This window comes from Anarhichas minor, unplaced genomic scaffold (genome assembly GCF_050575085.1).
Source record: "Anarhichas minor isolate MPS153535 unplaced genomic scaffold, ASM5057508v1 ptg000033l, whole genome shotgun sequence".
In the NCBI taxonomy this organism is placed as follows: domain Eukaryota; kingdom Metazoa; phylum Chordata; class Actinopteri; order Perciformes; family Anarhichadidae; genus Anarhichas; species Anarhichas minor.
In genome coordinates, this window is record NW_027466479.1 from 10808727 (window position 1) to 10921037 (window position 112311).

At 41.3% G+C, this 112311-nt stretch overlaps 3 protein-coding genes, 1 long non-coding RNA gene and 1 other non-coding gene across 8 annotated transcripts; 2 read left to right on the top strand and 3 right to left on the bottom strand.

Moving 5' to 3' along the window:
• The first annotated feature begins 3477 nt into the window (after window positions 1-3477).
• On the top strand, window positions 3478-11863 carry LOC142965377 (uncharacterized). 2 transcript variants are annotated; one of them, XR_012957649.1, is made up of 9 exons: window positions 3478-7039; window positions 7954-8041; window positions 8566-8675; window positions 8757-8797; window positions 8930-9005; window positions 9099-9215; window positions 9380-9495; window positions 10009-10195; window positions 11266-11863. It is a non-coding gene; the product is annotated as an uncharacterized LOC142965377 (long non-coding RNA). The 2 variants fall into 2 exon arrangements; XR_012957650.1 differs by having other exon boundaries at window positions 3480-7039; window positions 9102-9215.
• A 5310-nt stretch (window positions 11864-17173) lies between these two features.
• ptk2aa (protein tyrosine kinase 2aa) lies at window positions 17174-70207 on the top strand. 3 transcript variants are annotated; one of them, XM_076105527.1, is made up of 36 exons: window positions 17174-17356; window positions 30177-30203; window positions 35972-36216; window positions 37014-37183; window positions 38047-38134; window positions 38514-38593; window positions 38928-38990; window positions 41096-41150; window positions 44780-44920; window positions 45176-45253; window positions 45351-45458; window positions 46293-46410; window positions 46806-46836; window positions 47734-47798; window positions 48109-48195; window positions 50097-50114; window positions 53074-53130; window positions 54027-54104; window positions 55663-55760; window positions 56166-56250; window positions 56381-56481; window positions 56808-56923; window positions 57255-57355; window positions 57641-57730; window positions 57844-58048; window positions 58349-58460; window positions 58552-58626; window positions 61643-61750; window positions 62064-62174; window positions 64076-64138; window positions 64927-64966; window positions 65803-65906; window positions 67958-68113; window positions 68257-68337; window positions 68432-68517; window positions 68598-70207. In XM_076105527.1, the coding sequence occupies exons 3-36, from the start codon at window positions 36016-36018 to the stop codon at window positions 68713-68715; spliced, it is 3288 nt and encodes a 1095-aa protein (XP_075961642.1). In that variant the 5' UTR covers window positions 17174-17356; window positions 30177-30203; window positions 35972-36015; the 3' UTR covers window positions 68716-70207. The 3 variants fall into 3 exon arrangements, with proteins under 3 accessions (XP_075961642.1, XP_075961640.1, XP_075961641.1); XM_076105525.1 differs by lacking the exons at window positions 48109-48195; window positions 50097-50114; window positions 54027-54104 and having other exon boundaries at window positions 46782-46836; XM_076105526.1 differs by lacking the exons at window positions 48109-48195; window positions 50097-50114; window positions 54027-54104.
• Window positions 70208-70237: 30 nt separating this feature from the next.
• rplp1 (ribosomal protein lateral stalk subunit P1) lies at window positions 70238-73060 on the bottom strand. The gene is made up of 4 exons (XM_076105529.1): window positions 72849-73060; window positions 71941-72015; window positions 71580-71697; window positions 70238-71119 (listed from the first exon to the last, which is right to left on the bottom strand). The coding sequence occupies exons 1-4, from the start codon at window positions 72918-72920 to the stop codon at window positions 71037-71039; spliced, it is 348 nt and encodes a 115-aa protein (XP_075961644.1). The 5' UTR covers window positions 72921-73060; the 3' UTR covers window positions 70238-71036.
• Window positions 73061-73633: 573 nt separating this feature from the next.
• Window positions 73634-81849, bottom strand: clptm1l (CLPTM1 like). Its single transcript, XM_076105528.1, has 18 exons — window positions 81583-81849; window positions 80487-80716; window positions 80220-80314; window positions 79850-80039; window positions 79451-79641; window positions 79216-79294; window positions 78454-78571; window positions 78247-78341; window positions 77969-78053; window positions 77292-77395; window positions 77109-77174; window positions 76898-76948; window positions 76693-76775; window positions 76558-76592; window positions 76390-76445; window positions 75990-76034; window positions 75643-75758; window positions 73634-75487 (listed from the first exon to the last, which is right to left on the bottom strand). The coding sequence occupies exons 2-18, from the start codon at window positions 80649-80651 to the stop codon at window positions 75400-75402; spliced, it is 1662 nt and encodes a 553-aa protein (XP_075961643.1). The 5' UTR covers window positions 80652-80716; window positions 81583-81849; the 3' UTR covers window positions 73634-75399.
• Window positions 81850-82177: 328 nt separating this feature from the next.
• Window positions 82178-82249, bottom strand: trnah-gug (transfer RNA histidin (anticodon GUG)). The gene has a single exon. It is a non-coding gene; the product is annotated as a tRNA-His (tRNA).
• Window positions 82250-112311: the final 30062 nt, after the last annotated feature.

Genomic DNA, 112311 nt, shown 5'->3' on the forward strand with positions numbered 1-112311 from the left:
ATATGTATCACCAACTCTTACTATATTTACAAAGAACCACTGGTAAAAATCTGACAACATTAATGACGGCAGATGGCAGAATAAGGCGCCTGTGGTGATGGTTCAAAGATTTCATATTATGGCCATGACTCACAAAACATTCCCAAACCAGACGCTGATCTCATTTGAGTTTTCCAAATGACAAAGCTACAGCTTGATCAATCTAATTTGCAAAATACAGCACCAGCTAAAATTAAAAACCAGCAGATAACTCACCCACACACTGTTCCGGCAACTTCCTCCAGATGTGTGCTGACACACATACACACTCCGACACAAATACGTACTAAACATCTAACTCACCCAAACCAACAGATGTTAGGGTTTGGTCACTGGTGCAGTAAACCAGATTCATCATCAGAATCAGAATCAAAGAAGGGAAAACCAAGTTACTACAATGAACTGTACCTAAAACAACATCTGTTGAGTTCCAAATATATCCTTTTGGAAATACTTTAAACCAGTATACGTTATATGATTAGTTATCACAACGTTTAACAATGCGACACTAAAATGGTTGATGTTGAGGCTGTCTCCTTTCTTATGTCTCTATTTCTGCCCATCTTTTTCAAAGTTAACTCAAGTTAATATCCTTCTGATAATACGCTAGAATTAACCATCAAAGATATGTCAGCTGAGCACAGTGCCCTTTGTAGATAAGATGGAACTACACTATACATAGAGGTATCTAAAATGAATATATGGAGGGTTAGTGCAGAGGTTTTAAATAAGGAAACCTCCGTGCCCTTTTGTGTGTATTCTCCTCCGAAACACAACATGTAATCTTTTTGAAATTGGTTGAGCTACTTTCCACGCACCTGATGACAAAAATAACCTGTTACAGTACACAAAGACTTGTTTGTGTATCATCGCCCCTTAAGTCCTTACAAATCAACCTACCTACCTATATGCGTAAGGCAGATCCGCAACTACAATGTATGACTTCCATTAGTTGGCTCGAGAGACAAAACTGCACTCTGTTACATTTTCTCAACCTCTCTTTCATGCGTTTCATTTCTCCTCCTCTCTTCTCCCTAACCTTCTCTCATATCACCCCCCTGCTTTGCTCTTTATCTACTTTTCACCTCCTCTTTCGAGCCGTACTTGTTCTCTCGTTTTGTCCTCTTTTCTGTTTTGACTAGCTTTTCTTCCTTCAACTTCGACACGCTTGTTTGCTTTCTTTCTCTCTTTCTCAGCCTTTGGGCCATTCTGGCCTCTGACTAACAACCCTGCTGTGTCACGGAAACACACACACACACACAAAGTTAAGTCATTTATCCCCTGAAAACCCCTCATTTTGGAAACCATGTGTGTGTAGGAGTGCGTGTACATTTACACTTCTCATAAACTCAATCATAGCAGTTTTAGAACTATCTCACACAGATCAACTGGCAGGACAGTCTGTTGCGCGCGCGCACACGCGCACACACACACACACACACACACACACACACACACACTTAATAAAAGGCAGATGTCATGCATGTGAGACTGAGGAGGTAGCCTCCATGCAGACATGCAGAGGCTGTCCAGGAGCTTTAACTAACAAGTTTGTCTGCATATATTTTAGAGAGGAAGCTACATTGATGCACTTGACAACAATTTCACCAAGCAGTTGCTGGTAAGCACACTGTAAGAAAAGTCAGTGAATTTTACAGTGAAAAACTGTTAAATCACAACAGTAAGAGACCGTAAATTGTAAATCGGTTATATTCAGTTTATCTGACAGTGAAACACCGTAAATCTATATATCAGCCAAAACAATAATTTGTGCATGTATTTCTTGTATAAAATACATTTTGTCACTGTTAAATGTACTAAACATTGTACTGATAACGGAAATACACCGTAATATGAAAGAAAAATCCATACCGTAATTTTTGCATTTATTACTTTTTAAAAATACATTTGGTTAATGTTAAATGTACGGACCATTGCTCTGCCAATGGAGGTAAAACGCATCATACAGTCAACAGCCAGCCCCGTATTTTTTGCATTTATTATTTGTAAAAACATCAGTTTGTCACTGTTAAATGTACTAAACATTGTACTGGTAACGGAAATACACCGTAATATGAAAGAAAAATCCATACCGTAATTTTTGCATTTATTTCTTTTAAAACATACATTTGGTTACAGTTAAATGTACGGACCACTGTGCTGCCAATGGAGATATGACGCATTATACATTAAACAGGCAGCCTCGTATGTTTTGCATTTATTATTCGTATAAAATACATTTTGTCACTGTTAAATGTACTAAACATTGTACTGATAACGGAAATACACCGTAATATGAAAGAAAAATCCATACCGTAATTTTTGCATTTATTACTTTTTAAAAATACATTTGGTTAATGTTAAATGTACGGACCATTGCTCTGCCAATGGAGGTAAAACGCATCATACAGTCAACAGCCAGCCCCGTATTTTTTGCATTTATTATTCGTAAAAAAATCAGTTTGTCACTGTTAAATGTACTAAACATTGTACTGGTAACGGTAATACACCGTAATATGAACAAACATCCATACCGTGATTTTTGCATTAATTACTTTTAAAACATACATTTGGTTACTGTTAAATGTACGGCCCATTGTGCTGCCAATGGAGGTAAAACGCATCATATATTCAACAGCCAGCCCCGTATTTTTTGCATTTATTATTTGTAAAAACATCAGTTTGTCACTGTTAAATGTACTAAACATTGTACTGGTAACGGAAATACACCGTAATATGAAAGAAAAATCCATACCGTAATTTTTGCATTTATTTCTTTTAAAAAATACATTTGGTTACTGTTAAATGTACGGACCACTGTGCTGCCAATGGAGATATGACGCATTATACATTAAACAGGCAGCCTCGTATGTTTTGCATTTATTATTCGTATAAAATACATTTTGTCACTGTTAAATGTACTAAACATTGTACTGATAACGGAAATACACCGTAATATGAAAGAAAAATCCATACCGTAATTTTTGCATTCATTACTTTTTAAAAATACATTTGGTTAATGTTAAATGTACGGACCATTGCTCTGCCAATGGAGGTAAAACGCATCATACAGTCAACAGCCAGCCCCGTACTTTTTGCATTTATTATTCGTAAAAAAATCAGTTTGTCACTGTTAAATGTACTAAACATTGTACTGGTAACGGTAATACACCGTAATATGAACAAACATCCATACCGTGATTTTTGCATTTATTACTTTTAAAACATACATTTGGTTACTGTAAAATGTACGGACCATTGCGCTGCCAATGGAGGTAAAACGCATCATATATTCAACAGCCAGCCCCGTATTTTTTGCATTTATTATTTGTAAAAACATCAGTTTGTCACTGTTAAATGTACTAAACATTGTACTGGTAACGGAAATACACCATAATATGAACAAAAATCCATACCGTGATTTTTGCATTGATTACTTTTTAAAAATACATTTGGTTACTGTTAAATGTTCGGACCATTGCACTGCCAATGGAGGTAAAACGCATCATACATTCAACAGCCAGCCCCGTATTTTTTGCATTTATTATTCGTAAAATATTCAGTTTGTCACTGTTAAAGGTACTAAACATTGTACTGGTAAAGGAAATACACCGTAATATGAACAAAAATCCATACCGTGATTTTTGCATTAATTACTTTAAAAAAATATATTTGTTTACTGTTAAATGTACGGACCATTGTACTAATTACAGATATACACCATAATATAGCTAACAGCCAACTCTGCAACTTCTGCAAATATTATCTATTACCCATATCCCTGGTGGAGGCCGCTAAGGTATTCAAAAAGCTCCTTGCTGGCAAGGCGACGGGGGTGGATGAATTCGAACTTTGCCCATTCATTAAGTGGTTTGAAAATCAATGGAAAATTCCAAACACTTTTTGCGTAGTGAACTATGGATTTTTGACCATATTCGGCCTAAATACGCCCAGAAAACAATGGACTAGGAGGCTGAAATTTTCACAGTCAATCGACCTCTGCCCATTCATTAAGTGGGATGAAAATCAATGGGAAATTCCAAACACTTTTCCCATAGTGAACTATGGATTTTTGACCTAATTCGGCCTAATTACCCATAGGAAACAATGGGCTAGGACCCTGAAATTTTCACAGTCAATCGACCTTTGGCCAGAGATCAAGTGGTATGAAAATCAATCGGTAATTCCAAACACTTTTCCCATAGTGAACTATGGATTTTTGACCTAATTCGGCCTAATTACCCATAGGAAACAATGGGCTAGGACCCTGAAATTTTCACAGTCAATCGACCTTTGGCCAGAGATCAAGTGGTATGAAAATCAATTGGTAATTCCAAACACTTTTCCCATAGTGAACTATGGATTTTTTACCCAATTCGGCCTACATACCCATAGAAAACAATGGGCTAGGACCCTGAAACTTTCACAGTCATTCCACCTTTTCCCACAGATTAAATGGTGCGAAAAGTTGAAAATTGACTGTTTATTTCACCCAACAGAAAGGATTCTAACCCAATGGTACTTATGATCCGAAATGGCCTTCACCAGTCTTTTCTCTCAATTTTTACACTTTAAATCAAAGTAGAAATTTGAATCCTTTTCCTGTTTAAAGAGGGGCTAGTGAATATGAATTCCCCCAAATTTTACGGTCGTAGCTGCAAGTTAAGGTACCCAAACACAGCCCCAAAGGTCAAAATTGAGGCATATAGCCTTATTTTTCGGCTTTTTTTGGCAAGTGAGAAACGGGCCATTAAATCTTAGTGAAAGGTTGAAACTGCCTGAATTTTGTATTAATCATTCCCCTGTGATAACGTAATGCAGGATCTAAAGCAAGATCTCTGCAGACCCTTGGGAAAGCTAACTTCTGTTAGCAGCATGCTAATGACTTGAATCCAATTGAGCCTTTAAGAGGGTCCTCTTTTGTCCATCATATGTGAATATTAGGACAATAAGCCATTTACAAGTGTTTTCAAATGCACCCAACAGAGATGATTCGAACCAGATGGCACCAGTTTTCACCAGTCTTTTCTCTAACTTTTTATACTCTAAATCAGGGTAGAGATTTGACTCCTTTTCTCCTTCAAAGAGGGGCTCGTCACCATTACCTACCTATAATCTGGACTTCGTAGCTGCAAGTTAAGGTCCCCAAAAACAGCCCCAAAGGGCTTAATTGATGCCTTATTCCCTGAGTGGATTTTTTGACATATGCAAGAATGGCCATAATCTCTCAAATATGGGTCCCAGAACCCACAGATTCTGGACACACATTGTGGACTAGGCCTACAATGAGGTCACCTGAACAGAATTCCTCTAGATTATCTAGAAAAGATTTTTGCCTGTATGACACTCAGACCTCAGCATGGTGTACACGTCCTTAAGGCGTACACCCTGTTGTACTCTTGGTGAGATCAGACCAACTTTTACTTCTAAAGATGTCAGAGCCCTGCTTTTTTAATATGTTGTAGACTTGTTTGAAAACTCCAGAGTTACCTCTTCTTGTGGACAGTCGTAAACGCATACGTTTAGAAACGATGACATAAACACCCACGTTGTCTTTACTAGCAGCTGTTGTTCAGTTAAAGTCTGCATTTCTGCAGAGGAAGCAGCTGTTATTGGAGCGATTAGCGAGCAGCGTGTCCAGCGACGTTAGCAGACCTACGGAGCAGCCCCGTCTGAAGTCACGTTAACCTAATTCATGATATAGATTAGACCACATGGGATCACCTTTCGGTTTGTTTTTTTCCACATGGAACTATACATTCTGCCATTTCTCCTCGACTCTTTCCGCTTTGAGTCACTCAGCAGTGATTGTCAGAGCTAGCTGCACCACAAACAAACAGTCGGTTTGGACACCTGCATTTACTTTGACAGTCTTTTATGTTACAAACACTGAAGCGCATTCAAAAAACATTTGTTTTTTTGTCGATCATTACAGGCTTACATTTATGATTGTATTCAGAGCTGAACTCAAAACATTCGAGGCTTAAGACCTGGCAAAATGATCTTGCTACGCCACTGGTACACGCAGGAAATATTGTCTAACTCGTGCACGCAGTGTCTCATGGTCACAGAAAGCACGGCCGCGGCAACTAGAGTCCTGCTAGTACCCTCGACGTGCGTGAAGGTGCGAGGGCCCGATCAATGTTGCTTGCATTCATTATTTGTAAAAAAGACATTTTGTCAAGGTTAAATGCACTAACCATTGTGCTGTTTTTGTAAATACACTATAATATATAAAATATAACACTGCAGTTTTTGCAGGTACTATTAGTAAAAAGAAATACATTTTGTCACGGTTAAATGTACGAACCATTGTGCTAATAATGTAAATATACCATAAGATAAATTTGAAGGCCAACACTGTAATTTTTGAAAGACATTGTCAGTTTCAACAGTCAGAACTAATATTTAACCAACAAACAAAACAATAAGTGCTAGATGCAAACTAGTCTGCTTATTCAAAGCAGTAGAGAGTAACCTTCCATACGTTTTCCTTGTTTTGTAATCCTTTTTTGCAGAGCATAAGTTGCATCTCACCCCTCACCCCATCCCCCACCTCTCTTTTGATCTCTGTTGGTTAGTATTTTGTAACATTGCAGGTGCTTGCAGGTGCAGATCTCGCGACAGTTTCAAGGCACCCTGTGACATCTATTCCTAATGTGTGTGCAGTGCACCCTATATGATCATACTGTTTCACTGTTTAGCGATTCCCTCATGACACTTTAAGACCAACAGGTGCCTGTCTCAGTGAATAACCTGACCAAATGTGGTGGGAACACAGAGAGACAGACAGACAGAGAGAGAGAGAGAGAGTGAGAGAGAGAGAGAGAGGGACGGACGGACGGAGGCGGCAGTGATCAGACCTACACAACAATTTAAAAAAAGCAACGGTTGGAGGCTGAACTTTTGAACTCATTTCAGCGCCTTTTCTGCGCGCTCAGGCAGCACGTTACTGATGATCAACGGCCTGACTCCTGGAAACACAACACTTCTTCTGAAGGTAAGCATGTCAGCTAGCTAACGTTACATTTGAATTTGAGGCTTTGTTTTCTGCAGTTTTGTGTCGCCCTTGCAAAAACGAGTCATTCAACGTTAATAGTAAGTTCACTTAGCTATCTAAATGAGTTGAGAGTTTACTTTTCGTGGATGTAACATGGGTTATGGGTTTCTGTGTTAAACATTAGCTAGCTTACTTTACCAAAGGTTTGCTAGGAAAATGTTTAGTTGTCATTTCTGTGGCAAGTCAGTTAAAGCTAAAACATCGAGGGGTTATGTGCTTCATTGCAAACTTCATAGTGATGAACCACGTTGTTTATTTAAGTGCGTTGAAGCTGGTTGCAAGCAGACCTTTGTTAGATATGGAGCTATAAGGCTCATTTCTACCAGAGGCATAATGGTAACCTATCAGCTAACGTTACAGCTAAGCTAACGTTACTGTTGGGACGGCTGTTAACTTTACCGCTTATAAACTGTCTGTTAACGTTACCGCTTATAAACTGTCTGTTAACGTTACTGCTCATAAATGTGCTATGTCTGTTAACGTTACCGCTCATAAGTGCGCCATGTCTGTTAACGTTACCGCTCATAAATGGCTATGGCGTTATTTGAAAGCACATGTCCAGACACAAAGTAGCTAATTATTAAAGTGAGTGGATGGTCAAATGTTTTCACGGTCAGATCTTCATTTACTGCCCACATGCCACGGAGACACAAATAGCAGACAGCAGTATTAGTGACATGTACAGAGAATCTGCTTCTCCTCAGTCATCAGCTGTTCCAACTGAATCACATGACTGTGGCCCTCACCTGCATGACTCAGAAAATGTTATAGAGACCAGCACAGATAAAGGTGATATGGATATTTCTGAAAACTTCAGTGATCTTTTTCTCTGTTTATTCTACTTGAAATTGCAGGGACAGTTTCTACTACCTGCTTGGACCAAACTAACTTCACTGTTTAAAAATGACACACCAATATCAGATGAGGACATCAGCAAAGTTTGTGAGTCTTTGAGAATTTGATCTTTTCTCTGCATGTCATAGAGGGCCAATGAGGACAGCATACTCAAGAGCTCAGTCTTTCAAAAAAGGGTTCAACTATGTGGAGCCTAAGAAAATGTTTTTAGGACGAGATGAGAACAGGACTGATATGTTTTCATATTATGTGCCTGTGAAAGAGACTTTAACCCTTTAGGCTCTGCAAAGACAATACATAAAATATTAGCTGTCTATGTATCTGATGATAATTTGCCAGTTCATGTAAGGTCTGACACAAACCACATGTCACTTGTTTTATTGTGTAGAGAGAAAGATTTCAAAACATTTGTGTTCTCTGAATTACTAACAGACTTGAAGGATTTGGAGGAGAACGGGATCGTAGTATCAGATGAAACAGTAGTCAAAATAACCTTATATTGCATTGCAGGACATAATTTGGGCTCTCATGGCATTGGTGCCTTCACTGAAAATTTCAGTCACTCGCAATATTTCTGTAGGTACTGCCTAATAATCCGATCTGAATTTCAGGGTGACGATCCAAATCTGTGCGGAGCAGAGCGCACCATTGACAGCTACAACTCTGCTGTTGATCGCCTCCAGACCCAAGATAAACCAGATGTGGAAGGAGTAAAGTTCAAGTCAGTATTCAATTCTTTGAAATACTTGAATGTCTGTCAAAAGAAAGACAATTTGTTCCAGTGCTTTTGTGAAACTTCTAGGTCGAAGGCAGGTGGCATTGCTAAGAAGAATCTCCTTTAAAGTAAGTAAATTGTACACATATCTAACAAATATCTGAACATTTTAATTGGTACAAGAGCAGTTTGTGCAGATAATTAAGACAATTTACTCTAATCTTGCAACATTGAATTAATTTGCTCCTGCCACCTTTCAGACATTGCATTCAAACTCTAGTGGTTGTGGACTTGGATGGGAACAACTTGCTGGCTTTTATGACAACCAGGAAAACGGTGGGATTTTAATCCATTTAAATGCCCAAAGCAAGCAGTTGTTTTTTTTACTTTTAAAGATGATTTTTTTGTCATTCGTGTTTTATTGGACAGCAGAAGTAGAGAGACAGGGACCACAGTGGAGTGAGAGGGGATGATCTGCAACACATGGCCCAACGGGAATCAAACCTTTGTTGCTGCGATAACAATATGTGGTACGGGCTAAACCAGGTGAGGCACTGTTTTTATTTTTGAGTGTGAATTTAGCCATTTCATTTTAATTTGCAACCTTTGCATTGAAAAGAGTAAAAGTTGATGCTTGACATGATTTCATCTTTCACTTAAGAGGATGTATGTCCACCCCTTGTCTTTTTTCTCTTTATTCTTTCTTTCAGGTGTGATTACGACTACCAGCGGTTGTACTTCAGATGGACCTCATCACCCTCTTTGCTGTCCTACTAGTGTAACCTTATGATCGGATACATACAAGTGTTGTCAAGGATAAACAGAGGTAAGTTGTTGTAAAGTTCAATGTATGTTCATTTAACAAGAGAAGGCTTTAGGGTCTTCTATTTTTGTAAGCACTGTTTAGCCATTTCATGTTCAAACAGTGTATGCATGTATTGTTGATGTTAAGTACTGCATAAAACTAGGCATTTCATGATCCAATGTGATTTTAACTTCTTGCCAGAATAACCTTTTTTGACATACTGTGAATTTATTTTGACTTTATTGACATACCATACGTATTATGGCTATTTCTTATTCATGAATCATATTTGTAGCTTGACCGTTTTATGAAATCTTTAACCCTACTCTTTGTTTACCCTTTGGTAAGTTTGTTCTGTTTTACCCTCTTTAATGTTTTGTGTTTTTATAGTTTGATTGTTTTTTGTGTGAAGTATGAGAACCATTTTGCAACTGTGTAAGTGCTATATAAAGTTATATTATTGGTGATGTTACTGTTATTATTATTGTTAGTATTGTTAATGTTTTCTATGTTGTCTTTTTTTCTGGCTGGAAGATCATGCTAGCCCACAGCGAACACCAGATTGACTTGTGAGTCTTCAAGCAGAAATTATGACAACACCTGCCTAAAGTTCCAGTTTCCTGAACAGCATACCCTGTCTGTATGAGACTCTGTCCCACCTGTCTTCAGTCAAGTCTGGACCCAATGACTCAGACACCAGTCTTGTCAAGGCTAATTAGAGGTAAGCAGTGCGATAGGTGCAACTCAAACTTCACTCAATCAATCATCCTCAGGTGCACGGTCTGAGCCAACCGCTTCATGCAAACATAGATGAAACCACTGGAATATAGTTTTGTATTAGTACTATTTGTTTTTTAGTGCTCTGAACTGATATCCCCCTTACATTACGTTTCACGTAGCAGTAAAATGTCATTAATTCTGTGTACTATCTTTCCAAAATCCACCCAAAAGGGGTTTGCACCTGTGTCTTTGCACCCAAGTGGGCCCTACAGTGCACTCTTATGTTTATTTGATGGTAAATGCTGGGGGTCATTGTTTCCTATTGAACTGGGTCTCCGCCATACAGTTTGATTTTTGTTAACGAGAAGGCAGTTATATTAGCTATTGTACACTGAATAGCTCAGTTATTCAAATGCAATACAACTCAACAACAGGATACAGCTTACTGTATTCTAGTTTCTCTATTTATTTTGCAACAGTAATGTAATTGATTTTAGAGATATTTAAAAGGTCTTAAAAGTCATTGAATTAAAAAAATTAAAACAAAAAATGTAGAATTGATGGAATTAATAAGATGTGCAGATACCCTGGTTGTATCAAACATGATGATTGTCTTTACACTGTGTGCACAATTAAAAGGCAAGTTGTATTTTTGAGTATTAATTGTATTGAACAACTACAGAGCTCTCGGTCAATCCAAAATGTTATAAACCTCAAACCTGAATATTTAATAAAGTAAAAGTGAGGTTTTGGCTTTCTTAGGAGAATATATATGTGTGCACAATTATTATGCAACTAAATGAAAAATGTTCCCATCTCACTTGTTTATTTTTATCTGTTAAAGTGAGAATAATAAACAAACAACTCAAAATTTACAAATAAACGTTATTGATATTTAAAAAAAATAAAATAATCTGTGACACTATTATTTTTTATTAAGTATAAAGTGCTGGTTTCTTCTAGGTCATTGGAGCTCAGTTTAACAGCAGAAGGCAGTAAATGTTTCTGTAGGCATCATGTTGAAGCACTGCATCAATCTAACTTTGCCTTTGTTTCTGTTTTTGGGTGCAGAGAGGATCATTCCAGTCCACAGTGAATACCTGATGGTCAACATACGAGTCCTCAAGCAGAACTGGTGAAAATACACGCTTCATGTTCCAGCTTCCTGAACTTCATGTCCATGTGAGACGCTATACCATGTTGAGTGCCCTCTTCAGTCAAGTCTGGACTCAGTGACTCATTACTCTTGATCAACTCAGGGCAAGTGGCTAATCCTTTCATGTTTATTCATGGTTATCCTTCATATATATATGGACACATGCTGTTTCTTCAAGATCTCAACACTGCTTTGTGAGTATATTGTACAAGATATTGTATCAGTTCAACCTGTTTTTCACAGAGAATGTTAGTTTCTTAAGGTATATCAATGATGGTCTGTACCTTGATTTACAATCTGCTTTATTTGATATTTCCTTTGTAATTTACAATAATCAGAAGTTGACTGAAATCTATGCCAACCAATTGTATTACGTTCTATGTTGTACCGTATTTTTGTACCGTGATGTCTTATACATTGTCACTATATTTTTTACGGTAAAGTTCTGGCAACCACAGCTGCCGGTAATTTACCGTTAAGTTGCATTTTTCAATAAAATGCCGTAATGTATCATACAGTTGTACTGTGTTTTTTACTGAGAAAAACTGTAATTAGCTTCACAATATAGTTGCTGTTTATAAGGTTATTTACCGTAAACACGTTTATAACATGGCTGTTATTTCTAAAGCAAATTACCGTAAACAGGTTTATGAAATCTGTTTTTTTTATAGTAATTTACCGTAAACAAAAAACAGTTCTCAACTGTGAAATCTACGGTTGCAAAAATAATATACCGTGATGTATTATACATTCTCACTTTATTTTTTACGGTGAAGTTCTGGCAACCACAGCTGCCAGTAATTTACCGTTAAATTGCATATTACCGTAAACAGGTTTATGAAATCTCTTATTTTTTATAGTAATTTACCGTAAACCAAAAACAGTTCTCAACTGTGAAATCTACGGTTGCAAAAAATATATACCGTGATGTATTATACATTCTCACTTTATTTTTTACGGTGAATTTCTGGCAACCACAGCTGCCGGTAATTTACCGTTAAATTGCATATTACCGTAAACAGGTTTATGAAATCTCTTGTTTTTTATAGTAATTTACCGTAAACCAAAAACAGTTCTCAACTGTGAAATCTACGGTTGCAAAAAATATATACCGTGATGTATTATACATTCTCACTTTATTTTTTACGGTGAAGTTCTGGCAACCACAGCTGCCGGTAATTTACCGTTAAATTGCATATTACCTTAAACAGGTTTATGAAATCTCTGTTTTTTATAGTAATTTACCGTAAACAAAAAACTGTTCTCAACTGTGAAATCTACGGTTGCAAAAAAGATATACCGTGATGTATTATACATTCTCACTTTATTTTTTACGGTGAAGTTCTGGCAACCACAGCTGCCGGTAATTTACCGTATATTACACAGAATTTTTTTTACAGTGCAGGTTTTGTTTTTTTATAGAACTGAAAAGAAGTATGGAGGAAGAGGGCCGCTTCCATAATGGAAGTGGTTAAAGCTGAGGTAGGCAGTTTATTTGTTGGCATCATAGAGCAAAACCTCCATAATAATCTCACAGTTTATTGGAATTCAAGTGGTCTGGGAGAAAACTAGACTACTGCACCTCCTCTTGTGTCTGTTTTTTAGTCTTTAGATAATCAAGCATGCGACGGGAGACTTTGACCAATCATTGGGTCGTTTCAGAGAGGGGAAGTTCCTATTGGCTGTTCTGCAAAATGCAGATGAACGTGCACATCCCTCTGGTGAAAGCCTGATTAAAAGGCGGAATATCCTGCAGAAAAAGTTGCTATTCCACCGTTGCAAACAGCTGCCTTCACTGCAAAGCACCGAGGAAAACGGACTTATCAAAAAGAGAGTCTGACAATATTGATGAAGCGTATCAGAGATGAAGAGAAAACGTCGCTAATAGATTAGCCTTCTGCTCACGGCTATGGTTAGCAGAACACCAAACTATTAGCAACATAGCTACTGGTGCAGGATGAAGGCTGTTTTTTTTTTATTCTGGCATTTAATTTTATTTATTATTTGCCTTTTCCAGAAATCTGCCTACCCTGGGGTTGACTTAGAATAAACTGAAAGGTTAACCTGCCTACTCCAGCTTTAAAAGTAGTGATTTCAGGTCTGCAGGGCAGATCAGCCAGTGTTTGTAAACTTGCAACAACTTTTTCAAAATGTATAATCAGATGGAGTTTTTAAATTGGAAATTGGCGCAGTCCCATGGACAGTAAATAGGTCAATGATGTTGAAACCTGTTAACAGACACTAGCGTTTGAACTTAAACTGGACCATATGTTCATTCCTCTGACTTCACATCCCAGTGAAAATCACAAATAGAGCAGTGCATGTTCACAAGAGCTGTTCTGGGACACAGGAAGAGGGTGAGCTCATAAAATGGGTGACATGTCCCTTTAATGGGAACCAGACAACATTTACAAGGTTGTGGCTGGTTTGTGAGAAAACCTGAGCTCATCATTCATGACATGAGCCAGTGGACACATTTGCATGCAGTAGGAAATGACTGAGGCATATATTACCAAGACAGTCTTTAAAGTCTTTTACTGCTTTCTCTTTCCTCCCTTGGGAACACTTTGAACCAACAAAAAAAAAGCCTTTTATTTCAATAACGCATAACAGTTATGATCACCTTAATTCTACCTTAGATATCTAAGACGTCTGTCACCAGCAGTGACGTTAATGTAAACACACAGACAGCAATAAAACAGCAATAGGAGCATGGCAATACCGTAAAGATTGTCAATGGACAATGAAACTGACTTATCAGTTGAGCAAGATTCTTAACACAGCAACGTGAGAATCAAAGACTGACCTTAACTCTTCTCGATCATTTCCACTGGACACACGGTGAAGTCACACACACAAGACGGTAGCTACAGCTTGCTGTCATAAATCTGTGAGCAAGTCTAAACGCTACAGCACCAGGTCCAGCACCGTCTCTAACTGTTGCAGTGTGGTTCACCGCTGTCTGTCAAACTAAAACCACTGGCAGCGCCACTTTCAGGACTTCCCACTTTTCAAAATAAAAGTTTTTTTCCGGGATCTGGCTAAAGAGTACCTCGGCGCCATCTAGTGTGAGTTTTGTCTACTGCTACATGAAAAGACATCAATTCAAAAATACATTCATGCGATTTTTATGAAACAATAGCTTATTGAATTACCAGATAAATCAATGCAGCCTGCTTTATTATTACACAAATGTTACACAAATACAAGCCATGAAGTAGCTGTGATGTTTTCTCTTTACAACTGTTTATAATTGTTTCATATTTTGGTTGTTAGAATGGAATATTTTACTCTGTATTTGTCTTTTAAACTAAATATGAGAACCTGCCCCAAAACTACCACACAAACATGTGATGAGAATGAAAGAATGCTAATGCTAATACTAATGCTGGTAGTAGGCCGGTAGTGGGACTGCTGCCACCTGGCAGTGGTACAGTGTAATGGATGCTGCACTCCAGGGCCGGCACTCAATCAGTCCGCCCCTGGTTGTTGCAGCGAACCTGACATCTACTACAGGTGGCACAGTCAGTACACCGACCTCTGACCCCTTCTGAGGAAGAAGCCCGGGCCAGCCAGCCACACAGGAAGAGGCCCAGGGACAGAGAGCTCGGTGGCTCCTTCGACATGGTGACCCACCAGCTGCATTTTGTTTCCAGACTACAATTGGATTTGATGGTGTGACTTTCAAACTCCAGCTTTTCAGTCTTGCACTCTTTGAAGCAGGCTTGACACTAGATCCAACACGGCATCGACAGTTAAGAACTTTTCCTCATCTTTTGTATCACCTTGGCCAACAGTAGAAGATACACCAGCAGGGCCAGTATTCATCCTGTAGTCACAGACATAAGAGCCACAGAGACTAAGTACACTGCATCATGCACATCTTATTTTTCTGGAGGTTTCAACACTCAGACCAGAAACTCCTGTTATCATAATTTTAACATTGACTACGTTTATGCACCAAATATGTTTTTTTGGCCTTCTTCTGAAAATGACAATACTCCTACTCCGCTGTTTACCTGGCTCATGAAAATGAATATTCCACTAGTATTCCTGCACGAATATCCAAAAATCTATTAATATCCCAAGTCCTTCTTTATGCTTAAAAGTAGGAGTGTTTCTCCTATTCTATTATTCTCCCCCAGCCCAGGTCACGTCTGATTGTAATTGGGGGCCATTTAGGCAATAATACTGAATCTAATTCAGGATTTAATCATTTATTATGCATATGTAGTCTATTGCAGTGTTTGAATACCTCACATGTCATGACAACAAGGTTGTCACCTGTTGTGTAATTGTTTAATTTATTGTAATGCAACTGATCAGGTTTTATTCAGTGATTTATATCAAACTGTTTCATCGGTTCTGTTCTGCAGCTGAGGTAGCCCAACTTTCAAATAGGGAAGAATTAAATATACATTGCAAATGAACGAGTATTAATTCTTTAAAAGAAGTTTAAATGAAAGAATTGAGATAGTGTATGAAGATGAGAGGGGTTTGCTGTTCCAGCCAACCAAACACTGCAGCCTTTTAAAGAAGATAGCAGGAAGAAGTTAGAAGAAGTAGCTGTTATATTTGGGACTTTGACACTTAACCATGTTCTCTACAACCCTAAGCACTCAAAGACCCTGCCAGCCGACACATCTCAACATGCTGAGATCCAGCCCGCCTAAAGAAGCCTCGTCTATCACCTGGGTTCTAATATGCTTTAACTCAGACTAAAGAACTTTGAATCCTGCACAACAGATCTCTCCTCTGCTGCTTTGCCAGTTCTGCCTCTTGTTCCATTCTTGTGTCACTGACCTGCTGCATCTTAAAGAGATAGACTCTAAACTGTAAAACAAGAAGACATTTTGAGAGTAGCAAAGGTGCCATAGTGACCCTTGCAGCTACAAAGGGAGGTGATGAGATGGATGGAGAAACCTTAGAATGCAGAAAAAGTTACACAAATATTTTTTTTCTCTTTATAGGAGACATCTCTTTCATTTTCAGTGTAAATAATATGGAATAAAGAGAACAAGAATGGAGGTTAATTTCATGGAGGAACTTTATTTTGAGATTGTCCGTGAATACAATAACATTAAAAACATCGGTGGCACAGTTTTCATCTCATCTGAAGCCCCGTGTCTCATCCAGTAGCGTTTCTGGTCTCATAGCTCTGAAACAGATGTGCCATCAGAGTTAAAAATGATAACGATCGCAGCTCAGCAAACTGAACACTTTTCTTGCTATGCTATAATATGCCTTGGTGATCGGATGTCTCCTTCATACACAAAGCAGAATAAAGAGTTATAACCGATAATGTGTGTAGAGGGTCTGTGTTGTTATAGCCTATACTTAAACACTACTACTGCAGTAACAGGTAGTGGCCACGAGGTGTCGTCTTAGTACCTGTGCACAGAGCTGCAGCGTTAAAGTGATGTACACATTAACGCATCAATAACTATAATGCAATCATGTAAATGCACTGTACATTATTCTGAAATAGGCTATTCTGTATAATGTTTTCGGTACTGTAAGGATGTATTGATGCTTATACTTTTATTTAACTTTGGTGAGAGTTTGAATGCATGACTCGTCTTTGTACTTTTCTGTTACTTCTGCTCTTACTACAGTTTGAACATGTAAAGTAGGTCCTACCTACACATTCATTCATTCATTCATTCATGGGCTGTTGTGTGCTGTGCCTGAGGCAGGGCTTTCCTCTGAGGGAGTAGTTTGCTCTCTCTCTCTCTCTCTCTCTCTCTCTCTCTCTCTCTCTCTCTGTGTGTGTGTGTGTGTCGCTCCCAGCAGCGGCCATATTGGAATGCTGGATGTGGAGAGGGGAAGCAGGAACAGGCGACGGGAGAGGGAGAAGGGGGAGATAGGCATGAGCGAAAAAAAGCAGTAACTATATCTACCCCTTGGCTCCACAACTAAAATAACGGACTCTTCTCCGACTGTTGGCAGCTTCTCCCGCCGGTAAAGAAACACAAACCTGTCGGACGTCCCCTGGAACAAGTCAACGTGAGTGATATTGTGTGTTTTGTGGATTATTTCAAAAGCTAAAAGAAAGTATGGGATGCGGTTTGTTCAACGCTCGCCCTGGCTGGCATTAACGTTAACTTTGCTGTTTCCTTTCCCCAGTGTTCAAACCATTCTCATTTGGGAAATAACGAATAAATGAGCTTCGCTTTAAAGCAATTTAACTAGGACGTAGTTCAGCTTTTTAGTAACTTGAAGCAGTTGAAGAGTGACCGACTGCCACCAAAACTGGTCTCCACATTAACACGGAATGAACGTGGAGAAACATTAACTCCAATTTATGGCAAGTATGTGCGTGTAGCGGATTAACCTACATGTAGCTCCTAAATTAAACATCTGTTTCAAGGGATTTTTTGTGTTCCCTGAGTCAAGACTTCAAGGCTGTTTGGTTACCTTGACCCCCCCCCCCCCCCCCCCAAACAAACTGAACTCTTCCATTCTACCTCAATGGACCACTTATGTGCTCTGAATACTTCCATAAAGCTAATCTATTGGCCCAGTTATTTAAGGCTACATAAAGGTGTTAATAAGGTGTGTGATATGATGAGACTCCCTCTCATGTTGCTGTTATTATTTGGTTAATCAGGTGCATATCAATGTTGTATAAGTTATTTATATTCATCCACAACTGTAATCCTGCACTTTAGAGCTGAAATAATTAGTCAAAATATGAATTAGTTCGTAATAATCTGCAACAATCAATTGTTTCAGGTGGTCGGTCGACTGAAATGGCAAATATTTACTGATTCTGACTTCTCAAATGTGATGATTTGCTGCTTTTCTCAGCTTAATGTTGCATATATCATATTATTATAACATATATTTGTGGTTTTGGGGCTGTTGCTCAGAGAAAACAAAGATATTTGAAGACGTGGTCAGCCAGGGTCCCCAGAACATGTGATGACATTTTTCACATTTCATCGAGGAAACAATGAATCCACTAATCGAATCCATGGAAAACACGTGTTTTAGGCCTCTGCTAACACAAACAGACTGCTGCTGTAGTTCATTCTTATTCTTGAGAACCTTAAAGTTCCCTAACATTATATATCTAATTTCTCACAGAACACAATGGTTAAAGGGATATAAGATACGAGAAAGTTTAAGTGAACCATCTCACAGACATGCTGCTCTGTGTTTCTGCGTTTTCCCAAATGGTGAAAGATTGCTGGAGCCTGATTTGCCTCCACTTCATATTCAAGATGCAAGAAAATGCTAATGAGTTGCAGTATCCTGAGGCTACTGATGCCTCAGACCTACGGTATACTAATAGGAGCGCTGTTTTGCACACTTATATTTGCAATTCCGTGGACAAGCTGAACCTAAAGCAGCGTTTAGTTTACCGCTGGGATCCAGGACTGTTAGTGTGGGGGATGCAAAGTTCCTTCAGGGTCATGGTCTGGGTTGTGGATGCATCGCAGTCACAGTTTGGTACATTGTAGGTAAAATGCAAACACATTGTACATCTGAATAGCTATTTTTTTTAATTCTGAGAAGAAAATCTGTGCCGGGATGACATCCTGCAGACACTACTTCCTCCACTACGAGCCAGAGTTTTAATGATTTGTCCTAAATGCTTGTTCAAAATGCTGCTAAATCGTCTCACCTTTAAACCATTAATCTAAATGTCATTGATTGTAAATTACATCCGCAGAGCTTGCTACAGGTCTGAGATGGTATTTCTTAATGAGCAAACAAGGCTCACACCGTTAATGAGCTTATCCACTTGATGAGTGTTTAGTTCCACTGCAGCGGCATTCATTCATTCATTCATTCAGCTCACTTGCCGTGACCGAGTGCCACAACACATGCAGAACTGCTTCTGTCAGCGATCTTTGATGGTGAATTTGTACGGACAGTGACAACTTACTGATCCCATTTTTATTAATCTATACGAACGATAGCAAACAGCCTTTTAAGTGCGTTTAGAATAGATATGAAGTTTGTCTGATATCATTGAAACTCGTCCCGTCCATGTTTTTGTCTGAACGCTGCGGTGAACTACAACCACAGTCTACTAATTTGGCCTCATAGGACCAAAATGGATGCAGCGTAATCTTTTTATCTGGTGTAGAACCATGTCATTACTGTGAGAAACAAAGCGCAAAAGCATGTAGTTCTGCTTCAATTTGTGACATGCATCATCTTTGGGAAATGCCTTCATATGGACCCTCTACTTTACTTTTTAGTGTTTTCTTATTTTGAAATTTTTAATTGAGGCTTTTGTGATGGATGTCAGTAAGTTGGAAGGAAGAACTTAATGCGCTTCACAGAGAGTAAATACATCCACCTTTGGCTGGTCTACAGCAGGCTAATACAGGCGTGTGTGTGTGTGTGTGTGTGTGTACATTTTAGAGCAGTGCAGGAGGCCTGTATTTATAGAAACACTTGACTACACTCAGAGATCTTACAGGAGCATTCATTTACATGGCAGCAGATAGGGTTAGGGTTAGGGTTTTTTAGTTGTTTTTTTTGTGTGTGTATATATTCTACTCAAGTTCGTTCTGTCCAATGGATGAGCAGACAAGGACAGAACAACTGTAGAGAAGGACAAAGAGGGGAACACTAACAAAGCCAACAGTCTGGTGTCTGTAGATCGCAGTATGTGTGTTGTGAGTCATAATGACTCCAACTAGTGATATTAGCAATCGCTGCAGGTGTGTGTGTGTGTGGAGGTATGTCGGTCCTGAATACGATTATGTGTCTCCTTAATATGCGTGTCATGAGGAATTCATTAAACCAAATTAAATTATTCGTCCCGATGGGAAGACACCAACTCTCTTCTTGAGTTTTCAGTTTGAATATTTATTTTTTTAAAGAAGTTGTTTGCTGTTTTCCGACCAAACACGGCGGCATTTATTTAACGCGACAATCGGCTGCTTCATACCTGCTCTGTGTGTGTGTGTGTGTGTGTGTGTGTGTGTGTGTGTGTGTGTGTGTGTGTGTGTGTGTGTGTGTGTGTGTGTGTGTGTGTGTGTGTGTGTGTGTGTGTGTGTGTGTGTGTGTGTGTGTGTGTGTGTGTGTGTGTGTGTGTGTGTGTGTGTGTGTGTGTGTGTGTGTGTGTGCGCACTTACAGCTCTGTGGAGGGCAAAACTGTTTTCTCACACCTCGTGCATATTTGGGAATCCATTTACAAACTCATCTAAGGAAGGGAAAAAAAATCAGTTGAATGGAGCAAATGGTGAACTTTGTTTTGCACCTGTAACTTTGTGTGTGCGTGTGTTCATGCTGGCTGTGAATGTATGCATCTTATAAATTTAGCTTCCACTGTGTCTTCCGTGGAAATTATTCCCCTGCATCCTCCTGCATGTGGTTTCAGCTGTGGAGGAAAAGGAGTGTGTGTGTGTGTGTGTGTGTGTGTGTGTTTTGGAGACAGGAGGCTGAATGAACGTCCATTCCCTTAGCTTCTAGATTGGTTGCATTCAGGAATCCCCCCAACCCACACACAGAGCACTTACTGTACATCCTAAAGCATGCTGCGTCCCTTGGGAGCTGAAAGGAAAACGCCTTCTTCCTCTCAGCAGCAGCAGCGGCACTGTTCAGACGTCTCTGTGGGTGTTTGTGTGTGTGTTGTTATGTGTGTGTGTGTGTGTGTGTGTCTGTGTTCATGTTTGTTTATGTGTCTGTGCCGTGATAAGTGCCGTGATAATGACCGTGTTTACCAGAAGATAACACGAGCGAACACTGTCTTGGGTTTTGTCAGTTGAAAATATCTCTGTGATCATAACGAGGTTTGGTAATGTGTGTGCGCACGTTCGTGCGGTTGCATTTGTGTTAATTAAGGTGGAATTTTACAGTAAGACAATAATACCCGGATGGTGGACGCTTACCATGTGCAGTTATGTGTGTCATTGTGTGTGCGCCGTCTTCAGTATATTGATGGGATTTAGTTTGGTCCCAACAAACCAGATCCATCCCTAAAACAGTAATTTAATGAGTGTGTGTGAGTTGTTGGATTCGTTGCAATCGTATGTCCGTCTGTCCAAGCAGGTGTCTTTGTACTGTAGACAGTCTATCATCTCTCCTGCAGCTGCTGTTAAAACATGCATGAGTTTAATGGAAGACAATATATTAACACGGTTTCAAAGCTTGTCCAAACAGAGTTGTTTTAGTGTATCGCTGTGCGTAGATGGACCGCTGTGCAGCGACGCATTCTGTACTGTTTGCACTGAAATCTGCTACAATGGCAGGAAATGACATCGTAGTTAATGACTTGTCCCAACTTGGGCATGCAACACACAAGGACACACACGCGCGCACACACACACACACACACACACACACACACACACACACGCACTTAGAGCGAGCTACCTTCGGTCATGCAGGTCAGTGGTGCGGCATGTCAACTCGTGATGAATGGAACTGGAGCACAGCGATTCCCTCTAGTGTGTGTGTGTGTGTGTGTGTGTGTGCGTGTGTGTGAGACTGACTTCTTGACTCAACCAAAATCACTAGACAAACTAATGACCTCTCTTGTTCTCCCTCAGTTTTCGCAAAGCAGTGACTGAACTGTAGACTAGAGAAGAACAATTACAACCACACATTGTTATAAGTTGCCCCTCACCCTCTCTGTGTGTGTGCGTGTGTGTGTCATGTTTGTGTCAGTGTAATTACATTGCAGTGAGTCACAAGGAAACGGAGAAAGAAGTAATTGTTGGGCTTTGTCATACAGACACAGAGAGAAAAGAGGTGGGAGGAGAAGAAAGCTGGGCGGAGAAAAGAGAGGAAAAACCAAAATAGAGAGATGAGGCCAAAGGAAATTGTCCCTAGATTTTTACACACACTAAAACATTATCATTGTACGTGAGCATATATAAGATGTGAGAATCAATGTTCTCTTAGATCACCGGTAGCCTCGTGGTGGGTTTGTTTTGCACCGTACTGTGCTTGTCCATTTGTTACGTCTCAGGATATGGCTCAGACACCAAAGGCACTTTGTTCAAGACACAGAATGAAGTTAGGGAATTAGTGATTCTGGAGTTAAAGGAATAGTTCAACATTTTGGGAAATAGAAGATAAGAGTTGATTGGGAAGATCGATCTCATGTCTGTACTGAATATGAGAGAGGGAGAGAGAGGTGTCTGTTTGACCAATCAAATGACCTCATCTCTTCTCTCGATTCATGCACAACCACACACACACACACAAGCTGCAGTCATAATAGAACAGAGGGAAACACACATGCACACACTGATCAGCAGTGAAACACCTGGATACGAGCCATAGGTATGACATCACACATTCACTGACTGGTGTGTCAGTTAACTAGTTTTGCTGAGGTCAGATGTGGGTATAATGCCTCTCTGTGTGTGTGTGTGTGTGTGTGCGTGTGTGTGTGTGTGTGTGTGTCTGTGTGTGTGTGTGTGTGTGTGTCATTAGTCACCAGCAGGGACTCTGTCATAACAAAGGTTCATTGAAGAATAGTCTGTCTTCCTCTCTCTGTCTGTCTCTGTTCGTCTGCTTAAATGTTTTCCTTGTTTTTAAAGTATTTTAACATAAATGTCAGCAATGGCAAACACAAGAACACGATCACAGGCTGATCACAGGCCATGTTAATAATAACTTTATTCTTGCTGTTTGGATAGTTTATGAACTCTAATAAGTTGCAGCATTATGAAGTTTATCAGGTAATAAACAAACAGAGGCGGCTGCTTTGTTTACTTTCTCAAAGTGTAACTCACTGATGGACAATGAGCTGTTTTTTTTTATTCATGTTTTCATGTTCAGGCCGAGCAGAGGGTCACATTAATCCTTTATATTTAGGGAACATCGTGACAGGGTTGCTCTCTCTAGACGACATCACTTGAAACCACTAGAGGGTGACGTTAACACGCCAACTCATCAAGCATATGAGAGTGTAGATTCTCCCTCTAAATGAGAGTCAGAGCGCACTAGGGGTGTGTAAGTGTGTGTGACTCCTTGGCCTCCTAATCCAGTGCTCCATTAATCTGCTTTACTCCTCAGCACCTCTCTGTCTGTCTCTCTTACACACTCACGATTTTAACCCGTGTTTTATATCGTCAACCATCATTGTCTCCCGTCTTTATTCTTTACAATCAGTTTGAAACACTAAAAATGCCAGAGATTGCTGATTGTTTTCATACTTTCACGCCATGCTGTGATCGTTATTATTAGACAGTTTGATATACATAATCAATCTGCTGCATGTATGACGCAAAATAAACTTTGAATGAAAAGTGAAATTCTGTGATGAGGCTATGAGTTGTAGAAACTACAGCAATCAATCTGCACGGACCAAACATCGTCATCCTAAAACTTATCTTCAGTGTTTTTCAACTAATCGTGTATTCTTTATTGAACTTCTGAAGCATCCCGTTGGGTTTAGCTCCCTCTATGTATCCCTGCATGCGATCTGATGTCAGTATAATTGGGTTAAATGTGCAGCCCTCACCACACAAAGTCAGTGGAACAACTGACTGTTATTCCCGCCGTGGTTTTGTTCTGAAGATTGATGATTTCTGTCGGACAACGTTGAGTTGAGAATATTGCGTTATGACTAATTGAGTAGCTCCTCGGGGGTGCATTTGTGAGAGAGAGAGAGAGAGGCAGAACAGCCAAAGGCAACACCTCTCTCCCCCTCTCTCTCTGTCTCTCTCTGTCTTCTCCCCCTATATCATTTCCTCCTCACTTTCTCCTCTTTTTGTCCCCATATAGTTTGGTTGTTCTCTCTGTTTTTTATGCGTCCTCACTTCCTTGTTTCTCACTTATTTTCATGAAGTTGTTGCATCATTTTGTTCCCTTGCTCTCCCTCCCTCCTCCTGTACATCTGGCTCCCTCTCTCCCCCTCCATCCCTCTCCTGGGAGACAAAGACACCCCCTCCTCCTTCCTCCTTTTGCATCTCCCTCCCCCCTTTCACAGCCATAAGCTGCCTACAAGCCTCTCTCTCTCTTCCCCCCCTCTCTCCCTCCCTCCCTTCCTCCCTCCCCTTCTCTACTCCCACTCCTGCCACTGTGTATCTGAGAGTCAGCGTACGAGCAGTAGTAGTAGTAGAGGGAGGAGGAGGAGGGTAGTGAGATTAAGGCGACATTAGCCATCATTACTGAGTTAGCTGGCTAGCACATCTCCACACTCGCCCAAAGACCACAGAAGCCTGGGATTTGGGCTTTTCCCAATTTAGCAGTCTGTCAGGGGGGGATTACTCTCTTCTCTTCTCTTTGGGACTTTAAATGGAAGGACTATACCATGGTAAGATTTAAAAAAACATACATGTGTATGCACTGTACTTGTGTGTGTGTGTGTATGCATGTGTCAAAGTATGTTCAGGATGTGTGTTTAAACATGTATGCATGAGCTTAAACCACCTTTAAGTGCTTAACAATGACTGAGTTTGTGTGTATCTAATGGTTTAGTTCTAGTGTGCTTGTTCATTTTGGTTTCTTACTGTCTGACTTACAGTATAGAAGAAGTATTGATAAAGAGAAGGTGGAGGAAGTGGTTTAAAGAAGTATTATAGAAAAGGATTGTTGATTAATGTAGTTACAATTACGATGATGTCAGTAATGAGGAGGATTTGTTATGTACCAAACATTTTGGGAGTTCAGAATCTCAAATGTATTACTTTTGTTGCCTCTCTGTATTTAATATCATTGTATATTAAGCATATTTGGATTTTGGACTGTTGGCTTTAAGGTGTTAACTTGGGCTCTTGGAAATTGAGACAGGCATTTATTTACTATTATTCTCTGACATGTTATAGACCAGCTGATTGAGTACTTGAGGTAATAAATTGCAGATCAAACTATAATGAAAGTTTGCTACTTTCAGCCCGAACTGAAGCCATTCCAGCTTTTCTCTGGATATTATTTCATTCTGTTTAGTTCTCGTCTGCCTCCCTTCTGATGAAAGATCATGTTTGTGTGTGAAAAGAGGAGATAAGAGAAAGAGGTTGACTGTCTGTAGGAGGCTTCAATTTGAAGTGTGTGTGTGTGTGTGTGTGTGTGTGTGTGTGTGTGTGTGTGTGTGTGTGTGTGTGTGTGTGTGTGTGTGTGTGTGTGTGTGTGTGTGTGTGTGTGTGTGTGTGTGTGTGTGTGTGTGTGTGTGTGTGTGTGTGTGTGTGTGTGTGTGTGTGTGTGTGTGTGTGTGAAGCAGTATGTGTGAGATGATATGTGTGTCAAATTAGTGGGTTGTGTTTGCATACACGTGTGCATCCTTCTGTAGAGTGGCTCCTTGTGTAGGTGTTGGTGTGACAATCCCTCTGTGGGGTTTTGTTTCTGGGTTAAATCATCTATATTTTATTATGTTTTAATTTTTCCATCTTGGTTCATAATTGATGGGAATTTGCTAAACAAGAAGCATCGCCCCACACACACACACACACACCTACACAAACTACATTTTACAATAATACAAATGAACATATCATGATAACATTAAAATGTACTTTAGTCCAATAGTTATTTTTACTGAATGGAGCTTGAACGCACCACAGTGTAACTCAATGGAACCTCCATATCAGACCCGAAGCATCATTATAAGACGAGCAACTAGAAAGCATTCATAACCATCTTCACATCGCATATTGTTGCTGGGTATAGTGAGATGAGGATGGGCAGTGAAACTTTTTTTCACACTCTGATGGTTAAACTACGTCGCGGGTCACATGACTCCCTGGTCATCATCACCAAAATGCTCCCGCACTGCTGATTTAAGGCCCTTTTTGGCAGATATAAGGCTGTTTACAGCAAAGCTTCAGGTGAGTGGGAAGCCTCTCAAGCACACAACACACACACACACACACACACACACACACACACACACACTTTACGCGAGAGGAGAATTCAATGCTCACACAAACAACGTGTCTCACTGCAGGAATCAGGATACCAGAGACATCAAAGCTTCTTCAGTTCTAATGGTTATGAAACCGTGACTTACGGTATATAATCCCAATATCCCTAATTGCAATATTAATAGTTTATATAATACGATATAGATACGTGGTGTTTGTTTCTGACATGGAAAAACTCCACAAAAATAAATATGATGAAAGAACTTGACAATAGGAAGAATTATAACCCATTTGATCATAGTTAATTATACATATATTAGCACGAGCGTAGAGCTGAGTCAGTCATGGTTTGCTTTCATCGGCCAATCAGGATTGGGTATTCATTTATTAGGCATGTAAACCAGTCCCCTAGTGTTTGCTCTCATACAAAATGAAAGAGGAATTCAATTTTTAATGTTCCATTTTCGATGCACGTGTAAATATATGCTGAAACCCACAACAGGGACTGCAAATGAGTCGGTCATTAATGTCAGATGTGTTTTGATTTATTTAAAAAAACAGAACAGATACTGGTATAATTTGAAAAAGAAAATACATTTAGAGCTTATACTCACCAGTTCACTTGTCCTCGATCTGTTGTGATGCATTATGCACAGTGTGTCTGGTCTGGTGTGATACATTCACATGCGTGCCGCTCCAGTTGGCCTGTTAGCTTTATCACTGCACCTGAACTACACACACTTGAGTGAATGTGTGTGTGTGTCACTGTGTGTGTGTGTGTGCTTTTGCAGATAAATGTGTATGAGCAGTCATGCGTTCACGTGACCTTATTATGTTGCAAGCGTGTAGGATTTATCTGGAGTATGCATCATCTGTGTGTTGTGTGTGTGTGTGTGTGTGTGTACACGCAGTATATATATTTTTTATGGTGTTTGTGTGATGGGTTTTGAATAATTGCTCGACGTTTATCTGAATGTAACTATTGAGAAAATGCACAAGCGCTAAATCGAGTTATGAAAACACTGATTTGTCATCCATAATATAGAGTTATTAAACACATTATGTCACTTTCAAAGTCACAACTGTCCTCAAAACATGTCTCTGCAAAATATATTTTCAAGGACAAAAAAAAAATCCCGTGTGTGTGTGATTCTATGAATTTGTGTGTTAGTGTGACTGGCAGGTGTGATTGGCGCCTCAGGGGTTACGGTGTTGCGTCGTTAAGACTGCACGCTCCAGTAACGCCCCATTGTCCATAGGGTCACACACACGCACACACATGCACAGGCGTGTGCCAACTCAGCTTTAACCATTAGACACAGAGCAACGAGGCAGAGCAGCTGACTGCTCTCATCGGGTTAATTCAGTTGATTCTTGCAGGAGAAGTGTTTCATTCGGGCTCTGTTCCGCCCCAGTCGGGTTGATCTTTTCACTGTTGCGTTGAGCTGCAAAGAAACAGTTTTGTTAAATTTCTCTCTTGAACTTTTATCTCCATCTACCGAACACGGACGCTGTTGTCAGCCGTCATCAGCTGCTTCAGCCTTTCTATTTAACACGTATATCCAGAGCAACACAACGTGAATCTAGAACGTCTGGACATGAACAAGGGATTTTGGATACAGATATCCAGATATAATGGAAGCTCTCACTAAAATATATATCTTGAAAATCATCTGGTTGTGATGTTAAAATGTCATTAAGATGATGGGAATTTGTTCTTCTACTGTGCTCATCTTTTCCTTCTCTTGTTTTTTAATATTAATGTGAAATGCGAGACAAAAACTGTCTTTTGAATCTCTCAGTTTAAGAGGATAATGTCTTTGATTAGTAAACGTTTCCATCTCTAGCTGCAGCAAAGGAACACGTCTGACTCTCTGACCTCAAACTGAATCTGAATGTAACTACTGATGTGGGACCAGTGTTTTAGACATCATTGCATAGCAGACTCTCTTGATTATTCTGTCTAATTACAGTGACCAATAAACCTGTGATTAACGTACAATTATACACAGCTCGCAGACATGGAGACTTCCAACCGTCTGTGTGTAGATATGTGGGTGAGATGGCAGTTAGTTGACAGGGACAGTAAAGTGCCAACAAGTCTTAAACAAATGCAAAATACAAAGAATAAAATAAAATGCAGATTGAACTATCCAAATTTGTTTCGCAATTCTTTTCCAGCTAACAGAGCTATCGTTCTGAAGGGGAACTGTTAGTTTTTTGGCATGAAACTAACTATTTTTGCGCCGCCTGATCTCTTCTGTGTTTTTCTTTTACTCCTCCACAGTAGCTTGTTTAGGTCACAAAGCCACAGTAGGATGGTTGGAGTTACTGAACGGGCATTATTCACGATGTACCTTCAACAACACGTTACGTTGTGCGGTACTACTCCGTAGATCTGAGAGATACATACCTGCTCTCCTCCTGTGTGTCTGGGTCCTGAGGACAGCTTGAAGAGCAGGTGTTTTGTGTGTATGTGTGTATGTGTGTGTGCGTGCGTGTGTGAGAGACACACACACTCATGGACCTCTTTGATATTTGTGCAGTGGAGACTGTTAAACAGATTGGTATGTAATTAGCACCTTGCTAGCACTCCTGCGGGATGTGATATGAAGAGAAAAATCACAGAGCAAGCTAAAGTTAACATTTCTTTCCAACACCGTGTAACTAATGATGAAACACAAAGTGTTTTGACTAATTATTTATATAAAGACGGCAATGTTTTTCCCCCCAGCTCTTCAGATGCTAATCTTTGTTTCTCAGACGTGTAAACGTTACAGGCTCCTTCGGCTTTTAGTCTAGACTGTAACAACAGATAGGCTGAAGATGCCAGGCTATGTAGCACTTAGCCTACATTAACGCTTACAAGAGAGACAGAAAGATAGTCAGCGAGAGCAGCCATGGGACAGATGGGGGGTGCAGGGTTCAGATCTGTCGACTGTAGATCTGACGACTGTAGATGTCATTCTAGACACTTTGAGTCTTAAGCAGCTCCAGATCTGTTTATCACGGTTCATCTTACATGTTTAGGGTGTGGTTTAGTCATTTATTGGTCATATATGGTTGTTTTTGACATAATCCTCAAAAGGATGATCTATGGCAGCATGAGATGAGAGGAAATTATTGTGCTTGAAAAGTCTTATGAAAGCCAGCATATTTTGTGGGGCAGCAGGCTGGCTCTACTTGCATTGTGACTTCCCGACAAGTATGTCGTAAGAACCTTTCTACTGTATTTGAATCTCACACACACACGCACACGCACACTCTAACTGTAGTGTCCTGGTTTCATGTTACAAAGGGTTTATCGATAATTCACACAGTATGAGTCACCTTTCTGGTATTTCCTTTTGGGATGTGGGTTTTCTTACCGTTAAATAATTTTTGTTGACAACCCCGGTCATTTCACCCGGTGTGTGTGCATGTGTGCGTGCTCACCCAGTATTTGTGTGTATATCCGGGTGTCTAGGCACTTAGGCACTTATCCTCCTGACCTCTTCCTGCACACAGACATATCGCCGCTCTAACTGGGTGTGATAGGTCTGAGTGTCAAGTTCTCAAAATGCTTCTCCCGGGCTTCCTGTGGGAGTCTGGGAGCTGTAGTATCGATGTAGTCTACCGAGCGACTTAATATTAAGAGCAGGAGTTTTTTATTTCCAGGTACGTCCCATTCAAATTAGAAAATCTCTTTTTCCATGAGAACCAAGAAGGCAGCAATAGAGTATTTCATACAAGATGCACAAAAACACATAAAACAAACATACAGGATAAGACTTTTACTCTCAGCTTACAATCAGATGGGCATTTTGTGTAGTATTTAGCATTTTAACATCCAACTTTGTGTAAAAACAATTGTTCTCTTCACATCCTCTAATGCAGTATGCATAGTCATCATAAAATATGTGGCATTGAGTACATACAGTGCAATGTTCCTTCTGCAAAATAACGATGAACGCATTGATGCAGAGTGAGGGCGAAGGCTTTTCTTTATTCAATGGCTCATAACTAAACACACCCGCTAACTCTACGTTATCTCTGTGTTTGTCTTTCAGATATCACCAGGATTGTCTACTACACAGGTGAGCCGCTCACCCTCGTGTTTTGTTCACTCCTGCTGGAGCACCGATGGTCACTCAGAAGCTTCTTTCACCGATTCAGAGTTTGTTGTGCGGTCAAGTCACCGCAAAGGCTCCTTAATGGGAAACAAATGAGGAGTATTAGTGTGAAACGCCATTCAGTGACCGTGGGAATAGTTTGATAAATCAATCACCGACCGCTAACTAGCCTTCTCTGTTTCTGCAGCTTTCAACCATGTCTTCATCAGAGGATTAAAGTTTGCTCCGTTGTAATTGGCTCGGTTGCCATCGTGCGACCTTTGTTTCAAGTTTCATGTGATGACAACTAAGACAATGTCATGATGGCTGAGCCTACTTTAAAGTGTGAATACAATGAGATGCAGTTGAATTCTCCAGGAATGGAAAAGACTAGTAAGTGGACCTTGAGGTAAGATTATTTTTCATTAAAGATGAGAAAGTTTCATTTCAGTATTATTTTATTTCCTGGAAGGGATTACGTGTCATGATTATATGATTACTCCTTATCAATTTAGCACAAAAAGTAAGGACATTAGTGTTTGGTAGATTATTTCTTCGTTGTAACAATGCTTCTTGGCAATACATCTTTATACCGTTGGAAAGCCTGTTTATTTCCCTTTTAAATGTTGCCACATTTGTAAGGAACATGCATTTGTGGGATGAGCAGCAGAGCTGAGTATGTGGGTTGTGCCCATGAAAAATTTGCCAAATCTTCTCTACCAATGCCAAACAGCTTATTCCGCTGTTGCTATTGACGCTTGTTTTGAGCTTCTGGTACCCACAGGTGCTGCCAATCAGGTGCCAATCAGGCACCTGATTGTGCATCTGTGATCACCTGTGATCATGGGCCCGGCTACAATGGTCAGTAGGTGTCTGCTCCAAGAATCAGCATGCCATCACTTACATTTACTGTACCCAGAAAAGTAATAAAGTGGCAACATGAGTCAACATTGGAGGGAAGCTTACAGACTACACATGTGTGTCATGAAAATAGGTGCATGTGTTGTTTTATTGTTTGTGCGAAGAAGATACGCTAATAGTCATTTTGTGTGTGCGTGTGTGTGCGTGTGTGTGTGTGTGCGAGACTATTAAACAAGCTAGAAAACAGACGCAGAGTGGGCATATCTATCTGAGTGTGGGTGTGTTGGTGTAATTAGTGCAGACGGGTGAGGGAGTGTGAACATTGTGTTAGTGGGACTGTGTGACTAATCTTCACACTGTCGATACCAGAGACTAAATATGCTCTGTGAAGATAGCTGAAAGTCAAAGTTTAATAATTCTTAATAACCTGAGGGTATATATATATATATACATATTTTTCCCTTTTTGTTTTACTGACATTAAATAAGCAGAGAAGCATATGTATGTGTCATCAGGCACTGAAGAAAGGCCTCGCTGGCCGGTGGAGGAATTCAGTTTCCAGTGTCCTGCAGTTCCCATTAGTGCTCAGCTGTGAGGAAGCGAGAGGATAACAATGGAATAGTCTGTACAGAAGCAAAGTTGTTCAGGATGTTTTAAAGGTATGTCCAGTGTGTGCACCGGTGGTTTTGTGAGCCGAATTAAAAGACTCTTTTGTTCCTTCATGCCTTCGGTGACGTCTTTCAGGTGTGGGGTCTTCATCAGTAGGGCATTACCTTTTCATTGGACCACTCATTTAGCTATTTATTTTATTTATAAGACAATGTTTTTCATATGAAACCAGTACATCAAGACATAGCGCACCATAAATAAACAGTAAAAACAAAAATACACATAAAACAACAACATAAAGGCTCATCCATCTGTGCTGCTTGTTTAGAACATTATGTGGCTCAGCAGTTAGTTTAAAAATACATTTGATACAGTAAACTGTCTGTTTTAAGAACAAATAAACTTAATTACAACCTCATTACACTATTACAAATCAATGGGGGGGCTGTAAAACTGACACTGAGTAGTTAAAGGGACGTTAACATGCAGGTATGAAAACAGTGTTATTGTTCCATGTAGTTCAGGGTAAGCAGCAAAAGAGTCATCTCGTAGAATTAAGAGTGAAGTGGATTACAAGTTTTAATTTATGAGTTAAATACGTTTGTAATTTAAACAGCCTTTGAAATTTCACTTTAAGGCACGGGAGGGAACACATCGATTGGTCTGATAACACGTATGCAAGTAGACATCAAAGTAGCTATTACAGCTCTGAGGTTTACCTGCACCTTTGAATTTTGCATTCAGTAGATGGTGTTGTGTTTCCCTCCCCTGCTAAAACAATGATGTGTTCATAAACACAGAGAGAGAGAGAGAGGATTTGGTACAGTCCCTAAAGAGCGCTTCCCATTCATGGCGACATCCGGCCCGCCGACAAAAGGCTTTCAATAGTACACACACGCACGCCCGCCTTACTAAAACCCCCTGCTCCCACCAGATTTTCATAACAATGGCCAATGCCTGAGATTGAGCACAAATTATAGGACACACACACACACATGCACACACATGCACACACGTGTGTGTGCTCAGCAACTCATGGAGGTCTGTTCAGTTAATACGTTCGGCCATATAAATGTCCATTTGAGTGATGGAGGCGGGCATCTGGTCAGCAGCAACGCTCGCAGTGATCGGTGCCACTCGAGATGAGCCTTCAGGGCAGCACTCTGAGAGCCCCCCCCCCCCCCCCCCCCCCCCCCCCCCCCCCAAAATACAGGCTGAGTGACTTTGAATGTGCAGGATGAAGTGTGATTGATTGAGACCCTGTTGTGTTTGGAGGTGGATTGTTTAGCATGTTGCTAACAGCTGCTAGTTCATCCTGCTGGGCACAGACGGGGCAACGGGTGTGTTGCCAAAAATGCTGTTTTCTTCTCTTCCATTGTCTTGTTTTTCTTTTGATTTATTCATTTTTCATCCATAATATTTCGTTAAGAAGTAGGATGTGTGATCTGTGTTGGCTAATTTGTCCATTCTAACAGCCAGAACGAGTGGAGTTCAGGGGATGGCGGCCGTTTGCCTTTAGATTTAAATATGCTTATTATGAAATAGTACAGTATGGACGGTGACGATATTCAGCTTTAAATTACTTCTGGAGGAGTGTATATACACAGTGGAAGATGATTGAAATCTAAAGTGGTGCTGATTACTGTTACGTGTGTGTGTGGCTGTACCTTACAATAGTTAAATAAAGAGATGTTCTCCTCTTTTTCTTCGCTGCTTGCATTTGCGACTGCAGCGATATTGATTCAACATAAGGGCTGATCTGAGGTCAGCTTCGTGAACAGAAGTGGGAGTTTTTTTTTTACATTGAAGACTAGTAAGATTAGCATATTAATAGTTTCTAGCTCCTCCTGCTTCTCCAGCAGCTTTCTCTCTCTCTGTCTCTCTCATTCCCACTCAACTTTCCTTCAGTGCTGCTGCCCTGTCCTCTTCTTCCTCTGATTCTCCCTGAAACAATCTCTCTCTCTCTCTCTCTCTGTTCTGTTTCCTTTGTTTTTCAGACTCCCTCTTCGCTCTCACTTTCTTTTTCCAGGAGAAGGGGATAACTTTCTGTTTGTGTGTCACTGATCACAGTATTTATCTCTCCTTCTCTGCGTCGGCAAACTAACTGAAGTTGGATTTGCCTCTGAAGTCTTCTCACCATCACAGGGACTCTAACTGAGTGAAATAACCTGAATCCTCCACTGAGCAATGGACGCTTCACTCTTCCAAGGCAACTGCGTAACTATGGAGTGCAGGCATGGAGCAGAAATTGGGCAAAAAAACAAACAGTGAATTGTCATCAGAGAGGGGCCACTGAGGAGCAGAAGTCTGTGGATGAAGCTGACTTTACATCTCCGCGGATCTTTCTTGCCTTGTGCGACTGTAGATAACAGGAAAGGATTAAGAAGACAAACAACAACAAGCTTTTTTCCTAAATGTTCCCTGTGTTTTTTATGGCATCTTCACACTCTATACAAAGTGTCAACGGACCAGAACATTGAGATCCACCCCTCTGGAAGTAACTGTTGGCTAACGAAGCTGTCGACAGAAGTGGGAGACAACGATTTCTGCCTCAGAGACTGAGTTTGTGTGTGTGTGTGTGTTTGGGTTGTGTGAGTGTGCTCTTGCAGTTGTGTCAGGACCTTGGTGTGTGTGTTTATTTATGTAGCTTCTGTACACGAGAAGGTGTGTGTGTGTGTGTGTGTGTGTGTGTGTGTGTGTGTGTGTGTGTGTGTGTGTGTGTGTGTGTGTGTGTGTGTGTGTGTGTGTGTGTGTGTGTGTGTGTGTGTGTGTGTGTGTGTGTGTGTGTGTGTGTGTGTGTGTGTGTGTGTGATGCGAGGCTGTGAGACTGCTGGCTGTCTGTCTGTCCTCGGTGCAGACGGACACAGGGAGGGACAGACATGTGTTTCCATGGCTATGAGCGGCTGTAGCCCCTTTCCCATGTGTTGGGACAGAGGTATGAATGAAATCTCCTTTGCACACAACACACAATCAAATGTAGCAATCCCCTCCACAGTGTGACATCTGACTCCATGGGAACTGACTTGGTGTACAGCCAAAGCTACCGTTGCTTGGCATTAGGTGTGTGCGTGTGTGCGCGTGCGAGTGTGTGAGAGAGAAAAAGAGAGAGAGGCATGTTTAGGTGCTGAAAGAGTGATTTGTCAATACGAAGCTCTTTACCATTTGAAATTGGCAGAGTAACATGGAAGTACATATTTATCTCACTGTGATATATCCCTCAACAACTCTACAGTCTCTCCTCTGGTGTGTGTGTGTGTGTGTGTGTGTGTGTGTGTGTGTTTCAGTCAATGCTCTCTCCGTCTCTTCCTCTCAGCTGTAATTACCTGCTAGAACATATCAATTTCCCTTTAATGGAGGTGAGAGGAGGAGAAGCACAGGACTACAGGGAAGCAGAAAAAGAGAGGGAGTGAAAGAGATCTCAGCATCTTCTTTTCTACACAGCGTCATGATTACAACAGCGCACACGGACACGTCGGGCATTCCCAGTTGAAGTTGCCGTCAAATTACAGGAAGTGTGTCAATGTCACGACTTCTTATTCAGGAAAAACATCAGCCTGAGGTGCATTGTCTCTGTGTCACAGACACAGGTGGTTACATATTGAGCCTTGACCCTGACTGTATCTCTCTCTCTCTTTATTTCTCTCTCTGGTATTTCATTGTTCAATGTTTTCCATCTTTTTTTTCTCCCCAAAGAACAATGTCGCCAAAGAACGTCATATCCCAAACAGACATTTGCCGCACAAAGTTTATTCTATGTAAGACAAGAGCAGGATTCAAGTCCACAACATTACAAATGCATCAGCTTGTAAATGACAGCAGAGAAAAGTCCATTATTATCACAGTATACAAACTAGAACTGAAACAGGTAGTTGATTCATTGATTTGTAGATTGACAGATATGTAATTGGCAACTATTATTATAATAGATGACATGTTTCCGTCATTGTTAAAAAAACAAGTGGCAAGCATTCTGTGGTTTCACTTTTATGTCAATGTAAACTGAACATCTCTGGGTTTTAGACTGTTGGTTGCTCATAACAAGCAATGTGAAGATGTCACCAGGTGCATTAGGATACACATATATTGACCAAAGGATTAATCAAGAGGAGAATCAGCAGATTCATCTGTGATGCAAATGTTAGTTACGTAATGAGTAGTTCTTACGGGCATTCTATGTATGTGTACAGTATGTGAAGCAGTAGTAAATGTAAGAAAAAGATATTTTCTCTCCTTTATTCTGGCTCATTTCACTAATGTCCGATCTTCTCTCTTCTCCTGCCCAGAATATGACAGACACCTAGCGGCAGCAGTGTCAGCAGGGAAAACCATGGCCACGGCCTACCTGGACCCCAACCTGAACCACGCCCTCCTGGAAGGCGCCAAATCACGACTGAGCGCGGGGGCGTCGGACCGAACCATGGCTGGCTCCGTGGACAGGGTCCTGAAAGTCTTCCATCACTTCGAGACCAACACCGAACACAGCTGCTGGTCCTCCAATATCAGATATGGAGATGCAACAGATGTCAAGGTAAGAAGAGACGCTCGCTTTTATGTCCCACCACATACTGAATGTATATATGGGGAGAATTCACTCAAAATGACGACTGGCAACCTTTTGGTGGTGCTAGAGGAGTCATGAAATTACCACAGTCAGCAGAATTCATCCTCCAGGTTCAGATATTTCAAAGTATCTTTATCTGCTCTGATAAGGGATTCTGAGCACATACACAGAACCTCAGGTCACGCTCTGTGTGTGTACGTGTGTGTTTACTTTTAGATCCACTCCCATGATGCAGAAACTACTTAGCACGGCTCAAACTTTAGTGGTCGTACAGGATACGTCACTCCAAATCTCCTCTCCTTGCATCCCCTTCAGTATCTAGGTCAGACCCCCCGAGCGTTGGCAACACACATGGTTGTGTGAGCATTATCATGCATGTGTGTGTGTGTGTGTGTGTATGACGTCTGTCAACTTGTTTGGGTGGGAACGTCACGTCGAATCACGTGAAATCACCAACACACACGCGTTGACTCATGCCCTCACTGACCCGATGCAAAATGCAAAAACATTAGTACAGTTGGCTCACTGATATGAGGGACTGACTTCTCTATGGACTGTTTTTGGTCCACTGGCCATCTTTGTTTTATTTATCACTCACTGCACTGACAGACATGTGTTGACCCACCACAGATAAAGGGGGAACTGCTTTGTAATTTAGCCCAAGAGTAATATTTGCTGAATGTACACTTTATCCTTAAATAATATCAGTGTTGAGTCTATTAATGCATCTTTTATCACGTACAATTGTTGCTCTTTGTTTCCAGGGAATCATCCAGAAGATTCTTGACATCCACAAAGTGCGCTGGACGTCTTGTTTCGGCCTCCGTCTCAGCAACGGCCAATCCAGAGACCAGGTGCACTGGCTCCACCCCGATATGGGCGTGTCCCACGTCAGGGAAAAATATGACCAGGCACGACCAAATGAGGAGTGGAGGTGAGAGAAGAGCGTTATCTACTGAACAATGTCATCGTGCTGACGGAGCATCAGACTGTGCTGAAGCCTGTTCATTGTCACCGCTTCGGGCTGCGAATAAAGGACGTGATTTCCACAGAGCTGCTGTGATTTGATTGGCTAACAGGTGGAGTTGTTGTAAAAGTCGTGTCAGACCAGATTTTCCTCTGTAAAGTGTGCTGCTAGGAAAGAGTTTGGGAAGGGGTTGGCAGCATAAACTGTGGGCACTAGCGTGGCTAGTGGACGAACAACAGCACATAGTTAAATTATATTATATTGTGCTTCTTATCAGCCAAGCAGTGTACAAATATATGACATAATAGAGGTGTAAATGTTATCATCAAGTGAAAAAAGACACTTTATACACTTTATAACCAGTTTCTAGACATTTATTGTTCATTATTACTAACTTCAGTCAAAGTCACTGTCTCCTCAAACAGCTAGCATCAGCAGTAGCGGAGTAGATTTATCGCAAACAACGTTAACAATAATACGACCCATCTGTTGTGTGTGTTTGAGTTGGTCTGGCAGTTTGGATGTTAATGCACTGGTATATATTACGTTTATTGTGGCAGTCTGGGTGCTGATGCCATTGTGAGGTAGAGACCTTTTGCTCCGTGGCCATAAAACGAGAGAGAACCAGATGCCGGCTTTGTCTGACTAAGTCAACAACTGTCTCCATCCGACTCTCCTCCGCTGATCTTGAAATCAGTCTTCTTATTTGCATTCTTGCATATCAGTCGCCTCCTCGCCTCCTTCTGTCTCTTCCTCTCCCTACTCCTTCTTGAATCCTCTCTCTTCTTCTCCTGCTCATCACTCTCCCTTTTTCTTCTTGTCCACTGTAGGTATGAGTTAAGGATCCGGTATCTTCCAAAGGGCTTCGTGCAGCAGTTTACAGAAGACAAACCCACACTCAACTACTTCTACCACCAGGTACACACACACACACACACACACACACACACACACACACACACACACACACACACACACACACACACACACACACACACACACACACACACACACACACACACACACACACACACACACACACACACACACGCACACACACACAGAGAGAGACACACACACATATTTAATGTTCTGCCAGCAGCGAGCTAGCAGCTGAGACATATGGCACTGCTTGAAGGACTGTGTGTGTGTGTTTGCATTCTGATAATCTAGGTCACCAGGACTGTGTGTGTGTGTGTGCGTGTGTGAGAGAGATGGATGGCTTGACATTTGTTGTTTGTAGCAATAAACGTGTTGATGAACATGTTTTTGTGTGATGTGCGTTTGCGTCCCCCAGGTGAAGAACGACTACATGACAGAAATCGGGGAACAGGTGGAACAAGATGTTGCTCTGAAACTGGGTTGTCTAGAAATCAGGTGGGATGTGCTCTTTTAGGACTTTGTGCACGAATAACTCAAAGCTACGATGTACTCCACACTACTGTAGTTCTTTATGTTCGATGTCTATTGTCTTTTTACAACAAGCCAAACTCTGTTGGTCTAATCAAGTTGTTTATCCTGTAACTGTTGCTTAGGTTTAGACCTCTTCTGTCTTTGTGGACGTGAAGTTGTAGCAGGGATCCCTGTGCTGCTAAAACATAAAACCTGAATAGTTTTTAAACGCATTTGACAAACTTTAAATCGTGTGTGTGATCACAGTGAATGTATCTGACCTCGTTCTCTCTCTGTGTCCTGCTGGTTTCAATTCCAGGAGGTTCTTCAAAGAGATGAGAGGAAACGCCCTGGACAAGAAATCCAACTATGAACTATTAGAGTAAGTATTCTCCTCCTGAGCTAAATGCTGCGGCAACTCACAAGCTTTCTGCTACATCACATCCTTCCTCTAACTGGAGATATGTTTTGTAACCCCGCAGAAATAACAACACGGTGTCACAGTGTGTTTGGTAGAGGGTTCCTATGCACGTCCTAGAAATCTGGATGAGTGGAAAACAAAAGAAAGAATTGAAATAAGAGACAAAAGTCTGGAAACGTTCAAACATTGTTTTTTCATTGACTGGTGCTGCGAAAGTCTGACGTGTAGCTGCACTTATCTTTACTCAACACTGTGTTCATTCAGTCACTCAATCACCTTCGTCATGTTTTAATGCTCCTTCATTTTTGATGATTTGTTTGGGTTTGGGCTGCTCTGTCTATGTAAGCTCCCCGTGTTGATCCACCACCATCTCTCTGCTGGATGGACGTGGATGAACATTAACAAACTTAACGAGGCTCGGCTCTAACGTGATCACATTCCAATGAGCTGCCCTCTTCCAATGAAGTCTTTCTTTCTGCCCGTCAGCCTAACAAGCTCTCCAATTAACAGAGAAGAATGCCCTCTGTCTGTCCACCAACATCTCTTTGTCTCTCCTCTTCGTCCTCTCAGTCCTCCTCTGTCTGTCTGTCTCTAGACTCTCATCCTTCATGTCCGTCTGCTTTTCTCCTGGGTTCTAGCTGTCTTTGTTTTCTCTCCATGTCTCCCTCGCTGCCTCTCTCTGTTGATTGGAAAAAGATGTTGTGTCATGCATAGTTTAAACCAGCAAGAGGGAAAGTGCCGTCAGGCCTCTGAACACACCAAGCTGACAGTTGGCCGCCGGGGCTCTTGTTAAGTGTCTGTGGATCTTAGCTCATACATTGTGGGAAGTGTCTGTTTTTTTCACAAAAGACAACAATCCAACTTTACATTTTCTGTGTCCATAATGTCCGAATAATTCCTTTATTCATTTTCAAGAGGTTTCCATGAAAGAGCATCTTGTTCACGTTCGCTCTGTAGGTTACTCTAGTAATTAATTCAAATGAATTAACTGGAAGTGTACTAATTGAACACTGTCTCTATTTTCCACCATAATTTGTGCCAATTACATAGTTCTTTCCAGGAAATCTCTCACACATTATTGGGAACTTATTAGGAGATTACAGACCCATATTCTCCAAGTATATAATAAGATAGCCTCAATAGATTAGCCATGTTTGCATTTCTACACAGTTGTCTGTCTCCTGGTTGTTAGGCAGCCACTGCACATGTGCATGTTTGAGACCAGTTGGCTGTCGTCCTTGTGGTCTGTAGAGCTAATGCAACATTTTGAATCAGCGGGCCTTCATCCGCTCTGCTTGTTCTCCTCGTTCAGAGCCTTTTATTTTCTGTTTGTGCACCCTGTGATGTACACAGCTTTGATATTGAGAGAGAGGGAGAACCGTTTTAGGGGTGATGCACAGCGTGTTTTATCCTTTCATAGACGTGATGATGGACAGCCCCAAGTGAAGTATTTACACATGTGTTTGCCATAGAGAGTATTATTAAAGAAAAGCCCGATAACCAGAGGGAAGCGCCATCTTTGTGTGATTTACGACTATAATTGACTGATATTTGTTGGAGAAATAGGATGACGTAAGCTCTCAGCCTCTCTCTCTCTCTCTCTCCTCGTTCTCTCCTCGTTCTCTCCTCCTCCCCCCCTGTGCTCAGTCCTCTCTCCAGAGTTTGAATCATTAGTTAGCTTCCTGTTTTACCTCTGCACATCTTTCTTTGTCTCTGCGGTCTCCCTCTCTTTGTACTCCTCCCTGCCTCTCTCCATCCTTCTTTTTTTCTCTCTCTATCTCTCTGTTTTTCCTCAGCCCCGTCTCTTAGGAAAAGATGAGTCGTGCTCTGCATTGTCAGCACTTAGTCGCGGCTTTCTGTTTTATGTTGCTTGTCTTCAGTTGCCCGTCCCGCGTAACACTATCTGTCTGTAGCTATTGTGGGTAATTTCTCTGCAAAAGGGAAAAAAAAGAAAAGCTGCTGAGATCAGATAAAGACCAAAGTGTTTGTCAATTAACATTCCTCAGTGTAATTACAGCGTAGTAATCATTCTGCTCTCTTTCTCCCGTATCTCTCTCTCTTTCCAGGAAAGACGTTGGTTTGAGGCGTTTTTTCCCAAAAGACCTGTTGGATTCAGTCAAGGTGAGAATAATTAGAGTTTTGAACAATGCAATATGTCTGGTTTCTGAAACAAACACTGTCTTCACTTTCTCCTCTTGAAATATTTGTTGACGAAATAGTTCAATAGGAGGGTTTCTGATCAAAATGTGGGCGCCCTGGTAAGCAGCTGCTATCCTATTGGCCCATCTGCTCCGCTGGAGTTGCTCGATTACTAAAACAAAAGTAACCACCGTGTGTGTGGTTTATGGGCAGCTCCCTCCTCTAACGCTCCTCTGGAGCCGACTTTCTGAACGTGCTACTTGATGTGTTGTCAGACCCGCGCTGGCCTGCCTGACAAAGCCAGAAGCAGTCCAAGACTCGGCGCGAGTGAAGTGAAACGTTGGCCAACCAGTTTAGTTGACTGAGAGAATGAATAGGAACATGTGATACTTTTACCAGAGCCCCTACTTACGCATTATATATAGATGAGTGTGATGAATGTAGTTTTCACCAACGAAGAATCAATGTTCTGCAAATCTCATCATTACAGGAATAGTTTGACAGTTTGGAAAATACTTTTATTCGCTTTGTCTGTCCAGTAAATATAAAGTTAGCTCAGCTTATCACAAACACTGGTAGGCTAGCACTGAAATTTGAATTTGTTGGTCGGCAATACGGTTCAGTGTTAGAATGGACAGTTGATTTGTAGTTCGGCAGACGTCGGTCGTGGACGTTTGTATGTGACGGCTGGGTGTGTGCCCGCACAATGGACAGCATCTGTGTCAGTGATACATTTACGGCACGCGTTTATAGGGGAGTGTCTTGGTGTGAAAGAAAAGGCCCCGGTCACCCGAAAAGGTCTCGATGTCAGCAGGCGGGCGGACAGATGCTCTGCAGAGGGAGAGAAAGTGTGTTTGTGTGTGTGTGACCCGGAGGTCATGTTTAAACCCACTTTCTCTTTCCAACAATGAGGAGGGAGGAGGAGGCGGCTCCTTCTGGGGTCCCCCCCCCCCTCCCCCCCCGTCTGTCAAGCCCCGCTGACTCCCCCCTCATCACCGACTCTACCTCCTACCCGCTCTCATTTTCTATTTTCCACGACAACACACGATCCCCTGAGTTCTGCTTTCTAAGATGCACTCAGTGACACATGTGTGGTCACACATCTGCACATCTGACTTCAATGTAGATGTCTAGACTGATGTCATTTAATGGTGGCTTGTATATGATACATGCGCGACACATTTAAATGAATGCAAGAAAAAGTGTATTTGTTACTTGCGTTTAACATCATGAGATGTAAAGCTGAAACATTGAGCCAATCAATTCTTAATTGCAACAATGGGATGATAGAAGAAACATCTTTGGGTGTTGGACTGTTGGTATGTGAAGACTTTCGGAAATTGTCAAGGCCATTTAAAAAAGACCACACAATTAATTAATGACTTAAGAAAATACTTTACTTGTGTCTGAGTATCTTTGAATGCATAATTATATCGTACATTAGGAGTTAAAACAGTTAATGTGAATCAAATGACAAGTGTCTGATACATCTGCTCTTACACACATCTCTTCCATACATACATGGATGTGTGTGCGTGTAAGAGAGAGAGAGAGAGAGAGAGAGAGAGCACAGCTGTCTTTTACGTTTCCGTCGTTCACTCTGGTGAAAGAGAACGGTCGCCATTTAATGGGATTATTCACCCTCAATGGACTCTACTTCCACACACACAAACCCAGGAGCAGGTGGCTATGGTAGTAAACAGTGACTGACGTTAGCTGTGGTGAACGCTTTATAAAGAGCAAAGTGTGTTCATTTATATTGACAGGCTGAGCAGCAGATTTAGTAAAACTGACCTTTAGTGGCTCTGTAGATCAAAGTTTGATCAACCAGCCCCGAGCTTGAGCCGAGGAGTCTGTGTCCTCCTCGTCTGATTGATAACTTACTGCATTACTCTCTGTTTGGTGATATTGAAGTGAGATCTGTTGTCACTTGAGCACAATCATCAATGAAACACAAAGTCTGAAACGAGGGCCCCCTGTGTCGAAACTCTTCATTCAAAAACCAAGAACAAGTACACTAAAGTACAAAATATCTTCCATCTCTTGCAAAAACAATACTTCATCATTGTGTCCTTCCTTCTGTAAACAGACTGACAAAAAAGGTAAAAAACTATCTATATTCTGTCTGTGACTGGCCAGCAGAGCGACATAACTGGACAGCCTGGTGATGGGCGATGGAGATAGCTACTGGCAGCGCTTCCTCGCAGGAAGGGTGGACACTTCTGACTGACAATATGTGTGTGTGTGCGTGTGTGTGTGTGTGTGTGTGTGAGGCTGGTGGAATTCGAGGAATTAAAACACAGATCCTATCAAGAGCACGGAGAACACACAAATAAGCGCACACGCATTATATTCTGTTTGCTATGACATCTGTTGAAATGACACACACGCACACACACAGGAACATTGTAGATAAGTGTGTGTGTGTTTCTTGATTCCTTCAGGCTTATTGACTCAACATCTGGCAACAGCGCTCTGTACTGAAATGAAGTGCAGATATTCATGCTTTTATTTACAAATGAATAATAAAAAACAGCAATAGAAATAGATAGTTGTTCAACTAAATGGTGAGTAAAAGATAATTAAAACTTAATTTTCACAATGTGAACGATTCTGCCCCCAAAGAGTTTAATACAAACTGAGGAGTTTTTTTATTTGACATCTTCTGGGCCTCATTAGACTCACCTAACATCAGTCAGTGGCTTGTCTAAGGCACATTTAACGGTCAATAAATCAACACAGTTTGTGGCTTTAATAGTTAACTGTTCATTTAGTGTAGAATGACCTCAATGTGAAGAACCAGTCTACTGTAAATCCACACGTGCTTTTTTTAAGCCTGGTTTGTAGTGCACTAAATCCCCTCTAATCTTTATCTTAATCTATATACGGGGAGCTATTTATAGTTACAGAGTGTCTGTCCTGTAAACGTGCTTGTGTGTTTGTATAACGCTGTCATCTACATTTTACTGCCCTAAATACTGAATATTTGACCATGAATATGTATAAAAGCTCAAGATCATATGAGGGGTGGGGGGGTGAAAAGATTATTTGGTCAGGGGTGAATTCCTCTTCATATAAGTCACAATGTTTTAATGTATACATCAGATGAAGAGGATTATGACATTGTGTGTGTGGGTGTGCGTGTGTGTGTGTGGTGCATCTTTACGTCCAGAGAATAATGAAAAGTGTTGCTAAATGGATTTTCTTTCTGTCAGCTTCCCATCTGTCTACTCTATGACGTAAGCAACCTAAAATAATCAGGTCTGAGAAACACAACTTGTCTCACCGTGAGTCTGTGTGAGCGCCTCCATACAGAGACATCTGAGTTACACGACAGATGAACGGGTGTTTAATTGATTGGTAACCAACAGTATTAATGTGTCTTTGTGAAGATATTGATCTGAACTAACAGTGTCCCTGGAATGAAGTGCTGAGGTCAATTTGATTGGAACCAGAGTGGACTATTATTCAATCAATGTTGTCCCTCTCGTAGTGTCACATGCACACATGCACTCGTGCCTCCTACTCTTTTCGTACAGAGTTGAAGATTTTCTTTGAGTTTAGTCTAATTTTTATATAATTTCTTTTCCCCCATTCTCTCCTCTCTTCAGGCTAAAACTCTTCGAAAGCTGATTCAGCAGACATTCAAGCAGGTCGCCAATCTCAACGACGAGCAGTGCATCCTGAAGTTCTTGGAGATACTCGCGCCGATCTATCGCTACGACAAGGAGTGCTTCAAATGTGCCCTCGGGGTACGTTTCTTCCACTCTTGTCTTCTGGGTTTTTGAAGCTCCGGTTCGTTGTGTTAGGCTGCCCTCTTCTGGTGGCACCAGGTTCTGCATGTATCCCAGAGGTGGTGTGGTGCCACAGAGTGTTATATGATTCATGCCATGAGTACTACAGATACTCTGCTCCCTCCTGCTGCCTTGTTATTGTCTCCCTCATGCCTCGTTGCTCTCGCTCTCTTCCTTCCGTTTAACTCGTATGCCCGCTCTTCTCTCTAACAGTCCAGCTGGGTGATCCAGGTGGAGTTAGCTATCGGGCCAGAGGAAGGGATCAGCTACCTCACGGACAAGGGATCCACGGTGCGTTCACAGCTAGCACTTGATCATTTGATTATGAATAAATATGGGTATATTTAGCCCAGTTTAACTCTTTCTGTGTTCCTCTCTCTGTCCCCAGCCCACCCATCTAGCTAACTTTAACCAAGTTCAGTCCATCCAGTACTCTGCCATGGAGGAGAAGGACAGGAAAGGGATGCTTCAGCTCAACGTAGCTGGAGCTGCTGAGGTATTACTACCCTGTCTGACTGTCTCTCTGTCTACGTATAGAAATGTGCTCATGGAAAACTCAATGAGTTGCAGCAACTCAAACTTGTAACTTTTGACATTTTAGACATCTGGTATTCTGTTTTATCCCTATGATAAATAGATAATTCTCATTGCTTCTCCTTTTATGTAATCTAGCTTTATGTAGCACACACTTTCCCTCGACCTGTCTCAAATACACGTCGACAATTTCTACCTTTCCCAAGATCAACTTGATGTACTGAAATACTGGAAGTTTAGTTTAGTTTCTTCTCGAAAGTGTATTCAATCTCATACTTTTAGAGGAAGCTGTGAAAAGGACAGAAGAATGCAGGATTTCTGCATACTTAATAGGTATTATTTGTTTAGTAATGATGACTGCTTTGGCCTCTAATGATACTAAAGACTTGCCATACGCTGTGTCCATCACGGTGCATAGCGTGGTTACTCGGCCCTCTGTGAGTGAGTGAGTGCGTGTGTGAGCGGCTGCGATGGATCCAGTGATTGGTTTTCCATGTATTCATTCCACATACTGGTTATACTCACGGAGGAACACATGTGTGGTGTCTTTCTGTTTCATTGACTTTTATAGTATTGGATTTACTTGCACACACACACACACACACACACACACACACACACACACACACACACACACACACATGCTGTGAGAGAGAGCAGTTTTCCCATGACGCAAGGAGCAGCTGGAAACCCCCCACCCCCCACTGTGCTGTTATGTGTAAGAGTAAATGTGTGTGTCTGTGGAGATAATGGCTCTTTGTAACAGGCCTGCCACTGTGTGTGTGTGTGTCTGCAGCCTCTCACAGTTACGACAGCATCGCTGACCATGGCAGAGAACTTGGCCGACTTGATTGACGGTTACTGTCGGCTCATCTCGATGGAAGGTCACTCGTTCATCGTCAGATTTCAGAAAGGTATGAAACCGAAGATACCGCCTTTCTGTCCCGCGTGATAACCTTCTTTTCAAACTTTACAATAAATACACCAAAATGTACTACCGTGTGCAGCAGAGCGTCCTACAACATCCTCCATGTTGGCAAGATATCAAAAGCTTCTTGTGATTTGAATGTTGCAACAATCAATATAGCCAAATTGTTATATCTAGTGCTCTCGGTTTAGATAGAGAGTTAGTAATAAGTTGTGCAGCGCTGCTATTTAATAAATACTATGTGATACACTGAACTACACGCTGGTTGTATACTTCATGTATCTATTCTACTGCTGTATAAGGAATGTGTTTTGTATGCAGGGGAGTTAAATCTTCACATTACTCATTCCTGTGCAGACGATTTGTGTTTTTGTCCTCTAGAGGGAGAGAGAGCCCTGCCCTCCATCCCAAAGTAAGTACCTGTCTCCTTCTTAGTGTTGTTCCAGTAAATCCTTCATCTGTCTCGTGCACGTATGAAACGTTGAGCTGTGTTTTACTCGCAGGCTTACCGGTCCATTTCGGAGACTTAAAAAAAAAAAGAGCTTTAAAGGGTTGGCACGGTGCCAGGCGTATCGTAAAAATAATCAACTGATTAACCTATAATGAAAATAAGTCGGTTGCAGCCCAGTGGTCTTACATTATCACGGCAGTGTCCATTAATATATTGCATCAGAACTCAACAGACTAATCCGTTTTGAAAAGGTTTCTATTTACCAATTACTCAGCCAAGAGAAAAACGTAACTGGAAAAGCTCACGACAGCAAAGGCCTTCGTCATTTTTTTTTGGGGGGGGGGGGGGGTTTTATGTGTTTGTTTATCCGTGACCGTAGAAGCTCGGACGTTTCGTTTTCACATTTTGCTGCCACTTGATCAAATTCAAACACCAACCGTTTTGCTTATTTTTTGGTAATTTCAACTCAAATCTCTCTCTCTCTCTCTCTCTCTCTCTCTTTCTCCTCTTTCGCTCCATCTGTGGTCAAATAAGGAGATACGTTTAGGAGCCAAATATTTTCCACTTAGGGTTTTTAAACACTTGGGTAGTCTCCTCCTCTTTCTCTCGTTCTCTCACTCTCTCGCTCTCTCTCTCTGCCTGTTGTGGTTGTGATGTAAAGATGGTAGTAAAGCTCAGATGACCCAGATGGAGAGACCACTGCAGAGGCAGAGAGATAATTGAAACAGTCGGTGTTAGTTTACAGAGGCAGTGAGATCTGACTTTAACAATCCCTTAAACCTAGGTAGGATGATGTTATATCTTAGCATTTAAGATGTTTGACTGTTGTCTAATTTGCTTCTTTTTCTTCTTTTCTAGGTTGTCCAACAATGAGAAAAAGTTAGAAGCAGTCAGGAGCGGAGTGAGAGCCATCTCTGTCTCAGGTAAGAAAAAGATGACAGGTTTAGGAGCAAGACGTACACAGTCTGGTAGCTTTGTTGGCTCCAACGACTCTCTTTCTTTCTGTCTTTTCATTTCCTCCAACATCTGTTTTCTCTCTCATTGTTTTTCTTCTCTGTTGGGACTGCCTCTCCCTCTGCCTCACCCTGTCCTCTCTGTTCCTGCTTTCTTTTGTTTACTTCCTCACCCCCTTCTCTGTCTTCCACACATCTCCCCTTCTGTACTCATTCACTCTATTTTTTATTTTTTATTTCTCTCACACTGGTCTTTCTTCCCCGCCTGATTGGCCTGCAGACCTAGTGACATCGTCGTCTCCCAAGCCAACCAAGGCGCGGCGTTTCCTCCTCCCCTTTGTCTTCTGTTCTGATTCTCCGGCCAATGGTATCCTCCGCTCTCATTGGACAGTTAGTGGAGGAGCGTGTCCACAAAATTGTGATGTGGCGGAATGAAATGCCTGATTTGATGATCATTCTTATTGGGTAATGTTACATTGCAGTAAAGATGGTGTTCAGAAAAACCTCAGAGAAACAAGCCGACTGATGAAGTCAATAGGCAAGAGTTGCACAATATATGCAGTTTAACATTTAAGAGTTGTTTAAAGGACTATTTTGTCTTCCTGGGTTGATTTACAGCACTAATCTGGCTCAGAAAAGGTTGAAAAAAATGCTGTATTCAAAATATTGACACAGTTTTGGTTGCTGTTTATAGATTTTGCATATTTTCAATGCAAAATTAAGATGGTTTTGTGGATGAATCACTTTCATCTGCTGCATCACAATCTGTCTCTTTTTTAGGGATGCCCTCTTCTACTAAACTATCTCTGTCCTCAGTGCCTGGTTGCTTTTGACTAATTCAGTCTCACGCAAACAAACAATAACTGTGTGTGTGCTGCAGCTTCTAACCAAGTCAATGCTCCTAAAGTAAGACTGGTGAACCAATGGAAACTCTGAATTGTGCAGTACATTCGTTAAAACCTGAGGTTTTTCTCTGTTTTACTTCTCACACATTTGTATTATATTTGCACACATACAAGTATTCTGTTTTGAGCCAACCTTGCTGGCAAAGGCGACTAAAGATGGATATTTATTCCTCTTTGAATGCTGCGACTGTAAGTAGCCAGTACTGACATCCAGAGTCTCCGTTCAGCACACGCCTTGCCGTTGAGCTCACAGTTTGCTTATTTTTAATCATTATTTTCAATGTTTTATGCCAGTTGAGTTGGTGCCAGGTTTTATGCCAGGTGAGTGAATGGAGAATGGCATTCGTCACATGGTATTGACAAGGCATGACAGAAATCCTCCCTTGGAATCTTGTGTTTCCCAGTTTGACGCCCAAATGGTCTAATTTTGATTTTTGGCAGTTTTGACAGTTGGTGGCATGGTGGCCAAGTGTCACTGTTCAAGTGTTCTCAAGCAGCCGATCAGCACCAGCTCAGGGATGTAGTTCTATAGGTAGGGGAAATGAACAGATTATAACCCTAACAAAGTGTGTTTTAAGATCAGTCATAAAAGCCCAAAGTGTATCAATAGCAATCAGATTATCTGGAAGGGAAAACAAAAAAATTGTAATTTATCAATTTAAAGATATCAGCAAAACAATAAAGCCAACAAATGAAAGTGGTATCATCCTTCTCATGTAAATCTCTACGTGTATATACTAAAATGTCGAACTCTAACTTTATGATTTGATCTCTCCTCCTTGTTTGGGTTAAGATTCTTAAGAGACCATTACAGTAATCCAGTCCTGTCTAGAAACTGCTGTGTAGTTCCACTGCAAGTGTAGAAGTGTGAGAAACGTTGCTCATGAGATGAGGACGGTGTGAGGATCTAACTCTGCTCTCTGTTTACATCACACCACTTGTTCTCACAGGCTGCATCCTCCTGTCTCTCTGCTAAGCGAACATTAACTCTCTAACTCACAGATATTCACAGCTTGAAGCAGACCTCATGCCTCATGGAAATCCTTCCATATTAGTTTCACCTACATGTGTCTGCGCCGCCCTAATGGAAGTTGTGACCTGTTTCTCTTTCATCAGAGATGTTTTGAAAGCTTAACTAACTGCCCGTTGAGTGTTCGGCTTTGCAGATCCTGCAACATCTCCCGTGTTGTTTCAAGGCTTTTCGTGCTCTAACCGCTCTCTCTCTCTCTCTCTTCTCTCTCTCCCTCTTTTCTCCGCTCTGCCTCCTCCTCGCTGCTTTCTCTCTCTCTCTCTCTCTCTCTCTCTCTCCATTCTCCTCCTCCTCTGCTGTCCCGTTTCCTGCATGCTCTCCCGGACCCCGCAGAGGATCTTAGTGGGGATGGTAAAGTTGTGCTGTTGTTTATCAATCTCTCTGTTGTCCCTTCTTTATGGTCCTCACTCCACCAACACACTGCAGCCTCCTGGGAACGGGTAGCATGCGTGTGTTGGTGTGTGGGTTGATGTTTATGCATGCATTGCTACATCTTTAACAATGACGCTATGTGTGTGTGTACGTGCTGTGTTGCGTACATATAGAGATGCAGAGTGATTTAGGTCATTTAGAATGAAAGGACGTTTTAGCTGAATGTTTCTCATGTTTCAGTGATTTGAAACATGAATGTATCGCTCGTAGCTTTAATGAGTTTGATCTGTTAGTAGCAAGAGTCAATATATTTCAGTATTGTTTTTAAGATGTTTGAGTCTGAGTGTATTTGTGATTATTTTTAAAGTGGACTACCACTAAATTTGAAATATGTCTCCTTTTAACCACAAGAATGACATAAAAAGCAGAATTTGGAAATTAAGTGGTGTTTCTCTTTAAGGGAACTTCTCCAAACTCTCTCTTTCTCTGTCTCTCTATCTCTATCTCTCGCTCTATCTCTCTATCTCTCTGTCTCTCTATCTCTATCTCTCGCTCTATCTCTCTATCTCTCTGTCTCTATCTCTATCTCTCGCTCTGTCTCTCTCTGTCTCTGTCTCTCTCTTTCTTTCTCTCACTCTCTCTCTCAGAGAAAATCAAGCACACGTGTACTCACATACATTCGTGCACACAGAGTGGAGTAGGGAGAGGTTTGCTGGATTCAAGAGCGGGTGCATTCCTGGCTATAATGGGCTAACTAGCGCACACACACACACACACACACACACACACACACACACACACACACACACACACACACAGTATCTCTCCACTGAAAGCAGAGACAGACAGAGTCAGGCCAGTCCGACTTGGAAAGGGTTGATTCTTTAGAACAAATCTCAAACCATGTGAGCGAATATGCAGCAATACAAACAATGGACTTCACAGTACAGACTAAGAAATATGTATAAAAATATACAGAACTGAAACAATTTAAGTAATCTGCTGATTTAAGTGCAAGAAACAAGTTAGACAAAGTTAAAGAAACAGTTTGAAATTAGCTGGAAACATTTAATCATTGCACGCAGGGAAACATTGGAAAGACTTTCTGGATAAATAAAAAAGCGAAATGTTTTCTAGTTGCTGAAATGTGTTTTATTGAATAAACCATGGCCGATGAAAGCCACATTTTGCTGAAATGCAATGTTGTATATAATCAGTTTATCTACTGAAACCCATGTTAGCAGCAGCAACCAGAGCGTTTGCTTTTATTTCAGATCATATAAAGGTATTGTTAGCGGCGCATTAAAGGCTTTCCTTTTCTTTCATGTGAAACATAAATCATGCACAGCAATGGTTTAGCAAAAGTCCTGCTTACTTGATTAAAGGTTCAAACTGGGATATTGCACTGGTAACGTAATAGTAGTAAACGTTATAACATCAAAGCCTTCAGTGTTTCATTCATCTTTTCCTTAAATGAACAGTTGGACACTGAAACACGCGTATTTGCTTTTAGAGTTGCATGAAACTGCTGATACCTCTCTCATGTCATTAAACCGTTAAACATGCAGCCTGCAGCTGGTTAGCCTAGCTTAGCGTAAAGACTGGAAGCGGGGGGAAACGGCTAGCCTGGTTTTCTTTAACAAAGATTAAACAAACATGATATGACATGTTAATTAGTGAGCTGTTTAGTGCTGGTTGGAGGATTTTCTTTTAACCCCGACACAGGCTAGCTGACCCCCTGCTTCTAGTCTTTGTGGAGAGCTAAGCTAACTAGCTTCATATTTACTGTGAGGACAAGAGAGTGGTGTCAATCTTCTCTTCTAGCTCTAAATGTATGTTTTCCCCAGAATGTCTTTTAGCATTAAACATGTTTCAGTTGACTTTACTACGATCCAGTGCATTATTTAGCCTGCCTTATATTACAACAGTTTATTATTATATTACAAATGCTTTCTTCAGCCTATTCTACATGCAAGGCTCTGCATATAATGATAATCTTGAGAAAATCAGCCACCGGCTTTAGAAAAGGATATCTGATAAGTTTCGGGACACGTTCCCACAGAGCCTGATAAACCCCGGGCAGAGCTGTGAGGGTAGCGTTCGGGACAGCAGATGTTCGACTCTCGTTTCCAACAGCTGAGTCTGCACACTGATTTTATTTTAAACACCACCATCTGGTTTGGATAGACTGGGTCCATCTTTCCCTCTCTTTTTTCCCTGCTGGCTCTCTCTCTCTCTCTCTCTCTCTCTCTCTCTCTCTCTCTCTCTCTCTCTCTCTTTCTATCTATCGGATTCTGTACAGATTTGGTCCTAAACGTTGCCATCTGCTTACATGAAGGCTACACTCACTATTTCTTTCTCTCACTCTTTTACTCTCTCTGTCCTTGCCTCCTTCCTCCTGCTTTCTCCTGTTCATTTTCTACTTGACTCTCTCGAGCTTTCTTCTTTCTGTCTTCGTCTCGTCTCTTTTTCTCTCCCTCCTCCTCCTCCTCCTCCTCCTCCTCCACCACAGTTTACTCCCTGCAGCCCAGCTGCTCTTACACAGACTGATATGCACAACACATGCTCAGCTGACACTCTCCGCCAAGTGTGTGTGTGTGTGTGTGTGTGTGTGCAGAGAGGGAAAGAGAGGAGCTACGTGGGTGTTGCTTTGGTTTGCGCAGGAGTTTGTCGAGACTCTTCATACTTTATTCCTTAGTTTCATTGTGCAGTTTTTTTACCGCACACGTGTGTTTTTGTGTGTATCGGTAGACCCTTCATACCACAGCGGGCGCACGGTAAACGGAGTAACATGTGCATGATTTTCCTATTGTTTGTGTTTGTGTATTTGTGTTATTTTAGACTTGCCTGTGTGTGTGTGTGTGTGTGTGTGTGTGTGTGTGTGTGTGTGTTTTCTTTTGCATGTATTTACCCTCTTTGTGTGTGTGTCATGTTACAGAGACCGATGACTATGCTGAGATAGTTGATGAAGAGGACACATACACCATGCCCTCCAGTAAGTAACTGATTCACTCTCTTTTCTTTTGTCTAACGTCTCCCAACCAAAGTCATGCCAAAGTACTTTGTGCTCAAGAACTGAGCTTCTGTTGCGCTGCAGCAGGAGATTAAGTTATTCTTCTGTCGGATGCTTACGTTCTCAAACTGATTTTGTTAACAAGCCGAGAGTGGCGTGAATCGTATCCAAGACACACACTCAAACAGGGAGCATCAGAGAAGTTGCATTACACCACTTTTGGTTTGGTAGCAGCTAATCAACTGCGAGCCAGTTTCAGCGTCTTATATAAACAGCAGAGACACCAGCTGGAGGTCAGAGAGGCTGCAGCTCGTACTCTGGAACTCCGGTTTGTTTGACACACATCGCATCTGTCAAATTCATTCATATGTTATTCAAAACCCCCGAATGTGCTGGTAAGCTTGGCTGTAGCCCCGTGAGTAATGGCGGTTTTAGCCCTCGGTTCCAATGCATTTAATGTGGACGTCTCTCGGGCAGCACAAAGTACTCGTGTACCGCGTGGCCAACTTTGAAAATGGACTGTGTTCTTCTTTCCTCCCACTGTCTTTTTCTAGTTCTTATTCATTATACTGCCGTTACTTCTTTGTCTCTTTTGCTTTGCTTCTTTTTGCAACTTCCTCTAAACAGACGTTCTACAGACTTCTGACATGTTTTCCTACTCTGTGCTTGAGTTTGTACGTATGTTCAAGTCATGCTGTCTGCTGTGTGTATAAAAATGAAGCTGTATTACAGTAACGACTATATAGCAAACCTACTCCTGACCATTCTGTGGCCGTATTCTTTCATTAACTTCTTTATTAACAAAATGTCAGGTAAAGAGTGAAACGGGTCAGTTCTCTCTGTCTGCATATACTTGTGTGTGTGTTTAAACCTTAAAGCAGCTGTCTGGCTCTCTTCATCTCTCGTTCTTCCTCTTTCTCCCATCGCCAACACAGTCAGCTATGGAGTAGTTGAAGGTAAAGCTCCCTGTCTCTCCGTCTTTCTGTGCTACCGAAATGCCTTGAGATTCTACACTGTTCTTCACGTTTTTTCTTTGCCAGGCACTTGACTACGTTCTCGCCAGCCTAAAAATGAATTGGTATAAATGATGTGGCTTTTTTCTTTGAGAAGTCAGGAACCAGTGCAGGACGATTTCTTACTAGTGTTTGTCAAAGAAAAATACAAAGACTCAAGGTACCGAATATCCAGGTTGTTGCTGACTTGTGTTCGTTGGCGTTCTGTAAAGTGCAGTTCATCTGGGTCTTGTGTTGAACATGAAAGGGAGAGCCGGTCCATAAACAATGCAAGATGTTCCTTCACAAACAGTTTAATCAGTGTCCCCAGACCTCTGCAGCGAAACAATCTCACAGCATTTGCGTTGTTTATTGGCTTGGTTCTCATTTTATTTCACCATCATGTTGGCAGTGACATTTTAATTTATTATCATGGTCGTATGTTGTTGTTCTTCAGTCATCTGTGGGTTCTTTTGTGTTTGAAGCGGTTATGAATCCAACTGGCGTATAGATTCATTTCAGTACATTTCTTTCTAAAAATGGAATGTGTTTTGCGTTTATCGGTCGGTTGAGTCAAACAGACAAACTTTGTTGAGTCTGACAGATGAGTAAACTAGTGCAGGATAAGTTCCTGATGGTCCTGCGTGAAGCTCTTATACTCAGCGTTTAGTCCATTTTCACAGCGGCTGGTTGGCTGCTGACATTCACGCAGCACAGAAATGTTTACGACCTTTTCAACAAAGCGCAAATATTGATAGCGCATAAATGTCAAAGCATGAGGATGTCCCGTGCAAGAACTACCGCTTTCTTTCAAATTCTTGTGGACATACTCACTGAATATAGAAACGTTACTGCAGACACAGATCATACTGAATACACTTCATATCCAGTGTGTCCATTATATATCAGTCTTTTGAATATTTCACTCAAAAAGTCCACGTTTAGGCGCTCATCTATGCTTTGCTCTTGATGTTTGTATGCAGGGATAAACATAAATGATAATGGGACCCTGGTGTGCATGTAAACACTGATTTTTTGTGAACATTACTTTTTGTCTTTTAAATAGGTTTACCGTATGTTGGTGTGTTATTTTGTGTGGCAGTGTGCATGTCAAGTCACGGTTTGTCTAGTTAGACGTGTTATGGGAAGGTAATATCATCTTGGGTCGAAATATGTTTGTGTATATTGTTTTATTTTAGTCTAATCTGATTTCTGGTAATCAGATTAGACTAAAATAAAACAATATGGGGTTGGGTGGGGTGGGTGGGGTTCATCAACAAGGACGATCATTTAACTGCCGGAAAGTTACAAATCATTTCAAAGTATCTTAACTTGCTTTGTTGTGATAGAAAGAATCACCTGATCTCACCCAAATGTTCTCGTCCTGGTGAACTCCATCCACGTGGTCCAAGTACAGCATGTCACATGTAATGGGTTTTCCCAGTGTTTGCAGTGTAAACAGCAGGTAAACGTATAAATCTCCCATCTTTCCACTTCTCTCCTCTCTCTTCCACTCGCTCAGCGCGGGATTATGAGATCCAGAGGGACAGGATCGAGTTGGGCCGCTGCATAGGAGAGGGCCAGTTTGGAGATGTGCACCAAGGAGTCTATAACAGCCCGGTATGTGGAAATACACACACGCACACACTCGTGCATGGGAACACTTTTTGTATACTAACCAATCAATCATAAGACATATGTAGGATAAATAGTTTGGTTGTTACTCTATTATCCAGCTAAAACAAACCATTGCAGTTTTAAAAGTATTATCAATTCTGCACCAACAAGCTCAAAGATAAGATTCTGATACTTTATAAACTGAACATATTGAAAAACATTTTTGTTAATGATTTGAATTGTTGTCAGAGTTGTGTTTTTACACGTTAAGAGTTTAGTCTATTCAGTGCTTTAAACATGAATTTAAACATTTTATGTGATACTGCATGTTGAATACTATCAACCAGCCTTATTACTGTAATATGTCTAATCTGCTGACCTGTGTGACTTGTACCATGTGTTCTGCAGGACAAGCCATCTCTAGCTGTCGCCATTAAGACCTGTAAGAACTGTACATCAGACAGCGTCAGAGAAAAGTTCCTACAAGAAGCATGTAAGAACAAACTGTGTTTTGTTTTTACTTGACTTATTAACGAACCATATTTCATTTCATACATGCTGAGTGTGTTTATGTTTATGTGTGTGTGTGTGTGTGTGTGTGTGTGCGTTTGTTTCCCTTGCAGTGACGATGCGTCAGTTCGACCACCCTCACATCGTTAAGCTGATCGGAGTGATCACAGAAAACCCCGTGTGGATCATCATGGAGCTGTGCACTCTGGGAGAGGTACGCCCGAGGCTGTGTAGATAACGTACCGTTCACACATACGCACTGACTACAGTAGAGTGTCTGTCACTTCTGTTCAGCATACAAAGGGAATTGATGAGTGCAAGTCATGACTAGGAAAGGCCTGAGCTGCAAATCGCTCATATGAAGAAAATAAAACACTTGATTGATACTTGTTGACACTTGTAGGTTAAACGTCAAGGTAAGGTCTCGCTGACAGTCTATTATCAGCGTGAGATGGTCACGTGGGTTGACGTGGTATCTGCCATGTTGTATAAATACACTGCATAAAACCATCTTCTATGTCTTTCTCTCTCTGTCTACAGTTACGTTCCTTCCTTCAGGTGAGGAAGTACAATTTGGATTTGTCCAGTCTCATTCTGTTTGCCTACCAGCTCAGCACGGCGCTCGCATATCTGGAGAGTAAACGCTTTGTACACAGGTACACACACACACACACACAGACACACACACACACACGCATGCTCAATATAGATTTCTAACGACCTGTGGGCAAAAGATTTAATGTACTGGATTTACATTATTAGTATTATCATGTCATGTCATTGTAACTAGGGCAGTTTCAGGAGTTTTGTTTTCTTATGTTTAACTTACTGAAATGCAGTGACTGTATAATAGCACTTTGTAGCAAGTATGGAGTGGTGTTCAGGCACTGCCGTGGTGTTTCACTGTGCATCTCTCACGTTCATGCTGAACAATTGACACATAGCATCTATGGTTCAGGCCTAACGACGATCAATATTGACTTGCAGGGACATAGCAGCACGCAATGTGCTGGTCTCTTCAGTCGACTGCGTGATGCTCGGAGACTTTGGTCTGTCGCGATACATGGAGGACAGTTCTTACTACAAAGGTGATGATACTCAAACACATGAGGAGCTTTGTGTTATTTTGGGACACAGAACGGTGTTCACTAATGTTTCAAATGTATCAGTTGCACCAGTTGCCAGTACTCTACCACCACCAACAGGTTACATCGGGATACTGCAGTTTATCTTCACTCTATGAAGACAGTGTCTTCTTCTCGTCTCTGACCCTCTGGAGAGATTGCGAAATACACCAGCAACCACATGACAGAGTAATAAATGTAATGTATTTATGAAATATTGACGTTACTGTGTTTGTCTTTGTATATTAGCTTCTAAAGGTAAACTTCCTATCAAATGGATGGCTCCTGAATCTATCAACTTCAGAAGATTCACCTCCGCCAGCGACGTCTGGATGTTTGGTGAGTTCTCATCAATTATATGGGATTGGGTGTGTTGTGTTACTGTCATTGGAAAAATACACGTACAGTACATCATCTGAGACACAGTACTGAAGAACTCTGTCTCTCTGTAGGTGTGTGCATGTGGGAGATCTTGATGTTCGGCATCAAGCCTTTCCAGGGAGTGAAGAACAACGACGTGATTGGCAGGATAGAGAACGGCGAGCGATTGGCTATGCCTCCTCAGTGCCCGCCCACCTTCTACAGTTTGATGACCAAATGTTGGTCGTATGACCCCAGCAAGCGGCCGCGATTCACCGAACTCAAAACACAGCTCAGGTAACTAAATGTGGTTTTTTTCAGTTGTTGCTTATAAGTGCTTGTGTGTGAATATTAATTACATAAAAGGCCATCATACTAACACTATGGCAATGCTTTCCAGTGCATGCCACTTGTATGTTACACAGACAGTAGATAAGTAGAAGTCACTCACTAGAAGTAAATGGATGAATAACTGTCCTGTTTTAGTGATTTTGCATACATTGACTATTGATTATTGCCCATCAAGTATTTTAATACCTTGGTGTATTTACCATGAAGTAATCATCGGCTATCCTTCTTTGTGTGTAACTTTTGTAGCACCATACTGGAGGAAGAGAAGCTTCAACAAGAGGAGAGACTTCGGATGGAGATGAGGAGACAAGTCACCGTGTCCTGGGACTCTGGAGGGTCCGATGAAGCACCGCCTAAAGTACGACTGAGCTGATTGTTGTTGTTTTCTTGTATTTCCACACGTGTGTGACATGGCTGATAAAGACAAACTGTTGTCTTTCTGTCTGCAGCCCAGTAGACCAGGTTACCCAAGTCCTCGCTCCAGTGAAGGCTTCTTTTCCGGCCCCCAACTCAACCACTTCCCGGTACAGAAAACACACACACACACACACACACACACACACACACACACACGGCTCCTGAAGTGAGAAAACTGTGCTCTTCTGTTGCCTCTCATCCACTGCGGCTGCAGCAGTGTTTCCTCTGACCTCCAGCAGTGTGCAGCGCTACGGAGAGGAAGAAGTCAGGACTCTGTAAAGTCTGACAGGAATCTTTAGGAACAAACTTACTGTAAACTGCTCAGAGAGGGTCATCAAGGAAAACACCACTGGTCAGGAATAGATAACAAAATATTATTTCAGGCAAAATAAATGTGTTTGTGGCAGCGACTGCACACTCAAGGTGAAATGCGCTGATCTTATCGGTGTTAATTTAAGAACCGTGATCAAATATTTGTAATGGTTATGTGTGTTCACTACCACAAACACTTCATGTGTGTCCTGCAGTTGCTCCTCTAGCTGCACAGCTAGTACAAGCTATGCAGAGCGTTTATTTGCTCTTTTTTTTACAGAGGGCTGTTCAGAGAGTATTTGATCAAAACTTTGTTGGAATGCCGTTTTCAAAAAAGGTGCATCAATCAGAAATCTTAAAAACATACCAATACTCTTTTATTTTACAATGTTGGAAACATCTTTTGCCAGGTTCTATAAATCACCTCTGAGGTGTCCAGGTTGAGCAAGATCATCACAATAAAGGCCAAACCAGTAAAGTCAGGACTAAGTCTCAGAGGACAGCAAGCGTGCGCTGCATGTGTCAAAAGTCAGAAATGTGAAGGCAGAGAAAATGAGAGAGACTTTCAGTGGCAATTATTCCTCTCCTCATAAAACGAGCAGACAGGAGGCATTTCCTGTAGCCACACACACACACACACACACACACACACACACACACACACAAATCAAAGCCGCTCTCCAGCTCGTATGACAACAAGCAGCTCTCTCTCTTGTCCTTATAAGGAGTGTATAATCATAACGGCTATACAAGTCAAACTTGATCACATCACACGTAAGAATAACATCTGCATATTTTGGTAGCATGTGTTACACATCAGACTGACCTCCCATGATTCTTTGAGGCCTCGTGGCAAATCAGGAATTGTTATTAACAATACTTACTAAATGTTAATATTATTTCATAATGATTCCTTGACTTTTCACTCTGCTTCAGAGACTCTTTCTATGAGTCTATTTGAAATGTGAGTTCATCCTCAACTCTGCCGTTTGTCATCAGTGTGTTTTATATTAAAACATTCACAAAAGGCACCACTGAGTTTTACTCCAGGAATACTTTACTTTTGTGCTGTAATCCAGACAGGAAAGTAAAATGGCACTTTGATATATTCTTTAACCTCCTCCACCCCGCGAGGTCGCCGGCGTCCTCGTGGGGTTCAGGCACCCTGAAAATGTTGTCCGGAAAATGGATTGATTGTTTGCTAAATATTGTGGAATTGTAATTTTTTTTACCGGATTAAACAGCAACGTATGGGCAACACTATCATATAAGTCACTTTTTACACACTCCAAACACAACTATAGACTACTAATATAAGCATCTAGAAAACGTGTCATAAAAGGATGAATTTGTGGCCATAAATCGCCATCATATTTAACTGCACATCGATTTTGCACCACGAAGCTAGCGGCTAGCCGGCTAATCCGCTCATCGTTTAGCAATAGCATCCAACACAGAACGCATAAATACCTTCGGTTTTTCTCTCCGTGAAAGCAGTACAAAGCTGTGAGTGGACAAAGGCACCAGGGCACTGGTCTTCACCGGAAAAAATCCTTGGTTTTTGGTCAGGCTTTATGAAATATTAGTACAAAAACATCGAAAATGATCCGTTTTAGAGCTACTGTCATGGTCGCCAAGTGCATCCTGTTTACAGCCGAGCTGTTTCCGGTAGACGGGGGGCCAACCCACCTCGGGCCAGCGGTCAGACCTTCGGCCAATGGAATTTTACGCTCGGGGATACGCGGCACTTCTTGCAACTTTACTGGCTGAAAGTTCTGTCAATCAACACCCGCTTCGGCACCCGCCTTCCTGAGACTCTGACGCTTCGAAGGCGGGCTCATTGACTGAAATCGACCGATGATAGGCTGAGCTACAGCCCCATACACACACACGAACTGAGAAAATCCTATAGATGACAGCCAGAAACAGGCTATGAGATGACCCTTGCTCTCAAAATGATTCCTAACGGCTGTATTTGGATGTATTGAATAATATGAGTGATAAAAAAGTGAAATATATAGTTATATAGTATATAAAAGTACAATGTAAGAGCTGCAACAGCTGGTTCGAAAATGACGACCTCGCGTGACCTCTCTGTACTAAAGCCTCTTATTCTTCACTTTATCCCAGCCAACCTTTACTCTACAACTACTGATCGGTTGTGCTATGATTTGGGAGAGTTTGAGCCAGCCAGCTGCATTATTTCAAAAACACAATATCAATAAAAGTGCTTTTTTTCAGGCGAACCTGAATATTTCCAATTTGAGCTGTGTAATATGTTCATGCACTATATTAACTAGCAACATATACACAATATTACCCACTGAACAATCTCACCAGTGTTGTGATCTGATTATAGCATCAACAATTATTAAAATAGACCTTGTAGTTACAGAACTGTGGTCTCCTTAGTATGGGTATCATTTTCGAGCAGAGGGCTAAAAATAGGGCTAGGGGCTTAAGATGTTTTAAGGTCAGGTTCAATCAATTTACACTCTAAACTTCATGTGCACCTTTACCAGACATGTTTTTCATGCATTCCAAAAATGCCTTATTACATTTCTTTAGCTTTATTGCTTTTTCATTTTTTGTATTCTCCAATGTCAACGACATTTTTGGAGCTAAATAATGACAATACAAAACTCAAAACTTACTAAGTTATGAACAGTTTTATACCATATAAAGGTAAATAGCTTTAAACCTAAATTCTTTAGAATTGGGTCTTGTGTTATCAAAACAAGTATGTAAAAATAATTCTTCTTACAATTATTAACCATGTTTTATTCTCTCTCTCTGTCTGTCCATCTCCAGCCGTCAGCCCATGGTGTCGTAGGGGGAGTAGGGGGCAGCTACCCTCCAATGGATTCCTGGAATCAACACAGACCTGAACACACGGCACTGTGGAGCCCTAACATGGAGGTATGCACACTCAGGGAAAACGCACTGAAATTACATCCATCATTCCGTGAAGTGGTGAGAGCGGAGTTTTGTGACATCTCAGCTCCTCGAATCACCACTGAACCGCATGTGTCGCAATGTGTCGATAGCTTTCTGCAAGCTTCAAAAGAAGTACCTGTATACTTCTTCTGCAGTTGGCAGTTGAGCCTAAAACAACCTGGATCTCTTTCATAATCATTATGTTGTGATTCAACATAGCAGGTGACATTACAGTAGTGAGGTGCTGGCCTTTCAACTGTGTGTATGTGTGTGTAACTAAATGTATTTTCCACAGGACGATGGGTGCGTAGGCCAGGCTGTGATGGAGGAGAGGCTGATGATGCAGCAGCAGCAGATGGAGGATGACCAGCGGTGGCTGGAGCAGGAGGAGAGCTTCATGGTTATGGTAATGGTATTAATATACTAGCTCCAGTTTCTTATGCTGGCTATTGGCATATTATGAGAAAAACATCACCTCTAGAAACAGATGTGCCTGAGTCTGATTCTGCATCTGGGGCAATTTGACAGCTAACTCAAACTAGCGTTAGCTGCCTGTCATCCTGCTCGTGCTGGTTTGTTTTTATTGGTGAGGCTGTGGGAGGCTTTCCCACTCAGTAAAACTTCTTTGTGCATATTGTTGTTGCCAGATGAGCTGAAGAATATCTTTTTCAGATCTTTGAACTGGCTCCGTTGTGCTTGATTTATCTCATCAGACACTGAAACATCCAAAAAAAGGAGCCAAATCACTACTTTTGGCAAAACAAGTCTGTTTTTATCTCTCCTCAGGGCAGATAGTGTGTCCTCTTGCCTTGAATAACATTTTCCATTTTTAAACCAGGTGTAGGGGAGCCGAAAGAAAATGAAAAACACAGAGATGAGTGATGAGCGACAGGGAGAGATGTCCCTTCTCTATTTATTTATTGCCTCATCCAGAGGTTACCAAATAACATCTCAGCAATTCAGTCCGCACGGTTTCCTGCTCTGTGTAGTTTTTTCCCCTGGCCTCTAAGGTAACCCACCTCCACAAACGTTTGGTCAGAGTTTGCTTCAATGCCAGTGACACAAAGTTGCACACAATGCTAAATGAGGTAGTTTTATGGCTCTGACCCTTAATGGGTTCACAGGAATATGCTCCGTGTGATTTGAATGGTCTCCATGTTCTTCCTTAAAAGAGAGAAAAGCAGAATAAGTAGAATTTGTAAAGCTTGAAACTGCTCTGAAAGTTAAGTCATATCAGTGAAATGTGCTGAACTTTGTGATAAACTAATGGAGGATCAACAGGAGGATAAAAGAGAGTCGAAGCAGAATAGAATACTATGAGAGGGAAAGTAAGGCCTGAAAAGAAGGAGATGGAAGTTCGTGAGGAGGAACAAGAGTGGAGGACAGAAGGAGGGAGAAAGGAAGTGGGATTGGCAGGAGCCATGGAGAGGGTGGAACAAGGAGTCACCCATCAGGGAGAGAGAAAGAGAAACAGAGGGAGATGCGGAGAGATGGAAAAAGTGGGAGGGAGAAACCGACGGAGGGAGAGAAACCGAGAGGACAGAGAGTCGGTTTGATCTTTTCTCTCTGGCTCAGTGGAGCTTTTCCTCCTCTGGAAAAAAACTTTCCCTCCGTTCTACTCTGACTCAACTTTTCTGTCTTCCTCAGTTAATTTCTCTCAGTCTCATCTTCTCATCTTCCACGTTCTTAGTTTCCTCTCTCTCTCTCTCCCCCCCCCCCCCCCCCCCGGTTTCTCTCTGGTCTCTCTGTCCTCTCTCTGTCTTAAGTTTTTCCTCGCTTGCATCTTCCATTCTCATACTTTCTGTCCCCATCTCTGCCCTTCTTTCGATGGCCTCCGCTCTCTGCTTTCCTCCTCCTGTCTTCTTCGGCCTCTATTCTCCCAGGATGCATCTCTTCAAGGCGTGCTTCACCAAAACGGTACTGAAACAGAAGGAGAGCGGGAGTTGGAGGCTTTGTTTGGGTTTCGGTGGTGCAGATGTGGACAGAGTTTTGTCATGTTGAAGGTCACTTTTTGAGGCAGTGTAGATGGAAACAAATGGCAAACTATCGCAGGTCGCGGTCATCGGTGGAATTTAAATTCTGCTAAATCATCTTGCTGGTCGATTGTGCATTTTTCTCTTGAAATGTGGTGTTTGGTTAGGAAGAGATAACTCCAGCTGCTTTGCATTGACTTTTTATTTCTGTAACCTGCAGGTGACTGTCAAACTGTTTACTGATTATGTTTTGTTCTTGTTTGTGTATTATGTAAACATGCTTCGGTATGTTTTCTTTCTATTTAAAATGTGTCTTTCTGTCTCTTCCCTGCAGAAGGCAGAGTCCAGAAACAGCAGAGGAAGCATAGACAGAGAAGACGGCACACTACAGGCACCGGTCAGTCATTGTCTGTCTGTCTGTCTGTCTGTCTGTCTGTCTGTCTGTCTGTCTGTCTGTCTGTCTGTCTGTCTGTCTGTCTGTCTGTCTGTCTGTCTGTCTGTCTGTCTGTCTGTCTGTCTGTCTGTCTGTCTGTCTGTCTGTCTGTCTGTCTGTCTGTCTGTCTGTCTGTCTGTGTTTGTTGACACTTTTATTGAAAATCGGCCGCTAACCCCCCTCCACACACACTGATGGAGAGAAGAATGTTAAGTTAAAAAGTGAGAGGAAGCAAGGAATGGAACGGGGAAAAGGAGGAGAAAAGCAGCAGATTATAGCAAAGGGGAGAAAATTAAGTGGTGAGGGAGGCAGAGGGAATGTATTGAGTCCGACAGACGGAGGCCGGGAGACGTAGAGAAAGTATTTCTGTCTGTGTGCCAGGGAGGTACTGCCTACACACCAACCACATGACCACAGAGGGCTGATGGGAGTTTTGAAACCAGAAGCACTTCACAGTCCCACTTTACTGTAAATGTGTGAGTTATGATATCCTAAATCTATTGTCAGCATCGACCTCATCATCTCCACACTGTATCAACTGTAGCTGCTGCTGGGTATTCATTATGCAATAACAACTGTGAATGTGGTATATTTTCTTATGTTGACGTTGTGGAATCAGTATTACATGATCATTTTTAGGAAGGTTTATCTTCTTGTTCGAAGAGTTTCTCTCCTTTAAAGAGTGTTTAATGATTATAGACAACTGAAAGTTGAACCTCTGCATGTGTGTGTGTGTGATTTTCTCTGCACAGGGTGGAAACCAACATATTTACCAGCCTATAGGGAAACCAGGTGAGAGAACGACCAGACAGACACACAATAAGAACACACAATAATACAAATAAATGTCCTGCATTCAAGAACAGACACAGAAGTATTAGCAGCAATATGTATTTAAAGTATCAAAAGTAAAACTACTCATTTTACAGATTTGCCCTTTTCTGAGAGTAGTAACATCATTTACTGTAGCTGCTATATTATATTGGTGTGTCTACCTAAACCTGCTGCAACAGTTGAATGACGTTTACATGTTAGGAAGTTTGTACACTTTAGAAACTTTTCAAGTCTTTCCCATGTGTTTTGTTTTTTTTAAGCTTTATTTATTCAGTTTAATCCCAGTAAGATCTTAAATCTCTTTTGCAAGATGGTCAAGATGGCAGCGCACATAAATAACACATAAAAACACAGATAACAGACTTAAAAACAAAACGGCAAACTATTAAGAACGATATAAAAACATACAAACTTCACATAAAAGAGATGAAAGACTTCAACACATCAGCAAATTCAAAGACTCAATCAGAGAATGTTCATCGTCTGTTGGGGCAAATCATTCAGTGCTCAAATGATCCTTAATCCTGTTTTTTTAAATCTACCATGTTTATGGATTAATCGAGTTTAAAATATCTCTGTCGCTCACACCAAGATGAAGGTCCAAACACTTAAAAATCGCTTTTAGTGCAGGTAATGAAAGTGTGTTTAATCATAGAAATCTAAAGTTGCATCAAATGAAAGAAAATTATAGTACAAGTGCCTAAATTCTATCAAGTATAGTACTACATAGTACATAAAGTACCTTAGCAGGCATCATACTTAACTCCATGCTCCTTCATACTCCTTCTTTTCAGAGCACGTGGCTCCTCCTAAGAAACCCCCCCGCCCTGGAGCTCCTTGTCATCTAAGCAACCTGGCCAGTCTCTGCCCCATCGACAGCTACAACGAGGGGGTGAAGGTATATCTGCACACATCAAACAAAAACACACATGAACCTGCTAAAACTACAGAACGTATCCCCCAGTTTAAACATGAGCAGTGGTTCCTTATTAAGATCTATTTTGTGAACACTGTTCCTTCACGTTGCTCTTGTTTAGCCTCTTTTGTTTTTTGAGTTGACTTCACTATTTGGCACTTTGCCGACGGGTTGCATGCTGTGCCATGCCTTGCCTTGCCCGTGGTTGGCTTCGGCCTAATGTTCTGTCCCTCTTCTCTCCCCCTTTACTCCTCCTCCCCCTCTCTCATTAACGTCCATGCATATTTTTTTCCCCTTTAACACCGTCCCATCTTTCTTCTCCCTCATCCTGCTTTTCTGACCTCATCCTCTGCATCCATCTATCCCCCCCCCCCCCCCCCCCCCCCCTCTCATCACAACCTGCTGCACACCACTGTCCCCTTCAATCTCCTCCCTGTCAAATCCACATCCACCCCAACCACACCTCCCTCCCACCTCCTCAACCTCCCCATAGCCGTGGAGGGTAAGCTGATCTTTGTGTTTGTCCGTCTTCACTGTAGAGTTAGTTAGCCGCTAGTTAACCGTATGTTCATGTATAGCGAAGCTTCATGAAGCTTCCTGAGTAGTTAAAAGAGATTTTTCTTTACCAGAGGCGGAGCAAAATGTCACTGCTGGCACAATAATCTCACCTGGGGCTTTCACTTTCATCTCATGGTGAGCAGCACAGATGGTGAAGACTGTGAGGTGTGGTTGAAAGCTCCGGAACGTTGACCGTGGGATTATTTTGGCGCAAATAAGACATTGTTAGCTTGTCCCACTATTCCCCATTCAAGGCAATATTATTAATATGCTGGCTTTGGGCTCGTAGCCATAGCCAGAGTGTTGTGAACACTGATCCCTGGTAAAGAAAAAGAAAATGTGAAAGTAATAGTTGTGCTTTTACTTAGATCGATAGAAGCATTGTAACCTGATCACTGTATGTCTTCCATTGCGTCTCTAGATGATAATATAGTGAAATGAATGTTGTTAAAGGTGCTCAATGCCTCCACACTGCTCTCAACATGGAGACGGCTGAGAAGACAGCGCTCAGCTAACAGCGCAAACAACACAGTGCTGACAGAGCTAACAGTGTTAACCTGGGGGGGGACCGCACGACATCAGTCACGGCCACGTTAAGCCTCGGTTATACTTCGGACGCATGGACACGAGCCGACGTGCGATCGTGACGAGGAAACGTTGTGATCGTTTATACTCTGTGGGTTTCTCTTCGTAGTTAGAACATGTTCGATGTGCACGGACGGACCCTGCCGCACAGAACCCCGGCAAAGGGCCTCGTCAGTTGTGAGATGGTGTTACTTTGGCCATGTGGACGCTAGCAGCCCTCGCACATGCAGCAAGCATAAATGAATCACAGCTTCATCAGCATGCAGCAGCCATGAGCGAGTTTGTGGGGCACGCTCTCGTGCACTAAAGAGCACGTGTGGCCGGACCGGCTGCGTAAACAAAGCAAAGAGAAGCTCTGATAACAACACAGAGCGAGAGAGAGACTTTATTGTTTGTTTAGGTAGACATTACCCTGCTATATCTTCACATACATAATAGTTGTTTGATGCTTTATTAAGGCTCTGAACGACGTATAAAGAGCCTCTAAATTAGTTCCAAACATTAAGTGTTTAAATAAATCTATATTCATTTTATGTGGTTTCCTGTGATCTTCACCAGGAAGCTGTGTTATAGCTGTTGGGACATAACGTTGGGACTTTTTTCTCAATATAAAAACCTGTCTGTCCTAACATCACACTGTACTAACAGCCATACACACTCCTCTGTCATAGTACAATAGTCAGACTATCTAGTATGTTGGTAGAAATGCATGTAGAGAAATAACAATCTGAGGAGTGTGTGAGTGTGTGAATGTGTGAGTGAGTGAGTGAGTGATTCTAGTCAAACACTGCCCCCCAGTGTTGACTGGCAATACAATTTCTAAGAGGAAGCCTTGTGACGTGTGTTTTTCGTGGCTCATTGTGACGGTCCTGCTCTCCTTGGTGGTCCAGCTGCAGCCTCAGGAGATCAGCCCGCCCCCCACGGCCAACTTGGACCGCTCCAACGACAAAGTGTATGAGAACGTGACGGGATTGGTCAAAGCTGTGATTGAGATGTCCAACAGGATTCAACCCGCAGCCCCAGAGGAGTACGTCCCCATGGTCAAGGTAGGAGCAATACTCACATTTAAACCTTTTTAACCCTTATTTTAGATTTTAGAAGTTAAAGATACATCATCGACACATTTAAACGTGCATATTTAACTGAAGACTGATGCAAAAACGTATATGTATGTGTGTGTGTTTGGTAGGAGGTAGGTCTGGCACTGAGGACTCTGCTAGCGACAGTGGACGAGACACTTCCTGTTCTGCCAGCCAGCACCCACAGAGAGGTAAACACACACACACACAGTTAAAGATTTTTAGTAGAGGTTTCCCAGAACACTGTAACTAATGTTGTCATTGTTGTTGTTTGTGTCGTCACAGATTGAGATGGCCCAGAAGCTGTTGAATTCGGATCTGGCCGAGTTAATCGCGAAGATGAAACTGGCCCAACAGTACGTCATGACGAGGTAGGTACACAGACGACGGCTGTGTGTTTACTGATAATGTTTTACGACTTTACAGTAACGGTTTTCTGTGTCCTGGACAGTTTACAAAAGGACTACAAGAAGCAGATGCTGATGGCAGCGCACGCCCTCGCAGTCGATGCCAAGAACCTGCTGGACGTCATCGACCAATCACGGCTCAAGATGATCCGCCCGCATTAGTGTCCGCTGCAGCCAATCACAAAGAGAAGAGGACACTTAGATCAGTGACGGACGGATGAATAAATTAACTGATGGACAGCAGACATGACTGAAACAATCAGCTCCCTCATCTCCGTCAAACATTTCTTTTTTGCTCTCCGGCGACACGTCGTGTTTCGCTCAATATCGTGATGTTTTGTACTTTTGTTGCATTGTTTGCTTTTGTATCCAGAGAAACGCTTTTGTCCTCCATCACGTATCCTCAAAGATAGAGGGTTGTTGTTGTTGTTTTTGTAAATCATTCGTTACTACTTTTTAAACTTCGAAGAAAGTGAATCAAACAGGTTTTCGGAGGCTCGCTTGAAGGACTGCAGAGATATTTTTGGTGTTCGGACGCACCGACAATGTGCCACATAAACGTATAGCAGGATGTAACAGCTGGAACTGAAGAGCCAGGATGAGGAGGATAATGAAGATGATATGATGATGTTGCTGTTTAAGCATGCTTTTTATATCATGAATTATTTACTATTACTATTTTCAGCCTCGACTCTTACAGCACGTCTGTGTTCAGTCTTCCTCTTGAATATATTCGAATGGGCAGAAACAAGTGATTGACAGCTGCTCGTGAATAGTTTCATCTCTTTTTGTTCACTCTCTAGACCTCTCGTCTCAGGCATCATGAGATTGAAATATGAAATATGAAAGCTGTGTTTTGAAGAACAAAGTAAATGTCACAGGCCACTTTTTAAGTTAACTCGCATAGTAGATATACATAGAGGCTATATTTTTAACACGTTTCTGAGGCATGAATTGTGCGTGAATAAGGGAGAAGGATGAACGTGGGGGTGAAGGGATGGAGGTGGGGGAGGGGCGTTTTTTTTAATGGTGGTCCTAATTATTATGTACAGACGGTAACCCTGTGCCAAATGTACTGCCATCGACAAAACAAAAAGGATTATTTCACTCAAATTATTTAGTTTTATTCAATAATTCCACATTTTCAGCAGCGACTCGCCGGTCATGTTCTACAGAAATGTTAAATTCATGGATTCTTTGTTGCTTGTTTTGTAGATTGAAGCTGTTGGGGGTTCCTTCGGTCCTATTTGTCTTCTCACAAATGTTCACTCGACAATATGCAGCGCAAGCTTTCAGTTACGCCCTCGCTGGCAAATTTTGGAATTGGATTTTCAGGGACATTGAAATACTTTCTGGGGATAGACAACAGTTGGGGGGTTGGTGGCCACAGGTCTTCATTGGCTTTATCTTGTAAATCGTTCATGTTCAACACGATTTGCTTTTTTATCTCCCTTCTATCGGTCCTCCTGTCTTTCTACCTCCCTCCACTGGACTTATTTATACTTTCCCTCCCGTCGGCCTCGTGCTGCTCTCCTCCCTCTGATTCTCTCCATTCCACCGCTCCCTCCCCTCTGAGGTGAGCAATATTCTCAGGAAGGAGTCACATGTACAGTTGCTGAACCGAGCAAATAAAAACACTGTTATCATTAAGCAATAGCGTGTGTGAAAGAATCATGTACAGAAATGAAACAATTGAGATTATATTTATTTCATTATTTAGCAGTAGCAGGTTATAAATGACTTTTTTTCTCTCCAACATACTAGACTGACTTTATGACCTACCATACGATTAAATTTTCAAACTACACTACAACCTTTTCCGACATACTATACTCTGACTTTATTTATTACATTTTTTTACACTAATTTGGTATTTTTCATATTTTTTAGACATGCCATACTGTGAATTTTTAATGATTAAAAAAAAAAACGACACTTTAATGACATTTTTGGAGTTATGGTATGGATTACTTTTTCATGACATTTCTAGACGCGATATACTCCAACTTTATTACATGACACTAAATTTTTTGCCTTTTTAAGACATACTATGACTTTTTGTTGGTTGATGTCAACTTAAGCTCCCAGTAGCTCAAAACAAGTCCACTCCACCAGCTTCTTTCCGGGGACTCGTAGCTGACATCAGTCACAGCGTTACTGCTGGCCGTTAGGAGGCAGACCATCAGTTGAGTTTAAAAAGTTCATTTACTCGGAGAAAACATGGCATCATTTAATAAAAGCAGCCGAGTTCAAGCAGATTATAAAAGCAAAGCGCTGCAGCATGTTGGACAAGGATTTAGGCCACTTTAGGAAGTTTAGATTTTAAAAAAAGTGATTGAGTCAGTTAAGCGACAGGGCTATAATCTAGTGCAGCTGTAACATGTTAAAGTGTCTGTGCCAGAGGGAGGAGAACAGACGGTAAGACAAGGCAGGAGTCTTTTTTTAAATGATCTTTTATTGTGTTTTCTTACAAAACCATCTTTTTAATCAAAAAGACCGAATCCCATGTCGTCGTCTGACTCCTCGGACTCGTCCTTCTTCTCCTCTTTCTTCTCCTCCTCCTTGGCTGTAAGGTAAACATAGGAAAGGTTAACAAAGTCCTGACAAATACAAACTACCCAAAGCTCTGATCTCAGACAATTCAAAAACATTGGCTTGAGCTCAGCTCTTCACAAACGCCTTAAGAGATTATAGTTCAGCTGGGTTCTGTTATGGGAAGGATTTTGAAATGAGAAAACGTTTCATGTCGGCATCACTTTGAACAGGCCTTAACCAGACCAGTACTAAATTAATAAAAAGGCCATGCTCCAACACTTTAGTTACCAAACTGTTCCCATCTCTACTCCTCAATCAAGTCACGTGCTTGTTTAAGGCTCACAAGTACAGCGCGTGACTAAAATTATAGTCCACAAAATCATTAAGTGTATCCCACTTTAGCGTTGCTGTATTAGACAATAAACCATCAGGAGCATTTGACTGTCGAGCCCATCTAAAGCCACTTGTTCCCAGTATTAACGCCTAGTTACCTGGGGCGTCACCACCAGACACGGCGACAGCGGCTCCAGCAGCAGGTGCTCCAGCTGGAGCTCCACCTCCAGCGCCAACGTTGCAGATCAGGCTGCCGATGTCGATGCTGGACAGAGCCTAGGAAACGACAACATTTACAGGTCAGTGGGGAATAGCGCACAGACCAACACAAACAATAGGCATGACCCTATTGTTCTTATGGAGAGCACACTATTCTGCAAAGGCTGTGCTGATGCAACACAGTCAACGGTAGATTTCATAGTTGATTGAACTGCTGTGGACACTTGAGATTTTAAGAAAGCAACAGACACTTCTCCATCCTATTGATTTGATCCCTCCCAAACAAAGTTTTTCTCTCACCTTGGCAAACAGACTTGGCCAGAAGGGCTCCACGGTGACTCCAGCGGCCTTGATCAGAGCATTCAGCTTGTCCTCCTGCAGACACACAAAACAGCAGTTAGAAAATCTACTCCACGCATCCTTAAATAACCAGTATTGACTTTATGAACATCATCAGTATACAATATCGAAATCACAAGTTAGGAGCGAGCAGTCTTCTGTTACTGCATCACATTAATATCATATAGTTTAACTATTCCACTCCTGTAACTTTCTGGTCGTTATTGACACAGAGTGATGCTGAATTAACAGAAACAGATGGCTACTTTGAAAGTATAGCATGCTAGGTCTTAATCTAAACAGCGATTTTCACATCTGGATGTTGTGCAGCATCCACATGCACCAAACCTGTCAGGATAACGTTAGACAACCATGTAACAAGCAGACAAACTAGAGTGGGGTAACACGACAACGTTACACCAAACTGCCGCACTTTTCACGGTAACAAGTTAGCCCTCCTCGAGTTAAAGCATGTTGTGGAGATTCACTATCTCAGAATGTGCGTTAGCTAGCACCTGTCATGTGAGCGGTAGACGGAGCTAAACTGTGCCGAGTTAACACTAAAGCCAGATGTTGTACGTTAGATACTATTCATGGAGGTCACAACACAAAACACAGTCAACAACTGTCCCGATACAGAAACGTGGCCCGTAAGCAAGAAGCGTGCCGCCATTTTAGCCGGTAGTTGGGACTTAAAGCATCTAAACATCGTAATTGTATTTAAACAGACATATTCATATACAGTTGTATTAATAGCATCATTACTGTCTCCGCTTTGTCATTCAGGGATTTCACCAATAGCACAATACTTCCACGGGTGCAGTTAATGAGTATCGGCCGGTATGTCGGGGATAAACCGGGACACTTACGGTGACGGTAACTTCATCGTCGTGGAGGATCAGAGCGGAGTAAATGCAGGCGAGTTCGGACACGGAGGCCATTGTAGATGTTGGATTTTATGTTCGTCGCGGTGGATGCCTAAATTTGACGGTGCTAGTCGCCGGATTGAGGGCCTTAGCTTCTGGTGAAGAACCGAGCACCTTTAGGCACGTTTGTTTCCTGTAGCGAAAAAGGGACGGAGCAGGGCGCGCGCTCATTATATATACGCCGCGTCAGGGATGCTCTTACGTAAGCACGCACACAACGTGACGACAGACGTAAACCAAATGAGTCCGTATTAGAATAGTGTAGCTTTGCTCCACTGAATTTAACATTTATAGATGTTCTGCTAAGTTGAAAACAATTACACACAATAAAAACCCATCTACAATTAAATAACCAGAAATATAATTAATTTTATTCTATATATTTGCAATTTTTCTTTTATAAATAGGTGTCTTTCCAAGGCCAATTCACACCATTTATTCTTTATTTATCTTCCAATATATACTATATTTTATCCTAATGTAATTGTATGTTTTATTTAAATACAGCTAAATTAATCTGGACAGTTTTAAGTCGAGTTTGTTAGTTGTACCAAAAAAGATCTGAATATATACATATAGAGCATTCTATCAAACATCTGGAGGTACCATATATAATTAGAAATCGTATACTGTGTAAGTTTCTGTGTGCTTTGTGTAGTTTCTTGCTGTTATCACTTAAAAGCCAAAACTGTGAATAAGATACAAGAAACAGGTCAAGAGGCTTTAAATCCAATGCAAACAACATGGTCAGTCGACAATTTTATTAAATCACAATCAAAAACACAATCATCACAAAAACATTTCAAGGCGATTTTCCGGCAAATCTTGCCTTGTCTCATTTAAACAGGAACAGAGAACCTTGATCTTTGTGCACAGATCTAATGTATCTTTACATAAAAAAAAACAAAAAAAAAAAAACACAACATTAGAACTATGGCAGAAAAATCAAAGATGTGACTGTAAATCCAAATGTAGTAATACTTTCCTCAAGTCTTACCATTTACTGTTTCCTTCACAACGTCGGTGTCTATTTAAAACATCAGATGGATCATTTACAAAGCTCGCCAACAGTTTAAAGAATCATTCTCACATTTGGCACCAACAAATCTTCTTGGCCCCGATATGTAAAAAATACTCAAGCAGGTAAAACTACAAAACTAGAGTCGATGGAAAGCACAGTATGGCTTTGAGGAGTACCCTCCTTTGTTATAGTGTAATGACAGGCAGTATATTTTCACTTGCTACAGCCATCACATAGCTGGAAAGTACATTATAGCTCTTAAAATGTTGCACTTCTAGTTCCCTCGTCTTGAAGTCAATGGTTGCTTGAATTAGTTTTTTGGTTAGATGCCTGAAATAAAGTCTGTGCTTAACACAAGCTTAATATATTTGAACGTCTTCAACGATATAAAACGGGTCAATAGATACTTCTCTCGTTTAGTCATCCCTGCACTCCTCTATCTCACTTTAACAGGAAGGGTAAACAGGGTCTGTCACTCTGGAATTTGTCCCAGGGTTAAAACATGTTTGCTTTGTCCAAAATTATAATTTGGGATACAAAAAAAAAAAATTTGAAACGACTACACATTCATACTTTCTAAGAGTCTTTTCACTGAGCAATGTTTTAACATTATTATAGAAAAATCCCTCAAATTCTGCATCAGGAATAATTAACCGAGCTAACAGCACATCCACTTACGGATTGTTCTGAAAGCTCTGATGTATCAGACTTTGCGCTTGTATAATAAAAATATGGAAAATCAATGTATTTAGATACGAGTTCTTCAAAGTAGTCTGAACCAGGTTGTTATCAAAACGCTCACTGCAAGTTAACTTGAATTTGTAAACACAAAATGTTTTAAATTATAAATGTTTGACATTGCAATTATAATTCTGAAAATACGATATTTACAGTGATCGTCAAGAGATGTTTTCATCTTAAAATAGGAATGCCTCCCCAATCGTGAATCATACTTTACGTCAGTGATATTAACAGTATGGAGCTGGGGTGGGACTGGCTTTGTGGAATCACGTGGTGTTTGAACAGGAAATGCTGACTTTACTGAAGTCGTCGGTGTACTCTTTCATACCAGAGCTGAGTAGAGTCTGACCCGCGGTACACACGGTCATAGTCGTGAACAGTGTGCCGGCCTTTCACACCAATCACAAACAGGTGTTTTCCAGGTTGTCGCCTCAGTCTGAAACGGTTTAGAGGTTTATGTTATTGATCTTCATGTCCCGCCGCACGCTGCAAAACTAAATAATTCCTCTCCTGACTGCAGAAGAAGGCAGATAAGCTGATGTTGACCTTTCAACACTTTGGGAGGGAGTAAAAACAGACAAGAACCACAAGGATGTTGATCGACCGGGTCCGTTTACAACTAACTGACCAGATTCCTCTGGACCCGGTAACCCAGCTCAGATGATACCAACTGACCCGGACCAGTCAGTGGATACCAGTGGACTGAAGAGGAAACATGCAGGTACCAGGTCACTAGTCCTTGTGAGGCTTTCCTTTGGGTTTTTTTTCGTCGTAAGAAACTCCATATTCATTTATTCTTGTTTTATCCACTGGGTAGAGCCTGAGGGAGGGGAGACAATTTGAGGTTAGAAAGCTGTTGTGTTTTGTTGGTGATGTAGGAATCTGTGTGATGTGTGTGTGTGTGTGTGTGTGTGTGTGTGTGTGTGTGTGTGTGTGTGTGTGTGTGTGTGTGTGTGTGTGTGTGTGTGTGTGTACCATCTCTGGTAGAGGTAAATGAGAAACACCACATCATCCCTGAAACAGGCCAGTCTGTGTGACGTTGGCATCGTGATGATGAAAGCAAACACGTCGTCGATGAAGGTGTTGAATGCCTGGCAAAGAAAAAAAAATAAACCAATATCAATCAATTAAAAACATAACTAATCACTAACAAGGCTATGCAGTGACAGTGACTTAAATTAAATAATCGATTTAACATTTGAAAATAATGCGGAAAACTGGTTGTTGTATCAAACGTAATTCAGTATTTGTCAAATGATCCGTTACAGAAGACCACGATTATAAGCTGATATTTTGGTGATTGTCCCGAGTCCTGCTCTTACCTTGTACATGAAGGCTTTCCAGGGCAGGTGGGCCACAGATTTCAGCTGTTAAATTAAACATATTTGGTCAGTGGGATGTTTGAAAGACAAAAAAAAACAACCAGTACATTAAATGAAATGTTGCTAACTTTCAGGCAAATATCTGAACAATTTCATGCTTCAGCCGGCACATTTTCCTGTAAGATCTGGAGATCCAGGAAACTCCACAAGGGACCTGTACCCTTAAACATTACATGTAGCACTTATTATTGTTTTCTCTTAAGATGTGAGGCGCGGCACACATTTTGAAGATGGCTTTATGATAAGTGTATTTATTCCATTGCCACATTGTACATTTTTATGAAAAGTAAGACCACACACACACACACACACACACACACATTAATCATGATAAACTGACCTTATAGTTGACAAACAATTGAGGAAGCATGAAGAGGAAGCCAAAAGCATATACACCTGGAACCATCAAGAACATGTTACAATGAGGTAATGGACTTGTAATTCTAATACTGTTAATAGTACATTCGTGAACGGGGTTTTACTGTGTTCAAGTTTAAAAAGAGCTTACCATTAACCAAACTGTTGATGAGCCACGAGTACCAACTAAAACAGGGACGAGAAACAAAAAGGAGATGATGACTGGTGAGACTTGATCGGCATCACATTAGTAATCATCTTATGATACACACACACACACACAGACCTCTTATAGCGTTGAAATATTAGCGCATACACAGCCCCTCCAATACACATCGGGTAGAGGAGGTATGAGAGATACTTCATGGCCTACGGAAAAGAACACAACATACAGTAAGTGTGCATCCAGTTACAGCCAGTCTATGTGTCCCAGTGTGGTTTGGTTTATTACATTGTATAGTCTGTGCACGCGGGAGTCTGTTGTGTCTTACCAGAGTATCGTACTCCTCTGTTCTCCTCTCCGATTCATCCAATTTCCCAAACTGTTCCACATTAAAGAAAAACACACACAAATGAACTCCTAGCACACAATTTAAATTCACAACAAGGCATATCATAAGTGTTGCTTTTTGCAATTTAATGAAACAATAGCGAAAAGAAGATCAACCAGTTGCACACACACACCCACACACACACCCTCACCAGGAATGTTGGTTTGCCTCCTTTCCAGGAAACCTGTATCTTAAGGGCCTTCTTCACTTTCCACACCTGCAACGAAAAAAAACCCCACACAGAATATAGAATATTATGTGTTAATCATCAAGATGTTGGGGGGGGGGGGGGGGGGTATTTAATAGCGTGTGTGTCCAGTCTGTGTGTACTTACTTCAATGATGGAGCCGACACCAGCCGGTATGAGGACAAGCAGGCTGGTCTGCTGGTCAAACAAGTAGAGGAAAACCACGATGGTGCTGAAGCATCGCCACAGCACTGGACAACAAAACACTAAATGTTACTGACATTGCTGTTGAATTATTTGGTCCAGACTTTATATGGATTGCTCTTAGCACAGCAACTGATACCTGTTCTCGGTGGTGTTCCAACATGCTGATGTATTTCCAGAGTTATGCTCCATAATATTCTATCCACTCTGATGTTCCTGCATTTTCTACTTTAAAAATCCATAAATGAAGTTGTCTCATCGTGCCAAAGCTGTACAGCACCGTGCCAGTGGAGGAGAATAATTAGAAGTACAGGCTTCTTGCTCACACAGCTGTGGGGCAAAATATTGCTGAACAGCATTTTGCAGATGGCCAATTCCTTCCAATACCTCAAGAGCATCTCTCACTCTGTTGCTGTTTTACTGAGCAGACGGAAGCAGAACCGACTGCAACACACTGCTGATGCCGGGTTTCTTATAGATTCACGAGTGTTACACACACTGTACTGCAACGCTCTATTCAAATCAGCCACAACCCGTTTATAGTTTTCCTAACTTTGCCATCGGTTCTGCATTTGTTTCCCATCCAATATTGTGTTTTTCATGAGAGCAAAGTCGCCTACCTGCTTTGCTGGACATTCCCACCATGCTTTTCTTCTGCTTCCAGAAGCTGATGTCGTTCTTGAATGCCAGGAAGTCGAAGAGGAGCTGAAAAAGCAAAAAAGACACGAACGTACATTTGTCACGCTACAGTTTATTGTTGACCGCTCATGATCAGTGTTCTTTTCGTTTTTTTATTATGGAGGTATCTAGACGAAGAAAATCCAACATGTCTAATCAGAAATATATTCACATGCTTTCATGTCAAGTGAAAATCCTGCGTCATGTGGTGAAGACTTACATGGAAGGCAGCTACAAGGAAGGTCAGAGCCAGGAAGTACAGGTTGGTATCCACAAAGATTCCTTTAATCTCATCAGAATCCTTTTCTGTGAAACCTGCAACACACACACATGTCGACAAACAAATATTTAGGTGGTGTTAGAGTGCAGGGCTTCTAGACTGTGTGTGTGTGTGAGACAGACAGAGAGATAGAGATGATTAACTAACCGAACTGCTGCAGAGAGAAAACAGCGTCTTGCATGTGGATCCAGAATCGTAGCCTCCCCAGAGAGATGGAGTCGTAGGAGATGGTCAGAGGGAGCTCCTTGGAGGTACTGTTGATCTCCTACAACCACACACGCACACACACACTCTTTAAAGTTAATATGTGAAGTAACAGATCAACATCAGCTCATTTTATAGAGATAGTATCTTTAGATGTGTAATGGCCTCTGTGATATTCAGGTGAGACATTAAGCTTTGACGTTATATTATCCTGAGGCAGGAAGCAGTTCATTCTTGACTTATTGGGCTAATGTGTACAGTAGCCATGTTTCCATTCAATTGTCACGCAAATTTTAACTTTTGAAATGTCGCGAAAGAAGAAAAGCGAATTAGACGCACATCCATGAACTGGTTGGGAATGAATAAACTCAGCTGCAGCGTAGTGCGATCAGAAGTTGGCGCTATAGGCAAACAACAAAACAAGTCGCCTTGGCCATCCAACTAACCCATGTGTGATAGAACAATGGAGAGGGGTCTTAAGGAATTTCTTTCAATTGAACAAGTTTATATTGTTCTTTCATGTCAGCTCGTATTCGCCATGTTTCATGTTGCCTGGAGAGGAAAACAAGCATTCACACGTTATAGTAATATCTAAGAAGACGGCGACAGCAAAAACAGCTGATCAGTCATGTGGGTTAAATGTTCACGACATCGGAATTTATTTGGTAAATGCGTCATAATATGTATTTGAATGTAGAAGCTTACCTTAAGGTCCTTGACGCGGTTGCTGAGCTCATCAACAAACAGCAGAGGTAGATAAACCATCTTCTTACCATTTTGGAATCTGAAAAACAAAAATATCTGATGGCTCTGGGTCCTAATTAAAGTCTGTGTAATCCATTCAAAGCATGCTTAAAAAAAAAATACACCCGTATGTATCGTGTTTAACATAATTCTCAGAGGGTGTTGCATGCGTCTGTTTCTGTATTCGCTGTCTTACACTCGGAGGTATCTGTGCACATCGCTCGGTAGGTTTTCTTTGTCGAACAGGAAGTGGTCTGCGACAACGTTGAGCGTCAGGCGGGTGCGCCAGTGGGAGACCGGGTCATCGGCTGTGGAAGCGGTACCAGCTCCACCCCCTGCTGCAGGGTTACCGACACGTTTCTTCTGCTGGGCTTCTTCTTTCTCCCCCTGTGTGGTCACACAGACAAAAGTAAGTGTACTCTCTTGTAACTACACTCTTCTGTATCTATACTGATAAGATACAGATACTACATGTTCTAAAAAAATATATTATAAACATATAGTGACAGTTAATTGAAACATTGAAGTAGCTACCTTAAGCTCCTCCCCATGCCCTTACACACGCTTCATTCAGAAAACGTGAACAACTCAGTACCTGTATTTGATCCTCTCCGGATATCAAAGAGATTTCCGCCGGTTTAGGGACCATGTATGCGGTGAGCTGAGCCACCAAGTGGACCTGTCGTGGATCCTGCCACGGCGTGACGCCCGCTTGATGGACAAATACCAGTGCGTACAAAGTTCCATTGTTGCGGGTCTTCTTAGGGAGAGAGACATTTACTATCCTGGAGCAAAAAGAGAGGAAGAGGAAGAAAGGCAGGATGGTATTTTTTTCACATGTATTGTATATCAGAATATGTCTGATGTCTGCCAATGCAGCATCTGAGTTAACTGATCAGATCTGAGGACAGAGACGCCTCACGCTTGTTACTTTATTACTTTTCTATTCTAAGAGTGACACCAACCTCTCAAACTTGCTGTTGACATCAAATATTTCCTCTCTGTGGATCAAAGTATGTCCTCCCTCTGCATCGGGCCGCAGTGCAGTGTAGATACTCAACTGAGTACACACAGAGAGATTTTACAGGTATTATTACATATATACAGTATACTACCAGCCTTGTTCCTAACCTGGCCAATTAAACCAAACCACCCACACAGACAGTTGAAGCTCAAACATACCGGATTCAAAAGTGAGCAGTGCGACCACCCATCCCCTCCACAGTACTGACCTGTAGTTTTGGGTCCCCTGCCAGGAAGGGTGCGATACAGTTGTCGCCTTTGGGGCTGTCGCAGGGTTTAGTGTACACTATCCCGTACATCACCCAGCAGGTGTGGAGCACGTACACCACAAACACGCCCACGATCAGGCTGGTGAAAGATGCTTTCAGGAACATGATGCTGGCTTCGTCGTCTCGTCACGGACGTCTCCCTCGGCTAGCCGAGGAGCAGGGCCATATGTCTGCAAATGAGGAGTCATCGACAGAGGGTTAGTGTGGAGTACGAGGCTCATCCAGCAATCAATGCTGACTGTGTATTGTTAAAGAATGCAGAGTCTTCATCAGCTGGCAGAGGCCTCTCCTCTTAACACTGACTAACTACCGACTTACCATCTGAGAAATGAAACAACACTACATGGCACACATCTGCACACATCTGCACAGTCACCACCATATGTGACTGTTGAAGACTTCGTTCCACAACCATGTGCATCAATATGCTACGGTCATAGCCTTCTCTCTTCTGGGACGGTGTTCCACTAGATTTTGGAGCCTGGCTGCAGGCATTTGCTCCCATTCTGCCACAAAAGCCTGAGAGGATGACCACTGATATCGGGGGGGATAAGGCCTGGCTCGCAGTGGTCATTAAATTCATCCAAAATGTGTTGGATGGGACTGAGGTCAGGGCTCTTTGCAGGCAAGTCAAGTTCTTCCACTCCAGCAAAAAATAATTGCTCTATGAATGTGGCTTTGTCTCGTGGCTTTGTTATGTTTAAATAGGAAATGGCCTTTCCCCAAACTGACATATTGTATACACTGTTTCTCAGATGTTTGACAACATGCATTAAAACAGCTCTTTTAGTGTAAGAACATGCTCATACACATTTCAATATTTTACACTATAAACACCGCTTCGGGTGATCAAAAAACATATTCAAATAGGTTTTAGCAGCTGCTATTTTAATCTATCCGATCTATTGTGAACACTTTGACCAGTTACTGCTGGAGTCTTTACAAGGCGCCAGATTAAAAGGTTGTATACTTGTTTTTCTCTCATATGTTGTGATGTATATTGAAAGTAGAATCCAGATGTCAACGTGAAACCTACCCGGTGTTTCACTTAATCTGTCAGGTTGTCAGTCCGCTCGGCTCGGCTCTCCGTCCATTCGCTTCACCGGTTCTGCCGGGTAACGCTCGTCAGACGCGACGACATTGGTTCTTCAAAGCCGTCCACCGTTTGTTTAGCTGAAAGCATCTGCTGTCTACTCGGCTGGCCTCTCCATTCAAGAAGAAAACGGGTCTGCCCAGTAACTGCTAGCTGCAAGCGTGAGGTGGATCTAAATTTCCGCCATTCGCTTCCTGGTTGGTTTCTTGGACGGGATTTCAGGGGTATTATCGCGAGACTACACGTCATCGAGACTGTACTGGAATTGACCAGCTATTTATTTAGTCCATACAAACAGGCTATTATAAATGACTAAGATCTATTTAATATTACCTGTACATTTTAGGACCTTGAGTTTTAAGTTCTGATAATCACATGTAAATCGTGATTAATGAATGGAATCAATACAGGTAGTGAAAGTTGCGTAAAAGTGGTTTGTAGGTGTTCGGGAAAGTGTTTCTTATGAGAGTCTTTGTTCAATGGAGGTATCAGTTCCATGAACAATATTGTTTTTGCGTTTGTTTTTTTGAAAACAGACTGCCGTGACCCGGATTCGAACCGGGGTTGCTGCGGCCACAACGCAGAGTACTAACCACTATACGATCACGGCTCGCCACTAATGTTGCAAGTTCATGCAGGGGCTTCTAGTTATATGATCGTGACTAAAGTGGTCAAACTGCTAATAAGCCTACTTTGTCCTACATAACACATAAGTCATATATATATATACTCTATATATAAAGTCTCTACCTGTGAAATATTGTTATATGAAGCAATTTATTTTCCCAAATCTACAATAGTCACGGTGACATTTTTTATTAATGACATGTAACTGTTTGTCCCTAAAGGCACCCTAACCTAAGTTACTTTAATCACTCCTGTGCAGAAGAGGTCAAGCTCACGATAAAATTATTTCCACACAAACTGAAAGGTTTACCAATCCTTTTTCATTTCTTAGCAGAAACAGATTCCACTCCATCTGTTATATTGTTTATAGATAAGAAATTCATTAAACTGCTGGACTCATACACAGTTGCTCCTTTTCCCCCCACGACCCTCTGATTTATTAGTAGACTCATCTGTTTTTTTCTTCGTCAAAGCAATTGTAGGTATTGTCTATCACAGGGGTTCTTAACCGTTTTGACCTCGGGGCCCAACTTTTCAAGTACAAAGTGTCCCGGGGCCCATTCAAATATTAACACTATTAGTTTAACTAATTGATCTCACTCTTGGTTTGATTTGTATTCAATAACTATATTGTTACCTGTTCAACTCCACCCCTATTTTGGAGCAAAACTGCCTAAAATGACATACCCAAATTAAAATGGCGGTAGCTTCTGAACCACTGTGACTATATGCATCAAAACCTGTAGGTCATATAGAAACAGAGCAGGGCCTTTGGAGTCAGTAAAAATTGAAGATTTTTGTCCGCATAAAATAAAAAAGTATCTTTCAGTATAAATAACTGCCTGTGGCTGTATCTGTACAGGTAAATGACAGTATAGGGCTGTAACTACACTATCAGTGAACAACTGTCTCAAATTTGAAGAAGATTGGACAAAGTATGACGATTCTACAGTGTTTCTTCCATGAAGAGATCCAGGCGGAGCTCTAAAAGGATATTTGAAGACCCAAATGGACAGATGGTAACCAAATGATATTCTGACACACTAAAGGTGTTTCTCCCTTTATATTTTGATATTATATTATTTTTTAAAAACTATATATATATGGTCGAAGACGTGGTATGTAAGTAGCGGACTTACTGTGCGTAATCGCTGCGACTGAGCGCACGGTCGAGTATGAGGGTAGCTCAGTTACGCAAGGTTATACATTGGTTGACGACTTATAGAAGAGGAAGATATGGTTTGTACTTTAAGTGCTAGCGTTTTCTGAAGCTACTAGCTCCATAGTAACATCCGCTAGCACATTGTTGGGTCTGTAATGTGTCTTTTTCCGTCGAAATGCTGCAAGATCCGACTTGCAGCGGTTATGGCGACTTTGGACAGTGTGTGTTTGGGCTCCTTTTGTGAAAAATCCATAAGAAATGAAAGAAAATCGATGATTTATTTGCAAAGATGAGGGTTTTGGGCATGCTGGGATACCAAACACGGCCATGTTTTGTGACGTAGTTTGCGCAAGCAAGCCGTAGGAATGGAACGGAAGGGGAGGGGATCGAGGACGCCGGCGTCCTCGCAGAGTTGAACAGGCAAAACCCTTGTCAAATAAATGAGATGATACAATGTGATGATCACAAAGACATTTATTTATCATGTGTATGTAAACCTGCATACACAACAAGAAGCCCAACAGGCTTTCCCACGAGCGTTGGATGTTTCGTCGCTAGGTGTCGCTTTATTTTTGAAGGCTTCAGTGCTTCGTTTGATAGCATTAGCCCACATTCCACACACTGAAAGTGTTAAGAAAGTCAGGATTGTAAATTATGTAACACTGCTGCCCTCTAGTGGTTAAATCGTGTAATGTTTATGATTCATTAAATGATGTAACACTGCTGCCCTCTAGTGGTTAAATTGTGTAATGTTTATGATTCATTAAATGATGTAACACTGCTGCCCTCTAGTGGTTAAATTGTGTAATGTTTATGATTCATTAAATGATTTAACACTGCTGCCCTCTAGTGGTTAAATCGTGTAATGTTTATGATTCATTAAATGATGTAACACTGCTGCCCTCTAGTGGTTAAATCGTGTAATGTTGATGATTCATTAAATGATGTAACACTGCTGCCCTCTAGTGGTTAAATCGTGTAATGTTTATTACTCATTAAATTATTTAACACTGCTGCCCTCTAGTGGTTAAATCGTGTAATGTTTATTACTCATTAAATTATTTAACACTGCTGCCCTCTAGTGGTTAAATCGTGTAATGTTTATTACTCATTAAATGATTTAACACTGCTGCCCTCTAGTGGTTAAATCGTGTAATGTTTATGATTCATTAAATGATTTAACACTGCTGCCCTCTAGTGGTTAAATCGTGTAATGTTTATTACTCATTAAATTATTTAACACTGCTGCCCTCTAGTGGTTAAATCGTGTAATGTTTATGATTCATTAAATGATTTAACACTGCTGCCCTCTAGTGGTTAAATCGTGTAATGTTTATGATTCATTAAATGATTTAACACTGCTGCCCTCTAGTGGTTAAATCGTGTAATGTTTATGATTCATTAAATGATGTAACACTGCTGCCCTCTAGTGGTTAAATCGTGTAATGTTTATTACTCATTAAATGATTTAACACTGCTGCCCTCTAGTGGTTAAATCGTGTAATGTTTATGATTCATTAAATGATTTAACACTGCTGCCCTCTAGTGGTTAAATCATGTAATGTTTATTACTCATTAAATGATTTAACACTGCTGCCCTCTAGTGGTTAAATCGTGTAATGTTTATTACTCATTAAATGATTTAACACTGCTGCCTTCTAGTGGTTAAATCGTGTAATGTTTATGATTCATTAAATGATTTAACACTGCTGCCCTCTAGTGGTTAAATCGTGTAATGTTTATTACTTATTAAATGATTTAACACTGCTGCCCTCTAGTGGTTAAATCGTGTAATGTTTATGATTCATTAAATGATGTAACACTGCTGCCCTCTAGTGGTTAAATCGTGTAATGTTTATTACTCATTAAATGATTTAACACTGCTGCCCTCTAGTGGTTAAATCGTGTAATGTTTGTGATTCATTAAATTATTTAACACTGCTGCCCTCTAGTGGTTAAATCGTGTAATGTTTATTACTCATTAAATGATTTAACACTGCTGCCCTCTAGTGGTTAAATCGTGTAATGTTTATTACTCATTAAATGATGTAACACTGCTGCCCTCTAGTGGTTAAATCGTGTAATGTTTATTACTCATTAAATGATTTAACACTGCTGCCCTCTAGTGGTTAAATCGTGTAATGTTTATGATTCATTAAATGATTTAACACTGCTGCCCTCTAGTGGTTAAATCATGTAATGTTTATTACTCATTAAATGATTTAACACTGCTGCCCTCTAGTGGTTAAATCGTGTAATGTTTATTACTCATTAAATGATTTAACACTGCTGCCCTCTAGTGGTTAAATCGTGTAATGTTTATGATTCATTAAATGATGCAACACTGCTGCCCTCTAGTGGTTAAATCGTGTAATGTTTACATCACATGATAAATAAATGTCTTTGTGATCATCACATTGTATCATCTCATTTATTTGACAAGGGTTTTGCCTGTTCAACTCCGCGAGGACGCCGGCGTCCTCGATCCCCTCCCCTTCCGTTCCATTCCTACGGCTTGCTTGCGCAAACTACGTCACAAAACATGGCCGTGTTTAGTATCCCAGCATGCCCAAAACCCTCATCTTTGCAAAGAAATCATCGATTTTCTTTCATTTCTTATGGATTTTTCACAAAAGGAGCCCAAACACACACTGTCCAAAGTCGCCATAACCGCTGCAAGTCGGATCTTGCAGCATTTCGACGGAAAAAGCCCCATGGTTAAGAATCACTTGTCTGTCAGTCTGCTCGTCATCTTCTGTGATTGAAGCCAAAGGGTCAAGCTGGTCTCAGGACTTTATTAGACATCTTCTCTCTTTCTCTGTGTCAAAACTGAGCACATGTGACCCGGATTCAAACCGGGGTTTCTGTGGTCAACTGAACTTAAGTTGGGAAAATAATAATTATGAATTCATAACATAGTCATATTAGTTTGAAATAGAAGAAAAGAGAAAATATTTTACATTGTTGAAATTCTCAAGTCTGGCCAGAGCGCTGAGTATGGTTATAAATGCCTCTTCTGGAAACATTGTTAATCTATGAGATGAACTGTTACTCCCCATATATATATTAGATTAGCATGTATCAGGAGGCTGCGCTCCAATAACCATGCATGTAGATTGTACATAAATCAGTGTGGTGGTTATCATGACTGCATATTTAATGACTCGCTCGCAGTATTTCAGAAATGATTAAACCATTAGTCCAAGCTCATCCAGCTTTGGTTGCATAAGACCTTCCTGTGACTGTGCCTCCTACTCCGAGGTGAGGCAAAGAGATGTTGTGCGTGCAGCACCTTTACCCTCGTTGTTGTTGTCCACCTCAGAGTTTCACCAAACCTCCCTTTAACCCACATCGACCTGACCGGCCCTCTGATCTATGGCCTTTTTATTATGGGACTGTGGGTTTATAATCCTGCAGAAATGACAGATTTTCCTCTTTAAAATGTATATTGATTAAAAACACAGGTTATAAAGCTCTACTATTTTCAAATGACATCTTCCACATGTGTTTTAAACAGCGTCAGTAATAACCTTGTCAATACAGACTCATGGAGGGCTGTAGTTGCCTGAGGGTAAAATTATCTAACAGCTAATACCAGATTCTCCCACACCTCCGGGCATAACAGATACAAAAGTGCACAAGTGATTTTTCTTATGCCTTTGCGCTACCTGAAATATTCTTAGAGTCACAGTGACATTTAATCAGTGACATTTAACCAGGCACTGTTTGTCCCCAAAAGACATCGTAGCCTACTTGAATCACTCCTGTGCTGAAGAAGGTCAAGCTTACCTGCCTCTGTGAGTTCAGCCCAGTGGCACTGACCTCAATCTTCACGGAGTCCTTGTATCTCTCAGTGTTTTCTTATCTCCCATGTAATACAGCCTCGCTCCTTTACCCCCTGCAGTTGGCCTTCGTGTTGAAGTGTCCGCTGTGTCAACACGGTCCTATAACTTGTCCAAGAACTCCCGTAAACCTCAATGACAGCGAATATACATTAGCTGTGAATTCAGCACCATCATCCTGAAAGTGCTCTGTGGGCAAATCTCCCAGCTGAACATCATTTCAGAAATCTGCTGGTGGATATTATAAGGCTTCCTGTATATCAACCGTGACCCCCACCTGTCTTTGCTGTTTCACTGAGAGAGAGAGAGAGATGTGCTCAGTCCACTACTCTGCGCCCTGTACACAGATGACTCCTCGCCTCTCGCTCCCTGAATGTCAGATGGCCTCTGACCCTTCAGGGCGTCGTCGACACAGAGGAAAAGGACTGTCGTATGACATCAGATGAACATGCTGCAAAAATAGGCAAGGATGCAATCGCAGATTAAAAAAATACCACAAAAAACATTTCGTATGATTATCCTTCTAAATGATAGAACTACCTTTGAAATGAATGTGTCACGGTCATATATTTAGTTGTTGCTTTGTTGTTTTTGCTGTCCTGCTTTATATGTCTGTCTTGTTTGGTCTTTGATGAAGTTGATGTAACCTTCATCTGTATCCTTTTGCCGCTTTTCATGCCTTGAAACCAATAAACAGGTCGAGATCAATAAATATATCAAAGGACATCCTCCTAAAATGGGATTTATCAACGTAATTATTAGCAGTGGACAGTACATTTACTCAAGTACGTATCTTTCTGATAATTGAGGTTTATAACATTGAATCTAATGTGAAAGGCTGGCGTACATTCTGTTTGTTTTACTGATGAGAGAAAAACAACAACAACTATGTCGATGTTTATTAGAAAAGAATGAGCTAGCCAATTAACCCCGACTAAATACATTTATTTGGTCTCATTTATAAAGTATTGAAAACAAAATTGTAATTTATCAAACATATGTATCTTCTCAATGGCTCTTTTACCTTTCAGGATAATATCAGGTGATGCAGAGATAAAGATGGCAATGAACAAATTCACGCTTCTCATGAGATAGGTCAGTCCTATTCTGAGAGTGGATCCCCAGAAAACACTTGGGAATCACTGTTGTATTCGTTCACGTGTTAATGCACTTAATTTTGAAGCCGAAACATGTTTTTCACTTTAATAGTTCTGGCATGTAACATCATCGTTATCATTACCCAGGATTTTTACTGAATCAAGTATTTTTTCATTGTCGTATTGGTTCTTCTACTGAAAAAGGTGAAGGATCTGAATACTCCTTCTACCATCGTCTATTCATCAATGTGATTAGATGTCCATGTTTAGCATATAGTCTAATATTTGGTGTTTCACAAGAGCTCAAAAGAGTTCAAAAGAGTGCATGAATAAGAGGGATCTGCATTACAGTCAAACCTCCCAAAGTAATGAAATAGTCTGAGCCTTTGGGCGGAGCAGCACATCGAGAGCAGTCCAGAAAAGAGAAATGCAAAGAAGAAATGGCATCACTTTAGATATACGACCAAGAGAAGGGCAGAACTTTCCCCTGATGTATTCCACGCCCGTTCACTTGTCAGATGTGATTAAAAGGCTTCAGCCTATCCCACACCAGTGATGTACTCGTTCCCTTCCCTCGGGAAACCTGAGTCACATACATTAGCTAAATTGCTGCATTTTTGGTCCACTGTGAGCCAGCGAGCAGGCGAAGATCCTCAGGCAGGTTCTTCTTACAGTCCCTCAGTCTCAGCGTGAGACTGAAGGTGACCGGCCTCTCAACTCTGAAACACCCAGTAGGGGAATGTTGTGCTGGAAGATTCAGGGTCTTTTAAATCACTTCTCCTCTTACTTTTATTCATAAAATGTCATCTTTCTCTGTCCTGTTTTGCTTTTATGCTAATCTATATTCTTTAATACAGTCAGTATTTCCATTTTCTGCTTCTACTCCACTACGATTCAGAAGGAAATATTGTACTTTTTAATCTACAACATTCGTTTGCCACCTGTAGTTTGAGATTAAGATTTTAGATACAAAACATGTGATCAGTTAACACATTAAAACACACTTGTTACAGATTAATCAGCCAAATAGTGCAGAAAGTTTTTTGAATTAGCTGCAAATCAACATGCAGCAGCATTTAATGATTCCCATATGCACTAGCAACCACCATCCAATAATATAATATATGATGATATAACTCTGACTGCATAATGAGTACTTTTACTTTTTTTACTTCTATTTGAGTACTTCTTTCAGCACTGCTTAACTGTGTCTTTTCTTATTTTATTCAAACGTTTGTTATGTTGTGTCTCCTTTCTGTGTCACTCACATTGTGGCAATGGCAACAAATGGTTAAATAACAAAATATTTGACTTCATCTTCATAATGATCTCCATAATAATTAGAGACACTGCATTTCGTCTCCAAAACAAAGCTACAGTTTTAGCAAGCAGCTCTGCTGAAGTGTCCTTGAGCAGGACAGTAAGAACTCAGTGAGTGCCGATCTCAAGCTGAAAAGGAAATTATTCAAAAAATCAAATGAATTAATAGTGTGCAGCAATGTTTTTCATGTCAAAATCTCAAAATCATACCTTGTGTTTGTTTAATTGTTTTCATATATTTTTTAGAATAACCCTGGTGGCAGTAGAGTTAAACATTTCACCACTCAGTGGCGCAACAGCTCCATCTACAAAAAACAGACGGATTCCATTCTTTCATTCACCATTCTGAGGCTATAATCTCTCTTTCTCAGTTTCCCTCTGTCTGTCTGTCTGTCTGTCTGTCTGTCTCCGTCCTTCCGTCGATACTCTGCGATGATCCATAATCACCACTCCGTGTGTCTCCATCAACATCCATCACCCTTTATGGAGTTTCGCAGTCAGGGGTGCGGAGGAGAGAAATGGAGAGTGAGGATAAGGAGACAGACTTCCAGTCAGGGGCAGAGAGAAGGCTACTCAGCACTCTATTTCCAAATGACCTCCCAGATAGAAACAATGTGTCCCTGTCCACACACTTTCAATTGCAATTGTCTCGGAGTATTAACCCAACACCCTTTGCTCTCCAGTCAGGAGAGTCTCGCTGACCCGCTCCCTTAAAATTTGAATTAATTGCATTTTGCATAGTTGCAGGCAGGGAGGTGCAAATACCTTTTGAGAGGCTGTTGCTCTAACCTTAAAAAAGGGCAGAACCCCCACCTGGATTTTAGGTGACACCCATCAGCATGTACTGAATGGTGTTCCAAAAGTCTATCTTAAATTTGTAAATAGTTTTACATTTTAAAGATGAATGAAATAAATAAAACACTGCTTGCTGTTATTGCAGGTTAACATAAAGCCCATGTCCAAAGTAAGCTGGCTTAATGAATACATTCTGCAAAGAACAACCAAATTATGGAAATATTCTGTTGAATTATTTTACAGCCGTCAACTTAAGAATCCAATTCAATTAAAATTCAAAAAACTTTATTCATTCACGAGGGACAATTTCAAGAGCCTGTCGTTGCACCTCATCTTAAATTTAATTATTAGAGTCAGGATTAGGAATACCATTGTCCACGGCGGGCAAGGCAGAACTACTGTTTAAAATAACTTATAAATACTTTGCCAATTCAATAATTCCAATTTCCACAACTTAAAGAGACTCACCCAGAGCCCTCAACGAAAACAATACAATACAATACTTGAAAGCTACAGAGTCGTATGACGGTAGGCATAGGGCATTTCCTTTTGTTTTTTGTGGCTCCGGGGCCCCGATCTCTGTGTCACGTGACAATCAAAAAGTAATATAAGTTTGGATGATATGGTGATTTCATTTGGTCTAACTTTCTCTGTTGCTCTGAACCAAACCAAATCAGATAGAGTTGTATGTATTTAGTTCTGCATCGTCGTTCTATTTTTGGGAGGACTTAACGTAGTGATCTGGTAGAGTGGCCAGGTTTGAGCTCAGCAGAGAGGAAGCAACCGCAGAAAACACCATGAAATTCATAAGATATTCCTACAAAACATTAAAGGTGCTGTAGAGATATATATAAAAAAAGACACAAGGGAGTATCAGCATTGCAGTTTTTATGCTCCACATAGCAGCTGGAAGGTTATAGGTTGGTGCATGTATGTGGCACTCAACTACAAAGACCCTATACCTGACTGCGGCTGCACTTTTAGATTAAAGCTTAGGTGGTGGAGCAATGGTTAGTCACAGCAGCAGGGGAGCACCGACCCTGTGGAAGTCCGGGTTTGATTTCTTCCCTTCTCTAGTATGACGGATGATAAATCCAACAGGATCATGGGTGCAGTAACACTGAAAAGCTACAACAAACTAAGTGTTTGATGTACTGCATTCAACTGACAACCAACATACTGTAGGTGTGTTTGTTGTGTTTTAGACAAAGGTCAACACTGGAAGATGTGACGTTTCAGGCTTCATCTGTCTTTAAAAGTGATGCTTTTTTGCAGTTTATTAGCCCAGGACTGCATCATCCTGTGCAGTATTTGGGGATATGAATAGAGCCTCCTTGCAAGATGCAGAGAGTCCTGCCAAGTGCACGGGAGCATTAAAGAATCTCTCTGTGATACGTCCACTGTAGAGATAAGGCTGAAAATCATTGGAGTGGTCCTTTAGGCAAGACAGCTTGCATCAGTCAAGCTGTCCGGTGCCAAACATCGCAGGTTTTTGGTTGTAGGCTACCGAGCAGCAGCTCTCAGCTGTGAGCAAGGGTAACTTTGTGAGTTAGACGCAGGGGGGGGGGGGGGGGTGTTGCTGAAAGAGAGCGAGCGTGTTCACTCAACCTTTTCTGGGTCAATAACACTAAAAAAGCCACGAGTCTCCCTCCTCTCATCTCAATCAAAGCTATTGCGTTGGTAATTTAGAGCGGGTGTTAAAAGGAAAATAACTCGCCTCATTTAAATGCTAATTTGTCTTCAGCAGAAGATTCAGTACAATGGCAACAGGTTGGCAGAATATGGAATATATTGTGTGAGAGCTCGTAGATCAGACACAAAGACAGTTCCCTGTCCACAATTCCCCATAAAAATCTTTTATTTCTTCGTGCATCTTTTGTGGCCCAGCAGTGCTGCATAAATACACAGGATCCAGTGGTCCGCACTACTGCCGTGACTGAAAGCCATTACTGGTGCTGCTTTTTACAATCACACCTTCTCCGTCAGTGGTGACAGTAACCCACGGCTTCTGTAGGTCGGCTGCATTTCTTTTTTAACCATGATGCCATAGAGCGATGGTGTGTCTTTGCAGTTAATATGAGGAGCATTATTATATGCACATTACATGTAGGTGATTCCAAACCACACATGTATTTGATGGACAAGGCCAGTGCTTACAATTCTGTAAATATGTGTTGGCAGAAGAATATGAAGCATCTCTGTGGAGTATATTGTACTACATAATAGTGTTTTGTCCTGTCCAATATATCAATGATTCCTTTCATTTCACTTACAAGTGTATTTCTCAATTGTTGGATATATTTGATGTATTATTGTCTCTGTACTCTACTATTTGCAGTATCTACTTTTGATTGTTTTGATCGTTTTCATTGCGTACTGATGGAGTTGTTAATGATTTTAAAACAACAACAACCATTTGATGCTTTGATTTTAATGATCCTGTATTGTTTCTGATACTTCTGTTCTTTTTTCCCCTTTCCTCCTTCCTTCCCATCTTTCATCTGGTCCTCCTTCCTTCTTTCTGTCCTTCCAGTTTTGTCTCCATCCTTCCACCATTTGGTCCTGCTGTCCAACGCTGCCACTCTCCCACAGTCTGCCTTTTTAAATTTCTCCCAGCTCTCCCTCTTTGCCCCGCTCCCTCACCGTCTATCTGAATCTTTAACCTCTTTCAATCTGTCTCTCTGTGTCATCCTCCGTCTCTGTCACTACTTCTCTCTCTCTGTCACTCGCCGTCTGTCTCGCTCGGTCTGCAGCCACCCTCGCTCTGTCTCTTTGTGATTGAGCGACTTGAAAAGTTTGCTAGATACCCTTCTACTGTCCTTCAAGGTTAACCACACACACACACACACACACACACACACACACACACACACACACACACACACACACTGACCTGACTCTGACTCTGTATACATCACTGGCTCTTGCGGGCGTTTCAGCTCGTTTTTTATTGGACATGCTTGGCTTAATGTATGGTGAACATTTATTTCCACAATTACCTTTTGTGTCTGAGGGTACAGGTGTTGTGTTTGCATGTTTGCATGCATGTGTGTGTGAGTGTGTGAGTATGTGTGGCTTCCTCATTTAGATTGTGGACCGTATGAATTTCCATTATGCAGGGTTGAAAAGGAAATGGCCAAACTTTTAATTGGTGGGGATTCGCCTGCGACACAAGGTCAATTATATGTGGGACGACGAGAAGAGAAGGGCGGTAGAATAGGAGAGGAGAGCAGAGGATGGACATAACCTACTTTAACTTGTCAGCTCTGACACGACACAACACACACACACACACACACACACACACACACACACACACACACACACACACACACACACACACACACACGCAGACAGAAGTCACCTCCAGGCCCAACAGCAGGAAGTCTTCAAAGCACCAGTCCACTCTCATTCTTATGCTCTCCTTCCCTACTCTATTTTGTCCACATGCACTCCCAGGTTAAGTGGAATGTTTAATATACTGAGGAGCTGCAGCATGACGTGGTTTCATTCATGGTTGACTGTTAATGCAACGTAATCTATATTTCCAAAACAAAACTATTTAACTGTTTCTGTGTCCTTCTGTCCCACTGCCCCCCATTTGTCCTTAAACTTGGTCTTGGTCTCCTGCTTGACTTTGTGCTTGAGGACAACTGAGGACATCCTTGTTGACGCTAGAGGGATATGTCTGTTGGGCATGAGGTGACCGGAGTTGAACACCAAAACAAAAGCCTTAAGGCAAAACAAAAGCCTTAAGGCTTTTGTTTTGTCCTTTGACTTTTTGTGCTTCTTCTTAGCCATACTTGTGGTCAGCTCAAGACTGATGTCTGCAACAAGAGCATGGCTGTAAGGACAGTCGATGATATCATCTCTGGTGTTGTTCATTTTCTTTATTTTTCTCTTCTTCTCTCTCTGTATATGTACCTCTTTCATACCAGTAAATGTCTAGTAATGTGGCCAATTGACTTCAATAGAAAGGTAATGCACCTTATGTCCTCAAGGGAAGAGAGGAAATGCAGATCTGAAGATGGTTACACCCATTGTCACATCCATAAGAACATTGTAATATCATTATTAGTAGGACAATTGACTTTCTACATTTGATAGAATTTTAAACATGTCTTGCCTAATTTATTTATTTGGCGTTGAAGTTAGTTTTAAAGAGTGTCGGCAAAACATCAATGCTGCACATTCTCTTTCAGAAATAAAAGAAGAAGAAATAAAACCAGGTCGCGCTAAAAACTCTTCCTCTGTCACACTTTTACACAATGGACCTTTTGCAATAACTTTTGCACAATGCATTTTTTAAAGCATAAGTATCGTTTCACATTCAGAAGATGCATTGAAAACAAACACACTCCTCCTTTACCCTCTTTCTCTCTTTCTTTCTCTTTCTTTTGGATGCTGCCGCTCTTTCGCCCTGCTGAGCTTTCACTCAGATGTGACTTCAACACTTTCACAGACCGCTGGCCTCCATACTGTGTCTATGAGTGTGTGCAAAGCTTCGATTGTTTCTCTCTTCATCTCTCCTTCTATTCTTCCCTTCACTTCCCCCTCCGTGTCCCCCCTTTCTCCTCTCTCATCCTCAGCCTGGCTTCTCCTCTGTGTCTTTTTACTCTTTTACTCTTCTCAACTTGTTTCTCCACATCTCACCTTACCGTTTCTCCTTGCTCATCTCCCCCCCGTCCCCCCATCCTCTTTCACCGTCCTCCACTCTTCCAATCTCTGTGTGTGTGTGTGTGTGTGTGTCAATTTGGATGAAGTGGCTCTCGTCGCTGTGGCGATGCAGAGATGAGTGCATCATGGAGGGAAGGCGAGATGGAGGGCCGAAGGGACAGATGCACCAAGCGAGAGATCTAGCGAAGGAGAGATGGAGAGACATCTGATGTTCTCTCGCTGGGGCAGCCATGAGTGTAGCTACAATCTGTAAACACACACGCACAGTTGGGAAATGAACACAGGGGAAATCTGTGCTCTCTCAAACAGAGAAAATGAACACAACAGGAAATTGTTTTTTCTTTCTGTGCAAATATGACAGTATATCCCTTGATGAATGATATATAAATGATATGTGTAATTTATTTAGCTTCAAAGGAAATGGAGGGATGACAGTTAGGATAAGAGAACGAGTGCGAGAGAGAGAGAGAAGTAAGCAAACTTTAATTCTTAAAATAATTGGTTGACATTTTGAGGAATACGCTTTTCACTTTCTGGTGGAAAGTTATAGATGAGAAGATCGGTACTCTCATGACTGTCCATTGATTATGAAGCTACAGCTGGCAGACGGTTAGCTTAGCACAAAGACTGGAAAATGCTAGCCTTGCTCTGTCCGAAGGCAGCAACATTGTTCTCCTCCCGACGAAGTAGCTATCCCCCCCTTATATTTAGGATACAGACATGAGAGTGGTATTAATCTAATGTTGAACTATTCCTTTAAACTTAAAAAAATGAATTAGCTAACTCACACACACACACACACACACACACACACACACACACACACACACACACACACACACACACACACACACGCACACACACAGGTAGGAAACACACACACACACACACACACACACACACACACACACACACACACACACAGGTAAGAAACACACACACAGTTTTGTCCTTTTTCTTTCTCACTGTTGTAAGTCTCTGACAGACTGTTCGGGTAACCATGCCAACCGAGAGATCAAACACCATGGCAACAAGTGGCTTATGTGATCACCGTGGATACTGTTCGACAGCTGACCAATTTGTAGTGCCTGTTTCCATGTATGTGTGTGTGTGTGTGAGAGCATACTTACCAAGTTCATACAGGAATCTGAGGACAATGTTAAATGATGTGTGATTGTGTTTTCTTGTGTGTAAGAGAAAGAAAAACGATAATGATGTCTGTGTGTGTCTTTATTCAATACGTGTGTGTGTGTGTGTGTGTTCTTTGCATGTCCACATGTGTGACCGTCTGCGGCTGAGTATCTCCCCGGGCTCTTTTCTGATGGACCACTACTGGATGTTGTGGAGATGAAAGGGATGCTGGGAACTCATCTCACGCTATGAATCCTGGGTAAGTAGCGTGTGATGTGAGCACATCCTCATCACTCAGTGAAAGACGGCTTTCATCCCTTATCCGTTCACTCTATCAATATCCCCTTGTTCTGTCGACTCTCTTCGTCCTCGCCCCCATTTCTTTCTTCCCCCCTTCATCTTCAGTTTCTTCTTCATTCAATTGTTGTGTTTTCTTTTCTTGTCTTTTTTACATGTTCATTTCTTCCCCTCATTTCATACCTATTTCCTTTTCTCCTTTTAATTCAGTTCTCCCCACTCTCCTCTCGTCTCCTCTCCTTTGCTCTGCTTTCCTTTGCCCCAATTTCTTTGGATTCCTCCTCACCTTTTCTCTCTTTTCCTTTCTTTAATTTACCTTGTCTTTTCATTTATTTCCTTTTTTTCCTTTCCTCTTTTCCACATTCATTCTACTCTCATATCCTTTTTCATTTCAACTCAGTTCCTCTACACTTTCTCCTCTCCTTCCTATTCCCTTACCTATTCTGTTTTTTCCTTTCCTTTGGTTCCCTTTTGTCTTTTATTTTGTCATCACATCTTCTTTTTCCTCTTTCCTTTCCTTACCTCCCCTAAACTCTCACTTTTTCTTTAATTTTCTTGGTTTCCCTCTCTTCTCATTGCTCCTTTCCTTTCGTTTCTACTTTTATCACACCCTCTCCTTATAATCATTCCGTAATATCAGTGCATTACTACATTCCTTCCCTCCATTTCTTTCTATTCCTTTCCTTTTCTGTCTTCGCCTCTTCTTCCTTTTTTGCTTCCCTTTCCTTCCCTTTCTCCTATATTCTCCTTTCCTTTTCTTTCCACCCAACCCTTTTACATTCTCCTGCTCTCCTGTGAACATAAAATGATCAAAGTGCCCATTCTGGCCATGACAGTTCAATTTTACCATGCCACACACACACACACACACACACACACACACACACACACACACACACACACACTCTTGCACATACTTTTCAAAGGGCATATATGCGATTGGTGAGCCTATGTGTCGAGATGGTAGATTTTATATGCTTCTGCTTGAACAAGTTGGATGAGTCAAGTTTAAAATTGTCATCTTGTGATCATTCTTATGAAAGGAGATTTGACTTTGACCTTTTGTAACCTCAAACTTTTAGATCTTAGGGACAAAACCAAGTCGAAAACTTACTTTACAAAATGGCCACAAAGTTACTGCCGTAATTCCCTTTCTCTGTCCCTGCTGCAGTGCCGCTGGGCAAGACACCAGTGGAGCTGCTCATGTAATAGAGTTATATAGTTTATATAGGAGCAGCTCTCAGCTAACCGACAAAACACAACATATGGATTTATTCATGAAAGAAACTATTTGGTGCAACACAGTTTAACAAATAACCAGCTTTACAAGTTTTCCTCCAACTTTCATATCTTGATCACGTCATCCAGTCACAGATTTAGGATGCAAGTTAAAATTATAATCATATAATTAATATTCAAGCACATGGAAGTAATTGCCACTCCAGACCCTGCAGACAAAATTGTGGAGTTAAAAACTATAATATGGCTTCCAGAATTATACTAAATCTAATCAGCAGTGTTGTTTCCTCACAGATGCCAAAGGAAGCCAGGTTTCTCCTATAAAGATTAAAGCATTTTCTTTGTCAGATAACTTGTATTGTATTTGTATTGTTTCATTTATTGTATTGTGGTCCTTTCCCAGTTGTCATTGAATTCCTACAAACTGGTGAATCAATGTGATCACATGTGTGGAAAATGTCAGTTAGTACGTATGACGGTGAACAATCTTATTTCACCTAAGTCACTCACCCATGTGAATGTAACTCCTAAGGTTGGTAAATACAGGGATTAATAGGTGAACTCAGACACATGGTTTCAATAAAGAGGCCAACACAGTGAGTGTGGTTTATCTGCCATAATTGGCCATTTATTAAGAAATAACACCAACCAAAACACACTTGAAAAAAAAAACACACACCACACTAATACATTGTGTAGAAACAAATGAGCAGTACCCTAAACTATATAAAATGAACCCTAAAATGAACAGGTAGGATATTTAAGACAAAAAAACTCCAGCTGCAGTCAGACTCAGCACTCTGCCAGTGAACAAACAGAGCACTGCTTGAGCTAACCATTTATATTAAACTGATACTTTACATCCCTCTGCACCAGCTGACAGCCAATTATCTATTTTCAGCCTCTGACCATGTAATAAAAGTTATGGCGGCCTATTATATCATTAAAAAAAATACAATACCTCAAAGTGCTTGCATCCACAAATTACCCAAACAATAAAAATGCTAAAATGAATCTAAAACATTATCTATATTTATTTAAAACAGTCACAGGTTTGGCCTCCCAGAGCCACAAGTGTACAGTACAACCATAGACTGTAGAGTACAACAGTCCTCAGCATGGAGGTTCAACAGTGTGCAGCCTTTGAGCCCAGCTCTGCAGCTCTCATCTGATTGGCTCCTTCATGGGTCCTCCGCTGCATCAAGCCAGCTGAAGTTGATATCTAATCAGTTCCTATTCCTCTGGAACTCTGGAAAATAAACGGTGGAAGAAAGTCAGCAACAGCATTGATATTAGCCCGCTAACGTAACTGTGCGTCTGTAAGATAGCAGCACTAGAAGGAATATATGTAAACATTGGAGGCTGAGTTACACTCAAACGGGACAAACAGGACGGAGTCAGACGACATATGGCATGAAGAGTTGGACACTTTACCGATATATTAATGGAGTCCTCTGTGGTTGAAGACCTCAAGTCCAGCAGGAAATGACATGACATTAGTATGATTACTTTTCCTCCCTGAAGGGTACCTGTTGTCTTCTTCACATACTGGTAGGTGAGACAAACACACCATAACTAATGTCTCATGCCTCTGTGGCTTTGCTGATGGCAAAACGGCCCGCCGTGGCTGTCCGTGTGAATCACTGCTGTGCAATATTGATGTGATTGTATTTGCTTGTAATGGGTCAAATGTATTGCAGCTCGTTTGTCACTGGGTGAGGTCCAGCACCATGGACAGGACCTGCTGGGCTTTTGCAGTGTGTGATATGTGATAGCCAGTGTAAGGCTGGTAGTTGCTTATATTTAGTGAGTAGTTAGCTTAACTTGATGAGGAATGTTTGGCATATGTGTTAGTAAGTCTGATACATGCATTGATACGTTTTGATTTGATAATAATGAGAGGAAATTCTACTACATTTCAGTTTAGAAATACAATTTAGGGTTTCTCCACTTTGACATTTAGTCCTTTAAAACAATATACAACAGATTAGAGTTAATGACATAAGAAACACATCCACAAACATTTCGCATTATATTTTCAGTGCTTAATAACAATATTTTGGTGTAAGGAGGACTTTGGTGCCTAGGGGTCATGGAGACGTGGACTGAATGCGTCTTTTTTTTGTCTTAGCTTCCTCCCTCACCTAATGCTGCTCATCAGTGGTAAGAAAAATAATAATAAGTAATTATAACACCAAATGATTATAATCGACACTCGTGTCTATACCCTGCAGTTGGTTTTCTTTAGCTTACATGGTCTGCTTCATAACTACAATGTGCCTTATATTTTTGGAACTTATTTTTGTTTGTGATTAAATGTTATGAACCTGCTTTGCAGTAGATTCATACATTTGTGAGGTGAAACCTGACGGAGACAAGGTTGATTTGGGCTGCTCTGGGTCAAACTTTAGGGCCGCTTTCATCTCCAGGTCTGTCAGTTATAAAGTTTTGCACCGCAAAAAGACGATGCTTTCTTCTATTTCATATTTCCCAGTGTCTTCCTGCTCTGCCTGCTCACGGTCCTTTCATCCTCCAGCTGCAAAAAAACACTTGCACATCCACATGCCTGCTCCTCACAGGTTGTTGTACCTCGTGTGTCTTGCAGGCTTTGCACACTTATTCAGTGTCCTTCCAATAGACATCTAACACACTCTGTCGGTATTAATATGTATGACCAGCTACACTCCAGCTCTTTACACTCAGCAAGCACCCTCACACACACACACACACATTTTCTGAAGGAAATGCAGGTTGTGTTGTTTTTTCCTCATTCTCTTCCTCTCCGTGTCTGTTCTCCATCTCCCTCTTACCCTGCCATCCTCGTCTTCCTCATTCATTCCTCTGCGTCACTCTCTCTCCATACTGATGTATGATGCAATGAAAGAAAACGTGACAGTCACCTTTTTTCCTTTGCTCAGACCTGTCTCTCACATCCTTTTGTTTCTTCACTCTTCTTAATATTCTTTAATTCTCCTCCTTTACTTCCTCTCCTTCTCTTTTAGCTCTCTGTTGTCTGTCCCCCCCCCTCCTCCTTCCTTGCCCTTCTCCCATCATCCCTCTTCTTCTTGCTCCTCCTTTCCCTCTCTAGAGTCCTTTCCGTCGGTTTCATTAACAAGATTTATCTTCTCTAGTAATAACAGTATACACACACATATGCACAGGCGCGTACATACACACACACACACACACACACACACGCACACACCACTGTACACACCAGTCACACTTCCTGGCGCTGCAGTACCATTTTCCCACCAGTCAGGGTCACTGTGGGACTGTGATGAAAAGAGCAAGGGAGGGGGAGAAATAATGGCTGGATTGGAAGGTGTGTGTGTTAAGGAGTTATTAAATGCATGTATATTAGTATGGGTGTGTATATATGCATGAGTGCGTGTGTTTCCATGACACTGCCAGATTGCAAACTGGCATCAGGATGGTATCTTGATGCGATTGCACCGCAATCATTTGAAATGAACACCATTCACACTGAATAAATGGCCCTCCGCTGGTAACCTCCTTTTTTATTTTTCAATTGATGTAAGTCTGAATCCATATCACACACTCATCACGCCTTCCTGAAGGCCACAGCTCTGTCTGTCTGTGTGTTTGTGTGTAGATAAAAACCATCAAGGTCCCCGAGCACTTCAGATTCAGAAACAACAGGCTTTATGATAGCAAATATTTGCACAGCTAGATGAGCTGGGTGAGGAGTTAATGGAGGCACTTTTGAAAAGTTCAACATTTATTTGTCTCTCGGTCTGTTAGCCCACAAGACTACGATCTCTGATATCATAATCCCTCTAAAGTAATGGAGCCCCGCCGCTGACAGAGCCTGATTGATGCCGGTTCCCCCTCCATGCGGAGCTAGCTAGCTGGTTGACATTGACGGAGTGACTGACGGAGAGGTTGACAGAGTGACAAAAGCAGAGTGACTGGCGTTCATCATCACAACGTTTGACTGACACAAAGACTTGGTGAGGATCAGGGGATGCTTTTTGAAAATATACAATTTCCCTCCACAATTACAAGAACAATAAATATTATTGTATTACTTTACACAGTTTGAACTGTAAAAGCCTGTCTTTTGACAAGGTTGGAATAGAAACTGTAGTGTACACTGTGAATAAAAAGAAACTCGACTTTGTCTTCACAATCCACATTGCCTCTTCAACTTTAATAACTGAAACAGTTACTTTTAAATTAAATGTATTCAGTATCGGATTATACCAAGCCTCTTAACAGTGAGCATAACGTCAGTATCGTACAATTTTAGGCATGTTTTGACACGCATGCAGTTAGGGTGGGTTTGTAATTAAATTAACCAGAATGTGTTCAGTCAATGTGGAAATTGGAAACACACATTGTCTCTTCTACTCCGCTTTCCCCTTTCTCATTACTGTGAGTACCTCACTCCTAAATTAAGGGCTGGATGAGACAATCAAATATCACGACATTTTTGGCTCAATACATTGATATCGATAGTGTGACAATATTGCAATGTTTACCATTGGTATTTTTTTCAAAATAATGAATGAGATTTTTGATAAATAGATATCATTAAAGGCAATGTAATTAAGTGGGTAAATGCAAATAATAGAAAAGCTAGAACAGTCTGGTAAGTTCAGAAAATGCCATCACTTTGCTGTCATGCAGCCTTAAAAACCAGGAAAAGTCAACACTGATGCCATATTATGATATTACATCATCCAAAAACTAAGACGATATCTAGTCTCATGTCACAATATCGATATGATAACGACTGCCCTAACTAAACGTAGAAAAATACTTAAAAAATATATTTTTCCTCTTCAGTCTGTAACCAACTGTTTTATTCTGTTTTCAAACCAGCATGGGCAGACTTCCTCCTGCGTGCACCACACAGTGGTAGACTGACAGATGGATCGTCCCCACTGACAACAACCATGATCACAACAGAGTTTGGCTCCAGCTATGGAGAACATGTATATAAATAGCATGTTGCATTTTACTGTGGTTTTACAGTCCAACTCGGTCTGTGCTGTTTATCTGAAAGAGATTCATTTGTATCCATTTACACGGTAGTATTCACCAATACACTGGTAAAGTAGCCTGTGGTTATTAATGTTTTTGCTTCAATCAAAATGAAATGTCTAACAATAAGCCTGGAGATTTATTATACTTTCGATAGCTTTTTGTCAAGTATTTTCTGGTCTGATTAACTGCACATGGAGATGATCATGATGATGACGACAACAGTTATTGTACTATATTAATGATTCATACGCTTAGGATGAGTTATATGACATTGTTTGAAAATCAAGTACCAGTCCTTGTATGATAAGAGTTTTGGTTGCAATGCCAAAATGATACATTTTCAAAGTTTTGGCATATCATTGAGGAATAAGCCACGAGAGGCTGTAATTTACACTGATTTTACAACAGCTAAAGGGCGTTTTTTAGTCACGACGTGGAAACCGTGACACAGTAAATCTTGGCCTGAAGTTGCTTATTGTTTTTATATAATGGTTACGACCTACTGTATGCCTGGCACGGTTTCATCAAATAAACACACAGCAACAAAAACTACAATAATTCTAATCATTCTTATGTTGCGCAATATGTAGTTCTTCGGCATCATTTAGCAGAACGGTTTGTCAAGCAACACACAGATGCAGTGAAAAGCGTGCCAAAAGATCGGGGCGATTACTAACATTTATGTGGATATCCTCATTAATTATGCAATTGTTGAAGTAGCGTACAATCAAGTTGGCACTCTTCTCTGCTGGTACCGGGTTGTTTGACTCTGGACGTTTTTTAATTGCTCGGTGCCAGAAGCAAGGAGGATAATACTGCAACATCTTCTGTCGCTGTAGTTTGTGTGCCAGTAAGATTGTAGACATGATTTACATTTATGTCCCACCATCACTGACGTGATTTCTCTCGCCTCCAGGCCATCATCAGAAAGTGTTTTTACAGTGGTGCTTTTCAAGCAGTGTGGATTAATGTGCCGGCTGTAGGCGTTCTTTGGTTTCTTTCTACGGCATCTTTGGGGATTTTTGTGCATTCACGGAATGTAGTTTGAAGTTCGAAAAGTTTCTTGATTTAGAACAAGTCATGTTTAGGTCCGCCCAGGCCAGCACTAAAAAGTATTGACATTTGCCCATACCCTGACCGACCGGAACTGCCCAGCGCGCACATGCATGCGGACGCGCACACGCACACAGTTTGAAGAGTAGACGGAGCGAGCAAGACACACACACACGGAGCGAGACAGACAGTCACACACATTCATATTTGCACGGGGAAAAAAGCAGAAATAACGATAAGCTCTAAAGAGGCGTGTAAATGTTATTCGAGTTTGCTTCGTGTGCGTTCTTATTTTTCAGTGTGTGTGCCCATATAAGTGTTTGTGTGTTTCTTAAGTGTGTGTTTGTGAGTGTGCAATGATGTGTGTCGTGTACTCATGCCAGGAGTGTATTGTTGTCACCTAAGGCCCTCTAACATCATTTGTACGGTTTCCACACTAACACGTGTGTGTGTGTGTGTGTGTGTGTGTGTGTGTGTGTGTGTGTGTGTGTGTGTGTGTGTGTGTGTGTGTGTGTGTGTGTGTGTGTGTGTGTGTGTGTGTGTGTGTGTGTGTGTGTGTGTGTGTGCGCGCGCGCGCGCACAGGTGTGTGTCGGTTGATAAAGTTTATCAGCTCAGGGCACGTTGCTGTCGGCAACCAGTGTTGTGAAGGGAAAAGGCCATGCAGACAGAGTGTGTGTGTGAGAATTGGGGAGGGGGAGACATAAGCACTGCTGATGACCCTCTTCTCATCTCAGAAACACACACACACACACACAGCAGAAGATTTCAATCCTTTTTGAAGAGGAAGAGCTATCATTATATTTAAACGTTGATATTTCAAACACCAATGTCTGCAGCGCCTGAAGCATTACTTATTTTGTAAGTGAAAGTATTGACATATGTCCTTGAAGAGGCTGCTGAGCTGAGCGACAACAGGATACACACGATACAAAAGGCCTCAATTCCCATCTAAGCCACATTTTCAGTGTGTTTGCAAACCAAATCCAAACATCTTGTTATGCAACTCTGTGGCTGATCTTTAATGTTCTGCCCTGTGACAAGACTGTAACAACAGTGAACACAGATCGTCCACTACTGATGGGCAGTTCTACTCCTAACATCAGCCCGAAGATTAACCTCAGACAATCAAAACTTATGCCGCATTTCCACTGATTGGCACAGATTGGCTTGACTCATTAGTTGGCAAAAGTTGTGGATAGTACCTAATACTTTTTTTGGTTCCACCTCAGTTGAGGTTCCAAGCTAAAATATTGAGTTAAAACACTGCAGACCACTGATTGGTCAGAGAGAAAATCGTCACTAGAATCTTCACTTGTGCGGCACGGAACATCCCGAACAAACCCACAAGCTGCCATCAATATAGCGACTGGATCACAGTTAAGGCTATTTGTCTGTGTTTTGATGCGACAACTCCTTGAGACGCAAGACAAGTTCCTGTGTCTGGCTTGCCACCCATTGATTAAATCGAAGGCCGTTAGCCCCGAAGTTAGCAACAACTTCGGCCCAGGCTCGCTTGAGGTGGACTGTTATTGTGGACCAGCTATTCTCATTTTGGTGAAGAGCTGTTCCTCCGAGTTTTGCCCCCCCCCCCCCGTCATATATTTACAGTCATATACATTAATGTACAATCAAATATCGTATACCCCTGGGATACAAGGTCAGGAAGGTTTGGAAAAATACACACTGCCGAAGCCTAAAAAGGATCAAGCGCGAGAACATGCTGGGTTTGTGTCACGACAGTTTCAAACTGTGTCGCTAAGAGATCCGCCTACATTGAGGGGGGGGGGGGGGGGGGGGGGGTACTACTATCTGCAGTAGAAAATGAAAAACAGAAAAGTACCTGCTACCAAAAGCGAGTTAAGAGCAGCCGAACCGTACCATGCAGTGGAAATTTCACTGTACAGACTACTTTTCAAACGATGAACCCAAATGTTTTTACTGTCACGCTACAGTTGCATATCACAATCTGCCCATGCAAACAACGTTTGACCCCAACATTTGACGTGTTACTTTGGCTACAGTAGCCTGCCGGGCAGGGAAATCCACAGTGACCAAAACCTTTGGACTTGCTTGTAAAATTTGTGGTAGGTATGAGTGAGCAACATTCTTTGCCCTCCCAACTGCTACTGAAGTGCCTCTGGGCCACTTGACCTTCAAGTGCTCCACTTGCTCAGTGTCTAAAAGAGCATGACTATACACTGGGCAGCTCCCAGCTGAGAGTCACAGTAAACCTCTGAAAGTACTCACTGAGAAAAATGTTGTTTTTGTCAATTGGCTTGGGTTGTATCGATACATTACATGCATTAACCAGTCTAGTTAAATATTCATAACCTTTCTCTGCACATCCAAACCAATACTGTCTGTTGTGAAGGTGAGGTTTCCCTTTCAAGTCCCCTTTCAACCTCACTGGTGATGATTGAGACTCACAACAATAGGCTGGGAAGAGTTTTTGGGGGATTTGGGGGAATATTGGTCTCTTTAATAAAAACCCACACCACCTGTTGTGTCTGGTTAACTCATCCCTCTCTTTCACACTGTATGTCAGCCATACATCTTCCAATTTCATTCATTCCTTTACCCAACCTTCTGCATATCCAAGCAGAAAGAACAAACACTCTGATTCCAGCTTCGTAAATGTGAAGATCTGCCATTTTTTGGATTTCTATATGATAGTAAATAGAGATTCCCTGATAATGACCTGGAAAAGTCAATCAGGTATTGACCATGACGCAACCTTTTCACATGAACTTTTTTGTTGTCAATGTCATTATAAAATTCAGTGTATCAGTTGATTTAATAAAAAAAATAATCAGTAAAATGAATCGATAATGAATGTTACTCATCTCATCCTTCCTCTTATTTACTTCCTCCCTCCTTTCATTCAGCTTTCTGCATGCATCTCCCATCTCACCTCCTCTTCAAGTAACATCTGGGGCTCCGAGTAAGCTTGACACAAGAACCGACAGTCTCCTGATGAGTGACTGTACATAAGAGCACCGTTAGTTTTGACATACCAATAAAACACAATATAATATGTATGGAAGTCCCGAGAGGTAAACTTAAAGGTAAATAAATGACAGTATGTGAATACAATGTTAACATAAACCTATATGATCCCTTGGGTATTATAAAATATGCTTGGGTGATATATGTTTTTTCCACCTAATCTCTATTATGAGCACATATTATGGATGTTGAATATCCAAAAGAGAAGAAATTCCTCAGTCTTGCATTAAAAAGGATGCTGTTAGGCAGCCGACTAGGAATTGTCCCGTGTCTGAGCATCCTTGAACGCATCACGAAGGACAGCTGCTAAACAGTCTCTGCTTTCAGCTGCAGTATACCATGCAACGATAATGCAAGTTGATAAAAGAAAAATAAGGCCGATTAAATGTCGCTGTGATGGATTACCCACCTTAGCAAGTTTCAAGTATCTGCAGATCCATCTGCATAACACGTCAGAATGGATGTTTTGTTTTTTTTAGTCAGAAGCAGACAAAATCGTTACAATCCTCAGAAAGTTGAGGTTTGAATGTGGCTCATGGTGTTCATCATGTGACTCCGTCTGTGTGTCTCCACTGTCCAACACAGTGGACGCAACTTTAAAATAATTCCCAAAATGAGCGTGTGCACTAGATGGCACTGTTGCCATATCTCACCTCACACACACAGACACACTCATACACACACAAACGAGCACAGATTGGCAAACACAATGCTACCTAAGGCTCAAGAGATGGAGAGGCATTTTCTGTCTGTCTCTCTGTCTTCCTCCCTCTCTGTCTCTCTCTCTTTGACACACATGCATACACCCCCTTTCTCCGCCGGCTGCCCCCCCCCCCCCCCCCACACACACTTACATTAGCTCTGTCTATCAATCCACTATAATGTATCCTTATTACAAAAGCAGACTCCCCATAATACTAGAAGCCATTGTTACAGCAGCCAAGTGATGGGAAAATCATAAAGATTTACAGTAGGCATGCAGTATTGTGTGATTCATGAAATTACAAAACGGTGTAGCATGCTGTGGTAAACTGCTGCAGCAGAGACAGACAGGCTGCAAAACCCCGCATCACACTCATCCACTTGCATGTTACTGCAGTCGCGTACTGTCAACTGGCATATATTTTCTTTTGAAGAAGTGCTTTGCTGAAGAGCACTTCAGGAGAGTGGATTACCTCTCAGTCACCACTCCCACAGATTATTCTGCCTGTGTGGATTCAACGTGTCGTCTGCCTGGTCACCAAATCACTTGTTTGAGAGTAGGCCGCCGCTCCGAAAGATCAAATATGAACAGTTTGAGTGAATTTGTAGTACTCTTCGCTGTGTCACGGAATATGCTTTATCCAATCTCACTCAAGCGGGAAAGAGGGTTTGAACCACAGGCCCCAAAATTCAGTTAAAGGCAAGAAAACACGATCATCTCTACTTGGTTATCAAAACAGACACTCACACAGAGAGAACAAACATGTATACAAGCAAGAGACTGTCCTAACCGGAAAAAATGAAAGCATTGGCTGTTCATTCAAACGCTTTAAGTGACCCATGTTTGCGTTATACTGTCAAGTGGCCTCTTGCAGTCGAGCCGCAAGTGAGAATAAGTAAGGGTAAGTAGCGTGACGTTGTTGTAGCATCTCAAAACCTCACAGAGAGGTTGGTAGGGAAGGTGGTTGTGAGTGCAAAGTGTCCAATTTTGATTTGAATGTTTGGCATCCCGTCTCTTTCAGCCACCGGCATGTGGTGCCATACCAGAAAACAATCGTATGGGTGGTTGTCAGTGACCAGCAGTATAATCAACGCCTCTCTAAAATAGTTTCAGGAGAAACAGAAAATCCAAACCTACATGAAGGTAGGACTTATTTCAGGGTTGTCATTAGACTACATTAGCTTTAGCTATAGGTCTGTCTGCTGAACGGACAACAACTGAGTGTATCTGGAGAGGACACCCCAATGACAGGGGATTTGCTCGTTTAATCAAGATTTGCCGACAGGTCACTTATTCATCATCAAAATTTTATGTTTGACCCCTGTTCATCATCAGTGAGCCAGTGAGGAGTGCCAGGCACACACCTCCGAAACGCAACAGCAAAACTAATTTGCTCTTTTGTGGAGCTGGCAGTTAAAACACGAAGATGCTTGCCAAGAAACGTAATATTGCACGGGGTCAATAAAGGCAAACGGGTGAATCATAAACTAATGACGTTCGACCAAACTTTCCAAACATTCCAGAAAACAGTTTGCTCTGCATGAGTGAAGTGAAGGAGGAGGTGAGGACCGTCTGACTGACCGCTCACGGTGCAGGACACAAAATGGCTGCGAAGTTTGGCCACTGACACAGTGGCACAGTGACAGTTGAGCCGTCGCATCTGATTTAACAAAGGGTTGCTGGTTGACTCCTCACAGCGACAGCAGCCAACGCTGTTGCTGCTGCTGACGATGCTCCCTCAGGAAGTGTAACTAACTGCCACACATCCTGTACAACCACAATCCTGTTTAAGGGACAGGTATTAAAACCAGCTGGCTAGAAGCAAATGTTTTGACAGGCTGAGTTCAAGTTGCATCTGTTCAGGACTAAGTAACGTACAAGTACACAAAGTAACATACAGTAGTACACAACACCAATGGTAGAAGTACATACAAGTGCTGCACTTAAGCAGTAGTTCGAGTAGTTCAATTGTATGCCTCTTAATTCTTCTACTTCATAATATATCGGTGAGAAAATGTTTACTTTTTACTCCACTATTTATTTTATAGCCTCAATTAGTTACTTTTGCAGATTAGGATTTCCAGTACTAAATATGATGCATTGTTATACTGTATATTAAACCACCAAACAATAAATACAATGCTCACCACCATTGTTTAGCGTAGTGGTAAATCACCCATATCCTCATACATCTTGTCTCTACATCTATGATGGCCTGATATATCTGCAGGTGCTGTGTAAAATGGCATTTCTTTTCTTTTCTCCTAGTAGGTATTATACATATGATTATGAATAATAATTACGAACTTGGTCTTTATTTGAGGCAACTACGCCACCCCTCCACTATAAAACGTGGCCGGAAACCCTGAATTTGAATTAGCGCTACCTGAATACGGTTTAACATTTCATTACTCCTTTTTAACAGTAATACATCAGTAATAATGCAACGATAATGTAATAATAACACTGAAATGATATGACACTGACTGGGACCTTACTGTTGCCACTACACTTTTATTTTAGTTATTTTAAATAAAGTCTTGTAATTATTCTGTACTTTTAAATTGTATTGATATATTTAAATGGGTAAAATATCTTAAATCTTAAAAACAACTTTCTTCTTCAGTTTCCAATATGTCAACAATAACAGTCATATAACCTGCTGTTTGGCCATCTGCACTACTGCAAGTCAGGGATTCGTCAGCTTTTCAAGCTGAGATCCAAATCTCTCCTCCTCCTCCTCTTCAGGTGCCAGACTACTTTCCACCTTGTACCGTAGCCCAGTGCAAACCTCACTAACTATACAGCCAAGGCCTAAAAACAGAGCATTTGTCATGCTCTCTGTACTAAATGTTTCAATGTCACCTCCTTCACAGCGATTAAATGGCCTTGAATTATCAAAGAAATGTGAAATAAAAGGCGTGTTACTGCCCACAGAGAGTTTCTAGATGAGTCGAACTATAGGCCGGTTGCCAGTATTTAACATTTCGTCGCCATGGGAAAAACCTGTGCGAGGTTAAAATAAACACTCGGCTGCTGTAATTCAGGTCTTTGAGAAATGAACTCAGACGATTCAGGAGATTTTCTAGCTGTAGCACTGCTGAGCGAAGGCATTTGAGCTCCCATAATGTGCACTAACCTGCTGCAGAGATGTAGCATGCTCCATTTACACATACACATTCAGATAAAGATGAAATACTATCTATCTTCATGTGGTTAAAGGTCTCTCCCTCAGAGAGAAGTGTAGCAGAATGGTGGGGAGCAGATGGTGTCGGGACGCAGAGAAGCCGAGGGGAGGAAAGGGAAAAGGGATGAAGACAGTGTGTGTGTGTGTGTGTGTGTGTTTCAGCGTGTCAACACATAGATATTTCCTCTGCAGCGCTCTGTCTCTCTCTTCATATCTCACCCAAGCGTCAGGGGAGTGGGCGGCAGGGCCTGTCTGCAGAGACCACACACACGTTTAGCCTTCAGAACACGAGCGCTGGTTGGTATCATGAACGGGGCAGTGACATATACTACAGTTATGTACAAATACTCTGGAGACCTGTAAATTAATATTTAATGGTAACAGGGTATTGTGTAGTTCTGTAGTTATAGACAGAAGAGGCAGCTCCGTGTCCATAAATGCTTCTTAGGGATGGCAGTGTCGGTCGGATGGTTCACCTCTTTGGTCTAGACTGGAATACTTCACCGACTATTGGATGAATTGAGATTTTGTACAGGCATGCACAGTCCCTTGAAGACAAAGCCCATTGACTTTGGTGATCCACTGACTTTTCCACTTGCATCACCATGCGGTTGACATTTGTGGTTTTATGCCAAATGTCTCAAGACCAACTGGATGGATTGCCATCAAATCTGTAGCTGACATTCATATCCCTTATAGATGATTAATTGTATCAAGTTTGGTGGCCGCTAAAATTTCAATCTAGCAACATTATCAGCTGAAACACATCATTATTAACACATTTTGTTTTATGACCAAATACCTTTAAAACTAATGACATTCCCGTCAGCCTTAGCTGCACTCTGTGTTTACTGCCCATAAGCAGATGGTGGAGGTGATGAATTTTACCCCCGTTGGCATCGGCATGTTATCATTGTCATTGTGAGCATGTTAGCGTGCTGATGTTGGCATTTAACTGAAAGCACCGCTGTGCCAAAGAGCAGACTCACAGAGCTGCTAGCATAGACTTCATAATTTGGTTAATCTCTAAAGTGGACCTCTTTTATGAACAGAATAAAAACCCACCTTGCCGCAAACGTTTTTTGATCAATAGACAAAGTGATAAAAAACAAATTTCTGAAGGTGATGAAAATAATTTGATTGAGGAGGCAGAAGGCTGTTAAAGCCACATAATTGATATGGGTACGTAGACTTGAATGTAAACTGCAGTATTGGTGGGGAAACCCATAAACCTCTTGGAAATTTGATTCATACTTTCTCCTGAAAAGAATGAATTATAGTCGGTTACATTTTACATTTGCAAAGTACAGTCCTGCCCTTCAGATGGAGATGGAAGATATGAACTGATCATTTCAGATTGAGAAAACAGGATTGTTGAAAGCCTCGATACAGATTCCAAAGGTGTCTTATTAATTGACATTTTTACATTTTAACATCGGCTATTACTGTGTTTGAAATGAAAAAAGTGTTGCATGCAATGCAATTAACACTCGCGTCTATACCGCCCAGAAATAATCTCTCA

Coding starts and splice junctions, on each gene's coding strand:
- clptm1l (XM_076105528.1), bottom strand. CDS start 80,651: ATGTTCCTGAAAGCATCTTTCACCAGCCTGATCGTGGGCGTGTTTGTG. Junction 79,295..79,450: donor GTGCACAGATACCTCCGAGT/GTAAGACAGCGA, acceptor TTTGTTTTTCAG/ATTCCAAAATGGTAAGAAGA. Junction 76,446..76,557: donor CATCAACAGTTTGGTTAATG/GTAAGCTCTTTT, acceptor TGATGGTTCCAG/GTGTATATGCTTTTGGCTTC.
- ptk2aa (XM_076105527.1), top strand. CDS start 36,016: ATGGCCACGGCCTACCTGGACCCCAACCTGAACCACGCCCTCCTGGAA. Junction 45,254..45,350: donor TCACGGACAAGGGATCCACG/GTGCGTTCACAG, acceptor CTCTGTCCCCAG/CCCACCCATCTAGCTAACTT. Junction 58,049..58,348: donor GAACTCAAAACACAGCTCAG/GTAACTAAATGT, acceptor TAACTTTTGTAG/CACCATACTGGAGGAAGAGA.
- rplp1 (XM_076105529.1), bottom strand. CDS start 72,920: ATGGCCTCCGTGTCCGAACTCGCCTGCATTTACTCCGCTCTGATCCTC. Junction 72,016..72,848: donor ACGATGAAGTTACCGTCACC/GTAAGTGTCCCG, acceptor GTGTGTCTGCAG/GAGGACAAGCTGAATGCTCT. Junction 71,698..71,940: donor GGCCAAGTCTGTTTGCCAAG/GTGAGAGAAAAA, acceptor GTCGTTTCCTAG/GCTCTGTCCAGCATCGACAT.